The sequence below is a fragment of the Denticeps clupeoides genome, chromosome 2 (genome assembly GCF_900700375.1).
Source record: "Denticeps clupeoides chromosome 2, fDenClu1.1, whole genome shotgun sequence".
Lineage (NCBI taxonomy): Eukaryota > Metazoa > Chordata > Actinopteri > Clupeiformes > Denticipitidae > Denticeps > Denticeps clupeoides.
In genome coordinates, this window is record NC_041708.1 from 9,869,926 (window position 1) to 10,014,104 (window position 144,179).

General features: G+C 41.8%; 6 protein-coding genes across 8 annotated transcripts in view; 1 reads left to right on the forward strand and 5 right to left on the reverse strand.

The window, feature by feature from the left end:
- The window catches only part of crtac1b (cartilage acidic protein 1b), a 21,577-nt gene extending 7,312 nt beyond the window's left edge, over window positions 1-14,265 (reverse strand). Inside the window, exons 1-10 of the mRNA XM_028966867.1 lie at window positions 14,126-14,265; window positions 11,317-11,516; window positions 10,268-10,464; window positions 9,741-9,877; window positions 6,651-6,807; window positions 3,126-3,260; window positions 2,735-2,877; window positions 1,164-1,300; window positions 471-553; window positions 48-148 (exon numbers count right to left, since the gene is read on the reverse strand). Of these exons, the coding sequence (XP_028822700.1) occupies window positions 48-148; window positions 471-553; window positions 1,164-1,300; window positions 2,735-2,877; window positions 3,126-3,260; window positions 6,651-6,807; window positions 9,741-9,877; window positions 10,268-10,464; window positions 11,317-11,516; window positions 14,126-14,131 (1,296 nt within the window). The 5' untranslated portion in view covers window positions 14,132-14,265. The remainder of the gene's footprint in view (window positions 1-47; window positions 149-470; window positions 554-1,163; window positions 1,301-2,734; window positions 2,878-3,125; window positions 3,261-6,650; window positions 6,808-9,740; window positions 9,878-10,267; window positions 10,465-11,316; window positions 11,517-14,125) is intronic.
- A 22,073-nt stretch (window positions 14,266-36,338) lies between these two features.
- loxl4 (lysyl oxidase-like 4) lies at window positions 36,339-64,022 on the reverse strand. Its single transcript, XM_028969979.1, has 15 exons — window positions 63,903-64,022; window positions 62,748-63,057; window positions 60,707-61,029; window positions 60,386-60,600; window positions 52,051-52,089; window positions 51,740-51,953; window positions 50,741-50,921; window positions 48,028-48,182; window positions 46,714-46,881; window positions 45,699-45,861; window positions 43,526-43,769; window positions 42,965-43,080; window positions 42,179-42,315; window positions 37,576-37,687; window positions 36,339-37,320 (listed from the first exon to the last, which is right to left on the reverse strand). Exons 1-15 carry the CDS (start codon window positions 63,921-63,923, stop codon window positions 37,250-37,252), a joined length of 2,469 nt encoding a protein of 822 aa, XP_028825812.1. The 5' UTR covers window positions 63,924-64,022; the 3' UTR covers window positions 36,339-37,249.
- A 5,619-nt stretch (window positions 64,023-69,641) lies between these two features.
- On the reverse strand, window positions 69,642-82,024 carry LOC114781004 (tetratricopeptide repeat protein 31). The gene is made up of 16 exons (XM_028967795.1): window positions 81,811-82,024; window positions 77,930-78,003; window positions 76,840-76,923; window positions 76,230-76,274; window positions 75,924-76,106; window positions 75,705-75,812; window positions 75,171-75,225; window positions 74,641-74,731; window positions 74,424-74,565; window positions 74,023-74,127; window positions 73,829-73,919; window positions 73,058-73,079; window positions 72,911-72,988; window positions 72,579-72,681; window positions 71,628-71,746; window positions 69,642-71,524 (listed from the first exon to the last, which is right to left on the reverse strand). Exons 1-16 carry the CDS (start codon window positions 81,866-81,868, stop codon window positions 71,389-71,391), a joined length of 1,494 nt encoding a protein of 497 aa, XP_028823628.1. The 5' UTR covers window positions 81,869-82,024; the 3' UTR covers window positions 69,642-71,388.
- A 575-nt stretch (window positions 82,025-82,599) lies between these two features.
- pyroxd2 (pyridine nucleotide-disulphide oxidoreductase domain 2) lies at window positions 82,600-92,151 on the reverse strand. 2 transcript variants are annotated; one of them, XM_028970526.1, is made up of 16 exons: window positions 91,899-92,151; window positions 91,631-91,650; window positions 91,419-91,512; window positions 90,639-90,712; window positions 90,298-90,453; window positions 87,705-87,858; window positions 87,440-87,501; window positions 87,254-87,351; window positions 86,639-86,780; window positions 86,389-86,523; window positions 85,961-86,033; window positions 85,387-85,543; window positions 84,857-85,011; window positions 84,241-84,347; window positions 83,984-84,104; window positions 82,600-83,442 (listed from the first exon to the last, which is right to left on the reverse strand). In XM_028970526.1, the coding sequence occupies exons 1-16, from the start codon at window positions 92,017-92,019 to the stop codon at window positions 83,375-83,377; spliced, it is 1,737 nt and encodes a 578-aa protein (XP_028826359.1). In that variant the 5' UTR covers window positions 92,020-92,151; the 3' UTR covers window positions 82,600-83,374. The 2 variants fall into 2 exon arrangements, 1 of the variants encoding a protein (XP_028826359.1); XR_003748935.1 differs by lacking the exon at window positions 82,600-83,442 and having other exon boundaries at window positions 84,857-84,926.
- Window positions 92,152-95,595: 3,444 nt separating this feature from the next.
- Window positions 95,596-113,318, reverse strand: LOC114767658 (NACHT, LRR and PYD domains-containing protein 12-like). 2 transcript variants are annotated; one of them, XM_028959431.1, is made up of 15 exons: window positions 112,776-113,318; window positions 111,400-111,507; window positions 110,358-110,468; window positions 110,023-110,121; window positions 109,200-109,313; window positions 108,434-108,875; window positions 107,433-107,649; window positions 101,573-103,436; window positions 101,304-101,477; window positions 101,042-101,218; window positions 100,255-100,428; window positions 97,688-97,861; window positions 97,239-97,412; window positions 97,066-97,112; window positions 95,596-96,832 (listed from the first exon to the last, which is right to left on the reverse strand). In XM_028959431.1, exons 1-15 carry the CDS (start codon window positions 112,847-112,849, stop codon window positions 96,345-96,347), a joined length of 4,437 nt encoding a protein of 1,478 aa, XP_028815264.1. In that variant the 5' UTR covers window positions 112,850-113,318; the 3' UTR covers window positions 95,596-96,344. The 2 variants fall into 2 exon arrangements, with proteins under 2 accessions (XP_028815264.1, XP_028815265.1); XM_028959432.1 differs by lacking the exon at window positions 110,358-110,468.
- A 9,972-nt stretch (window positions 113,319-123,290) lies between these two features.
- slc25a28 (solute carrier family 25 member 28) lies at window positions 123,291-131,564 on the forward strand. Its single transcript, XM_028959510.1, has 4 exons — window positions 123,291-123,843; window positions 128,197-128,425; window positions 129,666-129,722; window positions 129,909-131,564. The coding sequence occupies exons 1-4, from the start codon at window positions 123,505-123,507 to the stop codon at window positions 130,433-130,435; spliced, it is 1,152 nt and encodes a 383-aa protein (XP_028815343.1). The 5' UTR covers window positions 123,291-123,504; the 3' UTR covers window positions 130,436-131,564.
- The last annotated feature ends 12,615 nt before the right edge of the window (window positions 131,565-144,179 follow it).

The window sequence follows — 144,179 nt, forward strand, 5'->3', positions numbered from 1 at the left end:
AGCACCCACACACACACACATATACACACACACACACACACACTCACAGGGATGACTCTGTACACAGATATGGGTTGGGCAGCATTTTCCCCGTGAGACACCAGCAGCTCCAGCCGTCCATCTCCATCAAAATCGGTCACTACAGCCCCTATGCAACACACAGTGGCATATGTAAAACCTCAGCATGCAAGCACACACAAAATACACATCTTCAGCAAAGATAACACTGTGTGCAGGAAGTGTGCAATCATGTTGAGATAACACCTTTAACTTCTCACAGAAAACACAGAGACTGAGACTGAAAACAATGTGTCTGCTGCCATCTAGTGGCATTAAAAGAAGTTTCAGTTGGTTTATTATATTATATTATATTATATTATATTATATTATATTATATTATATTATATTATATTATATTATATTATATATTGAGTTTGAGTCTGTGCTCTGTGACAGTGCACTGTGTGCACCTGTTCCACGCCCTTCGGGTTCAGCTGCTTCCCCGATGCTCAACTCCTCAATATGTGGGTCGCCGTGCTCACGCCGAGACACCCTGAAATGCCAATGAACAGTCAACCAAACAGCTTCACACCACTTGTGTGAGAGCGATCCTGCAGAAAATTTGCACCTTCGGATGTATAGATGTAATATAATTTGTAATATCAGAATCAGAATCAGAATTGTGTTTATTGGCCAAGTATGTGCAAGCACATACAAGGAATTCGATTCCGGTTGATGGTGTCTCTCAAGTACAGAGAAGAAGAAAACAACAACAATGTGTAAGAATGTTATTTGAAGTGTTATTTGTACAAATTGTAGAATATGTTTATAAATATATACTGAATATAAATATATATATGAATGTACATAGGTCCATAAGTGTGTATAGATGAATAATGTGAAGTGCAATAAATAAACAAAAAATCGAAATCTTATGCACAAATAGCCACCAGCAAACAGTATCTGCATTAATTTAGTGATGAAACATCAATTACACAGGTCTACATGAATATTGATATTATTATTACTATTATTATGACTAGTAATTACATCTGCTATAATATTCAGTGTTTTCTACTCAGAACCAGGGCTGTGTGGTGTGGGTTCAGTGAGGTGTGGGTTGTACTGGTCCCAGTAAAACCCACTGGTTACCCCTAACTCACCTGAACAGGCGGTTAGCCGATGACCCTCGGTAAGCAATGTTGTTGAAAAAGACCTCAAGTTCATTATCGTTGTCAAAGTCAGCAGCTATGACAGTGCGCACGGGAGAGGGCATGGAGAATTTTGATGTTGCGATATCCTGAAACACACCCAGACACATCTAACATTTATCTCCATATTCCAGTCACGCAGAATAAGTAGTAAGCCACTGGGGACGCATGTGTGACAGTGTGTTTACTGGTGCCGGTCCCTAGCCCAGGTAAATGCGGAGGGGTGCGACAGGAAGGGCACCCGGCGTAAAATGTCAACCAGACCGGTTTATTCCCTTGTGGCGACCCCTAATGGGAGCAGGCAAAAGGAGATGATGACGACGATTATACATTACCTAACAATTGTTGGAGAGAAGGCGGACAATTATTGCAGACAGAAGATTTATGGTTTTCACTCTCTCTCCGCTCTCTCTTCTATTAGATTATGCAGGTCAGAGGTCAACTACTTTAAATGGAAAAACTCAGCACTGCTGTAATTAGCAGCTAATCAGTCAGAGTGTCAGATGGATTAATTATGGAAGGCAGGGGGTCAGAGACCACAAGCGTAGCCAGCGGAGCGAAGGAGCAGCGCTGATCTGTTGCCGCAATGACCTCCCCAAAGCCTTCCGCAGCATATTTACAGCAATGATCCATAAATCTGAACACAGTTAATCAGAACACAGACATGTGGGCGAGGCACAAAGGCAGATGCTAATGATCCGTCAACGACCACTCAGAATCTAATTAACTCAGCCGAAGAGGTGATAGTATCAAACCATCTCCAGGCCAATACGAATCTCTGTTTTCACCTTATTAACATTTAATTATATTAACATATAAATATATAATTAATTTGTGTACAAAGTGCTGTTCATAAACAGACAGAACAAAGAAAAAAAAACATAAAATAATCATATATGTAAATGTTGCACAGCCATAATGCACAAATAATAAATAAAGGTCAAATCAACTAAAGCATGTTGTTTTAATTATATATGTGCACATTATTAACAGAATATATCACAAGCTATACACGGTTTCATTTATTATTTATTATATGTTTTATATGATTATATATATGTGTTCTTGTGAACCAAATTGCCCATTAAAACAATATTAAAATAATCTAATCTAGTGTTATCTAATATATAATATTGGACTGAATATAAAACTCAAAAATATATGAGATGTGGTATTTAAAAATTAGGCCAATACAAGGATCTAATGTCATATCATGTAGTGTCATTTTAAGGTCTGGATCTGTAGGTGCTGCCACAGTAATGTGGTCCTGACCGCTCCTTACTTTGTGTTTATGTTTCTGACTTCAAGTCACAAGCCTTCAGGTTTGTGTCGGTTCTTTGTGTTTCCTTTTCGGCCATCGTGTCTGGATTGTTTTCTATTTGTATTAAAAATCCTTTTCACACAATGTCCCGCTTCTGCGCCTCCTTCCCCATCCGACCCCAAGACGTGAGGTCCTCATATTTGTAGGATTTGTAAGAGTGGTGTTTGAGAGATGAATTTGTTGGTCACGGTGATCAATATACCTTGAACCTGTGTTTGCGGTTGCTGAGCTGTATGAAGAGGCGGTGCGGCCCATTCCAGTTGCCATAAACAATGTCGGTCTTCCCATCTCGATTGAAATCAGCGAGTGCCACCCCTCTTCCATGCTGCTTTGCATCCTCCACTCCTGTAAGAAAAGGTGCTGTTCAGTGGTGGAAAACACACACGACGCCAGGCTCACCTCAATCACATTTACATTTAAGATATTTATCAGACGCAGACGGCTTACAATCAGTAGTTACAGGGACAGTCCCCCCCTGGAGACACTCAGAGTTAAGTGTCTTGCTCAGGGGCACAGAAGTAGTAGGTGCGATTTGAACCTGGGTTTTCTGGCTCATAGGCGAGTGTGTTACCCACTAGGCTACTAACACCCACCTGCCTGGCTGGCTATATCGGTGAAGGTTCCATCTCCGTTGTTCCGGAACAGGAAGTTGGGGCCGTATTCGTTGTCGCAGAATATGTCCGGTAGAGTCTGACTGATGATTGGGCCCACAGCAACACCCCGCCCACCTACTCACAATTATTTGAACACAAGTAAACAGAAACAAGCATTTACACACACACCCACACACACATAAGGAAAGTGATTATAAAAATCATTACAGTTTTTCAAGGCCCGTGTTTATGCTGACACAGACTACAGTGTGCAAAGCAGCGGGAACAAAAAGCCTTCATTTCTGAACCCTTACACACACACACACACACACACACACCTGCACACACTCTTTCACTGTAAAAATCTTATTTTGTTCAGTAATGCTTGAAGATTCAAGCAAAAGAACATGGTGTCATTCACTGCTCAAATGAATGGACTGTGACAAATGGTTCAAAGCCTCAGTGGGACATGCAACAAAGACTTGAATTGAATATGTAGCCCAGGACAGATTAACCTGATCAGCCCCGAGTTATGGACATACCCTAAATTAAACAGAGAACATCTCCACACCTGCATGGTCTATTGGTATTTTTTTTATTCAAAATGTAACATTCCTGTCACAACCACCACTGCGCCCTCGGGCCTACAGTTGTTGACCTGGAAGTGGAAGAACCCGACGTCAGAGTGGGCCATAAAAAAGTGGCATCCCTGATCAAATCTCCATCTTTGCGTCTGATTGATTCTACCATGCCGACCGAGTGCCCCTGACCACGCTCTTTGCTCCTGATGACCTTGATCCATGGCTACGCCCCTGATGACCCCTCTGCCTCAGCCTCCAACATCCCAAGCTCTCCTGGCCATGACCACTTCCGCCTTGCAACTCTCCAGCCTGTTGCATTCAACTACGGCTATGCCATGGCGGAGCGAGCTCCTGAACTGCACCGAGCACAGCCACGCCCATTCTCCGTTCCCTGTCACTGCTCTGCAACAACTGAAGCACCGCCAGTCAGCCAACCATAGCCCCCCATCCAAAGCCTCCGCACGTGCACCCCTGAACTACTGTCTTGCACCAGAATATCCAGCACCTCTTCACGTCTCGCCAACACGGTTCTTCATCGTCTACTTTCAGAATCTACAGAAACAGCGATGTCTGGTGCGTGTTCTGGACTGTTGTGCATGTTTGCTGTTATTGGGAACAGATCTCGTGATCGCATATAAACATATTTGAATGGATTGTGGCTTGATTGAATCGGCTGACCCTATAGAATTGAGGAAATAACGTCATCAGCATCATTCACCAACCACAAGGCGTGACCCACCATACGTGCATGCATGAAGGCTGGATTATCCATTTTGCCAATTTTGGGTGTCTCTCAGCATGTGGAAGGGGTGCTGTCTGCATGTGGGGCTGCCAATTTATTTATTCACTCTCAGACATGGTCCTGCACAGCTTTTTGGTTAATTTATGTGGTGCTTAAATTGTGATGTGTTTAGTTGGTTTAGATTTTTGTGTGCCTTTACTAGAGAGTCTCCATGTTAAGACGATATGCTTGGTTATATGTTTAGTTTGGTTAATATTGATTGTTGTCTGCTTTCGCTGTTAGTTAGTTGTTTCCACATGTAATGTGCGAATGTGTCCTTCCCTGCACTGCCACAGTCCTGACATTATCGTAAAACAATGTTGTGACCCATGACCTGAGTGACTGGATTGAGGGGATGCGCATTGTGCATTCTTGTGTCTCATGAAAAAGACTCAGGCTTTTTTATGTATAATTAAATGTCTCGGATTTATCCAAATGTATAAAATCTTCTCCTAAGAAACACTTACAGTTGTCTCTAAGCAACCCAGACCTGTAAAGTTCTGAACTTGCAATGCACAATGTTCTGAAAGTTCCAGGCTTTTCAGAAATTCAGAATTCAGAAAGACCCCAGCTAAAAGGTTCAAAAAGTTCCTCAAAGACTGATAACCAAAGATGCGTAGGCACTTTCTTCGTGAATAAACATAATAAATCTCCCTGACTTCTTTTCATCTTTAACATTAGCATTTTTTATGGACAAGAAAAGACAATTGAGCCAATTAGGACAGCCAGGCGCTGTCCTAAATAGACCTGGGACTTTCCATCATGACTTTGTCTTGAGGGAGTCACAGTCAACATTTTGAAGAGCATTTCGTACCATCACTGACAGCCCCCACAATAAGTTTTTGACAGTTTTTGCACGTCTTTCAAAGAATGCAAGCCACATGGATGATATGAGGTGTGAGGTGTGGGAGGGTCGACCCTGAAGCTGGAAGGAAAGGAAACTGAGATGCAGACTAGATCTCGAGCGAAAGGTCTCCAGTGAGAATGCTCTGAGCATGATCTGCCCTGGCGAATATGAGCCACTGGGCCTCTGATTAACGGCAGTTTAGGACCATTGAGCAAGAGGAGAGATATACAACCTCGCCGCCCTTGTGGGCTCCTCTAAGATTCTGAAGTGCAGTAAACAGCTGACTGAGCCAAAAACAGTGCGGTCCTGCTGTGTCTAATAAAGTCATCCCATAATTCATGGTTTCACAAGCATTATGAGTACAGAGTGTAAATCAGGTGTGGTGCCAATAACAACAGAGACTCAATGGTGGTGGTCTGGGAAAGGTGCAGGCAAAGGGTTTATAAATACAAAAAATGACAAAAACTGTCATAATTGCGTAACGTGTAATGACTTCATTAAGCATATATGTCAATTTATTTTGTTTTCTATGTATTCAAATACCAAACAAAAGTGTCTTTAACAAACTGTATAGAGGTCAGGTTGGGGTTAGGGGTGAAGTAAGCAGTGCACACGCACTCTAGGTCAGCAGGAATAAGGCTCACGGGTGACAACTGATACCCAGCGTCACGCTTTCTCACACAACAAGGCTAAATGGCCTTAAAACAATTGCATTTCAAATGATGCGAAATAACGAACCGACAAAAGCGTGCAAATCAGTGAATGAAAGCGAGGTGCTAAGAGGATGTGAGAAAACAAAATACGAGTTCAATTCAAAGGTGAAAGGGGTCGTGGTTACAGGCACAAAAAGAAATCTCATAAAGAGACTTAAACCTACAAAACCCTAAGCCACTGGTCCCAATCGACTATTACGTCCAGCTCAAGCAGGAGCCAAACACCATTGAATTGCAATCTGTTTATATCTTACATTCGTTCTCGATACCGTCTCTTGTATCTGTACATGTAGTAAAAGCTCTGATTATAAAAATGCTTGGATAAGATGTTATGCTAGTAAAACAAGGTTTATTTATTATTAATTCATTAATAGTATTTATGTTGAACTGTTGAACCCCGACCCAGGACCCAATAAGGCACAGGCACACACACAGCCACTGACACACCCACACCTACAGACAATTCACATTCACCAAACTCCACAAACACAGATTCAAGATTAAAAGCATCGATGTGTGAAGCCACAATGTTGAAGCAAAAATTACCGAAAGCTTTAAAAAGAGTTATTAAAAACTGCAGAAATAAACGTTTGAATAACAAACCCGTGAACTTGTTGACTCCCGCTTCCTCGGCTACATTGGAGAGAGCAATAATGCCATTGGGTACGTCGCTGGCGGCCTCATCCATCTCAATCAGAGCGTGTGGCCCTACGTTTCCATTGGCGTAGTTCGCAATGTAGATCGAGTAGCGACCCGTCCCCTGAGAGAGAGAGAGAGAGAGAGAGAGAGAGAGCAGTCCCCATCTCAGGATCTCAGAACTAAACTTAGTATCTCGAAAACAGCCGTCAAGGTTAATCGAATGGGGACGGACTTGCGACAATCTTGGTTCTATGTTTTTTTCTGTATGCCTCAGTTACAGGTCAGGAATCAGGGTGGGTGGAGGCAACTTTGAGTTTCGAGGTCAGAGTCGTCTGTGGTGATTGAGGTTCTTCTTAAACATCTCTGACTGGAACAATGTGTCCGTACCATTTCAAATGGTTTCTTCCAAACGAGTGATCTCCCTCACCCTCACCCTTCCAATCCCCCCGCCCCCTGATTCCCTCCCTTTGGATATTAATTTCACACCCCATTATCAGACTACTGTCCCTGTGGTCATAAAGTCAGTGGAGGGTCCATGCAAGTAAACTTACACACACACCGATCCAGTGAAGCCCAATCATGACCACCAAACATCAAGCACAACTCCTGTGCTCCAGAAGGCGAGAAATTAGGGAAAAGAGAAACACATGTGCCCCCTCCAGCAACCCCATGGGTGTGTGTGTGTGTGTGTGTGTGTGTGTATGTGTGTATGTATGTTTGTGTGTGTGTGTGTGTGTGTGTGTGTATATATATATATATATATATATATATATATATATATATATATTTATTTATTTATTTATTTATTTTATTTTTTTTCAGGGTTATAAAGTTTATTTTTTTTGCATTATTGTTTGTCAATAAGCAGTTTGTCATTCAATTGTGCATTCTTTTTGTTTCATGTCACAGTGCATCACCTACATCTTCTGCATCTATGTGAAAGTGTCCTCTGCTTTTAACCCATCACCCTTAGTGTGCAGTGGGCAGCCATGACAGGCGCCCAGGGAGCTGTTAAAAAAAAAGTTTAAGTGAAGTGATTGTCACATGTGATACACAGTAGCACAGCACACGGTGCACACAGTGAAATTTGTCCTCTGCATTTAACCCATCACCCTGAGTGAACAGTGGGCAGCCATGACAGGCGCCCAGGGAGCAGAGTGTGGGGACAGTGGGCACCTTGGCGGATCGGGATTCAAACCAGCAACCTTCTGATTACGGGGCCACTTCCTTAACCAATAGGCCACCACTGCCTACCACTGACTGTTGGATGAACATTACATTTGTTCATCCAATATAATTCTGCACTTTAATCGGTATCCTCCTACCATGCTGTCTGTTAGTGAGTAACCAGCATGATGATAAAATTTGGTCATTTGCAAGTCAAAAAAATTGGGGGACAGTGTTTTTTTTTTCTTTGATAGGCTTCAGGTCAGGGCTAGTGTCACTGAGGGCGTTGCAATCTAGAGTTCCTTTCATTGTCTTCTTATTGGCAGAGGTTCAGGGTCAGAGGTGCAATATCTCCATCCATCCTCCCATCAGAAAGTGAACCATCTCCATCAATCTCCACCCCCACACGTCTGCGATAAATGATGGGATTTTACTTTTTCAAGGAGAGTTAAAAAATGGAATGCATTTTCATGCATCAGTTACTATGTGCTCCGTTTCTTTAAACTACATGCGCTACTTTGTCATTAATTCTTTTATCTCTCGCTATTCTCCAGGGTTACTGTGGTTAATAAATTGTGTTGATTTGACCAAAGTGCATTAAAAAACCCTCTTATACTAAAAATTGGAATGCTGTCCACGCTGATCAATTAAAATTTTTAGAAGAACATACACTTTGCTTGGTTTGCGCTGTTCTGAACAATCTTTAATCCCTCCTGAGTGGGCATCCCTCATCTGCGACTGAAAGTGAGACACTGCAGCTCAGCTCGCCGGCCTCTGGCCTGAGCCCAAATCGCTCTAATTACTGCCAATTCATCCAGACTCTTATGACCAGCCCCGCGGGCAATGGAGGATCAGACCGAGGGGAACAAGAGGAGCCTCTAATGAACTTATGGGGAGACGAACTAGATCAATAATCACCCAGACCATCATACCACCTTGTGTCTTGTGCCAAAAAAGAAATGAGCCCTCACTTATGTTCTCCTCATCACTCCATGGGAACCCTCTGCCAGCAGATATCCCAATTTTCCACAGGGCAAGACAGAGTTGTCAAGTACAAATACTGTAACAAGGAGTGACTTGGCTATAACATGTTCCTCTGACAAACTGATCCCAGGTCAGCACAGCCTTCCACCCGGCTGGTGATGGATGAACATTGATCTCACTGTTACGGTTAAACAGAACAAGAAAAGGATCTTCTCAGGAGAACGTACATTTAGTTTCAAATCACAGATTTACGCATTGAAGTCATTGTACAATACACAATTAATACAAAATTTCTAAACACCTCATGAAAATGTGCATCTCAAAGTATCAAGTTTGTTTGTACTTAATTTTACTGCACTTTGCATCTTGCATCATGATGTATGAACTGGCTAGCCAAAATGTGCAGTAAAAGACATTAGTCAGGTTTCCATTAGCGTTCTTTCTAAGTAATTTAACATTTCAAGCTTTATACACATATATGAGGTAATTTTTCCAAAATGCAATTCTGTTTATTTTTTCAAAAAGGGGGATTCTATTACAGTCATTCAAAAATTTCTGATCCATACAACCTCCCACAATTGGTTGCTGACATTTATAAGGGTTTTGATTTTTTTCTGCCTATGGAACCACCTTTTATTAAGAAAAATTAAGTCTATTAAAGTGGCTGCAGTCGAATCATCATGCCAACATTTATCAGTGGTTGGAGATCCGGTGCCTTTTTTTATTGGAATGACTACTGCTAGAGCAGAAAATCAACTCTAATCACATAACATTGCTCATCGGAGACACGGTCCATTCGCAATAGTGCTCGGTCAGCCTTTCAGTCCCCTTTAATCGCTTCTATTTTGCGCTAAATTTCAATGGAAAAACTGCTTGGTTTGAGGGCAAGCTTGTCATCTTTACCTTCCTGTCCACGCAGGCAACGGAGCGTCCAGAGAAGCGATTGCCCACATCTCTGTACTCATTCACCTCATCTGAGAACAGGTCCTCGAAGCGGCCATTCCGGAATTTAAACAGCTTGTCAGAGTAAGTCGCTCGTCCTAAGAGAGAGGCAGAGGACACCGAGATAGAGGTCATGTTGAGTACCATAAGCTACATTAACATTCAAAGATGCGTCCAGTCTAAAAAATCCTACTTCTAATTTTAATTATTGATTGTCGTGGATCAGACACACATCCAGTTCATCTTCTGTAATTAATGTTCTGTTAATGTTCTTGCACATTAAGTTACTGTACTGGAGGACACCAGTGTCTGTGTGAATACCTAGAATATTGTGTGTCAGACTGAGAGACCATGTGTGTAATAGAAGACAAGCTGCTTTTCATGCAAATCCCAAGCAAATGAACTGGACAATTAAGTGAACCAAATGAATAAAAGGCCAGCACACTCCAGAAGAGTGAATCCACAACATTTCTGCCCACTGTGTTCACCTGAGAAAGCATTGTTGGTGTTGTGGACATATATCTCCTCTCTGCCGTCTCCATCAATATCACACGCTGCCACCCCAATGGCATTACCCTGACGGTCTCTTAAAGCGTAGTAAGGTGAGCTGCGGTTGTCCACAGCGATGTTGACCAGCCTTCTCCTGCTCCGGTCATACTTTAGGACGAGGTTTGGGCCATTGTACCTGTGCAAAAAAGTGACATCCAAGTTATTTTGCCAAATGGGTTTAGGGCTCAGGGGTGATAGGTAACACACTCTATGGACTTGGGGCAGTGGTGGCCTAGCGGTTAAGGAAGCGGCCCTGTAATCAGAAGGTTGGCGGTTCGAATCCCGATGCGCCGAGGTGCCACTGAGCAATGCACCGTCCCCACACTCTGCTCCCCAGACACCTGTTATGGCTGATGGGTCAAAAGCAGAGGACATTTTTTTTTACAATGTGATTTGATTCTTAAAAGTTTACTGGATTATTTAGAACCCTTAAGGATCCCCCCAAAATACTGTTAACTGGAAAAAGAATGTTAATTTTTTATTTGAAGGAAACACAACGAAAAGCACATTCAGTCAACATTCAAGTTCATGTTTTTGTTAATCAAAGGGACTTCATTAGGTCAGCAGGCTTTATGAAAGAAGGGTTCACACTCGTCTCGGTGTCCCTTGTGAGCCTCTCATTTCTGCTGCACTGTCCATCATGATGAAGAGAACCATGTTCCAGAGGTAATGAGAGTTCTCCGAACTCGTTCCACTGTGTTCTTCGCTCAGACTGTCCGCCATTACATTGATTCTCATCGGCTTGTAGCACACGCTTTTTCTTCAGTAATGGGACTATTTTGTTCAGAGCGCCCACAAAAAAAAACCTTAAATAGTTGCTCTAATGTTGGGATGTTGGTGTTGTGTTGGTAGGCATTGGGCGTTGATTAGTTGATTTCACACATCCCACTGTTACTTCTGAGCAAAGGGTGCATGCCCTGTGGTGCATATTCAGTTTCCAGTGCCCAGAGATTACAAATATTGTACATTTTTGTGCGTTTGAACTCACCCGGCCACAAATATCTCCATGTCTCCGTCTCCGTCCACATCGGTGATGGCAATGCCATAGTTCAGCTGAGTGGGGTTGTTCTCGTAGTCAGGGGGCAGAACAGAGTTGGTCACCGAGCCGAACATTGGCTCGGACCGCTGCGCCCGACACAGGTGGGCAAGGCACGCGTACACCAGCCACGCACACACTGACATCGGAAGCTGCGAACATATACATTCATAAAATGTCATAACCATCATATATCCCAATAAACTCCACTGTGCAGAAGCAGGCTGTGTTTAAATTTCAAGATTACACACGAGTAAGGGAGTACCATAGCTTGATCTGAAGCCACCCATTTCAATCAATAAATGATCATTGATTAAGAGTGATTTTATATAGTTTTTGGCAGAAAAAAAGTTTATATGATATTTCTATCTCAATATAACCCAAACAGTTTCTTATATCCCTCCTGTTCTGACTCCTTCTTTATTTAGGCACCTTTTCAAGACTGATACATTCTTAGGATCATTGTAATAACAATCAAAAAATCAAGTCTGAAAATGAATAATACTCCTATGACAAACACAATAAATATACATGTTTGATGTGAGTTTGATTGGCTCGGAAACTGTTTGTAGTGTTGGGGGGTGGGGGGTGTCTGTGTGTTAGCAAATTGTCCTTTTGTCATTTGTTGGAAAACCAACAAGGCCGCGCCCAGCTTTAATTTGATGCTTAACTTAATTGTTTACTATAATAATTATTATTATTATTAATATTGTATTCTATGTTGTATATGTGGTGACGATGGCTATTGTGATCTAAGTTAATTTCACTTCTGACAGAAAAGGAAATCACAGCTCAAAATTCCATATTGATGTCCTGATACACTCCAATGCAAACACACAAGAAAACACACACATACTGGAGAATTGGCTGGAGACACGTGATTACATTGTGAGCGAGAAGGATAGAGGCATTCTCGGCTCAGTGCTCAGTCCATTAGAGAGAAATGGAAAGCAATTGATAAAACTGATGAGTGTGTTAGAGCCTAATCATGTGTGTATATGTGACTGTATGTGTATGTGAGACTCTAGTCAAAGGTAAAGAAAATGTCATTTTTAACCAGATATTAACTGGTTAAACTTTTGATCGGCTGTGCACTCCTGATGTCTGTCGGGTAAACGTGTCTGCAAAGTGTTCTGTGAACAACAACCAATTTGGGAATAAAAAGAGTTACAGAGTAAAAGATGAGGCCGTCCCTGCAGAGTAAATCTCCAGAGGTCATCACCTGTAACGGTGCAACTGCAGTAAATGAGCGGCACAGAGTACTGTACTGAGTACTGAGGCTGAAGGAATCATCTAGTTGGGCAATGTGCCCGTTTGGCAAATGTATTTTAGAACAAAATTAATTAATTCTAATTTTATACCAATTTTATATTCATTCACTCTTAAACCATTATTTATGAATATTAATTTTACACTCATATCCAAATCTGAATCGGGCATAAAAAGTATAGAATGTGTGCATTTTTTACATTATTGCATTACAGTTTAGTGGGGACCAAATGTTTAAACAAGAGATCCCCACAAGAAAAAGTGCTTAACTCAGTTTTAGGTGGAAATGAACCGCTATATGGAAGTAGTTCCATTATTATCATACATAAGGTCCTAACAAAGATTTAAAAACAAATATAAGTGTCTGTTTATGTGCTCACAGACTTCTTCTGTCAATATGTTTTGAAGGTAAAAGATGCTATCACAGCTCTCACTAAGTATTTATTCATTTTATCACAAATGCTTAACCTCCCACAGCAACATTATTACACCGCTACTGTGTGTGCCTAATGTTCAACTCAACAAATATGCCCAAAGAGTGCAAAACAAGGAACTTAATGCAAAATTGATCAATTAGAACAAAAAAGGCCTCCCATGGCTGCACATGGTTTTGGCAGCCACAGTGTTTTCTGAAATAAATTGATTCGGCGTCGTCGTTGTCGGTGCCGCTAGGCTGAGGGGGCTGCTCACCCATGTTGGGTATTTGCATAAAGAAGACATTACTGTATGGCACATTTCACCCATCCAGCAGGCGCCCTCATGCATTGTCCTGTTCTGATAGGACTGCGACAAACACCAGCATCGTTCCCACTCACGGTGCTCCCTGTGTGAAGGGCATTAGCAGCGTGCAGATATGCCCTCCCTCCGCCTCCCCCTATCCATTCTGCCCCACTCCCCCAAAAACTAAGCCCGCGACCGGGGCTCCAGGCGGAAACTGGGTTTTATTACACCTCATTTCCATTTAATTTACCGCCAGGGTGGCACTTATGGCTTTTTTAGCAGCGCTCCATAGAAGTTATTAATAATCCAAACAGTAAACAAAACTGACTCCTGTGCATGAATTGCAAATGAAAACTTTCAAGCACTTAAGTCCAGGGCTGGATCTGTGTGTTTGTCAGGGAGAGAGACAGAGGCAAATTAGCATGCAAAATTATATTACAGGTTCATAAAGCGAAAAGTTGCATTATGGGGTCATTAGGGATTCTTTTCATGCACATATGCAATTCAGATTCCTGCTGAGACAAATTTAAACTAAAAGCATCTTGTTTTATTATGCCACCAGTCCATATTGCAGTGCAGTCCCATCAAACGTGCAGCCGAAAAGTACATTGATTATTATTATAATTATCGTTATTGGATTACAGGTTTATTATTACTGATCGTCTACTGCAGGAAGCCAGGTTTGTATAAGCGCTGGAACTTTTCCAACCCCCGGACAGAACGTTGTTGGGTTGATAAATAAGAATAATAAAAAAAAAAAACTGTTACTCACAGACATAACGGGACCGGCCAGGGGAAGCGGTGCTCTGCGCAGCGCTGCAGAACTTCTCAAGTCTCCGAACGCGCGCAAGTCTCTGGGGTCCGTCACAAAATCCCTGTCTTACACAAGTTCCCAAGGAGGCGCTTTATGAAATCACTTGCGTAAGGACCGATCCGATGACGGGGAGGGAGAATGAGGGGGCTCATTTGCATATTAGAAAAGGCGACCAATAGGAGGGATGTAGAGGCGGAGTTACTCAGGTGAGTCTTGTCTTGGCTCGTAATTATTTAAATCTCCTTTAAATCGTCATATAACCAGGATGCAAATAATGTTGTTAAACGTATATTTAATGATTCGCTTTAATAACTAAATTAATTAATACATGAATCAAATAATTTTTTTAGAAAATTTAAATAAAGAACATTTGTTTGATGTCATCTACAATATATATATATTCAGAGAATTAAATATGCTATTATCTAATAATGCAAAATAATAAGTAATGTTATTATTTAAGTATATTATATTGTTTGACCTTATGTTAGATTCAGTTATTGTTGTTATAAAATTGTTATACAAGTTGTTAAATTGTTCGATTTACGTCGTAAACATGTATGTTATGACTGAAAGGGTCACGTGACCAGTATAATACTACACAGTCGATGATCATAATTTACCATCCCTCCCCCCATCTGTACCCCACGCTGCATGAGTGATCTCACCTGTCCCACACCTGCGCACCATTTCACGGTTCGGAAAGTCTCCCGCGCCACAATCTGCATGAAGGATTTACTTTTTTTTTTTTTGTAGGCCCTAGATCAATGCGCGTAACACGCCGCCGGCGCACTCCGCTGAACTAAATAATCTTACGCCGAGGCGCACTAACTTTCCGTCGCGCATGACAGTATCTCTTTTCCGGGGGAAAAGGGGCGGGGCTTGGGACGGCGTAGGGGGAGACATTGGGGGGGCATTGGGACAGTGTAGGAGTAGACATTGGCGGGGAGCATTGGGACAGTGTGGGGGGGGCATTGGGACAGTGTCGGAGGAGAAGAGGGTCGCCCAAGCGAGTGACAGACTGAGCAGTGGAGGATTCGACACGTGTCATTGGCCCCCACCCCATTGTCCTTTACAAGACTGTTCTGTACACTTCTTTTAATCGTGCCAATGTCTGCTGAGGTACAGTCAGTGCTGAGCAAAATACTTTTGGATAAAGCAGTGAAGCGAGAACACGTGGTCACAAATGTATTTGATAATATATTCCATTACAGTACATTTACAGCAGGGTTTTGAACACACACAGCATACATAAATGAGACGCATCAACCTGCAATTCAGAGTGTGCAGCTGTCTGGTTGTTTTTATCATCTTGCAACAGATGTATTCAAAAAGGATATATTTACATTTTTTTTATGTAAGGGGCTGAATAGTGGATGCTTTATTTTGTAATCATTCTCACACACACACACTCCGCTGATTGAAGCTTTCATGACCGTAGACCTGCATCCGCTCTGTCGTGGGAATATGGTTCTGGGGGGTCAGGTTTCTGCGGAACCATAAATATCCCAGCCCACCATCAATCCAGTTTTATACCCCCGATTAGCATGGCCCGCTTAATCAAGCACCGAGGAGGCCACTGCTGACCTCCTTCTAGAGCAGGAAGGTCAGACTCGCTCACCGTTCAGCACAGAGCTATAAAGCATAGAATCTTGAAAAAAGCAGGCCAGAGATTATAATGAAAGCAGCTCGGTGTTAAAAATGGCCTCTTGTGTAGCCAAGTTAGAGTGATGGATACGAGATAGGAGATTGATCTCCACTCACTGGAGAAATCTTTCTCATCTTTCTCATGCCATTAAGCTTTCGTAATGGTGCCAGCCCCTTTTTGGCAGGGTGGGCTCTCTCTGACGGCCCAGCTACCTGTCCACTTTACTGAGGTCATAGCAACCAGAAGCCCTAAACCAGCATTCACTTGACTTTTTCAATCAGTAATTACAGGTTGTGGACAAGATCATCTTGTTTCATGGGCCTTTACATCTCATTTTATCACACAGGTCACTTTTGTAATGTCCATTGAAACTTTACTGGGCAAGATGGCATCCAGGAGCTTCATCCTTGAATCTGAAGACTGTCTAAACAGCCTCAAGCTTACAAACCATGTTTTGGAAAATGGACGGACAGAAACATTGTTCCTCAAACCCACATGCCTTAAACACAAGTCTTCAGAAATACCACACCAGCAACTTGACTGCAATGCCTAAAGGTTCACTGGTTCAGAACCCTATTGATGGAAACCTAGTGAAACCCTTTCCTAGGCTAACATTTCCTAGACTTTACTTCCCACACATCCATGCTTCTCCCAATTCTGGGGTTTCCTCATATAACTGCATCACAAATGGCCATGTTTGTTTGTTTGTTGGTCTGGAAATCATTGGTATACCTTCCCAAGGTTTTTGGAGTTAATGGGACCATTTACGCTGGTCAGAGCTTTTGAATTGGTTGGGACCCGGTTCCTGGTCCGATATAAAACTCCTCTGGCTCCGCTGTTCTGAAAGGTGAACCATTCACCCCAATCTACATGTCCATATCATGATGAGTTTATGTGCCACTGCCATGTAAGAGCACACATGCTTCAGTCAATATAGAGGGCCATACGTTACCCTCGTCCGACAGCTCTCCTAAACGTCCTTGGCAGATTCTCTCAGGCAGCCAGCCTCCACGTAGGCAGCGTGGCGCGGTGATGAATGCCGCTGTATTTCCTTCGCACTCCACCGGAATGCAGCCCGGCTAATGCCCGTCATCATCTGTGTATTTCCTGCAAGGGGGCTTCCATTGCAACGGGGATGGATTCTGCACGAAGTGGCACGTATTTTAAACTTTCACGCGTTTTATTCAATAGCTGGGCAAAAACAGTGCCACGGAGGCTGAACTGTGATGTTCTGTTCATGTCCTGTGTGCTGGAACCATGGCGCGTGAGACGCTTCCCGACAGCAACTTACATTGTGAAAAATCTTCAACGTGAGGCCGAAGAAAAAGTGCCCATCCAAGAAATCCGCTAAAGCAGAAAAAAAAAATTTTTTTGCTGATGCAATTTGTTTTCAGTAAACTCACCTGCTTCTTAAACAAGTCTTTAATCTTTTTTAGAGTGTGGCGTTTCATTCGGCCTGCACATGGGGCATCACTCACCGGGGTAATTTAATGTATGAATACGTGATTTATGTCGGCGCGCTGAAGGGGGGCTTAGAAATCAGTTTTGTGGAAGGAGGGACAGCTGGGCCGATGTTCCTGTATTGATTGGCCGGGTTAATAGTGTTTGTTCTCTATAGCTGATGTGCGAGAATAAACGGAAATAAATAAGCAGGAATGAGTGTTCTGCTGCAGCCCACCAAGCTGGGAGGGGGGAAGGTCAGGCTGGAGGGGCTTTGAGGGGCCAGATCCACTGGTTTGTCGCTCCCGATGCATTTTAAACTTTTAATTGAACACTTTTGTTCTATTTAAGTCATTTACATGGGCTCAGTATAATTTTTCACAAAAGAAACTGTATGGGCTATATTGTGCACATGAAAGTGAAAGTGAAGTTGTCGTCATTGTGAAACACTACAGCACAGCACACGATGACACAACAAAATGTGTCCTCTGCTTTTAACCATCACCCTTAGTGAGCAGTGGGCAGCCATGACAGACGCCCGGGGAGCAGTGTGTGGGGACGGTGCCTTGCTCAGTGGCACCTCAGCGGATTGGGATTCGAAACGGCAACCTTCTGATTACAGGGCCGCTTCCTTAGTGCCCCTGTAAATTACACAGTTACAAAAACATATTACACACTTAATGAACAATTTGAAAAGAAAGCATTAAATGGAATAACACAAATTCACATCCACACATCATAAAGATTTGTGTCCTTATGATGGCAAATCTAAAAGATTACATTTCAGATAAAGTTTCAGCTGTGGATTGGAGCAAGTGACCTGCCATAACATTGTCTACAATGAAAATTCACAATATAATATAGTCATTACGTATCCTGTAACTGAAAACCTTGCACACTGCAGAAATTAATCTTACATTTTTATAAAAAGAAAAAAAAATTGTAATTGTAGAGCTTGGATTATTGGTTCAAATTTTAAATTTGCCTCACAGCAGAGAGTAGAAAATAGTGACAGAACTGAAGTGACAGTGACAGTCACCTTTACGTGTCAAAGGGCTAATGTCCCCATTTTTCCCCTGTGCCTGGAGTTTTCATTGCAGCAGTATCTGCTCCAATCCTTCAGATTTCTCAGCACAGTGAGGCATAGTGTTGCTCGCCAATTTCTCTCTGTGCAAATTCGGTTCCAGGAATCTAAACACATCAAAAACAAATTTCTTCTGCATTCACAATATCCCTGACATCCTGATTCCCATCACTGAGTGTAAAAATATAGATGAACCTGAAAGCTGGGTAAATATCGAAACTGTAAACTTTAAACACATGTAATTCATACCTTTAAAAGTCATAGGATTGCTGATTAGTTCAAACCACAACTGCTAAGAAAAAACATAAAAAAATTATGTGACCCTCTCACCAAACAATCAAAACCAAGCATTACGAGTTGTTTGCACAATGATAAGTTCCGGGAAAAAAAACGAAAAAAAACAACAAAAAAAAAACGTGGATTAACACAAACGGGCAGGATGGTTTATCTTCTCTACTGAAAGAGTTGGACGTCCTCACCCCTTTCAGTCATCCTGTGACCTGTGCTCTCATTGGCTGAACCTCCTGACTTGACCAGATATTTCAGCATGTTATATATCGGGCACAATCTTTGCCCACACACAAAACAATATGTATAAAGCAATGAATACTGATAAATGTATTGATGATCAAATTCTAATGAATAATCCCAAGGCAACCTAGTAATAAGATGTAATATTTCGAAACAACGACTGTGCCAAGGAAAAACGAAGCCACATGAGGATGACTTGTGTATCTCGCTGTTCTCTCTGTGGGTTATCAAGGGAATAAAAGACTATTCCCCGAGCATTTTGCTTCACTGCTTCTACGTGTTTCTGTGGGTGGCTTCCCCTCAGGGCTGCACTTGTCAGCCTCAACTACCGTACATTTTCACCGTTAACTGACCGCTGCTTTTTAAGTCCCATTTTCCGCCAAAATGGCACCTTCAGCATGTGTCAGATTTGTCAGCCAATCATTCTTTATCTGGCACGTTTATGTCTGTCAGTTAAAATGAAACACTCAAACTTAGATTCCACTGAAAAAAAAAAATGACATTTGTTCTGACGGGCATGTAAATGTTCTATCATTTCACTTCTCAAGTGTGCAAGACCAGTCACGTGGCCGATGTCCGCGTCTGCTCATCAGAAGTTAACGGATAAGAAGAAATTAATCTGGCTCATTAGCCTGTCCTGCTCCTTAGGCCCACGCCTCCGGGTTAGACAAACACAGCTCACCTGGGAGATGGAGAGGGCTGTCAGGTAGAGGAGGCGAGCTTCCTCTCCTGTCATCTCCTCCTTCCACCCGCTCCATCCATCACATCATTGATTTCCAAGTGCTCACGTCGGAAAACAGAGAAACTGTTCCAATTTCTGAACTCATGCCGCTATAGTGTCAACGCAGGACCTCCGAATTGATGCTAAACCAAGCGTGCCTGTGTGTATGGAAGGGATGTCTCCAAGGAGGGCTTCAAAAACAGTGATGTACTATGCAATCACAGGCTTTCTTTTTGGGGCCAAACCTGGACTCTCAAGTGTCAGGACAAATCCTGAGTACTTGAAGACACAGAAAGGAGGGAAAGCAGCAAAGTCTTCCACCAAACTGTATTTTGGAAATTGAGAAACACAACAATTTGTGAGTAAGGTCCTTTGGAGGTTGTGGTGTGTGAAGGTTTGGCCATCAAGAACCACACTTTTGAAGGCTGCATCCTTCATGCTGTTTTAAATGAGGCTGCCCATGCCCACAGATTATTGAAGCATCTCTAACTGTAAGTTCCTGCCCCTCAAAAAAACAAAAACAGAGACCATTAAAAAAAGATTCAGCTTAATCTCTATGTCCTCATAAGGAGACATTAAATCTTGGCTTCCCTTTAACATAAAATTTTATTCTGTTCAATTTAAACCTGTTGTCCTCATTCAGGGGCCTTTGCTTTGGCCTCTAGTGCTCTAAGCACTAAATACAAAAGATAGAACGATAGAAGACAAGATGTTGGCAATATCAGCAGCATTCTTCTCTTTTTTCTTTTTAATATATAACGGTGATGATAAAGGCAGCCCTGAGCGAGCCAGGTGCTGCCCGTCACATACACACAGGGGTTCAAATCACCCCCCAGAATATGCCCGTTTGGCATGGTGATTAGAACCCTTTATACACTGCTCAAAAAATAAAGGGAACACAAAAATAAGACATCCTTGATCTAAATTTATGAAACTTTCTCATTAAATAATTTGTTCTTCTAGTTGAATGTGCTGACAACAAAATCACACAAAAACTCAATGACAATAAAATCTATCAAAACATGGAGATCTAGATTTGGAGTAACACTCAAAATTAAAGTGGAAAAACACACTACAGGCTGATCCAACTTTGATGAAATGTCCTTAAAACAAGTCAAAATGAGGCTTAGTAGTGTGTGTTTGTGTATGTGTGGCCTCCACGTATAACCTGTAGAACCTCCCTACAACACCTGGACATGGTCCTGATGAGGTGGTCTCCTGAGGAATCTCCTCGCAGACCTGGACAAAAGCATCCGTCAACTTCTGGTGTTGGTGGATGGAGCGAGACATGATATCCCAGATGTCTCAGTTTGATTCAGGTCTGGGGAACCGGAGGGCCAGTCCATAGCATCAATGCCTTCATCTTGTAGGAAGTGCTGACACACTTCAGCTACATCAGGTTTAACATTGTCTTGCACTGGGAGGAACCCAGTACCAACCACACCAGAATATGGTCTCACAAGGGGTCTAAGGATCTCATCTCGGTACCAAATGGTAGTCAGGCTACCTCTGGCGAGCACATGGAGGGCAACGCGGCCCCCCCAAAGAAATGCCACCCCACACTATTACTGACCCACTGTCAAACTGGTCATGCTGGAGGATGTTACAGGCAAAGTCTCCAGACTCTGTCCCGTTTGTCACATGTGCTCAGTGTAAACCTACTTTCATCTGTGAAGAGCACAGAGCAGCTTGGTGTTCTCTAGCAAATGGCAACTGTGCTGCAAGGTCCACCTGTGGACGTCGGGCTCTCAAGCCACCCTCATGGAGTCTGTTTCTGACTGTTTGAGCAGACACATGCACATCTGTGGCCTGCTGGAGGTCACTTTGCAGCGCTCCTCCTGTTCTCCCTTGCACAAATGTGGAGGAAGTGGTCCTGCTGCTTGGTTGTTGCGCCTCCACATCTCCTGATGTTCTGGCCTGTCTCCTGGTGTCTCCTGATGTTCTGGACATTACGCTGATAGACACAGCAAACCTTCTTGACACAGCTCACATTGAGCCATCCAGCCATCCTGGATGAGCTGCACTACCTGAGCCACATGTGTGGGTTGTAGAGTTCATCTCATGCTACCACTAGAGTGAAAGCACCGCTAGCATTCCAAAGTGACCCAAACATCAGCCAAAAAGCCTAGGAACTGAGAAGCGGTTTGTGGTCACCACCAGCAGAACCACGCCTTTTTGGGGACGTCTTGCTAATTGCCTATAATTTCAACCTGTTCCATTTGTAACCAATTGAAATTGATTGTGAATCAGTGTTGCTTCCTAAGTGGACAGGTTGATTTTTTTAGAAGTGTGATTGACTTGGAGTTACACTGTGTTGTTTAAGTTTTCCATTCATATTTTTATCAGTGTATGTTGGTTTTCTCCCTCACTCCCTTGTCCTGCATTGTCCTGTTCTATTTCTGGGTGCGGTGGTAGTAGCCTAGTGGGTGACCCACTCGCCTATGAACCAGAAGACGCCGGGTTCAAATCCCACTTACACCCATTGTGTTCCTGAGCTTAACCCATGACACTTAAGTTGCTCCAGGGGGACTGTCCCTGTAACTAATGATTGTAAGTCGCTCTGGATAAGGGCGTCTGATAAATGCTGTAAATGTAAATGTAAATGTAAATGTAAATGTATTTGAGTTAGACTGTTATGCTACTGATTTCTCTTTATGTTTATGGACATCATGCCACTGTTCTTTTGATTTATTAAACGTAATTGTTTACGAGGTGAGTTGAATTTCTTCCCTTATGTGTTGCATGACAGAATGCAGGATCTATACAAGGCACAGCCAACATGAGTAGGGGACGAAGACCAGGGAAGAGTGTTACCCCTGATCCGCTTATGGGCAAGTGTTGGCAGAGTTCATCAGCAGTCTGCCAATGGGGGACAATCGCGTAGTAGCAGCATGCGCTACTGCGGAGATGACGAGTCCCATGACTCCAGTAAGCCGAGGGAGTTTTGCCGGTGGAAGGAAGACCAGGAACCAGAGGGCAGTGATGACGAGGTGGACTGGTGGGGTCTAGTGGACCCAAATTCCTGTTCACCAGTCCCTGTGCAGCAAGAACCAAAATGCGCCTTGCTCCCTGCTTACAAAAGCCGCCTATTGAACAGACAGGGAGTGCAATGGTGAAGACGAGGATGAGGAGATTGATCCATTGCAGGGGACGTTACTATTTTGACTGACCCCCTATGCCCACAATCCTCCCCCATAACTTCTAGACAGCAAAGGTCATTGGGGCACGAGACAGTCACAGGGAGGAGAGGGAGATGACAGAGGATGATGAAAGCGAGGCCGAAGAATAGTGGTGTGAGGAAGCGGAAGACTCTCCACCAGCAGCACCGCCACTGAAAGCTCTGCTTCCACACCCACCATCCTCCCCCATCGCTCACACCTCTCTCGAGGTCAGGGCCACACTCACCGTGTCACCCGTGGAACCTTCCCCTTCACCACTCACCCCAGCACGGTTTCAGGGGAGCCTGGCGGAATTGCTACGTGCCATACAGCAGCAGCTTGATCAGTAGAATGAAGCATCCCAAGTCCCGGAATTGTAACTACATTACATTGTGACTACATTTACGCATTTATCAGACGCCCTTATCCAGAGTGACTTACAATCAGTAGTTACAGGGACAGTCACCCTGGAGACACACAAAGTTAAGTGTCTTGCTCAGGGACACAATGGTAGTAAGTGGGATTTGAACCTGGGTCTTCTGGTTCATAGGCGAGTGTGTTACCCACTAGGCTACTACCACCCCACACACTGAATTAAGCCCACATCTGCACACCCCTTGCTACACCTAAGGCCGACCGGAGGCAGAACAGGGGGTCAACCTGTTTTATTTGTCTCTCTGTGTATGTGTATGTATGTCCATGGTGTCTGTGTTCTCCCCCCCAGGCCCCCCTAGTTGTTCAGTAGGTGATGCTCCCGTGGACAATGTAGACCCTGGTCAGGAGACCCCTGACCCCAATGCACCAGCAAAACACCATAAAGGCTGGCCCGGTGTTGCCCCCTCGTCCTAGCAGATGTGGGTTATGTGCTCCAGCCCTGAGGTCAAAGGACGGAAGGAAGAAAGTCCTGGAGCACCACCTTGCTGTTGGAGAGGGCAGGCGTGTGCCCAGGTCAAGGGTCACCGCCTGGAGAGAATAAGTGGAGTCCAATCATGTTTACCAGACCCATCTGAGGAAATGGGTTCAGTATTAAGTTTTTATCTGATATACAGTAACAACTTACACGAAAGTAAAAAAAAAAATTCTGAAGAAAGATTGTGGTCTTAAGAGCACTTTATCACTAACCTGTCTCAGAGTTTAGACACATGGCTACTTGATTTATTACCGGAGCATTTTGCGCACTGTCCTGAACTGAAGTGTAGTTCACATTAAATATTTAGACCATATTCTAGTTTTAAAAACACTTTACATGAAGCTTGTATCTTGAAGAAAAGAAACTAACAGCCCTGTTTTCTTTGTGTCATTTTTTCTGAACACAGCTTAAAATGGGAGGAGCCTGGTAATTGACACCTCTCAAGCACTCTACATCCTCATTTAGATGTCACATACATCTCAAACCTTGTTTTTTTTTAGTTTTATCTCTTTATTTAAGGAAATCGCGTGGATGCCTTTAACCTTTAACCTTTAACCTTAACGCCTTTAACCACAAGAGAACAAGCCCCATGCTTAGCACTTACTGCCAGTTTAAAAACAGCACACTTGGTCTTGAGTGTTGATCATATTTTACTGCACCCAGAGGGTCGGTACTTGATCTGCATATCTTTGATTATAATGTGGAGGATCGAACTGACAAATTAATTATTCTGCAATCTTGACTAGCCAAGGGAAGCAACGTCCTTTTCCTCAAATTTTCCTTGTTAACATGACGATTGGAGACCTGTGTGTTTTTCCACGAGACAATGAGCACTAGACGGATTTTTGCATTTCGGCTGAAATCGTGCTTTCAGGAAGTATGGCACAGGAGTATTATGCACAAGCTAATAGATTATTGATCTTGCAGGGCTGGAGCCTTCTCATTACTGGCTCATCAGCAGCTCACGGCCGAGGAACCTTCCAGAGCTGGAGCAGTCCATGTCGGTTATTATGCTATCAATGCAGAAGTATACTACTGCTAATTACATCCTAAGTACATAATCAAGCTCAGAGAGGCAATGTCCTACTCTGAACATACCCAGGTAAATCCACTAAATGAAAAGATGGAAAATGTTGATCATAATAAGAGACATGCACAGGACACAATAATATGCAGCCTAGTAAAGTAAACCCATTCTTGACCATCATCTTAACCAGGACTTCATTCTTTACTAGGATGAAGCTCAGCGGCATCTCTTTCAGCCACGTTGAGTAGTTGCCCTCACCCACCCCCCATCCTGGAAATTCACTTTTGGCTTTAATTTCAGAGCTATTGATCCCTAGGCAGGTTATTGCTCTATGACATCCATAATCAGAACAACAGTGTGACAGGACAGATAAATAACACACAGTGCCGCACAGCGGGGAAAGACACCTGCGAGGGAGAGCCGGCGGCCATCTTTTTTCTTCTTTACTTTCATTTCCCATTTGTTTTGATGAGCCTCGCTTCATCACCACCTCCACATGAAAAAAAATTCTGCTGATGTATGTTTAAGGACAAATGTATAGCCATCTCGAGTCTGATTAGGACTTTTTTTTTTTTAAGTGGACTTCCTTTTTCATTTGCCTGTAGTGAAAAGGCACACTACATACACATTTCAGGCACAACATTAAAACATTAGTCAGCCACCAATTGTTCAAGTTCTACCACTTAAAAAGATGATATAACTCAACTATGAGAGAAAAAATGAGAAAAAAAATCCAGAAAATCTCATCCTCTGATTTTTAAAGAAATTATTTGCAAATTATGGTGGAAAATTAGTATTTGGTCACTAACGAACAAGCAAGATTTCTGACTCTCACAGACCTATAACTTCTTCTGTAAAAGGCTCCTCTGTCCTGCACTCATTACCTGTATTAATGGCACCTGTTTGAACTCATTATCAGTATAAAAGTTTATCAGTATAAATCACCTGTCCACAACCTCAAACAGTCACACTCCAAACTCCACTATGGCCAAGACCAAAGAGCTGTGTAAGTACACCAGAAACAAAACTGTAGACCTGCATAAGGCTGGGAAGACTCTGGTAAGCAGCTTGGTGTGACGAAATCAACTGTGGGAGCAATTATTAGAAAATGGAAGACATACAAGACCACTGTTAATCTCCCTCGATCTGGGGATCCACGCAAGATCTCACCCTGTGGGGTCAAAATGATTACAAGAGCGGTGATCAAAAATCCCAGAACCACACGGAGGGACCTGACTGACCTGCAGAGAGCTGAGACCAAAGTAACAAAGGCTACCATCAGTAACACATTATGCCGCCAGGGACTCAAATCCTGCAGGGCCAGACGTGTTCCCCTGCTTAAGCCAGTACATGTCCGGGCCCATCTGAAGTTTGCTAGAGAGCATCTGGAGGAGGATTGGGAGAATGTCATATGATTTGATGAAACCAAAATATAACTTTTTGGTAAAAACTCTACTTGTCGTGTTTGGAGGAGAAAGAATGCTGAGTTGCATCCAAAGATCACCATACCTACTGTGAAGTATGGGGGTGGAAACATCATGCTTTGGGGATGTTTTTCTGCAAAGGGACCCGGACGACTGATCCATGTAAAGGAAAGAATGAATGGGGCCATGTATCGTGAGATTTTGAGTGAAAACCTCCTTCCATCAGCAAGGGTATTGAAGATGAAACGTGGCTGGGTCTTTCAGCATGACAATGATCCCAAACACACCGCCCAGGCAACGAAGAAATGGCTTCGTAAGAAGCATTTCAAGGTTCTGGAGTGGCCTAACCAGTCTCCAGATCTCAACCCCATAGAAAATCTTTGGAGGGAGTTGAAAGTCTGTGTTACCCAGCGACAGCCCAGAAACATCACTGCTCTAGAGGAGATCTGCATGGTAGAATGGGCCAAAATACCAGCAACAGTGTGTGAAAACCTTGTGAAGACTTACAGAAAACGTTTGACCTCAATCATTGCCCACAAAGGGTATATAACAAAGTATTAAGATTAACTTTTGTTAGTGACCAAATACTAATTTTCCACCGTAATTTGCAAATAAATTCTTTAAAAATAAGAGGTTTTCTGAAATTTTTTTCTCATTTTGTCTCTCATAGTTAAGGTATACCTATGATGAAAATTACAGGCCTCTCTCATCTTTTTAAGTGGGAGAACCTGCACAATTGGTGTCTGACTAAATACTTTTTTGCCCCATAGTATATTGCAGCACTTTGTAAACATGAAAACTTTGATTGAGTCAGCTTTGATTAAGTCAGCTCAACATTCATAGATAAAAGTCAAACATCACAAAATAGTAACATGTGAATAGTAAACATTTTCAGATTTAAGTCTTGATTAAGTATGTGTGTCTATGTGTGTCCGATAAAGTCTGTCTACATAAGTCATGTCTACATAATTTTAAGGCTGATTTTTTTTAGGTCACCAACATTGTTGACCGCGACCAGATGTGGTGTATGGAAAATATCTGGTCAGGTCACAGACAAGGTACAGCCAATGAGAGCACAGGACACAAGATTATTGAAAAGATCAGAATATTTTGCCATGTACTTGATTTTATGACCAAACATCATTGGAGAATGAACAGTCCAAGGAGAACCACATCACAAGTCTGAAAGTTGTGTAGTTAGAACTGTTCTTGGATCTGTGATCATGTTTTTTGAACTACGCCTTATCTGGACTAAACTATTTTTATTGGGTCTACTTGATAGGGTCTAATGAGTTAGTGTTTTTTGCCAGTAAACATAGAGTTCTTGAAGTTAATGGGTAAGAAACATGAATAACCTGCATATGTGTATGTGACCCAAAGACAAATTGCTTATCCAAAACACCAGCTTATGTGGGGTGTTCTAGTGGCCAGAACCTTCCAAAAGTGGCCCAGGAATGGAAACCAGGGGTTTAAGGGCACCCATGGTTCATAAATGCATGTGGGGAGTGAAGCCTGGCCTGTTCATTCTTGTCCTGTTCCTGAAACTAGTGGCTGCCAGTTATGGGTCTTTTGAACTTCACTTTTAGTGACATTTGTCCTTTGTTTATGTGTTTCATTTCGTTTTCTTTATACTGAGTTCTATATTATTTGACCTTTACTTCTTCTCGTCTTGTCTACAACCTGCATAGAGATTATGTATTCATAGGTAGTGTAGTATTCTGACTTTTAGGGCATTCTTCCCTACTTGTTTTAGTTTATGGTCTGATAGAAAGGATTCTGAACATACATTGGATTGCAATGAAATAAGTTTATTGTATTGAGATTATAGGTTTATTCAGCTCCGACACACTCAGTTCACCTTAATGACTTGAATTAGCCATTTATTGCATTCACATGTCCAAATTAGAACAAGCATTAAACTCATGCATTTAACGAGCATAAACGTGGTCTGCTTTCAGTGATGTTTTGTGACAAAAGATAAGTGCTCGTGCTTGACACTCATTACTACAATGCCATGCTGTTATCCAGTCAGCAGAAACAAATGACAAATGACCAAAATTAAATCCCTGCTTACCAGTTGAAGGAAGAGGTGAACATGGCCCACGGTGCTTGTGGATATGTGCGCCCTGGAAGCGTTGGGACAGAACTAACGCAGGAGAGCGATAGCGGGAAAGCCCTGAAGCGATGGATGTCCAATCCTGCTCTTCAGGGCTGGGATACTGTAATAGTGCGTGCGGCGACTCTGAATTAGGAAATCGTTTATTTTGTATGCAGGGGAATGGGAGGCGTCAAGCCATCCGTCTACACGCCGGCTGCCTTAAACACAAACTTTAATGCTTATCAGCAGGGGGAGGAATTGAGATGCAGGACCATGGCTGTTTATCATGGCTCTGTGCCTTCCTCTTTTCCACTAAAGGAAAAAATAAATAGAAAAAAGGGGAGCTTCACTCATACAGTGACACTACACAAGGGTACAGTAGTCCACTTGAATGTCATGGTCATAACCTGCATATAATCATCACAGGCATAAACTAATTTTTGAGTGTGATTAGATGTGTTCTTTGTATTGGTGTTCCTGCTGTGTTCTTAATATAGGTTAACATAGGTTATGCAGAGAGTGTAAGAAAAGAACATGAAAATGAGCACCAGGCCTGCAGTGGTATTCACAATTGTCACTATGTGAAGACCAGGTCAGAGGGAGATGCCATTTTTCTTGTCTTGTGATGCCCAACATACCATGAAAAAGTCACAGTTGTACTGCAATCATACAAATGATTGCAAATGCTGGTTGGGTAGTTACCTGTAGTCAGCACCAGCATTTAACATTCACAATTGTCACTATGTGAAGACCAGGTCAGAGGGAGATGCCATTTCACAAAAATAAAATAGATGTATTCAGTCCACATTTCACTTCTTCATTTTTAAAAAAAAAATTTTAAGATTGAACTTTTTTAGAATTTGCTTGTTATTATGCAGGCTCCCTCTAGTGATATGCTGGGAATATCCTAAATTAAGCAAACATTACTATTACATTACTATTACTATTTCACAGTGTTTCACAGTAGGCTCAAGTTTAAATTCATAGTTTAGCTAGTTGGGAAATTATTATTGTATTCATTAATCACAAGAGATGTGTTTTGGAGTGATTATGGACAATGTAATGTATTTCTTATTGTCTGGGTTTAATTAGTACAGTGGCCGAGAAGTGCAAGTCAAATGAACCTTCCACATTTCATAAAACACATTTAAAAGTCACTGTCCAAAGGGGCGTTCGATAGTGGACTCAGGCACCTTCATGAACCTGATCAACCTCGACCTGGCCACCTTTCTTCGTTTGCACAACGTAAATTTTGCATCCCAAGGTGCATTGCAATTTTGTGGAAGTGGAATGCAGGGTTGAGAATACCTAGAGGCCACTACGAGTTCCTTGTAATGCTATTCGGCTATTCGGCTTGTCCCACCCAACAGCCAGATTGAAGGCCTAAACCAAGAGGTTGAAAATTACCTGCACTGTTATTGTTCCGTCCGCCCCTCGACCTAGTCTGCACACCTCCTCTATGCTCAGCTGATCACTGGTAATACCTCTCCTGGCAACTGGTAAAAGTCACCGGCTGGCCGAAGACGCAGGACTCGCCGGCACGCTGTCTCGATCCGGTCCAAAATGGGGTTACTCCGTTGTCACATGTTGTCATGTGAAATGTTCCATAATCGTTCTCACCTGTGTTAATTGTATAAAGCTGCCCTGTTTGTTTCTGTTCGCCGTCAGGTCTTTAACGTTATGTTCCGTGTTCACTAATGTCAACGTCGCGGATGTCTCCCCTGTCTTGTGTTCCACCATTAAACCCCAGTTTTGTGATGTCAGGTGAAAGCGTCCTTCATTCCTCGTCACTCTTCGTCCTGCTCTCCGTGCACCCGCCGCGTCATGCCCGCATGGACGTGACAGAAAGACCTGACCCACATTTGGACGCCACCTGACGCAGCCCCGCTGAGATCGGAGGAGCCGCGACTCGCCGGGAGGACGCTGCCAGCTTCCTTGTCCCTGGCCTTCCACGGCTTCTTGTTCTGCAGGGTCCCGACCCCTGCCTCTCAGTCCCGTGTCTGGCGGCGTTGAAGGTGAGGAGCGGCCATTCAGCGGGGCGAGCCGGAGACTGACAGGGAGCGGCGGATGCATGCGGACGGCGGACGAGGTGATGGTACCACACTGGCCTGAAGCCGTCCACGCTGGACATCCGCCGCTCGTCCATCGTGAATACTGGACCACTCATTTACCATTCCTCACAGCTGTTCATCTAATCTTTTCTGGTTTTCGAATCGATTCCGTTCGATTCCTCCTGTCCACTCGGACCATTTAAGACTCTGTGTATGGACTTTCCTCCCTCCTTCATGGACTGCTTCGTCTGGCCCGCCAGGGGTCGTGCCATAGGAGGGGGGATTCTGTCACGATCCGGTCCGAAATGGGGTTACTCCGTGATGTCAGGTGAAAGCGTCCTTCATTCCTCGTCACTCTTTGTCCTGCTCTCCGTGCACCCGCCGCGTCATGCCCGCATGGACGTGACACACGCTTCCTCAACCATTCGTAAAGACTGAACCTTTTGCCACACCATGCAGTTCCCTGGACTGCTGACATGTCCGGGAACGTGCCCACCAGCCCTGCCCATGACAGAAACATTTTTACCAGTCACCAAAACAAATGAACAACTAGCAAATCAGACACAAAGGGTTGGTACAATAGACCGGACTGTTGTGTCAGTCAAATGGCAAAGTAAACAAAGCTTGAGATCTTACAGCATTTTAGCCAACTGCCCAATTTAGTTTTTCCTGTGGCAAGTGTTTGTGGCAAGACAGATGGGGAAAAAAGCAGGAAAAAAAAGCGGATGGAAGACAATAAGGTGTCCAGGTCTCCTTTTTTCCCAGTCATGTCCTCTTTTTGAGATGGAAATTGCCTCCAGTCAGGTTTTTAGAATTGTCCAGATTTTTGAGCTGCCTAAACATTTGTCAAGTCATGGGTATCCTACACACCTCCTCACATCTATTTGCAGTAGTGGATCGATTTTTGCCGCTGCAGGGAGCACATTCGCATTTCATACAATTAAGCATCAACCATATAGGTGGTTACTGATGGATTTGTATCCAAGGCCTCTTGTCAGACTGCAGGAGAAGACGGCCCAACCTGAGGCTGTGTATATTTGTGTGGGTATGTGTGTGTGTGTGTGTGTGTGTGTGTGTGTGTGTGTGTGTGTGTGTGTGTGTGTGTGTGTGTGTGTGTGTGTGTGTGATCATTTCGTATCTCTTTGGGCAGTGAAAGGTGTGTAGGCTTGGCCCTTTTTTAAGCTGAGACAGTGGGCGAAATACATTTAGCTGAGATGAACTTAGAGATGAGGGTCATATCATTCTCTCTATTTCACTACCTCTCTCTCACACACGCGCACACACACACACACACTTGGGAAATGTACCACAGAAACCTGATTTTAACACACCAGAAATGCAGAAAAAAAGATGGAGAAAAGGGGGGAGTGACAGATGAAGGGACAGAGTAAGAGAGAAGTGCTGACCTATACAACAGAGGTCATAAAGACACTACAGGAGTAACGAGGCAGGAAGAGATGCATCATGCCAGGAGATGGGGATCTGTGGCCAAGCAGTGTGAGTATGTGTGTGTGTGTGTGTGTGTGTGTGTGTGTGATGTTCTTTAAATGATAATCAATCAGCCAATAAAAATAGCACTAAAACCCAAGTGAGTCTTCTAATAAGACAATCAGCACAACGCAAAATCTGCCCTGAAGAACCTGCATGTTCATTAAGTGCTTTATGTGCTGATTCTAGGTTAGCTTGGCGATTGGCACACTATCTAAACAGTGGTCATCCTAGTGGTAAACAACCGCAACAAATCATGTGATAAGTGTGAACCTTCTCCTATCTCAGTGTCCCCGGACCTTGTGCGTGCTGAGTTTGATGCTCTCCCCGTGTTGGCATGGGTTTCTTCCAGGTTCTCAGGTTTCATCCTGTTATCCAAAGGCATGCACACCAGCTGCATATGTCATTGTATATTGTCTGTATGTGTGAGAGACTGTTTGTCTGTGTGTGTGTGTGTGTGTGTGTGTGTGTGTGTCTGTGTGTTTGTGTGTGTGTGTGCACCGTGCGGTGGGCTGTTGCCCATCTGTAGGTTAGTACTTGCCCTGCACCCAGTGTCTCCTTTGACTTCAGCAGTAGCTTATTTGATGAGTGTTGGCAGCTACTGCCAGAGGTTAAAATATGTGGCCCCCTTGTTGTAGGATTGTTCTGGTCTGTTTTACAATAAAAAAATATGATTTGTCACCCAAAATGCAAAAGGAAGTGCATAAGCGTGTTCAGAAATGTAAAATTGACATGTTCTCGACAAGACAGTTCAAGATCTCCTCCTCTCCATTTTCGTTTAAGTGATGCAAGTGAAGAGACACTGATATAATTTATAGAAATTTTCTTCTGCCTACTAAAACATGTACTTGTGCATGTCTTTTTGTCACTTCTATGTATTTAGTCTCTGGTAATATTACGATACACATCTGGTATTGGATCTTTGGTCAGGGAAATTACCCTTGGACAGTGAGAAAACAGCAGAAAAAATATTTATACTTGTATTGTATATTTAATTACTTCATGGTATCATTATATAAAATTTTTGAAAATTAAGACTAGTTCACCGATCAGAATCCATAAAATAAATGCGCCAGTGACCTATTTGCATGTATGGTGGGTAGCTGACATGGTCCGCAAGTTATAACACTGACTGCGCCAGTGAGAACAGGAGGAAACCGGAGGAAAGCAAAGGAGGAGGGAGGAAACAGGGTCTTGCACTCAGTGTTGCCAGATTAGACGGTTTGTGTTTGTAATTTTAGACAAAATGCATGTGGGTTTTGGCAACACTGATTGCGCTGCTTTCCGCATGAGAATTGACAACCAGTCACTGTCAGGATACAAATCACTAGCAAGCAATTCTTGTTTATTTATTAATTTTGGTTAATCCTGAGGACAACTTTGACTCCACACTAGCACACAAGCCCATGCGCAACATCTATTACAGCACTTTGAAAATAGGGCCCTTGGTGTTAGTGCACTGACCCTTCTGGTGCAGACTGCTCTCAGTTCCAGTTCGGTGAGGGGCATTTAAAAGCCACCAACACTGTAATAACACCAGCCCACACACACCTCATTATCCTCACGACTGTTAAAACCGAAACAGCTTTTATTTTTAATATACCCTTGAAATAATTCCGCCATCGATACGCCACTTTGACTACATCTTCGTGCGAAGGCGTTTTCCATTACGCAAGCCAGTGGAGTGCAGCAGAGTTGGGCTTTCTGGGGTCTGAGACAACCCCCACTGGTAACCCCGCCCCCCAACACTCCCATGGGACACATCTCTCTTATGAAAATGGCAGCCATGAGCTCCATTAATTGTATTATGCAAGGTGTGCACACTATGCATCAATAAACACTGCTGATTTTGCATGCAGGTGACCAGTTGAGCTTTGAGCACAGGTTGGTCAGTCCTGGACCTGTGCCGTTAATAAGGAGGATGAATAAAACTAGTATAGAAACAAAGTTATACATAAAAATGTTTAGTGTTGCTAAAACTAGCATATCTACATTGAAGACCCATCTACACAATCTTTTCCAGTCCATCCTTCTTTCATTTGTTGCAGGATCTCTGGACCACTAGATGGCGACACCTTACAATCAAGACCCATGTCACTTCTGAATCCTGTCATTTTGTATAACATGAAAGCATTCTTTCAAATGCTTGTACTGCTTTTAAAGAGAATAATATCAATCATAATTATTGTGTATATCATTGGACAATATATAATATGAGGTGTCAGTGACAATGTTACCTGTAAAACACAAGAGAGCAGAAGAGACATGCAGACAAATTCTCACCATTCTAGAGATGCATACATCCCCCGCTGACCCACTCAGTAACTTTGGCTTTTTCGACTGGGTTCCCCACCCTGTAATCAGCACCCAGCTCTCAGAGCTGCCGGAACTGGCAGGCCCCACTCCCAGGGCTGGGCAGACACTGGTGGTGGTGGGGGAAGTTGGGTTAGTAAATCTCTCATCCAAATCTGTGAGAAACAGGTCTCAGTGTCTCTCACACACACACTCACACCCACGCCACACATTATCCCGCTCACGTGGTCCTCATGCTACAGGGTGATTTTTCACTGCATGTTGTACCACTACAATTATGCACGTGACAAATAATAATCTTGACTCTACATAGTAGTACAAGTAGAAGTTAAATATCTGTAACAAGGTCCATCTGGTTATATTAATTAAATCAACTCATTAACACTGACAAAAAACACTTTACATACCTACCAACAATAAAAACAACATACCATACTTTTTATTTTAATAATGAAAATCTCCCTTTACAGCCTATTATTGGGAACCTCGGCTGCCAATTTCCGATGCTGGGCGTTATTAGGACAGGGTGATTTATTGGACTGGAGGAGTTGCATTGATTAAATGCAAAGTTAAAAATGTTTCATATTTTGCCAAAGCAACATACATGGGTGTATTTATCATTTATATAACAAGCATATGGGATCCACAGTCTCTGTGGAAGTACTGTGGGTTTAGTTGTTTTATCGCTGTATCTAGCTTTGATGCAACATAATTGCAGAAGCATTTTTTGATCTTATAAACCATGGACATTTTAGAATAAATGATTTTAGCATAAATTACACTAAAGGAGCACCCATATCCGTAGTTGTTGCCGAGAGGAGCTTTCATTTTGTGCAGGCTATAAGTTTGACAAGGGTAAGAGAGCCTTAAAATGGCCACAACCCACCTTAGAAGCAGAGCATTTGGAAGACCTAACAAGCATAATTCAGTTTATTTCGAATCTCTTTTTGAATACATTTTAGTACCCCTCTGAACTACCCTTTTCTTAACTTTCATTTACCATTATTCTGGATATTTCAAGTATCTGTCATTTATCCATTTTTCTACCAGTCTGCCATCCTGCCAGAGTTCTTAATTGGGTCCTATGCAATACTTCAATATTTGTTTATGGCTTGTGCAAATTTTGTTTGTGCAATTAAATTATTCTAATATTATGGTTATGATATATCATGACTTCCAGGAGTAGAGCTGTAGACCTGGCCCAAGCCCGACAGAATCTGACCTGTCCTTAGCCCATAGCTTTTTAAAAGCCCTGCTTTCTTTGAGCGTGCTATGAGCACTAGTCTAAGTGGGAGAGGAAATGTGTGGGGAAATGAGCAGGATTAAAACATAATCGCCAGAGGCTAGCCTCCATTTCAAACGCATCACCTGACAATGGTGGCCGAGAAATTGTAAATCAAATGAACATTTCATAAAAAAAAATCACCATTCAATAAAACTAATTTATAACATGCAAAACACTTAAACAATCCAAAAAATTTACAAGCATATGGAAAGTATAGCTACTATAGACTGGACGTTCGTCTTTGTTGACCGATAGTTTACCACACAAGCTCAACCCGACCTGACCTGAGCCTGACTAAAATAATAGAAATTGAGCCCAAACCCAACAGCTTGGCCCAAGATTTGCTGCTATCCAGGATTCCTATTGGCCACTCAAAAGTGTCAGTCAGGCCTAAATGTGGTATAGCTAAATAATAATATTTAGTCTTGTGGCAAAGACTATTTTTACAAGTTAGTTCCATATTTGACCGAGCTATTTGTTGTTTGACCTGCCAGTTAACCAGGTTACAATTAACTGCGGTATGACATTAAATATCCATCTTTTGTTTTCTGAATGAAACCGATCAAAAGGTCAAAAGCTTGGAACTGCATCTCTACACACACGTTATGTGATGGATATACCACCAGCCAGACCAACATGTGGTGAAATGTACCCTCTGTAAAAACAATACGTGGTATTGTGGTATTTAGTCTCTCTAGGAGGGTAGCAGATGTTAGCAGCTGTGTGTGTGTGTGTGTGTGTGTGTGTGTGTGTGTGTGTGTGTGTGTGTGTGTGAGTGTGTGTGTGTGGGGGGGGGGTTACAATACATGGTAGCTCTATATAAACCTTTCTAATTGAGTTTGTAGGTTCTGTGCAGTGGAGCATGTGAGCGCAGTAGTACAGCAATAAACACAATCTCTCTCTCTCTCACACACACACACACACACACACACACACACACACACTGTTCTGTTTAACACGTACGTGTGATTCAGACAAGCATTACAATTTTTTTTTACATTTCATCTTTATTTAGTCAAAAGAAAGATTCACCATTCAACCAACACAACAAACTAATTAGTTCCAATCATCATTAAATAAATTAACACGTGGCATGCCAATGCCTTGTTATAAAGTCAGACAATGTTGACCTTTATTTAATGTTACCTGTCGTACGTACACCTGTTATAGGGACGTGAATGGGGAGAAGGGGACGGTGTTTCAGGGGTCTGGCCACAATTCTGACTGAATACTGATGTTTAATAAATAAAGTGCTTCGCTCCGCTCATACATGACTGGGCCTGAAGTGACAGTAGGAAAAAAAAAAAAAAAAAAAAAGAGTTTTTCTTTTTGTTTTTGAGGTTACAGTATGATACACAGTAAATGCAAAGGCTCTATAGCACCATGTATGTAAATTTTGCATGAGGAAAAAAACTGTGCAATGTGAGAATAAATAAAAAAAATACAATATGGAATGAGTTAATAAATGGGTTCCAAAGCACCATAATATGGGGCACTGCTGAAACTTTTGTTCCCAGCGTGCCCTAAATTTACCCCATAGGGCCAGACACACATAAGACTATAATGGGCAACCGTTTATGTTTTTTAAATCTCGTTCTATGCATGATTGTGATTGTTGTCCTTTGTTATTGTCCTCTTTAATAGTGCCATTCTTCTTAGTACTAGTGATATTTTTTATTAATATTAAATCTATAATACTCTCTGCTACAAACCCTGTGTAACTTTCGACCCCTGGTCCAGGATGGTGGTCTGAGGGGTTAAGAGATTTCGGAATTCTCCTGTCAGGTTTGTCCGGTGGTGAGTTGTTTTTTGCTGGCAGGGTTGGTTTGGGGAGTTCTGCAGGATGGCGTGAGGGTGTGAGCCCCCTGCTGGCAATGTCCAGTCTCTCGCCGTGGTACGTGGGTCTAGATGAAGTTATTGGTGATCTGGCGCTGATGCTCGAACAGGTCTTCGGCGTCAGCACTGTAGGCATCACCTGAACACAGTTCACAGTGTTAAAATGTTGGTGCATGCAGGGAAAAGGCCATCTTATTAACAGAAATAAGACAATAATAAAACGTAAGCAACTTAATGCAGACTGTTTTACTTTCCACCTCTGGTTGTTATAACATTAAGTGTCTTGCTCAGCGACACAAAAACATCATCCAACACTGCATGCATATTAATTTCAAAGGTCTTTACGTTCGGCAAATGCTAAATGTAATGTAAATCTAAAATGTAAATGTAGTACCTGCATGACAGCCATACATGTAAACTCTGTGGCCATCGTATCGACACCGGCAGCGCATGACGTTGTTCATGAAGTCCGACTCGGCCATGTCTAAAGACGGGTTCACCTCCACCTGCACAAGCCCACATTATATTAGTTAAAAGCAAATTAATAGAAATTACCAGTGAAAACAGTGACAAAGTGACCCCAGGAGCCGTCCAGGCAGTGATGGTTCTTTGGTCAGAAACAGACGAGTAGTCAGCGAGTGGACTTCTGCTACATCTATAATGTTACTGCATCTCATTAAAATCAGAACTGTGTAAGACTTTTGTTGTTCATTAGCGCCACCTACAGCTGGTGAGCGTAATTTGTACAAGTTGTCAAGAATCCACATATAGTATAAAACATCAGTAAAATGTTCACTACAACGATGGTATCACAATAATGCTGATTCTGTGATACAAGACACCATGCAGGACAATTCTCCATACATACAATATAATCATGATAAAAAATTGTACAATTTCAAAATGTTTTGTTGTTAAAAAGTGTAAAAGTTTAACAGCATATGTGTGTCCACAACTCAAACTTCATGCATTAATATAGAAATTAATCACCACTTTATTAACATCTGGGTGGTATCTAACTTTATTTTTTTAACAGAGTACCCACAATATCGTAAAAATATTTTTGTTTGATTATGGCCACAGAAACCACTTCATTACACATCACTCCAAACTGAGAATACCAAACTTGTGTTACGCACTTCTTACAAGAGGTTTCTTGCCCTATCCATAAAATTTTACAGTGCCAGGTGTAGAGTCAGGAAACAAGAGTTTCCAGGAAACATAATTCTCCCACTTGCAAGCTTAACACTAGAACATTTCAGAGGTTTATACAAGTTGTACATAGCATGCCTTAAAAGTGGATTGGGAATTAATAAGTTAGAACAGTGTCAAGTTTGTCCTTATAATACCACTGTGTACCTCCACAGACGATAGTGAGTTACAGTAGTGTCAAGTTTTTTCTAGCGGTTAAGGAAGTAATCAGAAGGTTGCCGGTTTGAATCCCGATCTGCCAAGGTGCCACTGAGCAGAGCTCCGTACCCACACGCTACTCCCCAGGCACCTGTCATGGCTGCCCACTGATCACCAAGGCTGATGGGTTAAAAGCATAGACCACATTTTGTTGTGTCACCGTGTGCAGTGCTGCAGTGTTTCACAATGACAATCACTTCACTTTCACTTTACTGTGTACCTCCAGAGGCGATAATAAGTTTGTTTTTAATCCCACCTGAAGGTAACGTTCCCTGAGGTAATGCTGTCAATGTGAATCAATATAACATAGCAAAAAGACAAAAAAAAATGCTATGTTATGTAATTGTCATGTGTCTTCCAGTCATGTTCACTAATCAGAAGTGTTTCACCAGCAACAGCATGCATGAAATACAGATTAGGTATTGCAGGACATACTGTATATGGAATTGTAAGTAATTGCAATGGAGGATTTTTTTTTGGCTTCAGCAGTTTTTGATCAATCACTAACAGTCTCCAACTTATCCCAAAATCCGTCCCCAGGGATCACATATTTGGCCCCTTATTACATTGTATATAAGCAAGTACATTAACTGTATTACAGATCTATGTGCAATACTTGCATCCTGACTGAGACATATTGCAATGTTTACAGGAAATTATTAACAATAATATATGCATTTACATTAAGCATGTTGCAGTGGTATTGTTTCAGTATTAATATATTTATGGCAGGTGATCACACCAGTGAATAAAAATATAAATGCATTAATCTTGACAAATCTTACACATTAAATAAGCAACTTGAGGGAGCCTACTCATTCTGAGTCAGTGACAGTGGGTTTGTCTGTCAGAGACAATCGCGTCACATGTTTACTGATGTACTTCAGAATAGGCAAGAGAGGCGCAATTTGTCTCGGACCCCTCCCACACGCTGACAGACTAATTACAAATAAAGACCATTGTGATGTAGCATCGTTAGCTGTCCCATCATTAAGAGCCAGCAAAATCTGCTGCGGTTTTTACTGGCTGTCTCATGGCCGTCCATAAAACACTGAAATGACTTTTCCATATTTCATAGAGGCAGATAAATACAACATTTATTCTGCTGCAGGAAATTCACGTTTTTCTTCCTCCATTTATTCTTAGATGACCAGCGCTTATTCTGCACTACAGTTTATACTGGCAAACACAAATAAAGTGTCTTGGTAAGAATAGTTTTAATAAAGATTCTCAAGTTTCACTTCTTTGCTGGAAGAATGGACATCATCTTTATCATATATATATATATATATATATATATATATATATATATACACACACACACACACACACACACACACACACACACACACATATATATATATATATATATAAAAGGCTGGTGCCCTGCCCTGGATGAGTTGCACCCAGTGTCACAGAACGGGATAGTAACTGTAAGTAGAATTTGCAGTAGAGATGCAAGTTGTTGTCTTTTTCTCAAAACATGATGTCCCCTGCTGATGAATGTCCCATATCAACCAAATGGTTGATGTCAGGTGGACAGGTGTGCTGAGGCAATTTTCTGCATTCTCATAGGTCATCTGGCCTGCTTACAGTATACCAGCAACGTTTCTGTGCTACATTATAATTTGATTTCAAAACCAAAATCTGCCTCCCACAAGTGCATCTAAAGGCACCTGTACTCACATCCAACAGTCTGGAGAGCTCACAAAATTGACAACTGTGTAAAATATCCCTCTCACATGCATAAATTTAAAGTCTGTCAGCACACAAGTTTAGAAGGTTAGAAGGTGAAAGCTAGATACTGATACCATGACCACAAAGAAAATGACTTCTTTTAGTACAGGTGGGGTTTAATGGTGGGACGATGTGCCCATGTTCATGGTCAAACCGGTGTTCTGTAAAATACCACTAAGGACAACGTTTTAAGACGGCTTCATTTGCCCTGGTAGCCTGAAGTCTAATATTCATCCTATATTTGCATCCGTTGGTCACCCTCTTGATAAACGACCCAGAAATAATGCTTTTAAGTCCATTTTTACATTTCTAAAATGTTCTTTCCAGGTTTAAAGGTCTGGAGTGTCGACAAACCGGCAGAGCTACCACCTAAACTCAACAGTTCAACACTCAGATTTCTTGCAACTCAGCAACATTACTGTGTGTGTGTGTGTGTGTGTGTGTGTGTGTGTGTGTGTGTGTGCACCTCTTTGTGAAGGTGTGTGTGATGCAAAAATTAACCTGGAATATTAGGGCAATTATGTGGATGAAATGAGCCGTGGCAAGCCTAAAATGGGGCAATATTTTCGGCGCAGAAGTGCTGATACAACTGTTGAGTTGTTTCTCTCCGCCGATAGTGCGAATGGAAATATTCCCTTAATGGCTGCTCTCGAAACTGCTACACCCACGTTAAATACAGGTTGCATCCCATTCCAAGAAAGATGAAGTAGAGGAGGGGTGAAGCAAAAAAAAAAAAAAAAAAAAAAAAGAGAAAGAAAAGAAAAAGACTAAATCTGAAATGCTGTGAACTGCGAGCAGCCGGCCAGGACATTTCTCTGGGGAAAAAAAATGCTGAAGTCTATAATCTGGAATTTGGGAGGAGGAGTGCGGTGGTCACGCCGTCACGTGAGAAAGTGCTCGTTATCGCCACGAAAGAAACACACGGGGCGTGACTAATTACGCATGAAGAGGGGGAAGTGTTCGAACCCTGCCAGAGGAGCCAAAGGTTACAATTCTGGGTATTTTGGGCAAATGGAGCTGTTTAATTAAAACCTTGTTTTTTTTTTTTTGGTCCACAGATACGAGCGATGCAGGGGCCGCCATGGCTGCCATTTAAAATTCTCTGGTGTGGTTTAGCTGGAAGAACATGTCGCTAGAAATGCTAAGTTCAATAGGAGCACATGCTAAAAACGGGCACTGCTGCTAAATGGAAGGAGTAGCCCAAAATGACGCTGACTGCCACTTCACAACTACTGCCAGCTGAAAGGGACAGGTTCCTTTGAGGATGGCTGCCATCACCACGGGCACCACCACAAGCTACCACAACACGCCACTTCGCCACAAATAGCTATGGCACCATGCGGCTTTGTAATTAGGACCTCCCAAAAATGCCTAAAATACACAGGCATCAGTCAAGCAGACATATAAAGCAAATAAATGGCAGAGGGAGAAAAATGCAGTTGGTGGGCATGTCAAACGCATTTCAAGATACTCCCTCCCTTCATGCACCCTTGCTAACTCCAAGATTCACTAATAATTATCAAAAACATATCAGTATCAAGAATGAGTGCAGCCTTTCTTGTTTCAAGATTTGATTAATATTATTAGTAACATGCATTTTTCTATTAATTATAACGTTTAATTTTAACGGTTACGTTGTTCCATAAAATAGCAAACCTGCAGACCTGAGGTCCACAGAACGATATATATATATTGTATAATATTGCACTCTGCAAATGTATATGTATGTTGTGTATGACACAGTAGGCAATAATGGAAATGAAATACTGAATTTAAGGTTAATATTTTGAGTGGTTTTGCAGAAAAAACTTTTTTTTTCTCTTGCAACAGTTTCGGTGTCTTTCACTGACCTGGAAGATGTAATCACCAGGCCGGACATCCGTGATGTCCACCCACTGGCAGTCAATGTCATGGCGATACGTATCCCAGCAGCCCACTGAGATACCCTGGTCCCCCATATTGTAGCAGGAGAAGCGCTTTGGAATACCTGAGAGAGTCATAGGCCGATACTTGTAATCAGAATCTATTTGAAAATGATCATACAGTTTTAGCTGAATTATAAACAGAAAAATTATACAAACAAATATTCAATAAATAATTAACAATAAAAAACTCAAAAACATAGCCCTTCTTGATTATTCAGTGTTTCAAATTTAAATTTATTTCAGAAAGTAAATTGATTTACCAGTAAGCGTTAATAGTATACAGGCTATACTGAACGCAGAAACAGTAAAATTTACTTTTCTTTCAGTTTTGGCTTCTTTTGTTCCCCATCAGTGTTGCCAGATTGGGGTTGTTTTTGCCTTCGATAATTTGGGAAAAACTGTCAAGAATAGGTACTTAGAAACTAATCTCACATTTAAGTATGTAACTTTATGTGGCAGAAGGCAAGTACTTATCAGATCTTTTATTTGCACTTTTGAAGGTTTTGGTCATTTACCTGACAACACTGATCAAGCTATGCAAGCTGTCTTTATGCACCATGATTCATGAGTGCTTCAAAACCCTATGCACCAATTAACTGATTAATGTATTTCCTCCTACACTGATGTAATGTGGGAAATGTAAGATTTTTTCTAAAACAGGTCACTGTATATGGTGCATCTGTACTTTGGTGAATTGGACCATCAGCTCACCATCAGGGCAGTATGTGTCTTCCAAGCAGAAGCTGGCTTTGTGCCCTTCTGCGACACGGGTGCCGTTGAGCGTGAGCAGGTCGTAGTGCGTGAACACTTCAATGCTGTGATAGTGCCTGCAGGCAACAGACAGAACAGCGCCGTCACTGTACCGCTCACACAAGCGTGACCTCACCATCGCCGCCGCACGACATGCCACGGGCAACGCCTCTCTCAGAAAGCTGTCGCTGGGCAGGGCCACAGCCACTCACAGTCCATTCAAAGAGAGAACTGAATGGAGGGCTTTGAAACGCAAACCTGTCTGCTTGTTTGTTCATGAGATTAGTAAATGGGGAAAAAATGCAGAGGTTTAAAAAAAACATACTGAAAGGGTGAGTGCAGAGGGTAGTGGCGGGTTTAACTGGAAGTATGACTAAACTAACCAGACAATCCATGGGAAGCAAATCCAAAATAATTGTAGCACAGAAACTGTTTCTTATGTGAGTAGAGTGATAGAACCACTAGAATGAGCCACTCAAGTATCATATTATCATAAATGGAACAATATGGATTCTCCCTAACCTGTGGCACTGGTGCCAAGTCCATGACTCCTTGGAAGCCCGTGGACGGAAGTCGGCTCGTCCGAGGTTCATGATGCGAGAGGAGAAGCGCAGCAGGCGCCGGTGGCCGTAGGGCCAATGCATGCGAGATGCCGAGGACGACAGGCAGTTCTCCTCGTGGGCGCACTGCAGGAGGTGCAAGGGACGGTCCTCCAAGTACGCGCTTTCTTGAACCAGCTGGGAGTCGACAACTAGGTCAGGAGCCGCTATAACCAGAGACACATCCAGAGATGTATTTAAAAGAGTCAACTAACAAAACTAACAAAAAATACAAATATACTTTAGTATGGAATAAGTTAAGGATTACACACATGATGCATCATACATTTTTACATATTTTTACACTTTAGGAACCAGTAATTTGAGGTTATATATAGCGCTCCATCTGATCAATGTTGATAACATTTCATGAATATCACAATAATGAATAAGAGGCTTCCATGGACAAAGAATGGTTCATTTATGAAAGCGCTTGTTGTTGTTGCTAAGCAACATCATGCAGGCAGCAGGTGCTTATGATGAATAAGGCAGCATGATACTTATCGTGCCAGGGCTAATTAATGTTGTGGTATTTCTGGGTAATATTTCTTATAACTTTCACACAGTTATAAGGTGAACTCGAGCTCATTGCAAGTTCACACAGTTATAAATGTGAACTTGCAATGATCTCACCCAACACACAGTTACAAGGTGTTTGCAGTGTATGCACACTTGCGGGAAACTCCATAGAGGTCGAAGGCCATCCAAGGCTTGGGAGGTATGGATAAGACTAGCAGGGCTCAGCATAAATCATGGGGAGTTTCAGAAAGCACCTGAAAAAGGCCAAACTGTCACAGCTGTGTGAACAATGCTCGATTGTGAATTGTTCAAAGTAGCTCATAACAATTGGAAACTCAAAAAGATACTGGCTGGGAAGTAACAAATTATGATGTCAGAAAACAAATTATGATGACAGATGTGAATTCACTGAACAGTCACACTTAAAACTTTTTTTGTCTATCGGTCTGACTTTGTGTATACATAAAGGAGCACAGATAAATAAGATATTTGCTGGGTACATATAATGAGCACTATACATATATGCATGTTGCACTTTGAGCACTATTTTTTGTACACTGGAGTTATTGAAAAGTATAATGAATTGATGATTGTTCTATGCCTAAGCACACAAACACACATAGAAGAGACAAGGCCTGTCCTTGAGGCACTTGAGGTGGTGCCTCCCTTTCACTTAGCTGACCTCACACGGATACTGGGAGTGAACATAAATCGTAAAAACAAGCATCTAACACATTTTAATTAACCATACATGCAGAAAAACATAGATAACACACTCACATACACTATTTGAGACAGGAAGAAAGGTTAAGCACACACACAATTTCCAGGCTTTTTGGTCTTGATGTTTTGATGACAAAGATAAGTTCTATCAAAATCTGCCATTACATTAGTTAACACTGTGCCATAATTAGAATAAGACTGCACTAATGCAGTCGGTGCTTTGTAAGATGGGAAAGTTCAGGTCTCTCATATCACCAGGGTGCCTGAGGTGCTACAATGGGAAAGTCTTGTTGGGGGTGGATGACCACTATATGTTCTGCTTGGTGAAGGCAGGAACATCAAAGAACAATCTGATTGGCCTGTGGCAACCTTTTTGGGAGTCAAATACCGAGTATAAAAAGAGTTTCTATTGAAGGCTGCGGTCTCCTCTTTTCCTCATCTATCGGAGGGCTCTTCTCCCCAAGCTTCTGGGCCATTTTCTCTCCCCCTCTTTTCTTTTCACCATTCCTTTAATTTGGGTTTTTGTGTAACATTGGTACAATTTTTAATTCCTGTAACTTCTATTGTGCCATGCCTCTGTATGTCCAGGTAAGATCAGATAAGTTAAATACGTTGATAATAATTAATGGAGTCAGATTAACAAGGGTCAACACAATTCTCAGATGTCTTCCCCTTCTTCATCCGCCAAGTTGGAATTCTCCCTTTTCTGTGCTTTTTTAACATCTTCTTAATACAACCAGTGATAATAATGTAAATAAATAAATAATGTAAAATTCTAATTTATTATTCAAGAAACATATACTAGATATCTCTAGTATACTAGATATAATGTGAGTGTTTGTTTGAGTTCTTACTCTCTGAGCAGGTGACTCCAGCCGAGCGCGTGCCACCCCCGCGGGGACAGTGGACATGTGTGTTGCGTCTGCACTGTTGAATGGAGAGCTCTGTCCCAACACAGTGAGTTCCACTGAGGATCACCTCACTGGCACTAGGGTTCCCTGCCCAGTACCAAGTCTCCTGCACAGATTTTTTAATTACTAAACAAAAAGACATGTAAAAAAATCTTTTAAACAGTTTAAAACTTAAAAAAAAATTCCTTGTGGGTCCCACAAAGAGTTTAATTACATCCCCACTAAGATAAGTGCAAAGCATCTTAGCACAGACACATATACAATCAAAAAGACAGAGAGGGAAATATGTGCACATACCCACACACATACACTGGTGCCCCATCAAAAAGGCCTCTTAATGAACTGTTTGCACACTTAAAATGCTAAAGACTTGTCAGTAGTGTACATATGGCCTATTCATTAGTTCAGGTGATTTACACCATGCATTCTTATGTAGTCACATGTCATTTCGAAGGCTTTATGCACCAAAGACTGCTTTTTATACAGTTTATACGTTAAAAAGCAACGCTGAAGTCATAGAGTACACACCGGGCTGGACAGCATCACCCTCCAATAGAAACGCCAGTGCGTGTGAGATTCATTCACTCCCCTCCAGCTATTCTCCAGCCTCGGGACTCTAACACAGTAAACCATCTGTACAGAGCCTATGGAGTCCTGTCACTGCCACTTTACATATATACACATCATAGGTAATAAACCAAATTTAAAAACATGCAAACAACCCCTTTACACGTGAAAGCTAGCTTTGTTTGTACATGTGCTACATGCTGGGGACTTGGTAGGGATTGAAAAAAAACATACTTCTTAATGACATTTAGACATTTTAGCATCAGGGAAAATGAGGTAATATCTTCCTCATAGGTGTATTATTGTAGGTGTATTATGTATTATAAGGGTTCTGGTTCCCACAATGGCATGTGTGCTCGAAAGAGAGAGAGAGAATAAGAAACTGACTGACCTCATGTGCATGTGATGCAAATCCAAATCCCAGCTGTCTGCACACCACCATGGCCTCGTTCAGGCCCCAGTTCTCACTGCACACTGAACCCCAGCGCTTCTGCCCTCTGACCTCTAACAGCACCTCAACACGACCCTCACCGGGCTCACGCCCACCCGCCAACCTCACCTGAGAGAGGAACAACCATGTAAGGAACAACAAGAGGAACAACAATGTAACTGTGCAAGTTTAAACTGGATTGACATGAAAATTTTCGTCAATTTTCATTAGAAAATATTTCAAAGAGAAATATTTTAATTGTAAGAACAGACTTTTTGCAGATTTATTAACAAAGAAAAACTGAAATATCACATGGTCCTGAGTATTCAGACCCTTTTCTGTGACACTCATATATTTAACTGAGGTGCTGTCCCTTTCTTCTGATCATCCTTGAGATGGTTCTACACCTTCATTTGAGTCCAGCTGTGTTTGATTAAACTGACTGGACTTCATTAGGAAAGCCACACCCCTGTCTATATAAGACCGTACAGCTCACAATGCAGGTCAGTGCAAATGGGAATCGTGAGGTCAAAGGAACTGCCTGAAGAGCTCAGAGAAAGAGCTCTGCTGCACCTAAGGCTCCTAACAGCACAGTGGCCTGCAAAATCCTTAAATGGAAGACAGTGGTGGCCTCTCGGTTAAGGAAGCGGCCCCATAATCAGAAGGTTATCGGTTATCACACTGCTCCCCAGGTGCCTGTCATGGCTGCCCACTGCTCACCAAGGGTGATGGGTTAAAAGCAGAAGACACATTTCATTGTGTCACCATGTGCTGTGCTGTGTATCACAATAACAATCACTTCACTTTCTCTCTTTCATTTGGGACGAGCATTGGTGAGAGAAGTAAAGACGAAGCTCCAGAGATGCAGTTGGGAGATGGGATACTGAATGGGATACTGAATACTTAGGACCATGTGATATTTCAGTTTTTCTTTGTTAATAAATCTGCAAAAAAAAAGGCTAAATATAACAGAGTGATATTTAAGGGGGGCCGAATACTTTCCGTTTCCATACGGCACATAGATGGAAACACTACATGCAAGGCAGCATGCGGAAATGATTGAATGAGTCTTATGTAAGTCTGTAATACAATTTTTTTTGCTATAAACTTAGTTTTGTGTCTTTAATGAAGCAACAACAACTGCTACAATATTTAAGGGGAAGTAAATTCTCCAAAAGGAGACATTACTATAGAGTATAGTTAATGTATAGTTACGTAATGTTTTGTAATTTTGCAATACACACAAATTTGCTGAAAGGACTGCTTTCCACTCACCGTTGCCTCTACGCCTGTCTTGGGTACATTGCAGCGAACTGAAGCATCTTGAGTGTGTTTAAAGGTCCACAGAGGAACCTCCTGGAAGTAGCAGTCCAGGATGGAGCGCTCCAGCCCAGTACACTGCACTGAGTTCATGTGTATGGGACCCGATCCTGAAGGGAACATACAAATAGCAGTGAAGTAGCCGGAAATGGGTCTGGGTCTGAAATTAAACATATTGGCCACACAGTATTCAATGTAACTTATTCAATAATATTTATATCATGTTACTAACTACTAATGTGTTAAGACAGGTTAACCTGCAGAAGCCGTTGCCAAGTTCCGGATTCAGAGGTTATGCATAGTGAGTGAGTATATATTGTATTTACAGCATTTACAAACCATTTACAAACAGAAGTGACAGGGACAGTCCCCCTAAAGCAAGTGTCTTGCTCAGGGACACAACAGTAGTAAGTGGGGTTTGAACCTGGTTGTTTTGTCACCCACTAGGCTACTATCAACCCAATACTAGGCTACTACCACCCAACTGTAATAAGTACTACATCAGAATTAAAAAATTGTTTATGTTTAATTAAGCTTAATTGCTGTGATCATGACATTAATTAATACCTTGTATGACCTTGCAAACCAAACAAGCCCTGAAAGGCAGTGAAAATCAAAGACGGGGGGCAGCGGCAGATTAAGATCGAGACGGCTGGTTCTGCAAGCTAAAAGTTTTTTTTTTCTTTGCTTTTGCTGAAAAGATAAGCCCAGCCCAGCATAAGCGATGTGGTCACACCTCATTTACAACTCTGTTTGTTTCCTACACCAAACACAGCTGAGCTTCTCAAGACAAGCCAAGAAAAATCAAGCCAAGTCATGTGATGTGACGGTCAAAAGCGCACATTTAGGAAAGGAGCGCTCCTGCCCACAAACGTCCAGTGTTTCAGGCCTCTTATGGAATAATGAAGGAGAAAGGGGAAAAAATAGTGCTTAAGTTGATTCTAAAACTGGTAAGTGGTATATACACTGTTTAAAGTTAAAAGGGTAAACACAACCGCCAGCAGAACGGCATTTGGCCACATTTCTGGGAAAGTGACGAGGGGGCAGGGTTTCGTGAGCGAGGGTGAAACTGGCTAAAATGTCGGCCTTCCTGCGGATGTATACCTCACAGAGAAAATTACATATACCAGAAATGCAGTAATGCACCCCGGGGAATAGGAAACCCACATACACACACGGGGACGCTGTCCCTGTAATTTCCCCAAATCAGATGATGCGCCTCACGAAAGTGCAAGTGTATAATCTAGATATAGTTTCCATGACAACAGACCAGCTCCTCCAAAAAGAGGTGAATGTTAAAGCCACCTGTTTTCATTCAACACATGCACAAATGACTGTACCATAGTTTGGGAGGGGGGGACTACATTTTACTCTCCATTAAATGCTTAAATATAACATATATATGCCACATTAATAGTGTTTTCTTTTAGTGGGAAGTCTATAACCTCAATTTAGGACCAGATGAAATGCCTGAAGTATAGCCGTCCAGGCCAAACCAGAGAGCTAAAAAATCATAGTTGCTCCGACTGTTTCCACTGAGCATCCATGTCGCCTTATTAGGCTATGGGTGGGGTGTTGGATCGGTAGGGTCTCCTAAATGTTAAATGTCTCAAACAGTAAAGGTTTTACATGCAAGAACACTGGCAGAGACCGTGAAACATCAACACCACCAGTCGAATGAGGCACGCACTCCACGCTTTCATCCTGCTGGGAGTTCAGACTTTATGCTGAACTGTCTCACAAAGGCCCATCGGAATGATCTGGGTTCCCTCTGAAAGCAGACGTGGTGTGATAGCTTTCAAGGGTAGAGTTGTCTGCATTCTTGTTCTCGATCATTACATGTCAAAAGTGTCTCCCATGAGAGTGCCAGACTTTGAACTTTAAGCCTACTGTTATCACTGCAAAACCTCTACCCAGCAAACCGCGCTGCCCAGCCACATCCGGTTGCCAGTCACCCGACGGTTAAAATTATCTCTCGCCATCTCATCCGATCTCTCTTCTTAGCTGCTAATTTATTCCATTTTAGCATGAATCTATGTTTTGTGGCTTTGCGAGGAGGAGATAATTGCATACGGTCGCAGAATGCCTGAAAATACGTGTGAGACAGAGGGCCTTCTGATGTGAAGAAGGGAATTATGGGACCGCACAGAGGAAACTCACACAGTCAAAGGTATCAGATAAACACCCAACCTTTTGGAATAGCTGTGTCTAGTGTGTCTGTGTCTTGTGTGACCAAGTGTCCTTGTAAATCTAGTTAAAATAATTTTGATGGTTCTAATAAGAAAAATGGTTATTTAAAATGGGACAGAAAAGGTTTCATAAACAAAAGGCTAAAAGAAATGGAAATTAATTTGGAAGTTAGGGTAACGCTCAAGCATGGACAAGTGTTGCGACATAGAGGAAATAATTATACATATGTTGCATATTCATTCCCCCTTGTCCTCACTCATATATAAAAACAAACATTTGCGTGTGTTTGAACAGCTGACACAGAGTGGGAGCCCTGGAGCACATAAGTAATTGAAACCCTATCACTATAGAAAATAAAGGTGCATAATAATTCACTGTCCATGATTAGGGCAACATGATGTCAGTTCAAAATTAAACTCCTAATTAGCTAGTTTGCTGAAAATGAGAGGAGCTGGAGTTGGGTAAGAACGTTTCTCACCTTGCCCCATGAAGGCTCCGGTGAGGGCCTCTCGGGCGGTGCCAAATCCCAACTCCCTGCACACCACACTGGCGGAGAGCCTGTCCCACCGATGGTCCACGATAGTTCCCCACTTCCCCTCTCGCAGGACCTCTACTCGCCCCTCCCCGAGCCGAGGTCCCGACTTCAGACGCACCGCTGGCTGTGGAGAGACACTTGTAAGCAAAAGTCTGCAGCATTTTAAATGTCCTGTTAATCAGGGGTTAGGAAGGCGAATTGTAGGTAGGCATACACTATGCAATTTTCTCAGCGTTTATGACGTCAAGAGTTTGGGTGTCATCTCAGCCTGTGGCTAAAAGAACATTACGTGAGACAATTCGTGACCAAGCAAAGGAATAAGGATTATTTTCCAGAATCAATTACAAAAGTCCTATTAGTTTCAAATAGTTTTGATTAAAAAAACTATTTTACTTGTATGTGAAAGAGATTTAGTCATGCATGCTCAATTATAGCATGTGTGTTGTCTGCGTGGTAATTTTATGATACTTTCAATAGTTAACTTATATTACAGGCATATGATGTGGAGGAGTGGACACAAAATGCAAAAATACCTTCTTTAGCTGGCAATAAAGAGATGTATGTTACATTCTGGAATGATGTGCACAAATGGTCATTAAGGTTGTGTTTGGATTAATGTACAACTTAGTTAAGGTACAGAACTTTGTACTTCTGCATTTTAAGTAAAATTATTTGTATTTGGCATGTAACCTGGGCATTTGAGTGAAGGGTTAATGGACTTTGTCTTAATGGTCTTAATTGTCGTAAAGTGTTGATCAGTCTAAAACTACATATATTAAATTCGTATGCAAAATATATGCATTTCAAAATGTTTAATCAATTTTAGATCAAATGAAAGGTGATCAATTCGAATCGGAAAGTGATGATAAGCATGTTTTATAATTTTGCATTGCATTGCAATAAGTAATGACGTACAATATAATATTTTAAGAGATTTTTTACCTGTCTAGGGTAAGGAGCCTGAGGATGACCTGATGAAATTCGAGAGAACTGTGGTCCTGGGACACATTTTGCTACAGCGTGCCGACCATTTTTACAGGGGGTGGGGCTTCGTGGGATGGACAACTGGGCGTGGCACTCAGACAATCTAGTTTCTGTTCCCAGGCAGTGCACTTTTTCCACCCAGAATCCCTTCTTCTTTGCCATGAGGCTCAACCTGCAGAAAACAATGGTTCTCACAGTGAACAAACAGAACATAATTTAATACAATTTTACAATTATTTACAATCATTTTACACTTGAAAAAAACACACCTAGTGGTTGGGTCCTTCACCTTCTTGTCCCATATTTTTCTGTGGAAGAATGCAAAAAACTAAATTAAATATGATAAGTTCATGGAAAAAAAAGAAAATGTGGAAACCGGGGAGACCATATAAGAGACCATAGGCAAAATTTTGAAGCAGATCCCGTCCACATACACACAGAACAGATCTCTGTTGAAAATGTCCTTTACAAGGAAACTTACAGTAAACAAAGCACAGGACCAGCACTTTGTGTGGTTAGTGGTGGCAGCCTCTTCCAGTAAGAGCCGGCTATTCTCTGCCTCCAGCCATGTCCCCAAATCCCACAGAGTCTCTTCACTGAGATATTTCTGTTCTGTGTTTAAGACAAGATGCCGAAGACTCTGGTTCCTGTGGACATGGCCAAGCTAAAGACAAACATGTTTGTGCTTTGCTTTAAGTTCATCCATAAGTCATCGACTCGAAATCAACACAGACCATTCAGAAGGCCTAACATCAAATACACATTTTTTTAGAGGAAGCTGACGATAAACCTAGTAACAGGTACGGCATGCTGGGAAATACCAGTTAAACACACAAACACAGCTGCAACCTCGCCAACTGGCTGGCTCTGCCTACTCCGCAACCCTTTTCAGAATGTTGATTCTTGAAACAGGCATTTCCTCCTGGGCTCAGACAAGCCGTCCACAAGGCAAACTTCTGGCTGGCTTCAAAGAAACCAGGAGATACACACGAACCAGCAAAAACATGTTCACCATCATACAAGCATCGGACCACATTACAGACACCACACACTAGTACACCAGATGACATCTTACTAGCTATAAGGCATGCTGTTCACATAATAACAATCCAATCACAAAAAAATTATTGCCGTGGTTGGGAATTAAGGGCTAAATTAGATTTATCATCAGATCAAGTACAGAAATAAACAGGGAATGGCTGGATTGTTAGTTAAGTGTAGATTTTAGAGGATGACGTCCATGTTCTATGATGTGGAAGATATACTGTGTAAGCTTAGAAGGTGTTGGCAGACATGTCCCATGGAGCCCCACTATAAACTCCAAGTATTTTCCTATATTTTCCTTTTTTGAAAACAAGAGTAGGAATTTGCATTATGGTGTTTACTGCATGACCTCTGGAAAATTTGAGTCCCATAAATGATCATAGATCGGTCTGCCATGTGGTGGCCTTACAGAAGATTGTCTGGGAAAGAGCAGATGGGCCAGTTCAGATGATCTGTGCAGAGTGTGAGACCCCGAGAGTGCCTCCATCTGGCTGTACAGTAATGATGCTAAGGCTAGTATACATTTTACAAAAGGACACCAGATAGCTATGTCTGGAAAATAAGAAACCATGTACTCAGATAACACTGTCTTCTTTGTGTGTTTTTCAAGACATCCAGTCAAAAACTATGAGATTAGATATGTATCTAGCTGGCTAGCTTTCATTTCGGATTCAGAAGATAGTATAATAAAGGGCCATTAAAAACTGGCAAGTTGTTGGCAGATGTTATGATGTTAACTTGCTAGTTAGCTTGCTTTCATTTCGAGGGCATATCTCCAGATGTTCTTTTTTGCCAGTCAACTGTGGCTGGTTGATTCACTTCCCAGACTATTCTTTAGCTAGAACCTGGAAACAACCCAGCCGGCACTGTCTTCTTCACTTGCTTGTATATTTGGGGGCAGAAGACGCTAGTAAAAACAGGGATGATGTTGGGAACATGCAGGTGACGTCCTGTAAAATGTCCAAGTTGCTGTCCAATTAGCTTGTCCAAGTGCAGGCCACGTCCAGCCCTCATTTCCCATTACTATAAATCTTTCCCCAAAGTACTAACCCTAATAAGCCCTTCTAGTTAGATAGGTTTACAATTTCTTGTTCACTCGCTTTCATTTTTACCTACTCGTTACTAGTATAAAGATGAAAGTTAAATACCAGGACAACCCGTTGGTGAATGCTTGCTTTCAATTCCTTATACATGAGATGCACCAAAAATGTGCTGGTTAGCTTGTTAGCTAATTGTTTCTAGATAGCTTCAGCTTCATGTATTTTTGCAGGAGAAGACACACAGTTTTGTTTAAATTAAACTGAAACCTCAAACTGTTGCTCCAAGTGTGATTAGGGACCAAAAGCAACACGAAAACTGCTACACCGTACAATGCTGCAGGTAGAACACAAACTGCCCACACTCAGCACACACTACAATTTGTAGACATTATTGTTCAATCAGGCAAGTTTTTGCAAGTAAATTCATAAATGACTACTCTTCTGGCCCCTACGTAAACAAAGCAATGGGAGAGCGCTGCAGGGCCCTGCCGTTTTAAACCCAACTCTGGCTGTCATTAGTCCCACCCTGCACGCACACACACACACACACACACACACACACACACTGCTTTAATGACAGGGAGGCCTACTGAGATGTATATTTCAAACATACTGCTGTTCTCTGCATATTCAGCATGCCCGCATCACTCTTGCTCTTTTAAAGCACTGGCATTAAAAACAGTTAGGCGGGCGTTGGCATTGTGACCTCATCGTGGAAGGGCCTGGATGAATTCTGTCGCCAAACAGTAAAAAGATAAACGAGAAATTAAAGTGATCATTTGACTAAAGATGCTTATTAAAGAAAATGATACATGGTGAATGGGACAATAGCAATAAATATATATTTTTAATAAAAGTTGATATATGGACTGGGTCCACTTTCTCTGCATGTCTCTTCCTGGATTACAGAAATCTTATTTAAATCATATGCAACTGTTTTCTATGGTGAACTTAATTATGCTTGAATTATTAATGGGAACAAGGGTGCCAAATACTGACTAAACTAGCTGCATAAAATGCTTAATTCGATATCAATAATTCAATATCATTTATTTTAATGACCACCAATAGTAGGTTTATAGGTTTATTAAAATTATTATTGGTGGTCATTAAAATATACTGTAGGTGGCATATTAAGTGGAAGCAACCATGTGAGTATGTGAGCGATTGCACCTCATTTCGCTTTCTCAGAGGGTTTTCTCTGCTGCCTGAGGATTGCACTTGAGGCCTGATGTTACCCATGAGCATCCCCCGGCTCGCCTCGAATCCCTTCAGGCAGCAGCCTCTCATTACTGATGACCTCAGACGCCCACCGCTAACCTACACTGCCCTACCCCACGTCTGCTCCACCACCAACACGACAGAAGCTACAGCCTGCACCACATTACGGAGCGTCTGTGGGGAGGAGAGGACCAATCTTTCCGAGGCACTTTCAACCGTTGCCAGATTGGGAAGACAGCTGGAAGAACGGAGCGCCAGTGAAACAGTCTCATCTTCAAATCAAAAGAGACACACAGATGACAAATGTGATGACCAAAGATGAAGAAGAGTCAAAAAATGGAAAATCGGTGTCTCTATTATGTAGAACATAATGAAACCTCCTAAATCCCCTGCCTCTCACTCTTGCTGATGCAGCAGGGCACAGCTGTAATTCTCGCTGCTCATTTTGCACTGCTGCTGGATCACGGAAAGTCTCGGAATGTCCGAAGGTGTAATTATACCATCTTCTGGTCCCACTTTCTGAGGAGGCGGGGCCTTTGTGTTTGATGAGACCAAATGTACTCCATTCAGAGTTCTATTAACAGTATTTACAGCATTTTTGAGTTTCTCTTAAAATGATTCTGATATATGATGTGATATATATATGATGTGTGTGAGTAATTCTGACCGTGTAATGTAATTGGTTGTCCTGTCCTGGCAATAGCAGGGCTCTGACTCTAGTTGCCACTTGTACACGGGACTTTGGAGTTTTGTATGGTTCTGTTCAGGTTTTTTCTTATTGTGCCTATGTTCTGGCATTCTGCTTTGGTGGAGCCGCCGCTCTCTTCAGTCTTCTTTAATTCTTCTGTTCTCATGCAGAGTGACATTGGTCTTGTTTTAGCACATATTTATCAGGAGGCCAGTATTCAAGACCATTTACAAGTCCAACATGGCAAATTAATGTTTAGCTAATACCTGACACATTTTACTTGAATATGAAACTAAAGCAATTAAACCTTTCAACAGAACTATACCACCCTCTGTGTGTCTCTTATCAGGCAGAGACACACAGAGGGTGGTAAAGCATAATCACTATGGAGATCTTTCTGGAAGCTCGCCTTAAATTCACTTCAAAACTCAAATCACTTTGGCATCACATGACCAACCCATTTACTTTCAAAAGCATATAGATGCCTAACCTCACAAGATCTAAACAGCACAAATTCCTCACAGTCGGCGGCTTGTACACCTTCATTCCAGTTCACTTTTGCAAACTCATTTCCTGAAGCCTACTACACTTAAAATAAGGTTTCATTTGTAACTGGAAGGGTCCATTTTTTGCAGCTAGACTTGATGCGCAAAAATAGTTTTAAAGGAAACATTCCTAGAATTCTCCGGAATGTATTATTAGAATGTATTACCACTTTTTTTGTAAGATTGTATGTTCTGCTGCCCTGACCCCATAGAACACAAATAACTTCCAGAAGCAGCTCTATGCGTCTGCAGCAGCTCCTCTGCCCTTCAGGCAACACCAGCCTCGTCCACCTCACCCACAGCTCCCTGGTCTCCAGCCAAACTGCGCTCCATTCACAGAATGCTTAAAGAGAGCTTGAGACATCTGAGAGAGTCTCTCTCTACCCGTGACTCCTTTCCAGCAGCGGAGCTCAGCCACGCTCCTCTGATCATGAATCAAAGCCCGAACGCAGCAGAATAAGCAGGAATCCGGGGATTTTAATTTAGAGCTTTCTGGTCAGGAGAACAGGCTCCGGCTTAACCATGCGTACAGAAAGAACACGCACTTCAGACTGCGTTCATTTCTGCTTTGGCACAGCCCCACAACCTTCTGCCTTATGCTAAATAAAACAACGAACAAATGAGAGCAATAACACATTATTAATGTAGTGCTATGCGAAATGCGCTATGCAAAGCATGTGCTCCTGCCTCCACAACTTTAACAACTTTACGATTTTAATGTTTGGTCATGTTTATGGAATAGCATCTCCAGCATCATTATGAGTATCCCATATTTCAGGGCAGCCACTTTGTGGTTCTGCAATCTTCTCCATTCAGAAACAGTAATGGTAGATGTGTATTGATGTTGCAACTCTTTTATGAAGGCTTATACTCCAACCATACCACTTTGCTTCTCCATGGAATGTTGCCTGGCATTGCTGACCACACACACAAGCAAGTCAAGTCTAGGCTGTTCTTGCCCATGGTAAAATAAAATTCCAACCACCATCAGAACAACTGCTTCATATTCTTCAATTGCTCTTATTCAACAATCTCCTTAGCTTCCTTAAGCTTCTAGTTTGTAAGTCCATTTTGATAAAAATGTTGGCCAAATAAGCATAATTTGACATAAAAAATTGTACAGACATTTTGAATTAATGTAAATTTCTGTAGAGAATAGTGTACCATTCTAAGGGTGTATATATAGGGCTGTTAATTTGTGAACCTGAAACCATTCCCATTTCCTAGGAATAAGATATAATAGGACATTTAATGGCACTAATTAACTATCCAATTAACTAGCAATAATTACTGACTTGGAATAGCGTAAATTCAGTTGCTACTGTTGTCCTGCAGCTGATGCAGCAGTTTAACTCAAAGCTGCTGTAGCTGAAAACTGATCCTGTGTTTAAACTCCAGAAACTGCAGCAGCTCTGATCCCTAAAAATACACTTCCTGTTGATGTGGCACAGAGAAAGGGCCCTGGTGTAACCACACACCCTCCGTCTGGTACGCATTTATACACATGTACACAGATGTATAGGCTCACGTGCAACATGCTTCATTGCATGCTCCTGTGCACTTATGCATGGCCACAGATCAATTTCTGATCTTTTTTTGAAGAAATTTGGAAATGTTTTTTTCTTGTTTTGCAGTTTAAGAGCCTTTATACCTTTTTTTATTGTTAAACTAAGAACCTACATTAACAAAATACACAAACATATATATTCATATTTGCAATTAAGTAATTGTAATTAAAACTCACTATAATGCATATTTACAACTATGACATCAACAAGTGTGGGAAAGAGTCATTTAAATTAAATTGAAATGAAAAATAAAAGTAAATCTAGTAAAATACATAGAATTTTAAAATAATTTGGTTGTGCCTGATTTCCACAGTGAAAACAGGCGCATTGCTAACACACTGCAAGCTCATTGCTAGTATGTCTCAGCGCCTCAGCAGCCACGTGTCTCAGTTTGAACCTAATTTAAATGTGCAACAAAAAATGCTATTGAAGTGTAAGTAATGTCTCTGGCTAGGATGATTTTGTCATCCATGTTCTAGATCACACTCATGATGGGAAGTTAATAAAACACAGCTACATTACTTTTATATATTAAATAGAGCCATAATAGCCATATATTTTTTGTTCAATAAACGGCCAAGCATTCAAAAGTTGAGGTCGTATCAAAGACAGCACAGAGAGCTTTCCCAGTGCAATCACAGACACCCTTAAAACAAACCTTCCCCTCTCCTCTATCTGACACTCTTTCAGATGGAGTATTTATAGCTCTCTAAAATAACCCTTAGAGTGAACATAACGCAATCTAAAAGTTATAGGAGAGTGGTACATCTTGGAAGAGCAAGGGGAGCGCAGATAGCATCATGGCAGTGAGAGGAGAGAGGTGCATTTATGCAGAATATAGTGGTCGTAGGTTCAGCCTGGAAGAACCTGATAAGCCCGACAAAGATGCTGGCAGAATATCAGTCGATGGGTGCCAAACCTCAACTCCCAGGGCTCAACGTATACATTTATTCTCCCATTCCTATTCACACCTCTGTGAAAACCTGCCAGGGGCTGATGCATCCTCGATTGTAAACTTTTCTTTCTGACACCTTATTTTTACAATAAAGAGTGCATGCAGCATCTGATATAAACAACCAATATAAAGTAATAACTGTGTCACTGGTAAAATATAACCACACAAATCTCTTTTCCTACCTCTCTCTCTGTATATCTATTTATAGTTAGATATTAGATTACACACGAACAACATGATAAGTATCAATAGTGCTCGATGCCACAGTGATGTTATGCAGCCCTTAGTAATGCATTGGCATATTAACTTGATGTTTGAAAACTAGCTATCAATACTAACAATCAATAAGCATTCATGGCTAAAAACTTTAAATAATATCTCTTATATTGGCCACGTTTTAGGAAATTGTGTTATGAGGTTTATGCCAAAGGTAATGTCGAAGGCAGTGGTTAGATAAAGTTTTATTAAACATTGCTTATATAAAACCTACACTGACATGGCTAACTATCCAGCTCACTTTGTGTCAATGACTTTATTTTTTATGCATATTAAGAAAATCATCTTCAATGGAGGCTTAGCAATTATGTTCACTTATCTAGCATTATGTTCATAAAACAGAATGTCATGTCTTTTATTATCAATGTTATACAGACGTCTTGCTGTTTTTCTGTCAGAAGTCCCCAACACAAGGTTTCTTTGACCACCCATGTGGTCCATTCAGAACTCGTAATTATGACATTACATATGACATTAGAAGAATAAGCACTATTCAATGCAACGGGTGTAAAAACATTTGAAGACATAAATGCTAATGCTAAAATACAATCCCACAAAGTTATGCCCTATAGTTCTGATGTTCAAACCCAGGTTTGAAGACCTTCTAAAAAAAGAGACACATAATTAATCTAATTATGGCGTTACAGTGAAATAAACGTACATAAAAACATTTTACGGAAACAAATCGACACCCCTGGCCTATGAAAGTGTTTGAGAAGAATATACTCTACACTCCAGATGTACCCTACCCCAGTAATTAATACCCTGCTGCAAGATATGATGTTTTCTTTTATGGACAACTTGTTAAGTAATAAAATGATTATTTAACACACATCTATTTTGTTGAACAGTTCATTGAATGAACATATACTCGTTCAAAATGAACTATATTTCATTTTTCATCTATACCTAATCATTGTATCATACATACCATAACTATTATGGACTGGTGATCCCTACAATAAAAGCATTTTCAAAACACTTCGCAGAGACACATATGAAGTCCCAGAGACATCCTACATAGCTCAATGCATATTCACACAATTAATAAAAAAAACAACAACAGCACTCTTCAAATCCATTTTCTCAAAGAACACGGAGCACTCATGGTCTGTGTCTGGTCAACCACAATAACTAATCAGTAAAATATCTGGAAGGATTAAAGGATTAGATCTAGATATGAAGGCCAAATTTGAAGAACCCGGATTAAATTTAATACAAAATGTCATTGAGCAATTCCTACCCTTAATTCTGGAAAAGACCTTACTTGTAGGTGCTGTAGCTGGGCTGAGTCGAATCTGGGAATCCCAGCATCCCACAGACAACCCTGCTGCTGTTCAGACTCCATCCCTTATCGCACACCTGCCTCCATCTCCCAGCATGCTTCACTTCCACCACTCCCTCTGTCACCATTGGCCGGTTTTTGGTGGACATAAGAATGGGCCTCAAACGAACTTCTTCAATACGGACTTTGCTGTGGTGCTGTGGGAGGGGGACAGACGTGCAGACATGAGCTTTTGAAAGTTCTTAATAAGGAAAGCGCACATCCAGTTTGAAATGATATAGCCATAATCAAGTGACTCCTTACTTGACTGTTTATCTGTGGTTGGACAACGTGACGACGTTGGGCATCTTCATGGGCATGTCCATTACCCTGATAGGAGGAAGACCTACGATTGGAGTAGATGTCCAGCCACTGTCTGGCTGCACTCGTATTGGTCCTGAGGGAGATGGTGTGGCTACGTTGAGTTGCACCCCCAGTGTTCACCTGGTCCAGCCTTCGCTCTGTGCTGCAGACCACACCCAGGTCCTCTGCGTGTGTGCAATCATTCACACCCCAGCCGTTATGTCGGCAGTCTTTCAGTGTTTGCTCCGTTCCCTCACACCGAACGTTATCCATCCAAATTGGCCCTGAAAGCAGGAGGAAGGATTACGTTCCAGTTCCAATGCAGGAGGGGAATTAGCCAGGACCCCACCTAATGATCTTCGGAGACAAGCTAGGGAGTAGTTCGCACTTTTGGGGCATTACTTTACTTCACTTTCACTTTCATTACCTTGAGGTAGCACACAAAGTCAGCAAAGGACTTAAGACTCTGTGCTGTAAGACTCTGTGCACTAGTAATTAGGGCTGAAAGAAGTCTAAAATGGCTCAATCATAAAATTGCAACTCAAATACCCAGAGAGTGCATTCATTAGAGCGTCTGGCTGGTCGTGCTGGATGCAGGAGCTGACTGGAGCATTTGTTTTGGTTTTAATGACAGTGTTGCCCTGCCAGTTCTGTTACACGTGCCTTGGTTTACTGGACTCTTTATAGCACCCTGTAATTCAAATTACAGGGAAGGGCAAGTCAATGTAAAGAACAGTAGCCTGACGCTTTGGCTTGTGTTCTTTCAATCTAATTCTCACAAGTCACCAAAAATGTCTGATTGTGTTATATTTAAAAAAACGACTTTCTTCACAGAATTTGAAGATTTAAAGCTTGTGTTGTGTTAAAAATGCAGGCAAGATTCCCTTGGTGGGCTGCGATGAGGTGAGATGTAATGTTATACTGTGGTGTAAGATTTTTGGTTTAAATATCAAATATTATTGAATGAATTCAGAAGTTAGCATGGCAACCGGCTATCAGGTACCCACACAGCATTGTTATACCACAGTTTAACTCAAGAGGCGCTTTTAAGTTACAGTAGCACTAGGAAGATCTTTGATCGTGTTATGCAGAATGTATGAACCCTAGTTATTGACTGGCCATCAATAAATTAAACATTGGTCCCAGTGGAGAAGGAGAGCAAACACTGCATTGGCCTGTTCTGCAAAAACAAAATCTGGATGCATTGAGCAATCAGCACAGATCAGGTACTGACAAATGATGTAATGACTGTCCCTCTCTGTCTATCAAACTCTTGTTTCTTGCGAACTAACAATGAAGGAAATGAACAGCTATCAGATTTACTCATTGTGAGGTTACTATTCAGTCACGAAAGATTTCAAATTCTCCAGACGGAGAAAATCTTAGAAGCTGCACATGTAGAGTACAGGCCAAAGGTTTGAACACACCTTCTCATTCAATGTTTTCTTTATTTTCATGACCATTTACATTGGTAGATTCTCACTGAAGGCATCAAAACTATGAATGAACACAGGAGAGTGATGGAGTGCTGCGGCAGATGACCTGGCCTCCACAGTCACCGGACCTGAACCCAATCAAGAGGGTTTTGGGTGAACTGGACCGCAGAGTGAAGGCAAAGGGGCCAACAAGTGCTAAACACCTCTGGGAACTCCTTCAAGACTGTTGGAAAACCATTTCAGGTGACGACCTCTTAAAGCTCATTGAGAGAATGTAAAGAGTGTGCAAAGCAGTAATCAGAGCAAAGGGTGGCCATTTTGAAGAAACTATAATATAAAACATGTTTTCAGTGATTTCACCTTTTTTTTTGTTAAATACATAACTCCACGTGTGTACATTCATAGTTTTGATGCCTCCAGTGAGAATCTATCAACGTAAATGGTCATGTACCAGTACTGTATGTATTCCACTGCAATGCACGGACGGAATTAGAAATGAAAATGGTGTAGGAGAAACAGCCCGGCAGGGGGCGCCGTGGCAAGGGGCGTCGTGCACGCACACTCACCGCTGCCCTGGCCGTACTTGGCGCTGTGCGCCCAGGTGATGCCGCTCTGGAAGCCCAGCTCTCTGCACACCACGTTGGCCAGTTTAATGTCCACCTCGTCGTCGCACAGCGTGCCCCACGTGCGGTTGTGCAGGACCTCCACGCGGCCCTCGTTGTCGCGACGCCCGTCGCCGGCGAGGCGCACCTTGAGCGCGGACGCATGCGCAGTGCGGCCGGCGGGAGAGCGGGGGACCGCGCGCACCGCGAGGATGAGGAGGGAGCACGCGCACAGGAGGGCCGCCTTCATCGTCGGTGTGTTAGAGTCAGGCCTCTGTAATTAAACAGCACTTATTCAACACTTAATCTATAATGTAATTCATCTAAACTCAAAATCATGGAGGCTCAGCATGTAATTAATTAACGTAAAAGTCAATTAATGTGTATAACGTCACACGACACAGTTCTTATAACATTACATTGAAATGTTAATAAAACAATTTTCCCTGAAGATCAACACTGACATCCGCTGGACAAATTGATAATAATAATCTCTTAATAATCTCTACCTGAAACTGCTAAATCACCTGAGAATTACTGTAAAAAAAATGGCAACAGGAATTATAGTACATTTTTGAGTAAATGAATAACGGGGCAAAGCACTAATTACAAAAAAGATTTTTCTTTGTTGTTAAAAAAACAACAGTGAATTCACCTTGAACTTTAAATCATACTTTATCAGGCTGGTACTTCAACAATTCATATGCAGAAACATGCAAACAGTCAACATCATACCGCATTTTCCCAAAAGTAGCTCCAACAGAGAAAGTATTTGCCACCAGAAGCAAAAACAGCCCCTAACCTCATCCAGGAAAGGAAACCCCAACTCTAAATGTGGCACAGGTCCTGGCACCAGACGCCAAACCTCAACTTGCAAAATGAAACGCTCCCTGAATGCACCCTGTTAACGCACAATCAACACTGTGTCTGATCTGCTCCGCCAGAACAGAAGTCCTCCCGCTGGCTGAAGCCTGAGTGCTGGCGATGCTTCTCAGGAGAGAGTCTTCAGCCACCTGCGGACACCTGCATAAACATGGCAAAAGGAGCCCTTGCTGCGTCGGCGCAACGCCCGCAGTCCCAAAGCTCCACCTGGACACCTGCGCCCCGGGAGCCACTCACCTGGCACCCACGACCAGCCATCTGATGCGGAGGGAAAGTGCGAGAGAGGAGGAGCGCGCTTCTCGACTGACGGCCGGTCGGTCAGTGCGCTCCCTCTCCTCCCTCTCTCGCCACAGCTCCCTCCTTCCATCCCTCTTTTTGCCCTCCCACAGGCATCAACTCTGGTCCCATCTTATGGAAGAGGAGGTTTCTGATGAAGTTTTACAGTTTTAGTGTACAACTACAGCAATAAACTACATCCATAAACCCTATAAATATAAATCTCCAACAGTGACACTGAAACTGTTCAGAAAGGGATTGTATCAAAGTGCAAAATGATGAATGATAATTCTAAAAAGTGAAAGTAACAATAACTTAACCTGATTTCAGAACTGTTTGCATCTCACACAAACAGCTTTCATATATTAGTCTGTACAGGTGGCTTTTCCACAGTACTATACATAAATGTGTGTGTGTGTGTGTGTGTGTGTGTACCTAGGATTTAAAAACTACAGCTGGAATCTGAACTCTTTGTTACTCAGCTACACGAGAAATCCAGATTCGAGGAATACCCCCACCGGTTACGCAACAAATGCCTTTTTATAACGAACAACTGCATTACTCACAGCCGCGTGGGTGTGCAGTTATGGACTTGTAACTAGCGCCCAGTTTAAATCGTGGCAGCCAGAACAAAGTTTCAGATGAGGAATGAATACGGCTGATGGAACACGTCAGCGGTGAAACACTCACGTCACTCTAAAAAGAGTCTACGTGGATGTAACAGGATTTCTGTTGGATATAAAAGTTTCACAAGGTTACAGCCACCCCGACACAGCCCAGACTGTGCCCTGCCATGGCAACTGCAAACCTTGCAGCCAGACTGAGCTTAGGTTCCAGGTGCCCTCCCCATGGCGAGCAGTGTTGGCCGGGTGTCGCCGGATGTCGAGTCTTGACTCTTCCTGGTGTCCTCCAGGGGTCAATTTTGTAACCAGGTCCTTCGTGCAGGACGTGAAGGACGAGGAGTCTGTGGCTCCGCCCTCCCCACTCAAGAGCCCTGTGCTAGCAGCAGGGACAGGGATCCTGGGCGATCTTCGAATTTGAATGGGACCCACTTAACATAGGTCAATATCCAGCCCTTGGGCAGACTGTCTAGGACTTGAACAAAATTCATATCTTACTGCTGCTTTTGAGCAGAGGAGCTGCATAAAGTAGCAAAAAGCAGCAACCGAGCAGTATCTGGACTTTTGGTTGGTGGGCTCGTCAGTGGGAACGCAATGACCAGGATCATTGCAAACCTTCACAGAGATAGCTGACGTTCGTTGAATGCTCAGCTCTCAGCCTTCTGCGCTGTCATTTGGACTGGAAAGATACTGGAGGATGATACAGGTATTGGATTCAGGAACAAGACAAATGAGATAAAATGAGATAACATTTAGCACTGTAATCTGCATGATGTGCACCCTGAATTCCAATTAAAAAGTGTAAGGGCCATTCAAACTCAAAAATACTTTCAAAACCAAGGTTTGAGGAGCTCACGGCAGCTAGATGAGTGGCCACTCCCTCAAATCAGGCCTCATTCTTATCCAGGCATTGCTATGGTCCCTATAGGTTTATATGTATAATTACACATGTATAATTACATATACGCTACTTTATTTTTAGCAGCACAGGAAGGCTGTCGGCTAAATAATGCCTATTTCTTTCCTGCACCTGGATACCTTAATAAAACATATTTAAGCTCAGAAACCTCAAGGGAAACATTTATTCATAGAAATCGAGTTTCCTGGTCTCATAAATTGGGCGGAGGATAAACAATAATTACCCCTGCAAACAGGTAACGCCTCAGAAACAAACAGGAAACCAACAGCATTGCTAAATATCTGACTTCAAAAATACTTTTCTCTTTTTTTCCAACTTTTTTTTTTGCTAGAGAGCACATTTTGCTGCTGAACGTGTTCATCTAGAACCAGCAATTTAGTTGTTTGTGTGACTGAGTGCTTGAGTGCATGTCACTCCCTCATCGGTTGACCAAGATAGGAAGACTCCCCCCCCCCCCCCCCCTTCCCCCCTTTAGAAGCGTCTAATCAAAGAGAAATCTTAGTGGACGCCTTAGGTTTAAAAAAAAAAAAAAAAGTTAATTAATCCGGCAAGACCCCCCAAACTATGGTGACTATATGTTGCTCTTAAGAAAGGCTACATGTCCTGACACCTTACATGATGGGGAGAAAGCCAAAAAAAAATGGCAAGACGTGAGGTAACAGTGGAGTATAGTGTTCGGCGTTGTTGATAATAGGTGTTAGTTTGTGTGTGTGTGTGGGATGGTCCAACAGTGGACCCGCAGTGGGGCGCAGCCGTGGTGCAGAACTCTTGGCCTCTATAATTACACCCCGCAGCTCGGCTCTGCCCTGAGCCACAATCTGCGGTGGCATGAAATAAATACACACTCTCCAACAATAAACAAGGGCCTGTGCAAACGGCAGATCTTCCTCCTCCCTTTCTCCCGAACGCTCCTGGTTGAGGTCGAGGCCAGAGGTCCAGGGCAAGCTCAGGAATTGCCAGTGAGCTTTGTGTTCGGCATATAAACAAAGAGAGTCGCAAATGGGCCTCCGTGGTCTACGTGTGGTAATTGACATTTCAGATTCAGGCTCAAAATTTTTTTTTTTTTCTTGTTGGCCTTAACACATCCCTTGCATTTGGCAACCCACGCCAGAAACGTTCTAACAACAATGAAAACTCTCTCAGACCCTCACAAGGAAACTATATATATAAAACCTATGCATCCATTTACATTTAAAGCATTTGTCAGACTCCCTTATCAAGAGCGATTTACAATCGGTAGTTACAGGGACTGTCCCCCAGGAGACACTCAGGGTTAAGTGTCATGCTCAGGGACACAATGGTAGTAATTGGGGTTTGAACCTTCCAGAAGGTATTCACAGAGCATTACTTTTTCCACATTTTGTTATGTGACAGCCTTATTCCAAAATGAATCAAAGTGTACTTGAGGTTTTGCCAAATTTATTAAAAATGAAAAAAACGTAGAAATCACATAAGAATTCACGGCATTTTTTCAATGCTTTGTTGAGTGTGAAAGGGAATTGATTGTCTTTGTGAAACACTGCAGCACAGCACATGTTGCACATAACGAAATGTGTCCTCTGCACTTAACCCATTGCCTTAGTGAGCAGTGGGCAGCCATGAAAGGCACTCGGGGAGCAGTATGTGGGGACGGTGCTTTGCTCAGTGGTAAATTGGCTGTTCGGGATTTAAACTGGCAACCTTCATGATCAAGGGCTTGCTTCCTTAACTGCTAGTCCACCAAAAGTGATTCATCTTTGGCAGCAATTAAATCCTCAATTCCTCTTTGCAACACCTCTCATTCTCAATCAGATTTGATGGGAAGCGTTGGTCTACAGCCATTTTAAGATCTTTCCAGAAATGTTCTATCTGATGTTCTGCCTGGTTTTCCCCAAACGTGATGCTGCCATTCACACCTAAGAGTTAAATCTTTGTCTCATGAGACTAGAGAACTTGTCTGAACTTTTTGGCAAACTCCAGGTGGGCTGCCATGTGCCTACTACGGAGTGGCTTCCTACAATGTGCTACTAAGCAATCCAAAGGTTCATTTAAAAAACGCTGGGTCTTTAATCATTTCATATGAGTGGATGACAGATGGTGGTCATTTTGTTATCTAAAGTCTGGAGTGGCACATTTGCCTTGCCAATGAGGAACTAGTTAGGGATCGCTACCAAATCAAGATGCCTCAGATATCTGGGTTACCTTCTACTGGAGAATCATGACTTGTATCTTATATTAATGTAATGACACCTTTTCATGAAGCAAAATCTTAAAAATCTCGGCTTGTCTCTCAGACATATCGGCATGTATGTCTGAGCGACACCTCCAACTGAACCTATCCAAAACTGAAGTTCTGATCTTTCCGGGCAACAACTCCCCTCAGCAAAACCTCTCAATTCATATTGGCTCGCTACTGTTAACACCCATGGCGCTCTACAACATTCGCAAGATTTGGCCTTTTCTCTCACAACAGGCTACGCAGCTCCTCATCCAGGCCATGGTCATCTCTAAACTCGACTATTGTAACTCTCTCCTGGCTGGAGCCACCATAAAACCACTCCAGATGACCCAAAATATGGCAGCCCGCCTCATCTTCAATCAGCCAAAATACACCCATGTCACGCCTCTTCTCACCTCTCTCCACTGGCTCCCGGTAGCTGCTCGCATTGAGTTCAAATCCTTGATGCTGCCTACAGGGCTGTAAATGGAAGTGCACCCTCTTACATCAACACACTACTACCTAGCTACGCTCCTGCACGCCCTCTCAGATCAGCAAATGAAAGGAGACTGAAAATCCCAATCAACTCTAGTCTCCTTTGTTGTCCCTGGCTGGTGGATCAACTTGCCCTGCTCCATTCGACTAGCCGAGACTACTACCACCTTTAAGAAGCACTTGAAAACCCACTTGTTCAAAAAGTATTTCAGACGAATCTAACACTTACACACACACACATGCACACACACTGCACAAAAAAAAAAAAAAAAAACTTTTTCTTCATCTAGCACTTAACAATTTCCGAGCATGTTCATTTCTGACAAGTTAGGCCTTATCAGGGCTCTTAATTTGGTAAATTCAAAATCTATAGATATCTAAGGAGAATTGCTGGTGTAAGTCGCTTTGGACAAAAGCGTCTGCAAAGTAAAGTAAAGTACATTTTTAGAGTTAGAGTTCAATGCATTAATGATCTTCTCATAATTTGGGTGGTGGCCTGTTGCAGTTGGACTTTTCTCTGAGAGACAGACTGTAATACATTTTTTAATGTGGTTGGAAAACACCCTCTTTTTTCATGTCCTCCTATTTCTACAGTGTTGTGGTTTTCGTAAGAAATCAGATTTTTAAAATACAGTGCAAGTTAACAACTAGACAATATCCACATATTTACACCTAAATATGAACATCGGATAAATAAAAACACCATCAGACATAGAGATCACTTGCCTGCAGGTCCACATTGCGGACATACAGAGTTGAACCACTCTGGCTGACATTGAAATGAACCAAGATGATAAAGTGCTTCCTGTGCGATGTAGAGAATAGTTGTAATCAAATGGCCAGAAACTACTGCACTTGTACCAATATGTCCACCTGGTGATCTCTCTAACACAAAAAAAAAAAGATTCTCTATAAAGAATTGGGAGGAGGCATTTTTTTCCCAGGTCTTATTTGGGATTTAGTGCTGGACTGAAACCACATTCACCACAGAAATCTTTTTATACAAGAGATGAGAGGAACCCCATCTTACGCCCATATCTACAGCAGCTACCAAAGCTGTCAGCAAGGCCTCAGCCAGCACCCCAACGCTCTGGGGAAGGGACATACCCCTCTGGAGTACAAATTACACCAGTGTGTGGTCATGAGATGTTCAAGAGCTGGAACATCTGATCCTCCAAGCATGGAGTCAGCCTCCCCCTGGTGGCAGCATTTTGAAGAACGTCGCTTTCATAAAATTTATATTTTCTCATGTTAATGAAAATAAAAAAAAGTGGATAAATAAATTAATCCAAACTAAATAGTTAATATACATGAAAAATAGCATATATTTTCAACACACGGTAGAAAGTGGAAAGAGGAGTCATCTATTTGCTAGTAAATGTGAAATGAATGCCTTAATGTACTATTAAACAGTTTTACAGTATTTGGTATGTAACCCCCACCCAAAAAAAAAAACAAGTAACAGGATGAAATTTCTAAATTCAAATTTTTTATTAATAACTCTAACAGTGTACATTAAAATAGACATAAATATCAGAAAATCTAATGCTATAAAGGGGCATAAATCCCCAGTAAGGCACTCCCACTTCCAGAAACAACCAAGGAAAAAAATAGGGTGACCAATGTTAATTTTAATTCAATTAACTCTTTGGTCATATAGTGCAAGAACATCACTTAAAATACATTTATAAAAATATTTACTACAAGGGGATTTGAAACTAAAAAGTTTTAAGTATAAAATAAATTGGCCCCCAAACAGGATACAGACTGCTTAACAGAAACAGAGAATCCAATGGGAATTAAATCGGTTGAAATATAAAAAAAAATAAAAAATTTTGATGAGCGATGAAGCCACGATTATGATTAACATTACAAATTCTGAGGAAACTGTCAAATTCTGAAACATTAACTGGACTGAGATGCCAAGGCACTGCATAGAAAAAACGTCCCCGTCCCACAGCCATCACTGTTGCTGTTGTCAAATGCACCGCTTTAAAACGCTCAGTGGGGATAAAAAAAGGGGGAAAAAAGAAGAAGAAAGAAAGCCAGGGGGGTCAAGAGCTTCACTTCACTCACCCCACAGCCTGAAGAGATTTTATTATTTATGCACAGTGAATCGAGGCAGAGTTTTTGTCGTTCAAAGCACCTGAATGACATGGAAGCCTGCAGATATGAACGGACGACCGCTAACAGGGATGCAGCCGTAGATTTTTTAGAGTGTTTTTCATCTGCATGTAAACTGAGGTATCGCCCCTGCCTGACTCCCTTGCTCTAAAAGTGTGTGTGTGTGTGCATTACACTGACAGAACACAGCAGCCTGTAGTACACATGTAAACAAAGTATTCTACAACACAGAAAAAATGCTAATCTTGAAATAAGGACCTAGGGAATATTCCAGCCGGCAGGGATCTCTTACTTAAATGCCGGATGGTCTAAGGTCAGTACTAAAAAAATAAATCATGCTACGGAACTCTTGCCAGGTGGAATAATCCCCCTGGACAAACACAACATTAAAATATTAGGTCTATATGAAATAAAGTTAAAAAATTTTTAAGATAAATAAAGCAAAAAAACAAAAAACAGGAGGTCACGTAGTACTCAAAGCAGTTGGGCAAATTAAAACCATTTAATGACTAAATGGCCAAGTGGCCCAATGCTGCTAAAGTGTTCTTTTCCTACTGTTTGAACAGTAAAGTGCAAAAGGTCCACCAACCCTACCCAAGAATGGATTAGCTGGAAGGGTCTTTTTTTTTTCTCAAATGTAACTGTAATTCTGTGAATAAAGGAGTGTGCTTGTGGGCAAAACCAATTATTGTACTTTTAATCAAAATCATGATATTTTGATATCAAAGCATCATAGGGGGGAAAGGTAACACCATAAACACTGATAATGAATTATTTTGGATGTTCTAGAAGGCCAAGGATACTGTATCTAGATTTTTCATATACTCATAATTACACAAAAATATGTATATGTATATTTTTGGCATGTATGCACTCCTATTGAACAATAAAAAAATAGCTATTTGCTTTCAAAAACCTTCTGCTCTTTGAAAATCTCAGTGTAAACTGAACTTATGTCCAACTATGGAGTTGTTGGAATCCATAGGACACTGGCACTGATGCAAGTAAAAATGCCCAACTGGTGCAAACTGGGTTGGTGTGGGTAGAAGAGGAAAAGAGACAGACAGAGACAGAAAGATACAGCAAGATATGTTAAGGTTGCCATGGTTTCCGGTCCTTCCCTTTATGGTCAGGAATGTGCTTGTATCTGCATTTGTCCCCAAAGTGGCAGCCGGTGGTTCTCCAGAAGTAACACTCATCTCCATTAACGGGACCTCTACGTCTGGAGCTGGACACACACCCAAAGACACAAGTTTTAGATTGCCATGGATACATTAGGTTATTAAGGCTATAAAAACTACTTTGGAAACAATTCAGGCACAGTTGACTACCCATAGGCTGCAGGTGTCTGTGGGAGGGTGGAGCTAATCCTTGCTGGGATGGGCGTGGGTCTGTGGACGCGCCGGTCGGGATAACGCACCACCAGGCGAGTGTTTTCAATACTAAAGCCCTTCATGTACAAATACAAAAATTTGTTAATGCAAATAAAATGTTTATAGTATATCTCACACACATATACCAGTCAAAAACGCACCTACTAGTTTATGGGTCCTCTTTACATTATAGAACAAAACTGATAAACAAAACAAAACAGCAAACAAGGCAAAAAGTTGAACAGCATTTCACACTCATACCTCCCCTCCACCACCTTAACTTAAGACAACATGGATCCAACAATCTTGAAGGTTCATGCTGAACACTTTCTTATCATTAACTATTAATAGGCATCTCATCAAGAGGATTTTGATGACAATAATGAACATCGCAGCCATGAAGGTAAAAATTTGCGACTCTGGAAAAAAACTGATTCATGAAACAATCACTAAATCCATCTTAGTCTCCATAACCACCACAGATCATGTGTGTCCGAACTTCTGAATGGTAGTGAATATGATCGCCATTTTTATGTGTACTTCTATTTCCACAGCAGCCATTCAAAGTTGTCACAACCACACCTGCTAGGTGCTCCAGACACTAAAGTTCTGACCCTAATTGTGTTCCCTTGTGATTTGAATTCTACATGTTCTAAATAAGAACAATCTAGCCATTACACCAGCCCACCTTCTTTAACATAATGGCTACTGATTAGAACAACACAAGCTTTATTCAACCCAATTCATATAAAAATGTGTAATAAGCTATATGTGCCATTTAATTAAGTTGTACTTCTGATTTCTACTAAATATTGATTAATTTTAGCCAGCAAAAAATTATTCATAAACGAGCAAGTTCACTTGGTGTTGAAACAGGCAATCATACTAAATATGTTGAAAATGTCTTACATTTAATTTCTCCAGTGCGAGGGAGGCCATGTTAGCCTTTTTAAAGTTTACAAAGGCACAGAATCTCTCATGCAGGACCCTGATGCTCTCAATCTCCCCATACCTACAGAGAAGGGCATTTATTTTGTTACACAGGCAAATGTTGTACTTTATTCATTCTTTTTTTAAGAAAACCAATCAGTACCAATTTACAGATCAATAAATAGACAAAATACAACTTTATTAAAAAGAAGTCTTAAGCTAAATAAAAAAATACATGTATTTAAAAAAGGTCACTAAAACCACTTAACACTGAAGACCAATTAAGATGATGAAGGAAGTGATGATCTCACATTTTAAAGAGGTCAAAAAGGTGCTTCTCAGTCAGTTCAGTGGTGACATTGCCCACCCAGAGAGAGGGGTAGGGACCCCTGTGAAAGAAAGGAATGAGAATGAACCTAACAATAAAGCACATACACACACAGCAGATTTCTACTTACCCGAAGGAGTCCTGATTCAGCACTGAAAACACAAAATGTAAATTAGTTCATTGATTTCATTAATGCATAATAGATAGATACATACAGTACAGGCCGAAAGTTTGGACACACCTTCTCATTCAATGTGTTTTCTTTATTTTCATGACCATTTACATTGGTAGATTCTCACTGAAGGCATCAAAACTATGAATGAACACATGTGGAGTTATGTACTTAACAAGAAGTGGAGACCTGGCCTCCACAGTCACCGGACCTGAACCCAATCGAGATGGTTTGGGGTGAGCTGGACCGCAGAGTGAAGGCAAAGGGGCCAACAAGTGCTAAACACCTCTGTGAATTCCTTCAAGACTATGTGAAGACCATTTCAGGTGACGACCTCTTGAAGCTCATCGAGAGGATGCCAAGAGTGTGCAAAGCAGTAATCAGAGCAAAGGGGGGCTATTTTGAAGAAACTAGAATATAAAACATGTTTTCACCTTTTTTAACTCCACATGTGTTCATTCATAGTTTTGATGCCTTCAGTGAGAATCTACCAATGTAAATGGTCATGAAAATAAATAAAACACATTGAATGAGAAGGTGTGTCCAAACTTTTGGCCTGTACTGTATGTATGTATGTATGTATGTGTGTGTGTGTGTCTATATATATATATATATATATATATGAGACCTCGGAGTCCTTTTTTTTTGTCAGTTCAGATTTATGTGCTGCCTTATTTAGAAATGCTGCTGCCCATACATGGCTGAAGTACATCTTGTGATTAATCTTACCTGCTGATGCTTCGGGGGATTCCAGCACTTCCTGTACAGAGGTGAATTTTTCTAACAGCGACACACTCTGCATCTCGTCAAAGCCCAGATCCTGTCGCAAACACAGCAAAGCATGGAGATAAGTCAGCTCCTGCACTATGCACTCTCTCTCTCTCTCACACACACACACACACACACACACACACAAGAAATACCATTAGCTGAAGGACTTTACAGTTGAAGAGTTCAGTGGCGGCCTCCTCACACTCCTTGTCCAACTGCAGCACTTTTTCCATCGCTTTCTCTGCTTCACTGTACCTCTGGAGAGATGCACATATAAATAACAGAAGTTATTTAACTCATTTAACATTAGGCATAAGGTATTTACTGTGAGAAACCGAGCAGGAAGGAGGGCACAGGTGGGTTTTGGAAAAAGATATATGGCAAAACCAGGAGATGGAGCTCCCTGATTTTAATGTGATAAAAGATCATTTAGAAGGCATAATCATTTCATATCAGTGTCATTGCTCCAAACAGAAGGCCATGAACTGAATGAACTGAAGAGCACCAGGCATGTCATTTTAATTCATCAGTGGGTCAGAACAGCTACACTCACCTTCATGCCCATGAGAGCGCTACCCTGGCGGTAATACCCTTTGGGCCACTCTGGTGCCAGCCGGATGGCAGTCTCTGCGTCTGACAGGGCCAGGGGGTACTCCTCCAAACACTCGTGACAGTAAGAGCGGTTGCCAAAGAACCTACACGCAGTGCAACTCAGATTTAACACGAGTCACTGGTGTGGGGGGGTGGGCAGAAGGATCGCGTGACGGTACCTGTAGTCGCTCGAGTCATATTTGATGGCTTCTGTAAACATGATGACTGCCTGCGAGTACTTCCTCTCCTGAACCAATCGGATGCCTCGCTCTGGGAAACGCAAACACACCACAAGCTCAGACGCTCCAGGCAAGAACAAGCTGACAGTTGCCTTTAGTGTAATGCCTTTCATGGCCAAACACAAAAATATCTTGTACAAACATGCAAAGGCTCACACACATAATCTTGTTACATAATCTTAAAACAATTTATTCATAAAATGAAGGTTGGAAGGTTGCCGGTTCGAATCCTGAACCGTTAAGGTGCCACTGAGCAAAGCACTGTCCCCACACACTGCCCACTGCTCACCAAGGATGATGGTTAAATGCAGAGGACACATTTTGTTGTGCCACCGTGTGCTGTGCTGCAGTGTTTCACAATGACAATCACTTCACTTTCACATTTTCTTTTCTTTGCAGGTGATGCCAAATCCATAAAACAGAAACATTTGTTCTAAGTGAAAGAGAAAGGTTACGTAATGATCACTTACCCACTGCAAGTAAGGCACTCTTTTTTGTCTGAACTCTGTTGTCGGAATCATTGGTCTGGAATCACACACACACAAAAAAAATGTGAATAGTGAAGTTCAAGTAGTGAGAACAGTAGTAAGTAACAAGAAAGTTATTTATCAATGTTTACAACCCACACTGAGAGGAACGAACAGACGCTCTTAGAACATGGAGCCCTTTTCTAAGAACTGTGTACACAGACAAGAGGGGCCATGCAGCGGGCCTGGCTCATCTAATGCCACGGCACTATGCGCAGGACTGTGCGCTGAGCTAGGCATATTCAGAATTTACATAAGTAAAAACAGATGGTGTGTGATTATGGGTGACAGAAATAATCTTTAATGGTGTTTAATTGACAGCTGTTTACCTGACATATTAAAATGCAAAACTAGCAAACAGGCGACATGTTTTGGCGCATAGGATTGTGTTTAGCACCAGCTAGAAAATAGTGACCACTTCAGATTAACATTCACTTGAGGTTTGAAGTTTGCCTGACTCCAGATCAGCTCCCTTACCTCCCTCCCTCTGCTCTCGTTCTCTTTGTTCTCTTTGGACTGACGTCCTCCTTTGGTCTTTGCCTTCACTACATTGGCCACAAATGCACTGCCCACGTCCCAGGGCTCCTGTTGTAGTAAAGACAGAAATAAACAGACGGAGAAAAATCATTAAACGTCTGGAAACGCTTCCATGCCAGGCATGCTGAGGACGATTCACCGAACGATCACCTAACTCACCTCCTCACAAGCAGCGGCAGGCTGGCGGTTTGCTCTGTTTCCAGAAGCCAGAGGTGGTGCTTTAGAGCTGGGAGGTGGTGACGCGGGGGACTTCTGTTCTTCTTCACCCGCCTGGTCCTCACCTTCGCTCTCGTCCAGTTCAGACTCCACACCTCCATCCTCTTCCTCATCCTCATCCTCATCCTGACACAGGCAGCGTGAAGTGAGACAGTGAAGATGGTACACATGGTGTCTGTGTGTGTGTGTGTGTGTGTGTGTGTGTGTATGTAGACATGTGCAGACGTGTGTTTGGTGCAGCGGTCCCACCTCGCTCTTTTTCACTTTCTCAAGCTTCTTTTTCTGCCGCTGGCGCTGAAAACGAGACTCAATTACTCACAAGCATTTTCAAACTAAAGTTGTTCAGACTTACGGTAGTTTTAGTAGCTAGCAGGACCCTAACAATCCTATCCTCTCTCTCATGTGACATAGCAAAAAATTGACAATTGTTTATACCGTATTTGCCTGAGCATAAGACTCAGAAAATATTATGGTAAAATATGGTAATTTTTTTTCCTCTCAAATGAAAAGTGGTGTCATCAGATACATAGTATTACATAGTAACAAAGGTATTAGTTTAAAAATAGGGGAGGAGCAGTCTTAGATTTGGAACTATATGATAGTTTCCTGTTTCAACTTAAATTTGGTCACATTTTTTGTACATTCCTTTCTTTTCTCGACCTTTTTTTAGAACCGTCTGCTCTTACGAAACACTGTGCACCAATTCTGCAAAGTGGGATTTGACCATTTACCAGTGAATGAATCAGACACATAACTGAGTAGGTGTCGTCTGCTCCAACCCCCCCTAAGGTCTTGAAAACAGTCAGACAAATTTTCCTCCTCTCTCTCTCATGGCACGCAACTGTGTATGCAAATGCACCTTCCTCTTAGCTCGCCGTCTCTCTGCCCTCCTCTTGTCTCTCTCCTCCTTGCTCAGGCCCTCCTCTCCACTTAGAACCACTTCCTGTACATTCGCGCACACACACACACACACACACACACACACACACACACTTCTAAATATCCAGCTTCAGCCCGTCCTGTAAACAGTGTGGCATGAGACGCAGATGCACAGTTGCAAGAGATTTGTAATAAAGAAACTCAGACGCATGCAGACAGTGAAAAACAGGCTATTAAGGCTGCGTGATTACAACTTATACTAACATATTTTAAAGCTTGAACATATAATGTTGTAATACCACATTATTTATGCTACTAACTTGTTTGCACATACATATACTATATACACACTCACACACATATATATACATACACAATATACACTATATACACACACTCACATATATATGCTTTTAATGTATTTGTTACTTGTGGGACAGATTTGCTGTACAACACATATAATATAATATATAATAGTTTGCAAGTCCCACAGACTAAGTACTAACGTTAAGAAAATAAATTAAATCAACGACCCATTACTATTTTTAGAAACCCTCAATTTTTTCATTCCATTCAGCACAATCAGTGTCTGGCGGCTTTTGTTTGAAAGCTTTTAAACCACAGAAATTGAGAGGCAACAGAAGTGAGAGGCAACTGCCTTACCACTGGGGTAGTGGTGGCCTAGCGGTTAATCAGAAGGTTGCCAGTTCGAATCCCAATCCGCCAAGGTGCCACTAAGGTGCCACTGAGCAAAGCACAGTCCCCACACACTGCTCCCCGGGCGCCTGTCATGGCTGCACACTGCTCACTGATGGTGATGGGTTAAATGCAGAGGACACATTTTGTGGTGTGTGCTGTGCGTCACAATCCCTTCACTTTCACTTTTCAAGTGCAAGTCACACAAGAAATATTTCTCAGCCTCTCTGCTCTCTCGACCTCTAACCTTTCAGTGGAAGAATGGGTGGGTCGCTGATAGCTGTTTTGGTGGCACTAAACAAAATTAAACAAACGTAAAAAAAACTTCGGGCTCAGGTAAAGAAGAAGAAAGATGGACAAAAACAGACACAAACCTGTGGCAGTGTGTCCTGAACCTGGTCGGGGCTCGCATTTGTCTCCATATGTTCCTCATCCTGATCATTTGAGTCTTCAGAGAATGACACAGAGGAATAAAATTGAATTGATCGGTTACAATAAACACAATATTTTGAATACTATACAAATTTGGATTTTCTACGTAAAAAAACATAACACACACATGCAGACAACATAGAACATCATATGATCTTTTTAGGTTACATCTCCTTAATAATAACATGAATAATAATAATCAAGATTGCAATCTCAGGACTTAAACTGAAGTTTATGATGACAATGATCCCACAGAATTCACCTCCACATGAAATACTGATTCAATTAAAATGTCAACATTGTTCCTAACGCAACAAAGATGATCCAAATCGATGTTAATTTCATATAAAGGGAGTAGCCTATTTCAATTATTCTTCCATTACCGGAATTAATTGATAGTCTCTCTTTTTTTTTGGCCTAAATACACCAAGCCAACATAACAGGATAATAACAATAATCCTGCAGAGTCATGATCAGAAACATGCTTTGGATCTGTTAGCAGCGGCTCAGGTGGCGATTCCCCTCAAAAACGAAGAAGTGAAAGCTCTTGTCCGTCATCAGAGCAGCGAAACTGCAACGTTTTTTTTCTGTGCTGTCTCCAATGGCTAATTTAGTTCATCTGCACAGAAAACTGCTAAATAATTCTGTGTATCAAATTATTAGCCATGTAGGCACGACCACCCCCCAATTATGCTTCAAAGCAACTGAAAAGTGGATGCAGCGTGAGAGAGAGAGAGAAAGAGAGAGAAAGGAGGGGGGGGTTAATACGATTTTAATACGAAAGCCTCTGAAAGCTTCCACGTGGGAGTCAGTGTTTTGGTTTTCAGGCAGACGATTTCCCATCAGTCTTCACTCTGGTGTCTCCCACTAAATTTTAAAGTACGTACGTTGACCTTCCCCCGCTAAGCAGTATTCTAAGAAATTTAACCATTGTTTTAAAGTCCTTCATTAACTAACATACGTTTCACTCGTCTCGAAAAATGGCTGCAGTGATTGTACATCAGACACAAACAGCTACAAAACATAAAAAAAAGACAGCAGGACAGCATTCCACAAAGCATGGATCACAACACAAAATAAGACCCGTGTAAATCTGCTACTGATCACATTACCATCACATTTCCAAATAACACTACTGTCCTCAACACACTTTAATGTGACATACAGTATAAGTAACAACAGGTTTAAAACATTTTAAAATGAAAAATTATAATGCGAAAGCAACACATTAGACTTAAGTAACAGGTTCAGGAATCAAAACAGTATGAAGGGCAGCATATCATGTTGAGGCCGGGTGGTTTGCGTGTAAAATTAACACATTTTTTCCCCCTGTAAGAGTTGTTCCAGTGCAGCAAACAGAGACTCTTTCGTCCTTACTTTCTGATTATTCTGTTCTTGTAACATTAAAATGCAATGGGTTTCATTTTTTTGTCGCTCAAAATGTGATTCACAAATGCCGCACATGTCCGCCACGCCGCCTGGCCACCTCCACCAGAGCTGTAAAGTAAACAGTTGTTTGCAATATTTAGTGTTTAGTTTCGACTTGTCTGAGTAATTCATCTTTCAAGATTCAAGATTGGTTTATTGTCAGTACAACAGTATGCAGTATACATAGTGCCTTCATAAAAGAAAGAAAAATATATTATGTATACTAAACTTAAAACTTAAATCTTACGTTGCATTAACGGCTTCTACATGCATATTCGTGCTAGTAACCTAAAAACGGCATTCTGGCAGCGTTCACACCCAAACCCACCCCCACAACTATTTTCTGAATAAAATTATACAAGCAACAGTCTAGCCTAGTTTTTTTTATATATAGGATAAAAGTAAAAATAATATATGCCTAATATATTAGCGCCACCCAGTGCTTTCTCTTATGTGGAAACCGGGACAAAGTGGCTCTTTGAGTATTAAAATGTCCATACCAAATGTCCCAAATATCGGCTGCAGCCAGTTGTTTCCATGATGGCCCAATGTCCAATAAGATGCAACATTATTCTAATGTGTCGGTTTCTCATTCCGAGACTGATCCCAAAACGGGACAATGATCTGCAGGGGTCAACAGAACGGGCCTGTGTCTCCGTTTTTCAACGGAGGTTACGACAACACCACCCCACAAAGAGGTAAGAAAACCTATAATTTGTTAAAAACAAACACTTTGCTATACCCCCCCAAAAAAAAATAAAAAAATAAATGAAGTCAAGTTTAGGGGATGGGTTAGGCTCAGTCTTGAGGTTATTACACATTTATAAACATGATAAGTTCCACAATGATTACACCCATTTCATGTGTTAACTAACCTGTGACCTCACAGGTCACTTGGGGGGTGAGCTACCAGATTTAAAAAATTGTTAATTGAGGTCCTCACAAACTCATGTCTGTGAAGAAATCAACAGATAGGTTAAATATAATGAAGGCAGACGCACACATCAAGCTACCTCAAAAAAGGCAAGGGCAACACGCACCGCCACGTTTTTCACGTCTCCGCCCCAGAGACGACTTCCTCCAGGAGATCAGTCTTCCCCCACATACCGATTTCAACTTCAGAACTTCAACAAAACCAAATTCCCTCCAAAACAGAGTATTCGTTGTTTTATAAATGACTGGAAAATAACAGTATTTTTCCACATCAATTACTGTATCAAATATCAAGTCCATTTTCACAGGGCAAACAAATAAATCCTGCTTTGTATCGCTTACATCAAGTTTATTGCAGACAAGCGGCTTTATTAAAAATGGGATTAAAAGCCCAGGTTTTCCCAACCACGAATTCGCTCCACTGATCCACCACAACAAACTCAACTTGATTCAACTTGGAGGTTGAATTGGGGGGTCTTAATTCAGGGTCAAACCGAATTTACCTGGCGGCTTCCATTGTAAGGCTGGTAGCAGAATAATTTAACATGTTCCGCCCCCTGCCCTCCTCCTCCATGATCCATACAGCGATCTGTACTATGGCTGACTCCCCCACGCCCAAATTGTACTTTACAGTTCGGGCCAAAAAACTGAACAGTACTGAACAGAATGCTTCTTTGGCCTGGGAAGCGGACTTGTAGTCGAAGGGTTGCGGGTTCGAATCCACTGATCAAGGCACCGTCCCCACACACTAATCCTGGGGCACCTGACATGGCTGCCCACTGCTCACTAAGGGTGATGGTTAAAAGCAGAGGACACATTTTGTTGTGTCACTGTGAGCTGTGCCGTGTTTCACTTAGCTTCACTTTTTTTGTTGTTTTTTTAAGACATTGTAATTCCAGAACTGGACTTGTTATCAATGTCTGAAACGACGTCACGGTTTTGATCATATTTTCGAGCGGTGCTTTTACACAGAATTCTGCCCTTGGCCATTCCACCTGTCGCACGATCCGCCAAAATGTTGGCCATGTCTAAAAACGAATGCAGTTGGTCGTGACAACAGGCCAGACTCCCAGAAACAAAAAGCTTAAGATGGGGTCCTCGGCCAATTCGGTAACAGCTATTTTATACGGCATTATAACCTGGCGAGATTTACACAAAGCCGCCGCTTGCTTGTACTTTAACCCGACGCGGGTCGAAACACGCGTCGTTCTTCCGCTTTTACGCACAGTAAACTTCAACGTGCGACCACGCAACAGGCGCCTGGACGTTCCGCACCGTTCCCATCCCGGCGGACTTACAGAAGTACAACATTCCTGTCTGTGCACATTTACGGCGCGGTCCTGAAATATGGAATAAATACTTATGACCAGTTGGACTTGTGCGCAACACAACTTTTCGCGGCATGGAGCGAAAAGGAAAAAAAAAAAAGAACCCGCACACTTCCAGACTCTCGGACACTCACCGCTGCCGGGCCACAGGAACCGGTACAAGTTTTTGGTGAGAATCATGAGGGCGACCATCCAGCATTATTCACGCGCACACGGCGACGCGTCCGAGTCCGACTCCAGCAGCTTCCAAGACGAATCCAAATAGAAGATACGCGGGTACGGCGCCAGCCGACCGGGCTTCTGCGGGAATCTTGGCGCTTCCTGGCTGCGCGGCTGCGAGGTCGGGTCCGCCCACAGATCCCCGTCTTAAAGGGGCCGAGCCCGGGGACCGAGCCGATTCGGCTCTTTCGTTTCGGCTCACGGCAACGAGCGGATTCATTCGATTCATTCGGACTCAACCAGATGATTCGGGCAGCCATGAACAGACGCTAATGTGGACATGCAGTGTCAATACATTCACAGAACTATACATCTAAAACATATAAATCCACATCAGAATATAAGCATATACACACTTATCTTTATATACAAAAAAAAGTATATACGTATATAAACAGTTGATTTGTTCCATTTGTACAGGGCTGATGTGCAAGTGCACTATATGCACCATCACAAAAAAGAAACAGATATATTTATAGAAATGTGAAAGTTCAAAAGCAATAAAGTACAAAAATGGTATATGTCCAATATTTATTTTTACATGTTGCTTATGTGCTTTATTTACTTTACTGAGTTTTGGCAATCGTGTAAATCTCATAAAATATGGAAAATTAGTAGATCATAAAGGACAAAGTGTTACGGTTTCAGTAGGAGAACGGCAAGCGAGTTCAGCGCTGGAGCGCTCACACCACACACCAAACCCATTCGCTGCTGTGTGGAATTTATTGACTGCTTTCTGTTTGCTGTGGACGGATAGCGGTGAGATAAAGGTGATACAATGTTACAAAAGATGGCCAGAATGGGGACGTGGGGAAGGTTAACCAGGGCATTCCTCAGAAAGAAGGTTTAGGCAAGAACAGAGTTTTAGCTGCTGAACAGAACACAGAAAAGCTGCAGAACACTTTGGACGAGGTTACCGACTTCTGTCCTCTCACTTGCTAGTTTAAGCGTGTAAGTGTTTTCACACCAGCAGTAATGGGTACATCAAAATCAAACAGAAAACAGAGGAGGGACGAACTAGGCATTAATATGCAGCTCTCCAAATGGTGATCACTACCATTGTCCCCCAATTTTCAATTCACAAGAAGCATAAAGCACACACTGATTTATCCAAACAAAACTTAAGATTTCATGACCTCATTTGTTTCATTTATAGAGCAGTTTGGTCAAGAATTTATTTAAAAAGCCATGAAAATGTTCATAGTTCTATGGAGCTTGCGAATATTTGACACATGGCATCCTATCTCAGCATTCATCTGTTTCCTCATTCATTTTAATCATTGTTAAAAATATAAGTTATTTATGTTGACACATTGCAATACTTTGCATAACATCATTTAGGTGAGGCATGACAGTGTTGGCCCTACAAAGAGGTCCATGGTATCGGAAACTAAACATTCTGAGGTCATGTGAGGTTCATGGAAAGCATGGAAGGTTGGGAACATCTATGGGTCAGTGCTGTATGGGTCAGTGTGATCATCATCGACGCAGGTCTGCCAGTACAGTGAGAGCGGCATTCCAGCCAGCTGACCCCATCACGCCACCACCTGGCACAGAACAACAAGCACATGTATAATCTTCTTATAACATAGCAATATCTTTGTAAAAATATTTTTTATAATGCTGTAATTCTGCAAAACACCCTTTCTCATTAAATGATATTAAATGCCATAAAAGATTCCATATATATACAGAACAGTTAACAAGCAAGATTATTATTGTCTAATTATAACTGTAAGTTTTTTTTTTTTAGACTTGCGATTGGCTGTTAATCCATTTAATTTCTTATACCAAAAAGCACAGAACAGGGCCTGTAAATAAATGAAAATTCACAAGTCTAGCTGAATGAAAATGAATGATGAATGATGTGTGGACTGTGCATTTGAAAATGTCTGTTATTGTAATATATTTTACAATGAACATGCGTGTGATTGCAGATTGCTATGTAATTTAAATGCAACATTTCACTGTCATTTGACAGAACACTGCAAGATATTTTACTCAACTTACCCCATACTCCCAACTTATTTTGTTTATACTTTGTATGTACTTTCCCTCGACATAACCCACCTTGCGTACACAACCCACCTGGATGGCTACCGCTGCCACACATGTAGAGCCCTTTGATTGGTGAGTGGTAATTGGCCACAGAGGGCAAAGGTCGAGCCAGGTAGAGCTGGTCCAGTGTCATTGCACCATGGAATATATTCTATTGAGGTAATAAGAGGAAGAAGTGCCTGAACCTTCACTTACATAAATATTTAAAGGTGCAAAAAGTGAAACACTTATAAATCTGATGCGTTGATGCACTTTTACGATCTGTAAGTCAGCCTCCACACACTTACCCCTCCAGTGAGCCCAAACACCCGTTCCAGGTCTGGAGGAGTCAAGACATCTTTGCCCACTATGGATTTCTTAAATCCAGGTGCATAGTGCTCTATCCAGTCAAACACTGCGAAACAGTGGAAGACGAAGTGAGGAAAAACACACCAAACAGTGTCTCAGTCATTCCTAAAAAAAAATCTGAAGTGAAGTGAAAGTGAAGTGATTACCATTGTGATACACAGCACACGGTGCACATAACTAAATTTGTCCTCTGCATTTAACCCATCACCCTTAGTGCGCAGTGGGCAGCCATGACAGGCACCCGGGGAGCGGTGTGTCAGGACGGTGCTTTGCTCTACACAGCATGTCGCATCTTAAAAGTGCTTATGGATATCAGATTTTAAAAACTTTGAAACAACCATACCAGCTTACACTGTATATTATATTAAAGTTAAATAAACTGTAAATTTGATGATAGTGGAAATATTAACCATACAGGTTCAGAACTATTTTGTCAGTATAATATAATCAATGTTTAACCTCTTGGATTCTTCATGAAGAATGGCTAAAATGACCATTGACCTTCAGGTATTTTAACCTAAAAGTTAAAAAGTTTAAAGAGACATTTTTCTGTACCCGTGTTGGCAAATTTCTCTTTGTCCTGTTCGGCCCATGCTCTCCTGCCATCCAACCAGTATGGTGTAAACTGTGTGAACAATGAGATGACGTGACAACCAGGGGGCGCTAGAGTGGGGTCCAGAACTGAGGGTATTGTCATCTCAATCATGGGCCTTTGCACAAAACACACAGAGAACAAAAAAACATGTAGCCTCCACACAGTGCATCCCGGGCTCTACACTCTACACAAGTTAACATTACATAGGCTTTCTTTCCTTTAAACCAATTACCTCCACAAGAATCAGTTTTTATCATTCAGTGGCAATATTTAATTAATGACTATTAATGACTATTTAATTAGTAACTACATGGAACAAAGACATAGAATAGGTGCAACAGTTCCTACAGATGATAAACCGATAAAATTGGGTTCATATCTGTCTTCATCTTGTTAAATGAATGCTGCAAAAATTTGTTTCACTTTTGATATCACTATGTCAGAAGTTGGTTCATGGAGGTTAAAAAATCGAGACCAGCTGTGCATGTACCTGGCTGAGGGGCGTCCCTGCCATGCATCCCTGTAGGCCTCCTCCAGTGCCTCCATACTTTCACAGTTCAGATGGATGGAGCACTGATGGTGTGGCCCAGGCTTCCCCTCACCAACATTTGGCGCTGCCAAGAAGTTTGGCAATCGGTCCACTGCCACTATGAGAGACGCCAACAATTGTTGAAAAATGTTATAGTCTGTCAATGGCTAGAACAAATTTGTTAACATTGGGCAAACTTTGGCTAAATTGAGCTCTAAAATCGGAATTGCCACATTCTTGGTCAAGATTTTTAAACTGCATGCGTCACCATCTGTGCAAAGCAACATTTAGGTGGTCAATCCCAAAAATATCATAGCTGGTGACTTCAACTATATGGATGCTGGTGCAGAGATTGGAGACAGTATTAATTTAAAGTAGCTTGTCTTTTGCTCCTATTAGCAACTAAAGTTTCTTTCATAGCAAATTCAAATATATGAATTTTTTTTTAAATGAATTCCCGTCTCTCTGAGTAGCAAAATGTGGTAGGTTTATTACATCAGATCACCTCAAAAGCTAAAAAGTAAACCAAACGTACCATTTATCTTGGTGACAGGAGAAGTGTAGTCGATTTGATCAACAGCAGTGATAAACTCAGGCGGAAGGGCGTCCTTGCGGAGGAAAGAAAAAAAGAATTTTATTTACACTTCATTTGTGAACACATGAGAAAAAATATGTTGATTTTGTGTTCCTAGGCTCATTGCAGTGCCAATATTTGCCAGTTTTGTTTGGTTAAAATCAGTGTGTGCTTCATGCTTCTTGTGAATTGAAAATTGGGGGACAATGGTAGTGATCACCATTTGGAGAGCCGCATATTAATGCCTAGTTCGTCCCTCCTCTGTTTTCTGTTTGATTTTGATGTACCCATTACTGCTGGTGTGAAAACACTTACATGCTTAAACTAGCAAGGGCAAGGACAGAAGTCAGTAAATTCAGACATGCTACAGGTTCTTGTTCGAGGATCACCTGAGGAGTGAGTTGTTTGAAAGTGACATGAGGAGTAGCGTTGGAGAGCACCACTTTACTGTGTACTTCTGTGCCATCATTAAGAATGACGCCATGAGCGTGACCATCCTGGCCTATAAGAACCTGTTCCACAACCTAGCAGACAATGAGACAATTAATCAAATATTACATGAGTACACACCACTGAATACCAGTGAGAACTATGCAGTCCGTTAAAGAGTGTTTATGAAAGGCTTTGTGACCTTCAGACCTTCTCAGTGAAGATGTCAGCTCCATGGGCGCAGGCAGATTTTGCGATGGAATTTGACACCCCACCCATGCCCCCTTCCACGTAACCCCATGCACCTTTCTCCTTCTCCAGCTCACCCATCACATGGTGCAGGAGCACATACCTATGTGAGACAAAGACACCATTTCAGGATGAATTTGCTCTCACATGAAAGGGACAAGAGAGTTGCATTGTGGCTTGGAAAAGTTTAAGTCCACCAACAGAGGTCTGAAAATCTGTCATTAAGACCCCACAGGCAGGACCGCTCTCTGTTGCTACTGATATGTGCATTCAAAGTTCACTATCACAGATCTATTTACATAAAATTACTAAAGGAACAAGATATAGATGTGATGGCCTGAGGGCCACATATATCTAGCAACCTCCAACCACCCCACATCTAGTCATCTAAAACAAACATTAGTTGCCGTCTTCTCATTTTTGGACAAAATGAGAAACATAATATCAATAGTGGTATTGTTAATGTCCTAACCGTACCCATACCCAACCCTATTCCAGACTGAGCTGTCGTCTATGATCAAGTACATGTCATTGGAAACATTCTGGAACCTGGTACTGAAGGTGGTGATATCTTACCCGCTGCCAGGGGAGCTGGGGCTGGTCATGGCTCCAATGACTGAGTCTGTTGCCAATGTGGCCTTGAGGGGTTCAGACTCAAACCAGCGGTTCAGGACCTAAGGACCAGAGACCGGTAATCATAAAATCTCCATTGACCCATGACTAGTTACAACTCTGCTGGAAAATCTGGAACAAACCATTCACCTTTGTTATCGGTGCCGTCACAAGTTCGTAGAAGTCTGGAAGGTTCTTGCCTAGTTTGAGACCTTTCAACAGCACAAACCACAATTCCTTTTAATCTTTTCTTTTTCTTAATGCACTCATATAACTGCTCATGATCATGCATTTTTACAGCAACATTTAGAAACAAACTCAAGCCAAAGGCTATTTCACAATGATTTTTCTTTCTAGCTCAGTGCCTCAGCACAGCTGGACCTGCTCCAGTGACAAGCCATGGTGCTCAGTATACCAGACTTCACAAGTGGCCTGATGCTCTTCATCGCTGCCAGCCTCTTCCTTAGTGACCCCTGCATGACACCAGGGATGTCTACCGGGGGGCCGTCCAGCAGAGGGTGGATTGCACATGCCAGTTTTTCCAGGTGTGACACAAATTCAGGATATGCCTGAAGCAATAAAACATACAACTAAACACTTCTATACTGCAAAAAGCAACAAAATTTAAATGTAACATGTTTTAGGCGAAAAGTGATTAAATGACATTAATGGAAGTCTTAGGGGTGGAAGTTACACATAATTTTGACAGTACTGACATATACAATATTATATGCAAGCAAAATTGGACTAACAAAACATTTAATGACGTTAAGGGTTCCTCACTCAATAAAATTAATGAAAGGTGTAAAAACAAGGTCAGTCTGGTATTAGCATGATTTACTGCTCTTCCATGTCTAAACAGCCCTGAAAGTAAAATTGTGACTTCATGAACAATTCTAAGCCGCTGAAAGGTACAGGCCATAAGTGCATGATTTCAGGAGGAAAGTAAACAACTGGTTATATTTATTCACAGACCTTACATACTGTCAACATAATTAATAAGACGTTACACAATATGATTTTCTAAAGTAGGTGACACAGATTAATGCTTTTAATAAAATATATATATATACTATGTTCATACCGCTAAATCTGTGTCATTTGCTTCTCCAGAACATGTAGAAATGTCCACAAAAAATACATTGTATTATTGAGCATAGGCTCTTGTACAAATAAAAAAATTATATAATAATAAAAACTACCCAGAATACTGAAAAAATGGCTTTTGTTACCTATTCCCGCTGTCTAATTATACATTTCATGTGGTGGCATCTGTCTCCACCTACCGGCAGCTGAGGGTAATGTGAATGGAGAATATGAAAGTTCGTTACAGTTGAATCTGTGAGTGGCAGTTGCTGTGTTTTGAGTTCTGGTGTTCTCTCCCTTTGTCCCAGCATCTATGTAAAATTATAAGTTCTGTACATTTAGAACTTTATTGGAAATGTGTATTTAACCATGTTTCTTTTAGGTTATCGAGTTCTCGATAATTATCTTAGGGTTAATCGCTGTTAATATCTAGGAGCGCAAGATCGCATATGTACACCTGGATTTTGTAGTTATTGTTATCTGTTATTCAATGTGACTTTCAGTTTCACCATTACTCTCAATATACCGTTTTATTGAACCTGATCTCGTTTTAATATTTACACTTACAGCATTTGGCAGACGCACTTACATAAGTGCTTTAAAATATCCATCATATCCAAAATATCCATCATCCATCAAATAGCCATCATTGGCAGTGCTTAGCCTAGCAGGAAAGGAAGTGGACCCAGAAGGTTGCTGTTTTGAATCCCAAACTGCCAATGTCCCCCTGAGGTCCCCACACCTTTCATGGCTGCCCATTTTCTCATTAAGGTGATGGGTTAAATGCAGAGGACACATTTCTTTATTTGCACCATGTGTATGTTGTTTTCCTTTGTTTTTAGTCCTCGTGCCATTTTCCTTTGTGTTATTATTAATAATCATTAATGAAATTAATCATTATTCCCAATATGTCCCTTTTCTGCACTTCCTTCCCCCGTCAGCCTGCGGACGTGACATTTGGTTCACTAGGACCCAATCTGTAGATACCGTTCACATAACAACTCAGAATCCAACCATTTTCTTTTCTTTTTAATATACAAAGTGTATGTTACAGCTCTTTTAGTCCAAATATTTTCCAAACAGGAAGGTTTTTAGCTTGTGTCACATGTATTTTTATTTATAACAATAATATTAATTTATAAACGTTTCAATTTTGCCTAATATGGGTTGTTTGTGATGATCACTCAAATACCTGCTGGGCAATGAGGCGAAGCCCCGTGTACACAGGAGAATTGTGCCAGACATCCAACTGAATAATTAGGCAGCGTAAACGTAAAACGGGCGGAGTGTCCGAAGAGCCAGCAGTGAAACTGTAAAAATGAGCAGTGTAACCGAAAGTCTCACAAGAGAAATGAAAATGAGAACAACGCATGTGAGGAAAAACATCCGTTGTCAAAATTCCAGCCACTTAGTTTACATTTCAACGTCATATTTTTTGTTTGGTATTAGGAAAATTTTGTTTCAAAGTTTTGGCACAAATCCGATTCCATAGAAAAGCACTAGATAGGGGTTTGGGATTGTGAACATCAAAATGAGTTGTCAGGTGAGCAGTTAGTACACAAGGATTATAGATCTTTTAGATCGCCCCCTTGTGGTCTTGATAAATCTATTATTACATAATTTTAAAGGATACATCCGAAATATATCTTTAAAATAACATGTCAGTAAATGAAGTTGTTTTATATTTGATCCATTGAAAACTTTTTTAATTGTGAAATTCAATAGAGCAATATATAGAATCCTGTTTTTGATTTTCATTTTAGGTAACAAGAATTTTTCTATAAAAGAGACAGATTTTAATGGTGAACTTAGTTAGAACAATTTAATCATAAACTAGCAGAAAAAAAGATTTTACTTGTTAATAGTTTACACCTTTTTATGTTAATGTGCACAAGACCCCAGTTAACATGAAATACACTCACCTTGGCATCTTTCTTGGAGAATTTGCCGATCTCTTGCTGGTTCTTGGTAAGGTTGCTTCCGAGAAGCAATGAGCGTGGTGGATGGCCCCCGACCCCCTCTTCCAGCATGGGTGTGAAGGCATGGGGGTCTCTCATATACACCTTCAGCCCATGTTTCTAAACAGCATGCACAAGGGAGAGAGAGACAGACCATGTGTTGAACATTGCTCAAAAATCAGCTGAGTTATGCCAGGACATGTGTTTTGAATGTTATGCAGCCAGAGGCGTCAGGCCTGCTGTACAGGCTGGATTATGTATTGCACAAAGCACACCACATAAGACAAAGTACTATATTAGTACACCTTGAGTTCCAGATCCTCACAGATGTGGGGGCGTAGTAAGCTAAGGAGGTACGAGGCCCTGGAGAAATGAAAACCTGAAAAATGCAAGGGAAAAAAATTTGAGAAATATATTCACACATACCGAAAAACAGTTTATTATAACACTATTAAACTTAATGTAGCGTATCATGACAAGTAACAGTAAATGTGGTCTCTGAACACATTCCTAAGCTGTCTGGTGACCTTCATGTGACTGCATTTATACATCTTAAAGTGACTGATCCCAGCAACTGTACCCCCTTACGAAACAAACATATATTGCTATATACTAGAATTTATATTGTCCAATACATTGGTAAATATATTTCAATATATGCAAAACTTTGCCATATATTTGCAATGCCTTTTTCAATATATAACATTTTTCAGTGTATATAATAATAGTATAACAATGTATTTATTCAATATATGCAAATGCAGTATTTTCATATATTGTCATATATCCTATTTCATATATTTGTATATTGCTTACATATAAAATATATTATTATAAAATATATCAACATATATATCTTCTATGCTATGCTATTTGAAACTCAGGCAGGCAAATAGAAGCAAATACCCTGCCTTAGTTTCAAACTGCATAATTCAAATGTGTGTAAATAGGCGTCATAATTAAATTAAGTTAACCCTCAAATAATTTTTTTTAATGTATGCACAATTCACAATATATGAATACACACAAATATATTGAGAAATATATTTTTGTTGCGTATGGCCATCCCCCCCTGCAACATTTACCTGGAAAGATCTCCTCAGTGACCGCTGCACCGCCAAGCACATGCCTCCTCTCAAAGACCACAGTTCTCAGACCTCCCTTCTGCAGGTAGGCAGACTGAGACCAAGTCAAGGCATTTATTATATATTAATAATGCACATGCGCATGTGTTAACACTGGATGGACATTAACTAACATTTCTGTTCACAGCCTTTGAACAAAATGAGGTACTTACTGCCACAAGTCCATTATGACCTAAGGACAAAGACAAAAAATGAAGACATGCAACTTTTCCGATTTTGACCAAAGCACAATGAAACGAAAGCAGCTGAGAGCTGGAAGTTATTCATGGGCTATAAATTATGCTACGGTATACATTCAAATGAATATACACACGAGACTTAATTTTGCTGAATATGCAATAAAAGTGCAGTATTCAAAGCACAGATCAACAGTTTCTGCGTGACTAGACCCGCAGAACACGGACGCCCGCAGAACCCTACCTCCCCCCACGACCACGGCGTCGTATCGCGGCCTCGGGGCCGCGCTGTGGGCGCCTCTGGCCGCCGCGGCCAACGCTGGCAGCGCACGCCGCCCTCGGCCTCCGCACTCTCGGGCAGCCATTGCCTTCTCCCTCGGCTCCGGAGCTCCGCCTCGCAGGAGGACTTTGACTCGTGGATCCGGCGTTCGCGGTTCATCCAAGTATTTCTCTTCCACGACGGCGTATTGGGGCCACCGTAGATAAAATGGAAGGAACGAGGCGGTGGGCGTGGGCTGTAAATCCAGGCTGTGGGTCTTCTGACTTTTTTTGCGGTGCTGAAGTAAATCCAGGCTGTAGGTTTTGTGACTTTTTTTGCTGTGCTGAGGTAAAACCAGGCTGTAGGTTTTGTGACTTTTTTTTGCTGTGCTGAAGTAAAACCAGGCTGTAGGTTTTGTGACTTTTTTTGCTGTGCTGAAGTAAATCTAGGCTGTAGGTTTTGTGACTTTTTTTTGCTGTGCTGAAGTAAAACCAGGCTGTAGGTTTTGTGACTTTTTTTGCTGTGCTGAGGTAAAACCAGGCTGTAGGTTTTGTGACTTTTTTTGCTGTGCTGAAGTAAATCTAGGCTGTAGGTTTTGTGACTTTTTTTGCTGTGCTGAGGTAAAACCAGGCTGTAGGTTTTGTGACTTTTTTTGCTGTGCTGAGGTAAAACCAGGCTGAAGGTTTTGTGACTTGTTTGCTGTGCTGAAGTAAAACTGGGCTGTAGGTTTTGTGATTTTTTTTGCTGTGCTGAAGTAAATCCAGGCTGTAGGTTTTGTGACTTTTTTGCTGTGCTGAAGTAAAACCAGGCTGTAGGTTTTGTGACTTTTTGCTGTGCTGAAGTAAAACCAGGCTGTAGGTTTTGTGACTTTTTTTGCTGTGCTGAAGTAAATCTAGGCAGTAGGTTTTGTGACTGTTTTTGCGGTGCTGAAGTAAAACCAGGCTGTAGGTTTTGTGATGTTTTTTGCTGTGCTGAAGTAAATCCAGGCTGTAGGTTTTGTGACTTTTTTTGCTGTGCTGAGGTAAAACCAGGCTGTAGGTTTTGTGACTTTTTTTGCTGTGCTGAAGTAAATCTAGGCTGTAGGTTTTGTGACTTTTTTTGCTGTGCTGAGGTAAAACCAGGCTGTAGGTTTTGTGACTTTTTTTGCTGTGCTGAGGTAAAACCAGGCTGAAGGTTTTGTGACTTTTTTGCTGTGCTGAAGTAAAACCAGGCTGTAGGTTTTGTGATTTTTTTTGCTGTGCTGAAGTAAATCCAGGCTGTAGGTTTTGTGACTTTTTTGCTGTGCTGAAGTAAAACCAGGCTGTAGGTTTTGTGACTTTTTGCTGTGCTGAAGTAAAACCAGGCTGTAGGTTTTGTGACTTTTTTTGCTGTGCTGAAGTAAATCTAGGCAGTAGGTTTTGTGACTTTTTTTGCTGTGCTGAGGTAAAACCAGGCTGTAGGTTTTGTGACTTTTTTTGCTGTGCTGAGGTAAAACCAGGCTGTAGGTTTTGTGACTTGTTTGCTGTGCTGAAGTAAAACCGGGCTGTAGGTTTTGTGACTGTTTTTGCTGTGCTGAAGTAAAACCGGGCTGTAGGTTTTGTGACTTTTTTTTGCTGTACTGAAGTAAATCTAGGCTGTAGGTTTAGTGACTTTCTTTTGCTGAGCTGAAGTAAATCCAGGCTGTAGGTTTTGTGACTTGTTTGCTGTGCTGAAGTACATCCAGGCTGTATGTTTTCTAATTTTTTTTGCTGTGCTGAAGTAAGGGGAGATGTTTGTCCCAATTTTGTTGGTCATGAGAAGGAAGGTGAAACCCATCACCCTTAGTGAGAAGTGGGCAGCCATGAAAGGCGCTCGGGGATCAGTGTGTGGGGAGGGTATTTTGCTCAAGGGGACTTCAGTAGATTTGGCAGCCAACTTAATCCTTATAATCAAAGCATATTTATTAGAGCGGTCCCAAGTGTAGTAGCCATGATTATTTGTGACTGACAACGGAGATTAGTTATTCTTGATGTAGGTTCACAAAATTTGTCACAAATGTCACAAATACAATGTTAATGCTTCATAGGGGTTTATGAGTAGCTTTAGGGCTGCACGATTTGGGGAAAAAGACATATTGCAATTATTGAGATTAATATTGCGATATGCCATTGCAATATGATAAAGGACACTTGCTTGTATATCAATGAAAAGTCACATACAAATTACTAATAGTGAAATGTTTCATTTCAAAGTGAAACATACAAACTACTTTTAACAACTTGAAATGCCCAGTGCTTTCAAAATACAATATTCTACCAAATTAAATAATCACAAAAAACTCTTTATATTACTGTCGAACGACAAACCCTGGTAAGGTTAAACAACTGTTTTCATTATATTTGGCCATTATAAAATCCCGTATTATAGTTCTTACGTTTAACCAAAACGTTGTTTGGAGGCTGACTTGAACACAGGGATGCATAGCTTTGCTAGCTTAGCTAAGGTTAAGATTTGTAAACTGAAGTTAATTTCTTCAAAGTTTGAGAAAATTTAACTAAACAGCTAATGCCTACGTTTAGCCAAAACGTTGTTTGGAGGCTGACTTGAACACAGGAATGCTTAGCTAAGGTTAAGACTTATAAAATGGGATTTTATAATGGCCAAATATATTCAAAACAAAACATATGAAATGTAATCCCCCAGGATCTGGTTTGGAGTGTACAGTGGTTTGTATAGCCCCAAGCAGCACAAGAGTTTTTTTTTGCCCTTCTCTCCATAGACATGTATATGCTTCACTGCACAACAGAGTCTATCGCAATATGACGGCAACGTTGACGTACATCTACCCATATGTCTATGTGAGTCACGAATCTGACGTCTCCATTTAACCGAGTCGAAAGTCATGTGACCAAACACATCACATTCGACTGAAGTGAGACGAGTCAGCTCACAACTTTGAGAGAATGATTGATATGTTGCCGATTCAATCCATGTACTAATAATTTAAATTGCAGCTTTTTGCGTTCATGTAATCGCACAGACTGACATCGTGATTACGATTGCGATTAGATTAATCGTGCAGCACTAAGTAGCTTCATTGTGCTCTTGCTTAACATAAATGAAAGTATCCCTGCTCGTATCAGCTCATGTCAGTGCTGGAAGCCTTATGTTGTCTGAATATGAGCTGAGATTTGAACGCATTGTCACACAAGAGGTCATAGGAGGAAAACCATTCAACTTCTTTTCCTGTATGTCCTGGATGTCATCTTGAATAAAAAATCTAAATAATAACTGATTTGTCTTTTAATGATTGTATGGGTTAGCTGAATTTGAATGGGTGAATCTTAAACTGTGCTTTCTCACCACCATGACACTGACTATTTTGGACACCAGATGTCATCAGTGTGCCACATTTCAAACATGTCACACATCCATTGTTATCAGGATCTACACAGTCTCATCAGCTGTTTCATCTCTTCCTAAACAGAGTTGCAGTTCTTTCAAAATGTATTGATGACTAAATTCCTTGCCATAAATACAGTCAATAATGTATAATGTATATATTTAAAGGTAATGTACTTTCTTGAATATATAAAATATGTTTGAAATGCAAGTGTAAAACAACTGTGGTTAATCACTACTTGTTAATATTCCTTTTCAAGTACATTGTGCTTGGTGCATTTGTCAGTTATTTTGCAGATCTGCATCATCACAGAAGAAAAAATATTAATATTATATTTTATTGACAGTCATTTACTTCTGCATTTGAGGGAGTAAATATAGTACCGAGTGCAGAATACTTTTTGTGTTCTGTATACATGAATTTTGTAACATCCAAAACCTGCATTTAATGTAATCCCTTAAGAAACCTTCAGAGGCTGAAGAACTGGCCTGGTGATCAGTGATCTGAGAACACACCATTCAAAATTACAGACATCATCTACATAGAACATTTTCTCTAAAATATATGCACACCTGTTTACTTGTCTCAATTCATTTTAATTCCTCAATTTTTCTATGAAGTATGGATAAATGAATGAAACCTTGTGTTCACCATGGAGTTTATGTTGCATCTCTGAACAGCTCTGAAGACAAAAGTGGGGATTCTGCTAATGACGACACCACTGAGTGTAGGCATTAAAGTATACACACTGCTATAAATACAGATATACAAAATTAATAAAATAAATCAATAAAAATAATTTTTACAGAAATTATTTTTTATCAGGATCCTTTCCATAGTCCAAGCCTGTGGTTCGGACCAGAGTTTTTATGTTCGTCCTATGTTCCCTTGATTCTAGATTGTTCTCACCTGTATATGCATGTTTAAAGCTGCACTATTTGTGTCTGTTCTCAGTCAGGTCATTGTTTGGTGATGTTTTACCCTGTCAGGAAGGGTTTTCATATGGTTTTCATGTTTTCCTCAGTGATCTGCTGAGTTCCTATTTTTCCTTGCATGATGCCCACAGTATTTTACAGCTCATCATTTTGTTCATAGAGCGAGCACAGGCTCATGGTGGAATTGGAGTAAAGTTTAAAAGCCGCAAAGAATCGGTTTTGCGCACCAGTTTTGTAGAATTTGTCCAAGAAGTACTGTGCTCCAGGGAACACACAGTAGAAAGATAAGCTGCCTGCTACCTTGTCCAGATATACCCCGATTCTTTGAATTGGGTAGTTGATTCGTTCAGAAACTGTCTTGCCATTATGCACGAAACAATAAGTGTTTCGTTGGATGACCAGACATGGGAAAGGTTGGTTCTCGGTTTTCCTCCTTTGAGATGAAACTCCTACTTCTATTTTTTCTCCAGTCCAATCCACCTCCCAGTAGCAATGCTTAGGCAAGGCCTCCTTGCTTTGAATATCAATTTCACTCAGGTCTCTTGTTTCCACTGATCTTTTATCCTCAGACAGCAAAAGCAGATGGCTGTTAGCGCAGGGTTTAAGTGTAAGTTGATTCATATCTGTAGATAAGATATTAATGCAAACAATTGATTTAAAACACAACATTAGGCAGGTCTGCCACAACTCCAGGCAGACCTTGTATGTAGATTCTATGGTCTGAAGATTGATTTCCTCCGCCAAAAGCATGATATTCAATAAGTTCTATAATCTATGCTATAAGTATGCCCATAGTTTTATGTTGCCAGCATCCTCAACAATAATAAATGGTTGCAATGACTTATAATTTCCTTACATTTCCTAGATCCAGCAATGATCCTTGTATCTCCTAAAGGTTCCAGACTTCAAATCCAAAAAAACAGATAAATAAAAAGTTTATAGATAAACATTTATAATGAACCTCATAATGTATGGCAGAAATAATGTTTATTATGGTAAAAATATTTTAAAGGGGGTCGTGACACTTACACCAGCTTTTCTAGTTTTATTTCAGGATTCATCATTAGCGCATGAAGACGCTCAATTCCTGTATCTCCTGGGTGGTTGTAATTCAGGTACAGCTCCTTTAGATGTAAGGGGTTCAAAGCCAGAGCCGAAGCTAGACAAGTGCAGCCCTCATCTGTGATGAGACATCCGGTCATTCTGCAAAGAATCAGGTTTTTTCACAGCTATTACTGCCTTACATACGTCTCATCTCTTGAACTCTATATTAAATGTAATCAACTTCAAGCTGGTCAAGGGTTGGTTTTCTTTTTGTTACGGTCAGCTTTATTTAAAATCTGTGCATGGATGTGTGCAAGCATTCTGCCTTTTTGGGGCATTGACCCCTTTTTTCTTTTTTGGTGCAGCTTGATGTAAGGGTCTAAGCAGCTTTTGCTAAAATGTTTTGTAGTAGGAGTCCCATTACGTTGTCTTACCCCAGGGTTTGTAGTCTACAATTTGGATCCTGCAGTCCGGTGCACAGCACTTTGATTCCACGATCCTCCAGGTCGTTATCTCTTAGTTTAAGGTTTATTAGCTTTGATGTAGAACACTGAAGTACTTTGGCCAGTTCTGCACAGCAGTCAGCTGTTAGACCGCATTCTCCAAGCCTGTAACAGACCAAACCACAGACAACTGGTGGCAACATTTGCTGCTTCCTACAAATCTAAAAGCACTGATAAGTCAAGGTGAAGGGAGGACTGAGTAGGTGCAAACACAGTGAACACAGTCTTCAGTCATCCAGACTTTTTCCCTGGCCCTCTATGAAATGACCTAGAAGTATTAAATTGGTTAAACACTGGGTTACCCATATATATATATATTATAAACATTTATATGATTTATGTGAGTGATATACAATTATTTTTCTTCTATACTCATCAGGGCTGCTATTAACGATTATTTTAACAAAACAAATCAGAAAATTTAACAGGACTTTGAATGTCAGAACTTGTTCTCTACACTACACTCTAGATGCACACACTCACCAACCATCACACTGACATGCACACTTGCTCTATCTCACTCCCTTGGTGCCGACACTTTGCATTACAATGCAAAAATGAAAAATGTGAGCATGTCCACACTCTCCAGGCTCAGGATCACTTTTTTTTTTTTTTTTGAGGCTATGTTGCCTGCTGCAGAAAACAGCCGCTCAGATGGTGTTGATGTGGCAGGGATGCAGATATAAGAAGTGAAGTGATTTTATATAACACAGCACAGCACATGGTGACACAACAAAATGTGTCCTCTGCTTTTAACCATCACCCTTGGTGAAACACAGTGTGAAAGTGGAGCTCTGACCAGGCGTATTGCGTGGTTTGTTTTAGCGCATACAAAAAAGCAGACAAAATGTGTGGTACTGTTGAGCACATGTACAGACCACTGCTTGCTGCTTGCTTCCACTGGCACCGTCAGGCAACAGGCGTTAGAAACTGTTCAAAGCAGCACTTTTTTCATAAAATTGCATGTTTTTTGCGTAAAAACCAAGCATTAAAACGCAGACAAGTTATGGCCTTTTGTCTTTCCTCTACCTCTGCTCAACAGTGCATTGGTGCATGAGAGAGACCAAGTGTGTTCTATGAGGGGCCGTTATGGATTTTATTCTGAATTACCATCCATACATAACTAATCATTCACAGACTACACTGAAAGATGCACACACTTACAACTGAAATCATTTACGTTTACAAGTGAAACACTCTCACACAAACAACTGAATGTCTATACATTCACACAAACAAGTGAAATGCTTACACACAAAACTGAAACGCACTCACACACACACAACCAGGCGATTGTCCATAGTGTCCATACTATGTGTTGGAACAGTCAGTTGCTGCCCGGCTGTTGTCGCATCTGACAATGATCTGATGGTCTCTTCTGGAGCTAAAATACTGTGCAATAGCGCTGTAGCTTCTGCTATATTACCAGTGGGCTGCGGTGTGGACATCGGTGAAGATGGAGTGTCAAAATGCGCACTTTAAAAAAAATATATATATATTTCCAGTTCAGGTGAAATGGGTTCCTGTTCAAGTGAAATCCTTCCACACATGCAAGTGAAATGCATGTACAGTAATTACACTAATAAAAATGTCTCATACAAACAGCTAAAATACTCTCGTATAAACTAGTTAACATTTTCACAGACATTACCAAAAAGCTTTCACACACACTAGTGAAGATGATGTTTTTTTTTTATTGTGTATGTAAACACCTTTTTACAAGGTTTCACACATTTTTATGAGAGCTTTTCAGTTGTGTTTGTGAGAGCGTTTCAGTTGTTTGTGTGAATGTAGACTTTCAGTTGTTTGTGTGAGAGCGTTTCAGTAGTGTGTGTGAGAGTGCTTCAGTTGTGTGTGTGAGGGTGTTTCACTTGTTTGTGTGAACGTATAGACTATCAGTTGTGTGTGTGAGAGCGCTTCAGTTGGGTGTGTGAGAGCATTTCAGTTGGGTGTGTGAGAGCATTTCAGTTGGGTGTGTGAGAGCATTTCAGATGTTTGTGTGAGAGTGTTTCACTTGTGTGTGTGAGAGCATTTCAGTTGTTTGTGTGAGAGCATTTAGTTTTGTGTGTGAGAGCATTTCACTTGTTTGTGTGAACGTATAGACTTTCAGTTGCGTGTGTGAGAGCATTTCAGTTGTTTGTGTATGAGCGTTTCAGTTGTATGTATGAGAGCGTTTCAGTTTTGTGTGTAAGCCTTTCACTTGTTTGTGTGAATGTATAGACATTCAGCTGTTTGTGTGAGGGTGTTTCACTAGTGAATGCAAATTATTTCAGTTGTAAATGTGTGCATTTTTAAGTGTACTCTGTGTATAATTATGGTTTCGTATGTATGGATGGTAATTTTGAATATAGTCCCTAACGGCCCCTCATAGTCTTCACTCAAATGTCTCAGCGTCGCGCAACACAATGAATAGATTATGACTTTTTTGGCAACTCTTTTAGTAATCTATGCGATTTAATTGATGCGTTACTTATACCCACACACACCAATTTACTTACCACAGTTTCTGTAAAATGCAGTGTGGGCTCAGCAGCCCAGAACAAAGCAGACTCAATCCATCATCCCCAAGACTGTTATAGCTGAGATCCAACTCGATCAGTGCTGAGTTCTCTGACTGGAGAACCAAGGACATGATTTCACAGGACTGAACTGTGAGATTACAGTCAGCCACCCTGCAATTAGCCAAATACAACTTAATTACAGTGAATGTTGTTTAATTAATTAAAACCAATTATGACATTTAGATTAAACAAAACATTTAACAGTCATCATTTTAATGTAAACATTTTAACCAAGCAATTCATGGTAGTGGAACAGTAGAAATATAAGGAATAAAGGCAGTCAGGTGAAAATTATGAAGGCAAAGAAGAGTAAGTAGATTGAGATTGGTTGAGCATGAAGCTGAAATAAATGTAATATTAATGTAATTTACACAAGATGCCTTTATCCAGAGCAACTTACAATCAGAAGTGACAGGGATAGTTTCCCTGGAAACAATCAGGGTTAAGAGTCTTGCTCAGGGACACAACAGTAGTAAGTGGGGTTTGAACCTGTAACTCTGGTTCAATGGCCAGTGTGTTACCACCCCTAGTGTGTTAGTAGCCCTAATTGGGAAATGTAAATATTCCACTGTAAGCCAACAAATGGAATAATACTTTGAATTGAATAAAAGACAATGGTCCTGATTTATATATAACAATAGAAAGTATAGTCAACTGCACTGTTCAAATAGTGAATTGAAACATTACCACGCTCACTATAGTATCATTGTAAAAACAGACTTACCTGATGTTTGAAAGTTTGCAAAGTGGGTTCATCAGTGCAGTAAACAGGACTGTTATTCCTGAGTCCTGAATGTCATTAAAGCTGAGGTTCAGTTCTCTTAGCTGTGAAGTCTTGAAGCTGTGAAGAGCTGTGGTCAAGTATTCACACACAGCGTCTGTGAAACTGCACCTTTTTAGGCTACAAAAAAAATCCACATGAACAATTAACTACATAAAAACACAGGATGCACTGTTCATCTTCTGTAGTCAAGACGTCTTCGAACCTGATCTTTTCCAGTTTGCAATGTGGACTCATTAACCCAGAACAGAGCCTCTTCCCTCCCGCATCTGTGAGATTGTTGTAGCTGAGATCTAACTCCCTCAGAGGAGAATTCTCTGACTGGAGAGCCATGGCCACAGTTTCACATGATTTAGATGTAATGTTGCAGTCCACTGCCCTGTGTTATGGATTTAAGGCATAATATATACATGTAAATGAAGTAAACTTTGAATTGTGTTTTGGACATTGTAATATTTAATCGCTTTTACTCACTTTCCCTTCCTACAGGCCTTCAACATTAGAAGTAGCCTTTCTAGACCTTCAGCTGATGCTGTAAACTTCTTCAGGTCAAAGTCTTCGAGGATCTCCCCTGACATCAGCAACACATAGCTCAAGGCAGAACATTTCTCTGGTTCTATCTTCTTATTTGAGAGGACTGCTGATCGGAAGGTGCTTAATATTTCGTCAACGAGAGATGTGTCCTTGAGCTCGTTCAGACAGTGGAACAGGTTAATAGATCTCTCTGGTGACAACACCATCTTTATCTTTTGCTTTATGAACTTGATCGTCTCATCAGCGTCCGCCAATATCTCTGTGTTTGTGGCAGAGTGGCTGTGCCTCTTCCTGGGTTTTCTGATTATTTTCAATATTTTCCACAGCGTTCCAGGATCTTCTTTAGTCAGCAGGTTCTGCAAAATTGTTTGATCCTGATCCCGTGACAGACCAAGCAAGAAGCGTAGAAAGAGGTCAAGGTGTCCATTTGGACTCTGTAGGGCTTTTTCCACAACGTTTTTGTGCACATCTGTCAGTGTGAAGTTGTCTTTGTCTCTTCTGTATTTGCTTATATTCAGAACATCAGAGTTTGTCGCATAAGAAACATGCACATGCACTGCAGCGAGGTACTCTTGAATGGTAAGGTGAACAAAGCAGAAGACTTTTTCCATGTACAGTCCCTTCTCCTCCCGAAAGATCTCTGTGCAAAGGGAAGAGTACACTGATGCTTTCTTCACATCTATGCCACAGTCTATCAGGTCATCTTCATAGAAAATCTGGTTTTCCTTAACCAGCTGCTCAAAAGCAAGTTTGCCAAGTTTTAGGATCATCTCTTTGTCTGGATAAGAAAGGTCCTGTGGAGTTTTTCTTTTGAATTCTTCATACTTCTCATTCTTCAAGCTTGTCTGAATGAGAAGGAAGTGCGTGTACATCTCAGTCAGCGTTTGTGGAAGTTCTTCGATGTCCACATCTTTCAGAACATTACTAAGCACCATGGCTGAAATCCAGCAGAAGACTGGTATGTGACACATGATGTAGAGAGTCCTTGATGTCTGTATGTGTCTGACAATTCTGTCAGCCTGGGTTTTATCAGATATCTTCTTCCTGAAGTACTCCTCCTTCTGATCATCATTAAACCCACGCACGACTGTTAGCCGGTCAACATGCTGAGGAGGAATTTTCGAAGCAGCTGCTGGGCGAGAGGTTATCCAGATAAGAGCCGATGGAAGCAAGTTCCCTGAAATGATGTTGGTCAGCAGCACATCTACTGAGGTGGGTTCTGTCACAGTGCTCCAGAGTTCATTTTTATTGAAATCTAGAGGATGCCGACATTCATCAAGACCATCAAAAATTAGGAGAACTTTAGCGTCAAGTTCTTCGATGTCTTCTACCGCTTTCAAATGCGGTTCATATCGATGAAGAAGGTTTTCCAGACTTAAGTTTCTGCTTTTCAGCAGATTCAAGTCTCGAAAAGGAAGAGGGATAATCACCTCAATGTCTTGATTTGCTTTTCCTTCTGCCCAATCAAGAATAAACTTCTGAACAGAGACTGTCTTTCCAATTCCTGCAATCCCCTTGGAAAGTACCGTTCTTATTTCTTTCCTTTGTCCAGGAAGTTGTTTGAATATGTCGTTGCATTTGATGGGAGTGTCTTGATTGACCTCCTCATGGGAGTATGCTTCAATTTGCCTCACTTCATGTTGGTTGTTCACACCTGCAGCTCCTCCTTCTGTTATGTACACATCTGTAAAAATCTCATTCAAAGAAGTCGCTTGTCCTTGAGCTGAAATGCCTTCAGATATATTTTTGAATTTTTTCTTCAGGTTTGATTTGACTGACCTCTCGAGCTGACATAAAGGATTTGCTGTGACGGTACAAAAAAAGTACATAAGTTGCAGCAAACTGCAAATGTCTGTATTTAAACAGTCAGACAGTACTATCTTGTTTGCCCTCGATGTGCTTGACCCACTGCCTACCCCAGAAAACCCAGACTGACTGATTCTCACTGACCTGATCATATCTGACCGATCGGTATCAGTTTGTGGACATCAATGGTGATTCATCTTCATATAGTAAAGTAGAGTTTGGTGTTCCACAAGGCTCTGACCTAGGTCCGTTACTATTTTTCCTATACATCTTACTGTTAGGTGACGTCATTCACAGACACGGTATTAGCTTTCATTGCTACACTGACGACACACAGTTGTATCTATCAGCAATGCCAGATGAGAGGCAGCAGCTATACAGAATAGAGAATTGTCTGAAGGACATTAGACAGTGGATGCTTACCAACTTTCTTCTGTTAAACCCTGATAAGACAGAAGCTTTCGTACTTGGGTCTCAAGCAGCCAGACATAAGCTGGCTGACTACATCCTATCCCTGGATAGCCTTTCTATCTCACCAAGTACTGAAGTAAAGGATCTAGGTGTCCACATTGATGCATTATCTACATGTGAATCATTCGATTCGATAATATCGATAATATCACTAGAATAGCATTCTTTCACCTTAGAAATATTGCAAAAATAAGAAACTTCATCTCAATGCATGATGCAGAAAAGTTGGTCCATGCCTTTATTACATCAAGGTTAGATTACTGCAATGCACTACTGTCCAGATGCTCTAGTAGGTGCATGAGTAAATTCCAGTTAGTTCAGATTGCTGCAGCCAGAGTTCTAACTAGAACTAGGAAATCTGACCACATCACCCCAGTCTTACAATCACTGCACTGGCTACCCATCAAATTTAGGATTGACTACAAAATCCTATTTTTGACTAAGGCTGCACGATTTGGGGAAAAAGACATATTGCGATTATTGAGATCAATATTGCGATATGCGATTGCGATATGATAAATGACACTTGCATGTATATCAATGAAAAGTCGCATACTAATAGTGAAATGTTTAATTTCAAAGTGAAACATACAAACTACTTATAAAAACCTGAAATGCCCAGTGCTTTCAAAATACAATATTCTACAAAATTAAATAAATCACAAAAAACTCTTTTACATTACTGTCGAACGACAAACCCTGGTAAGGCTAAACAACTGTTTTGATTATATTTGGCCATTATAAAAAAAAAAAAAGATTTGTAAACTGAGGAGAATTTCTTTAGGAAACCTTCAAAGTTTCAGAAAAGTTAACTAAACAGCTAAGAACAGTCTAAATAGTTAATGCCTACGTTTAGCCAAAACATTGTTTGGAGGCTGACTTGAACACATGAATGCATAGCTTCGCTAGCTTAGCCTAGCTTAGCTAAGGTTAAGACTTATAAAACGGGATTTTATAATGGCCAAATATATTCAAAACAATTGTCCAGCCTTACCTATGAAATGTAATCCCCTGGGATCTGGTTTGGAGCGTACAGCGGTTTGTACAGCCCCAAGCAGCACAAGAGTGAGGCATTTTTATGCCCTTCTCTCCATAGACATCGACAGTCATGTGACCAAACACGTCACTTCCGACTGAAGTGAGACTTCAGTCAGCTCGCAAACTTTGATAGAATGAGAGAATGGATATGTTGCCGATCCAATCCATGTACTAATCATTTAAATCGCAGGTTTTTGCATTCATGTAATCGCACAGACTGACATCGCGATTACGATTGCGATTAGATTAATCGTGCAGCACTACTTTTGACCTATCTTGCCCCTCAGTACCACTAAAGCTTCAGGGATTTTCAAATGGACCAGTTGCATCATAATGGACTCTTGGACAATCACAAACCCTGCACTGACAACACTTGTAGGCTCACTCTACAATGGAAGGGGGTCCCTCTCTGTATCACTCCTTCCCAAGGTTTCTTCCTTTCTTTTTTTCTCTCTCCTAGAGTTTTTTTGTGTGGAGATTTTTCCTTGTGCGCAGAAGGGTCAAGTGCGGGGGGTGTCAACTGTAGGGCCTATCAAAGCCCATGAAGACATACTGTATGTGATTTTGGGCTATATAAGAAATACATGTTGTTGATGTTGTTGATGGTACAGTCCCAATTTGTACTGGGATTCAGCATCTACATGCCAAGCCAATCACCCATGTTCAGCCAGCTCGAGCCCACACACACCACGCAAGATTTCAGCAATGTTTGCATGGGCCAGTGGTGGCCTAGCGGTTAAGGAAGTGGCCCTGTAATCGGATGGTTACCGCTTCGAATCCCAATCCGTCAAGGTGCCACTGAGGTGCCTTTGAGCAAAGCACCGTCCCTACACACTGCTCCCCGGCGCCTGTCATGGCTTCCCACTGCTCACTAAGGGTGATGGTTAAGCAGAGGACACATTTCTTTGTGTCACTGTGTGCTGTGCTGTGTATCACAATGAGAATCACTTCACTTTCACATGAGCTGCACCAGCCTTCTCGTGATGAGTCCCCATATTATTCCTCAAGTTCAGTTGTTTACCAGTGCTCTTCAAATGAACACAAATCCTGGCCATGAGTTCAGTTCACCAAGTTAATTGGTTTAATAATGACTGATTGTGCAGGACATTAAAACAAATGTTCTTCGAAATGTCCTTTTAAAAATTGACAGACCAGCACCAGATGCATACATATCAGACATAAACATTAAAAAAGCGATTAGTGTTAATATTTACATTGACTTTTTGTGGGAATAGTGTTGTTGATCAGCCTTCTCTCCAGCTTGTTAGACTAAGAAGGAAAGGAACTGCATGGGCAAATGAACAGTTTAGAGGTAATTAGTTGAATGTTGCATGATCTATTTTTGAGATGTATTTTACACAGGTTAAACACAGTTTAATGTAGTGGGTGGTTAGGCACTAGGCGTTTAGGGGCATGTTCTACTGTTGACTCAAACTTCCAGCTTTAACAAATAAAAAGCTCTTATTCCAGGTTCAGCAAAATCTCGCCACATTATTCAAATGCGCACATGAATGCAGCTCTTTTGCTTTAAATCAAGAATGGGTGGGCAAAAAGCACATAGACCAAGGAGAAAACAATGTCCCTGTCTACAATTACAAAACCCTCCTCCAGCTTCATCGTCCTACCAACCTGCAGGATGACTTACGAAAACGACTGCACACTCAAGACTGCTGCGGAGAGCAGGCCTCCAGGCCCGATGCTGCTGTCCAAGGGAAATGCTGCCACAAGCAGTGCGCAACACACCAAAAACCTATTTCAAGGCCGTGCATGTGCAAGGCTGGCGAGTGGCGCACCGTGCTTGAGCTGTGCTCGGTGTATTAAAAGAGACCACTTCAACATCCATTGCTCCAGCAGGTCCTGAAGGACGGATAAGATGTAGATATGCCAGACCCTGTTTTGCCAGGCATATTTCCAGAAGGGACAGGAGAAAAAGCCTATTTCACTGCATTTCTGCTTAATAGATGTTTGATCGCCTGCGCTGGCAACAGGACTCATACGACTCAGGATGCAAATATGAATCTCAAATACAGACACAGTCACTTACTTAGAGAAAAGTGCAACCAAGTGATGGAAATCTCCCAGAAAGAAACAAACTTGTGGAGCAACTCACTAAATTCCAAGGCAAATAGTCACAACTTCAAGGCACATTATCTGTAATTACTGGACTGTTTGCAACCTCAAATATATTACCAATATCAGTATGCGACTTTTTTGAAGACTGTCATTAAGTACAAATTAGCATAAATGTCCATTTATTCATAAAACAATAATTATATGTGAATTAATGGCACTGATTGACCATTGGTGACTCCTACAGCTTTGTAACATAGGTCTAAAAATATGAAAAAAAGACAAAAAACAAGCTTTCTGTGTGTTTTGGATGAAAAATCAGGAAAGGATGGCCATGGGATGGCATACAGTTACATAAACGGTCTTATTGCATCCCTGTCAATTACACTTCTGACTTAAAATAAAGAACACATACCATTCTCCAGAGAGTGAAGCAGAATTCGGAGAGCTCCTTCATTGCCAAAGCATTCTGTCATTTTCTTTCCAACATCTGCCGCACAGAGAGACTCTGTCTCACTCCCTAATATTTCTGGATAATCTTTGTTCAGATGTAATTTAAAATTTTCAAAGCTCTTCTTCATCAGGCTTCCAAAGGCAACTTGAATAAGGTGCAATGTATCTGGCACAGTGATCTATGAAAGAAAATAGTAGTAATAAATAAATATATAGCCATTGTTAATTCTGAATAAATTTAACTGGTTATTGCATAGAGTTGGTTAAAAAAGTATTCAGAATACTTTTAGAACACATATTGAGTACATTTTTAATGCACATGGAAAACAGCTGTACTGAAAGTGTACTGGTGAGCAGGTTGTGGGCTCAAATCCTGAACCGTCAAAGTGCCAAAATGACTGAGGTCCCCTTGAGCAAGGTACTGTCCCCACACACTGCAGTCCAGTAAATGCCGAGGTCTGTAGTTCTGCTGTAGTGAAGCAATCACTTTCACTATATGGTGAATTTGTCAGTGTCAATATAAGAAAATATAACATCAAATATCCAGATGAACACGATACAATGTCCCACCTGCCAATTCAGTTTGCACTTTACAGCAAAAAGTTCTTCAGTCTGTGTGAATGTCTTCTGATGTGTCTCTTTGAAAAATGTAATCTATACTCTCTGTTTAGTGCCTGTCAGTCTGTCCATGTTCATGTTTGACATGTTGTTTGTTTTGGAGTAATTGACCTTGACATACTAAGGCACAAATGGGCAAAAATCCATTGTACAGACATTCACATGACTATATACTTATGCACATGACTGACAGGTCATGCTGATAGCCACAAATGGGAAACTCACGTGACATAAAAAAAATATTAAGGAAATGAAAGTAGTTTCTTTCCAGTAAAGCTCTATAAAATTTCAAAACCAAGAAACTCAGTGAACATGATCACAGAAAGTATTGGATGTGTTACTTACATCTCTGTAGTATTTAATGTGACATTTGTGTTCATCTGCTGCACAATCCCAACAGATGTTTGTCTGGTCCGATTTGCAGAATATCTCCAGAACTCTATAATGGGGGCAATATTTTTGCTCCTGAGATTCAGTCAGTTCGACCAGTGTGTGTTTCTGCAGGGCTCGTATTTCACTGTGTTGATCAGTGTGGGCCTGACAGAGTAAAGCTGGGCAGTTTATACAGGAATGGGTGGCTTTTAGTTTCGGTTCTGTACAGAAATCACACACCACATCTCCCTGCTTAGCAGAACAGTGGTCAGACGCTGTCTTCTGGACTTGAATAAGTCCAGACGTGTCCCAATCACAAATGCACTGTCTGAAGTATCTTGACCCAGTTGGACTTGAAATTAGATCCTTGAGCTTCTTTTGACATGTGGCACACTGGAGGTCATCAGATATCGCTCTGTAGAAATAAATATATTTATTTTTTTATTTACGATTATAATGAGTTCTATTTATATTTTTTTACTCAATGTGCTTTAAGCACAAATATGTTCTTGGCAATGGGGCAATCTATCAGGGGCAAGGACCTTGTGAGCCAGGAGTGGATGCATTGTCAGAGGAAGGCAGTCGTCGTGAGATATAATCAGATATAACCAAAAAAATTGGCTTACAACAACGTGACACAAGATAAATAATAAGTCTGCAGGGTCTTTGTGTTTCTGTTGGGTTTTTATACGCCCTGTTGACCTTTGCCATTTCTGCCTCTTCTGTTCAGAGTACAGACCTTGTGTCATGAGAGTGGGGTCTCTGCCTGAAGTTGATGTCCTTATCCATTGATTCATCACTGTTCACAGACAGACACCTTTCTGTAGGATAACCATGCTTCTCTGCCAAGTACCTAGGGCAAAAAAACATCTTACAGGTTCTTGTCTTAAATAATGAGATTTCAAATGATGCGGCAGAAGAGGGGAATGTATTCGTATTTTAAAGTGAAAGTGATTGTCATTGTGAAACTGCAGCACAGCCCACAGAGCACACAACAAAATTAGGGTGGTAGTAGCCTAGAGGATAACACACTTGCCTGTGAACCAGGAGACCCAGGTTCAAATCCCGCTTACTACCATTGTGTCCCTGAGCAAGACACTTAACCCTAAATTGCTCCAGGGGGGGACTGTCCCTGTAAATACTGATTGTAAGTCGCTCTGGATAAGGGCATCTGATAAATGCCATAAAAATGTAAAATGTAAAATGTCCTCTGCATTTAACCATCAACCTCAGTGAGCAGTTGGCAGTTATGAAAGGTCCCAGAGGAGCAGTAAGTGGGGACGGTACTTTGCTCAACAGGACATCAGTGGCACCTTGACAGTTCAGGATTTTAACCCCTAACCTTCCTATTATGAGTCAGCTTCCTTACATGCTAGGCCACCACTACCCTGAGTTAGGGTTAGAGTTAGGGTTTATTGCAGTCCCACCTTAAATGGCTTATCTACATTTCCATGTAGGCATAGTGCCATTGTAATAAAACCCTATAGTTCAAATATTGGACTTTGGAACTGTGGTAAACAGTTGCCAAACATTTTCAATTCTTTTTTGTAATTATTGCAGACCTTCTGTTGGTTGTATGAAACCTCTGTCTGAAGTTGATGTCCTTATCAATCGAGTCCTCACTCGATTCTGACCGGCACCTTCGTGAAATGGAGCTTGGCCTGTTGGTAACAACATCAAAAACAAACAAGCTGAGCAGAGAAAGTACACTGACAATTTATAACTGCTATGGTCTGGGCCATTAAGGTTGCAATGGATAAATTCTGGGGGCCCTACAGTACATTTACATGAAAAATCAGTTCTTTTGTCACATTACAATGGCTCACTTTTTAACTAGTGTGAACGTGTGCATTGTCTTCATTCCTTTTCTCCAATAAAAATACTGTACTTATACTACCTTAAAGGAGATGCATGAGCTCTCTGTTTGAAATTGATGTCCTTATCCATTGAATCATCACTCTTCTCAGACAGGCATCTGTGTGAAGTGTTTCGCCCCTTCATTAACTCCCTGAAAAAAATAGTTAAAAATGCTGTTTTGCCAACTTTTACCTATTTAGATTTGCCAAACAATTACCTATTTAAAACATTTGTTTTTGGAAAAACTGTTTTGCCATGATACATGCTTACTTGTATGTGTGTAACAGATAGATGTCACAACACAATGTCACAACATTTTTCGAATTTCTAACAGGGTGCAACAAGGTGTATGGGGGTGTTTGAATGTTGAAGGTTTTGGTGTAAGGGTTTTTAGTATTTCAGAGCGTAGCATATGCTTGTAAATATAATGTAGTGGTAGCTGCCGATGTGACAAACATTTCACTGTAAAGACAAGCGAGGTCTTAGTATTGGAGCAGGACCAGGTTGTTCTGGGCAGTGTGAGCATGACTTTGTGACAATGTGAGCATGACATGAACAAGCATTACACAAATCAATGATATTTCTGACACATTTGGATTTAGATTCTTTTTTTCCCTTGCTATTCCCTATACACTTTAGGTTTAGGTTCCCTATACACTTAAGGTTATGCACTTAAGGTTTAGGGCAGAGGTTGGCCTAGCGGGTAAAAAATTGATCACTTCACTTTATCAATGCTTGTCGAAGGAGCGACGCAGAGAGTGAGCAGTTTTTGCCCTTACTGTTTACTTAATACCCTGTATAGTGTATATAAAAAGTGTACGCCGTAAGATCCAAAGGGCAGTCCAGAAAGTGTGGTCAGGGGAAGAAGGCAGTCATCATGAAATATAATCAGTCCAGAAAAATTGCATTACAACAACGTAACACAAGATCGACGATGAGTTCGCACAGTCATTGTGTTTCTGTTGGGGTTATATATGACCTGTTGCCCTTTGCCCTTTCTGCCTCTTCAGTTTCGGTTGGTTTGTACCTCCATAATTCATGAATCCGTATATTTATGTATTTTATATGTTCAGAGTACAGACCTTGTGTCATGAGTGTGGGGTCTCTGCCTGAAGTTGATGTCCTTATCCATTGATTCATCACTGTTCACAGACAGATGTCTTTCTGTAGGGGAACCATGCTTCTCTGCCCTAGGGCAAAAAAAAAAAAAAAAAAAAACATCTTACATGCTATGAAATGACATGTTACATGCATATCATACACAAACATGGTGTATGATATGCATGCGTATCAAACAAAGCATACCATGGTGTGAGAAGTGTAGATGGCAAAACGGCGCTTTTGTTAAGATTACAAATGATGGAAGAGGTGAAGGCACTCATATTTCAAAGTTAAGTGAAGTGCTTGTCATTGTGAAACAGTGCAGCACAGCACACTGAACACAATCAAATGTTTTCTCTGCATTTAACCTATCATCTTGGTGAGCAGTGGGCAGCCATGAAGGACCCTGGGGAGCAGTGATGAGCAGTGATTGGAGATGGAGCCTTGATCAAGGGGACCTCAGTGGAAATTTGAACCCCTAACTTTCCAATTATGAGTCTGTTTCCTTACATGCTAGGCCACCACTACCTTGAGTTAAGGTTTATTGAAGCCCCACATTGAATGGCTTATCTACATTTCCATGTAGGCATAGTGCCATTGTAATAAAACACTATAGTTCAAATATTGGTCTTTGGACCAACATCTGGTTTTGGGCAGTGTGTGCATCACTCTGTGACAATGTGGTAGCCATTTTTGGACAAGTAAATAATTAGCATGACATGAACAAGCATTACACCAATCAATGATATTTCTGACACATTTGAATTATGTTCTTTTTTCTCTCTATTCCTTATACACTTTAGGTTGTACACTTTAAGGCAGACGTTGGCCTAGCGGGTAAAAAAAATGGACCCGAAATGGGAAGGGTGCCACTGTTCACAACGACAATCACTTCACTTTATCAATGCTTGTCAAAGAGTGAGGAGTTTTTGCCTTAACTGTTTACTTAATGACCTGTACAGTGTATATAAAAAGTGTACGCAGGTTTTTGTGAAGTAAAACCCTTTTCAAAACCTTTCCTACATTAATTGTGACCTATAACATGTACACCTGTAACCTGTGGTGGTAGTAGCCTAGCGGGTAACACACTCGCCTATGAACCAGAAGACCCAGGTTCGAATCCCACTTACAACCATTGTGTCCCTGAGCAAGTCACCTAACCCTAAGTGTCTCCAGGGGGGGACTGTCCCTGTAACTACTGACTGTAAGTCGCTCTGGATAAGGGCGTCTGATAAATGCTGTAAATGTAAATTTACACAATCACTATCTATCAGCAAAACTGTTAAAGGGAAAAATACAAACCAATAATAAAGAAAACTTTTTGCACATCCTTAAAGTAATACTTTGTTTGATTCACCTCTTAATGCTTCCTTGGTCATCCCCAGACTTTGGGCTGGCAGGGCCATCTTCATCCTCCACAGACAGACTCATGTTGAGTGCAGTTGAGGCTTCCTCATGCTTGAGAAGAAATGGCCGATAAAAAGGTCCAATTCAGGCACAATTTCCAGTTCTCTTTCAAAGCTTCTCTAATCTCCGTCTTCCAGTAGAGAGTTGTCTATAAGTGCAGCAAGAATAACAGCCACAAATATTCACAGCCAAACTACATTTCTGTATTTGTGCAATAGAGTAAATGCCTGATATCTAGAAATCCAGATGGTATAATACGGTCGTCCTCTTCTCCACAGATTTCAGGCGACGGCCAGATTCACTTCCGACATATTTCACAAGTATTCATGTCAAGTTGTCTCAAGCTGCGCTTCAGTTTTGTCCAAAAAAATGTCCAGTCTATGACCTCGTGTTTTGATAATGGCAAAAATTATCTCAAAATAGTTTCATTACGAACCGCTTCGCCGTAGAAAAGAGTATATGACGTAAATTGCGCCCTCGTGGGAAAATCCTGCTCCCGAAATGCAAAGAGAGGGGGCGGAGCCAAGCGCAGGTAGGAGGATTCGTCACAACACCTGCTAGCATATGCTAATGTTGCAGTTTTTGTCGAATTCTAAAAAATACGTGGCCTTCAGCTAAGGCGAGGAGTGTGTAATTACACCGAAAAACACACACAAAGGCAAAAAAATGTATATTGTAATGTGCCACTGAAGCTAAGCCTTCAGACAGAAGAAATGGTAGCCTTTTAATAGATTTTAATAGATCAGCTCAATCCAAACCGACCAGCCTCTAAATTAAATAACTCTCATAATACTGATGTTCACAATAATGTTTCCTTTTTTGATGGAATTCATTCTCAATATTTCTTGCATCCCTGTCTTGCATCCCTGTCATCTATGGTTGGTCTTTTGCACATAAAATACATATTTATTTTGCATTTTGTCATTTGATTGTATACTCGTCTGTCTTGCACTGCTGTTATTGGTTACACTTCTGTCTGTGCAGTCCTGTCTTGTGTTTTGTATGTTGGCCCATGGTCCTGGAGGAATGTTGTCTCTTTACTGTGTAGATGCAGACTTGGCTAAAAGGTGTTTGAATTGCTGACGCCCTGTTAACAATGATTTAAATTTATTCATTAAATGTAGATACTGTATGGAAAAAATGGACTATAAACTGAATATGTCTTGACACCCATTACATCCACTAGAGGGCATCCAAAGACCAAAGATCATAATCCTCATATATCACCCAAACCTTTTAAAAAAAAGTTACTTACACAGCAGCACAGCACACGGTGCACACAGTGAAATTTGTCCTCTGCATTTAACCCATCACCCTTAGTGAGCAGAGGGCAGCCATGACAGGTGCCCGGGGAGCAGTGTGTGGGGATGGTGCTTTGGTTAGTGGCACCTCAGTGGCACCTTGGCGGATCGGAATTCGAACCGGCAACCTTCTGATTCAGAGAGGCCTTTGTGTACGAACATTGTTAATGGGCCGACTCAAATGGCCAGTCCTTGAGTTGAGGAGGGAAGAAATAAAAAACAGAAATCAAAACAGTCAAATTCTAAAACTATCATGCCATCCATTGTGCTATTTTATCAATTAATGCATAGGTCTATTTAGGGCCCCGTGATCAACTGGAACTGTAAGGCCACTACATGTGTTTCGTGGTGATGCGGGGGGGGGGTAAATGCGCGGTCACACATGGCGAAGAGGCCGTGAGAATCTGATCCGGACCACTTGCCTGATCGGCTCTGCGCAAAACTAAACAAACTCTATCAGTTCAGCAAACTCTTGGTCATGCGAACAACTCTGATTCAACAGCTGATTCAAAAGTGATTTTATTAGCATGGTTCCAGTTCAAAATGCAAGCGGGCACCTTTTGTTAGTATTCCAGGTCTCTCCAATTGTTATTTATTTGATACGTTGGTACGTTTATGTTGATTACGTAAAGCACTTTTATTTTTCAAATTGTGAAATAGTTCTTTGCAGGAAATGCATTTGTAAAATGGTTTACAAATGCAAATTTTAAATGCCCAAGCAGTTTGTTGAACACTGATTAAATGTGAGAAGATTAAATTAAATGAAGGAAGAAATAAAAGTGTTTATTAAAACTAGTTTGTATTAATGTGTCTTAATATGAAAAGAATAAGACCATATGAATGCCAATGGGGCCAATAGTCATCAGGTTCACAACACCTTTTTAAAGGGTTAGTAGGTTACAATCGCGCACACTGCTGAGAAAATTCAAAACCTGATTGTTTTGGGAGTAAATCTGAATATCTGACACACCACACCATGCATGTTGTTTTAAATTAGATAAAAAATGGTACACATTTGGTCTCCCACCATGCGCACATTCATGAGCAGAAAATATGTCTGATAAATAATAAAATTCACCCCCCCCCCCCCCCCCCCCCCCCCGAATAGTTTTTTACAACTCATCTACTGCAAATGTCATCTGAAGTGAAAAGCTTTAACCAGTGTGTCAGTCATACTTCAAAAGGTGAAGAGCTGCACTGAAGGGCCCGTAAGTGTTCTGATGGAGGTATTTAATGTGATAAGAGGTTATAGCCTAATTGCTGTAGCAGGGAAGGCTCGGGGTCATTAGGAGGATGTCTGCACTGCAGTTAGCGTAATTTTGCTCTGGTCCACAGGACACCATCAAACCAAAGAGAGGGATAAAGTAATTATCATCTGAAGTTCACGCTGCAGGATGCAAAAAATTGAACCGAAACAGTTCATCATGTCCCATAAAGCTTGTCGTGTTTTGCTTATGTTGTGAAAAATAATTCCTACAATTTGTATTGATCGGTTGCCACACGGGAGACACTGCAAGGAGCCTCTGTCTTAGACGTCTTGGGTTTCCTCCCTCTGGCACAGTGAAAAAGCCATTAGGACCGAAGGATAGGAATTATTCCTGAGCATTACTCTTTTAAGGAGCACATTGGCTCAAGTCGCAATCAACCTTAACTCGATCAGACCTGGGAGTTTTGTTCTGGTAAGCAGAAATTAACACTTCATTCCTTCAGTCGGCAGAAATTGAACTCCGACAAGCTGTAGAGGCTCTGAGAGGCTGTAATTCAGGGGAATCGGATTAACTTAAGAAATGGCCTGCAATGAAACGTGTTGAACTCCTTATTGAACCGGCTAAGTAATTTCCCAATCGAAAACGTGAGAGGTCAGTATGGCTACGGCGTGCCCTCCAGGGTCAACATAAGTTGTAGTAGCAGGTTCATGAGCTTTTAAAGACAGATTCCACACAAAGACAACATCTTTTAAGTTTCAGATATCAATTAAATTATAGGTTTTGAATGCCTCGATGATTGCGGACAGATTTTTTGCCAACTTTAAAATCTTCTTTGCATTGATTTTTAAAGCATTTTAAGACATTCACATCTGTCACGGGGCTGACGGATGAAGGAAGCGCAGCATTGTGGCAAAAGCTATTTTAATATGAAATGAAAACAGCATGCTGGCCAAATAGGAAACAAAAAGAAACTCATACTAACCCGCAGGAACATAAATCGAAACCCAAAGGTAAGTGACTGTGGCCATGTCCATGTCCACTGACTGTGACCATGTTCATGTCCACATTAATGCAGCAGCGTCTGTCTGCTGCCACCTTTTTCCTTTTAACAGGACCCTGATTATGGATGCCTAAGCGGGGCAGTGGTGGCCTAGCAGTTAAGAAAGCGGTCCTGTAATCAGAGGGTTGCTGGTCTGCCAAGGTGCAATACAAGTACCGTCCCCACACACTGCTCCCAGGGCGCCTGTCATGGCTGCCCACGGCTCACTAAAGGTGATGGGTTAAAAAAAGAGGACACATTTCGTTTTGGCACCGACAATCACTTTCACTACCTAATCATCCAGGAGCTGACAGGGAGACCAGCAGCACCCAACTGTGACAGAGCCCAAAGGCCTCAGTTTGCGGAGCCCTGGCAGATACACCGATGGACTGCAGGCGGGGTGGGGGGCGATAGTCACAGGGCATCAGTGGTCTTCTTTGGAGGGCCCGGACCCTCTGGTAACCTGCACACATGAAACATGCCACTGCATGTCCCTATAGACGCTTCCCAGGGGGGACTGCAGGGTGGTGCTGTCTGGGGGTCCCTGCTGGTGTCCCCAATGTCCTTTCCTGCATCTGAAGACCGTTAACCGTAATGCAGGGCCTAACCTTCTGGGCACACTCATACCCTGCACACCCCTGCCTCCAGCGGAGCGAGATACATGCAGGCCCTCTCCCTGCTTTTCTTGAGATACATGCAGGCCCTCTCCCTGCTTTTCTTGAGAGACATGCAGGCCCTCTCCCTGCTTTTCTTGAGATACGTGCAGGCCCTCTCCCTGCTTTTCTTGAGATACATGCAGGCCCTCTCCCTGCTTTTCTTGAGATACATGCAGGCCCTCTCCCTGCTTTTCTTGAGATACATGCAGGCCCTCTCCCTGCTTTTCTTGAGATACATGCGTGTGGTGGAAATGGGTTGTGGCCACTGACGGGGGAGATGGATGGATGCTTGCTGCAGATGGCTGAGGCGCTGTTACTGTGCTGCAGTCTTTCTGGGGAACGTCCGGGCAGAGGGTTGGTGAGTCCGCGAGACTTGTTGGTCAAATTTGAGGAAAAACTGTAGTTGACAGAATTCACAGGGCCTAGTAGAATTTCTGTTCGCCCTCGTTTTTTACTCCTGTTATTTTCTGATTTGATTTAGCAGTTGAAATGCATCCCGAAACCTGTCTTCTCTTGGACTTTACGGGCCATATATAGAAATATAGGAGTATAACATAAAAAACATTTTTACTAATTATTAAGAGGCAGTGTAAGGTTTTTTCTGGACTTGCTGCTGCAGAAGTAGCCCCTCTCACGTCTCACCTCACTGCTGTCTGGCCCTCAGCGTGGGAAATGTGTTTTCACATACATCAATGCAATACAAAAAAGCAGTCACGTCTACATTACAGTACAGTAAGATGAAAATGATTTTTAAAAAAGACAAACATTGAGAGACAAAAACAAAGATGGCTCCCCCGCAGGTACAGAAAGGGAAGCAGCTCTGCCATTTCCTTGGGTTTTCTGTCACCTTTCTGCCTCCAGAACTACTGTCTTTACCCATAAAACCCATCCTGCTTTAGTATGTAGCCTTTACATACAAAAAAAAGATTTTGGTAAACCTGTTTACATGATGCAGTTTCTTAAATTATTATGAATGTATGAATGTAGCTGTATGAAATGGCTACTATAAAATAATTTGTCCTTAAACATATCATACATTCTTAAATATTGTACAAACCACCCTATCCCATGCCGGTGTCCCTGCTATTTACATCCCTTGTCTGTCTCAGGGACTCTCATGGGCGTAGTGTAATTGTTCAGGCCAGGCAGTATCTTTGTTGAATATCTACTGCCCCCCAGGTCACTCTATCTAAAATTTTTACTGGATTTTCTGGACTGGAATTAGAACACCCTTTTGTAGGGGGTTAATCCCTCCCTGGACAACCTTAATATTTCCCCGGACAACAAGGGCAGCTAGGCTCCTCTCCTGTATTTGTTTCTGATCTGAGTTACTCAGATGTTTGGAGAGAAACTCATCCTATGGAGAAGGAGCAGAGCAGTTTACTTGAGGACAGTTTGGCTGCTAAGCAGAAACTTTTCTTCTCCAATCCTGATCCTGATTATAACACCCTGTTAATACAGGATGCTGATATTTTTCTCAAATTCACGAGGCAGAGGTTCTATGAGTATATGGATAAGCCTGGCAAATACCTCACTAACCTCTCTAAGAGAAAGGCAAGCTCTCAAGCTATTGTTTCAATACTACAACCTTGTGTCTTTTGACAAAAAAGTAATTAATCACGAATTTGCTTTATTTTACTCTGTACCAATCAGAACAGCCTGACAATGCTCTAGCCCTGGTGAGAATTTTTTTCAAATCTTCACCACCAGATTTTTTGTACGGCTGCACAAGAAATCTCAGCTTAATGCCCTAATTTCGAAGGAAAAAACACTGTTTGCACTTAGTTCTATGCCTTCTGGGAAGGCCCCTAGTCCAGATGAATTTATGCTGAAAATTTTTAAGTAATTCAGATAGATCTCATGTTGGCTATGTTTAACAACTCCTTGGAAAAAGGAATCCTCCCGGGATATCTCTCAAATATTTCTTTAATTCTTAAAAAGGAAAATGACTTGCACTTCTTACAGACCGATTGCACTTCTTAATTCGGACCAAAAGCTGCTCTCTAAACTCCTGGCCATAAGCTTGGAAACATTTAGACTCATATCATTAAAGAAGATCAAACTGGTTTTATTAAAGGTCGCAATTCTTGGGATAATATGAGACGACTATTACATGTTATATACCAGGTTAGAAATGACTCTGCTATTGTGCTTTGTCTGGATGCTGAGAAGGCTTCTGATCGTGTACAATGGCCCTATTTATTTTACACTCTTGAACAGTTTGATTTAGGAGATAACTTAATCAGGTGGATCAGGTTACTTTATAATTCTCAGACAGCAGTGTTTCTGACCAACACCTTATTCAACCCATGTCCAGGTTTGGTATCTCTTCTGGATACAAAATTAACCTTGCCAGGTTGACCTCTTGGCTTCTGCCCCTGCCCTTTCAGTGTCTACTCCCTTTTGCTGGTCTACCTCAAGTTTTTTGTACCTAGGAATCCATGTAACGCTGAATCTCGAACAGCTATTTAAAGCTAAATTTCCTCCCCTTCTTCATGCAATCAAGAAACAGGAAACCTCAACTTAAAATGGAAAATTACATACGATTTGGTCTCAGGGGGACCTAGAGGTTCCTAATGTTAGACTCTATCAACTTCATATGTGTTCATATGTGATCCAAGTTATGTGAACCCTACTATCCTTTCAACAGTTGCAATAAAAAAATTTAGACTGCAGAAAGATGTTTTTTTTTTAGATTTGCAAGTGAGACATTTCATTTCCAAAGATACAACGCTACTTTCTCACAACACCATCTCTCATGTGGAGAGGGCTGGGTCCTCCCAATTGTCTAGTAAACGTGTCAGTGCCTTTTATAATGTGTTTACCTTTCATTTATGCCTCAATATAAATATAAGTGTGTGTGTGTGTGTGTGTGTGTGTGTGTGTGTGTATATATGTATATGTATATATTAAACTATGTACAATAGTGAGGCAACAGTGGCAAGGACAAACTCCCTGAAACCATGATAGGAACCTAGGCTCAACAAGGGGAACCCATTGTCGGCACTGCTTACTAATCAAACTTATCAATGTCATGATCCGGTCCGGAAGGGGTTACTCCAGTCTGAGATTCATGTTTGTCCTGTGTAATGTTTCCTAATCGTGTTCACCTGTGTCTGATCGTATAAAGCTGCCCTGTTCCTGGATGTCTCTCCTGTCCTGGTCATCACAGATTAAACCCCTGTTTCGTGATGTCTTGCGAATGCATCCTTCAAGTCTTGTCATCATTTCAGATCACCTGCCTCGCCATGCCTAACGGCTGTGACATGAAGTAGTTTACTTAATTTGTAAAGCAGATTTTATATTAATGTATGAATTGTTAAACTATTGACTATATATTAACTATTAACTACAGGCAGCAATAATACTATTAATAATAATTTACGTATAGAATGCATAAAATAAGCTGCACTTAAAACAATGAAACAACAATATAATATTTACAATAAATCATTTTACTACTACTACATATACTACATGTATGTGAATGTAAAAATAAATAAAATCCACTGCTCTGCTCCCCATCCAGGCTGGAAATCCAGACTTCAATGTAAGTCTGCAGAGCAACTTAACTCTGTGTTTGCTGGAGTTTGCTGCATTCATGTCTTGTATAAAGAAGGTCAAAAAATCTGAAAAAGTCCAGGAACACCATGACACTGATTTCCCCTCGGTTGTTGTCAACTCGAGACCTGCAAAGCATTAAATTTAAAACACAAATTATAATAACAGAATAAATATTTTTAAGGGACTAAGAATAAGGTGAGGATAAGCTGTCCTCTTCAATAAGGTGAGGATGAGCTGTCCTCATAATGTCCAAATAATGGCTGATGAAGCTTCTTCTTTCTTCAGCTGCGGGGTCAAGTGCAGGTCAGCGAAGACGAGGATCACGGCAGCGTTCTCTACTGTGAGACTCCGGCACACATCTCTTCAGCCTCTCCAGGAGATACTGGTAGAGAGAAAAAGAGCGTCTGGGGTCCTGCTGAGTGAGTGTATGTGTCCGTGTGAGTATTAGCTACCATGTCGGCTGCTGCTAAAAGATTGGCAACCATGTATGTTAGGTGCTTTGCTGGTGTAAATGAAAGTCACTAGCTCTTTCAGTACCACCCGACTCCATCACCTGGATCTCCACATGGTCCTATAGATAGCCTGTATACTGGTTTTCCACACCATTTGTGCACAAGAGCAGGGAATTGAAAAGACAGACATTAAAAAAATGCAGTGTGAGAAAGACGCCACCAACAGCAGCCAGAACCTCCAGCAGCAGTCCAGCACTTCCTGGATGCCCACACCAACCATTTCAACTCTTCACTGTCATTGGTGAAGAAGCTGCTCTGCACAATGCCAGTAAAGCTGAAGTTTGTGAGGTCAAGGTCAGTGAAAGCTTTTAAGCTACACTGTGTGTATCAGCTGACGCTGGTCATCTTCTCTCTGGAAATTCTGTTCTCTGATTAATCTCTTATTTCTGAAATCTCTAATACTATAGTTAAAAGCATAAGACACACAGCATGTGCTGTGCTGTGATTCACAATATCAATCACATCACTTTCACTTTCACTGATATAGCCCAAAATCACATACAGAATGTCTCAATGGGCTTTGAGAGGCCCTACAGTTGACACCCCCCACACTTGACCATTAGGCATAGAAGGAAAAACTCCACACAACTCCACAGGAAAGAAAAAAAAGCAAAGAAGAAACACTGTGAAGGAGTGATACATAGAGGGACGCCTTTCCAGGGTAGAGTGAGCCTGCAATTGGCATGAGTGCAGGGTTGGTGACGATTTGTCCAAGAAGTCTGTAAAGAGCATCTATCCATATTTGGAGGTACTGGACAGTGCAGAGTAGGTTTCAGTCCAGTGTCATGGTGTTCATTGCATGTCCATTATGATACTACTGGTCCATTTTAATATCCCTGAAGCTTACGCGTTACAGTGGTGGTGGCTGTGGTGACCCTCTGGTACATTTAATGCTGGGTCGTCTCATTAGCAGCTCACTGCCAGGAACCAGGATTCCTTTGGTGGTGTCCTCCTGTGGAGGTGGTCTGGGGACTTGATTCAGTGCCTCGTGGAGAACAAACAGAAACAGCATTGTACACCTGGTACAGAAATACATGGATACAATGGTACATTGTGGTGCTTTGTGGCCCGGTACACTAACTAGGACATCCTAACTAACACTGTCAATGCTTGACTAGGTCACTGTGTACTAAAGTGGACTTTAGTAACAACAAGCCTTCTTAGTCTAACTACACCACATTGTTGACCAAGAAGACTCAATCATGCTTCTACTTCCTCCTTCCACACATAGTGCCAGCAATATCAATGGCACTATGACACTGCTCTTGGTCAGCATCACACCCACTGACAGGAAGTCCCATAGACTGTCATAGCCTGTTATATACTGTATATTTATACTTCTGCAATTTACTTTATTAATTCTGTTCTTTGTATTCTTTTAAACCATCTGCACTACATCTTTTGACAATGTTTTTTGTATATTTTTGTATATTTATATTGTAGTATGTATTGGACATGCACAATGGCATTTCACTGTACATCCTGCACAACTGATAAATACATTTGAAATATTTTTGGTTAAAATTGTTTATAGCAAATATTATCCATTAGGTTGAACAGAGTGTTTTGTCTGTCAGAATACAATGATTTGATCAGTAGGTGCATACATTCAAAAAACTTTGCATGCATCTAAAGTGTGTTCTACATCTTTAGACAATACTTAGACTAACTTGTAAACTCTTTCTTGTAATCTGACATAATAAAAACTACAATAGAGTGCATATAATTGTGTTCGTAGATAGGGTCCTGATAACTGATTACTTTCATTGATAGTAACCTGATGGCACATTGACAGATACTATTGTGTCTATCAAATTCCATAAATGTAAATGTCAATGAAATGTAAAATAAGTGATCTTTTAAAATCTTTTTAAATCAATATCCTTCTATTCTAAATCAGTGATTACAGGTTAGCTGTTGTCATGCACAGTTTTTGTGTTTGTGTTTTTGTACAGTAGCAAGCAAATCTGTTTATTTATCATTTCATAATATTACATTATTTTATTATTAATGTATGTAAATAATCATATTGAGAAGATTGCTGTGCATTCGGATTGGCATCTTTTTTCTTTTGTGTAAAAAAAATGGGACGGCCTGACTGACAGGTCAAACAGCCTATTAGGTGCGCGACTATCGCGCTTTCAGCAAGACCCGCCTCCCTCTAATCCAACCAATCAGGAGACCGGAAGCTCATAGTGCTCTTTCCCGGTTCCCACTGCGGCCTTCTCGCCCTCTGCCGAGTCGGTGAACGCTGTCCTCCTGCCGGGGTTGTTGGAGGGCGGGAGAGGAAGGCAGGCCGCGTAAACCTCCCCAGATGGGAATGCCATCGCCAACTGAAGGCTGAAGTAAAGGACATTTTGTCTGGCCTACGGCGGGAAAGGCGTCGCCTCCCGGGTCTCATGGAAGCGGACGGTTTCGTGAGGCGGCGGATGACCGCGGACACGCCAGGCGGGGACCCCGGGGTCGCCGGAGCCTCTGCCGGCGCCGAAGTGCGATGGCTCGGCAGCCGGCTCTGGGGTGTTTCCGAGGGCATTGTGGGAAGCTTGTCGCCGCGTATAGGTGGAGGGGAGCCGGAGTTGCAGCCCGGCCAACTTCACGGGTCTCCGGAGACCCTGCAGCACGCCGAGCCGGACTACGAGGGGCTGCCGCAGGGCTCCTCGGTCAGCACCCACATGCTCGCCGGAGCCGTAGCTGGGATTATGGAGCACTGCCTGATGTTCCCCATAGACTGTGTCAAGGTAACGTGGCGCAACACGGGTCACGTAAATATGTGCAGAACCGATAACAGACTTCGGATGTCCTGTCCGAGGAACGCACAGTTCACGCTTTTCACGTTTTTTTTCACCTGTTATAACATATAAATGCACAAAGCGGTTCCATTTAATTAAAAAGAGGAAGATATGGATTTTTTGGGTCGTGGCAAGTTTGGGGTGAAATAGTCATATAACACTGTTAACCGGAGTTCAGTTGGTCATGTGACCGTTACAATTTGACTGCTGGTAATGTGGAAAGTAACCAAAACGCGGTTTACGGTGGGTAACCGCTCTTGTGTGGCTGCAATCTACTCGAATGGGTTGTGCACTTCCGTGCCAGTGGCCAGTAGTGGTTTATACTCGGTGTGCGCTTTATTGCGAGGCTCGTGTTAAGGTGGTACCATGAATTTCCACCGCAAAACGAATATATTAAATCAACCGCTGCCTCTTATCGCGCACTCGTCCATTCCCCCGATTCCCGGAATTTGAAAATGTGGCGTAACTGTGTTTTTTTTTTTTTTTTTTTTTTCTGCGTTGGGCGCACGTGTTTCCCGTCCGTAGTTATGTGGCCGGTCACGTGACCGCCGCTTTTGACACTCCACCGTGCCGCTGCGCATGCGCGCCGCGCGGAGTCCCCTTCTTCCCTCGCTGTGTGACATTGTGAGAAAACCAGGAGACGGGCAGGCCCGGAGTAGCACTGCCGCTTAAAAAAACCGGTGGTGCACGTTGGTTTTTAAAGTAATCCTTAAAGTGCAGGGCTCTTGGTGTAATTACAAAGTAAACGTGTGCTGAGTACACTTGTAGAGATCACAGTTAACACTTTTCCTGGGGTTGTGCAAATGGGAATCAGCGGAATAAAGTGTTTTCGCGGCAGGTTTACAGACCCTTTTAATGAAAAACTCAGGGTTTCCTTGCGGATCGCTTTCCGGCATGCAGGCCGTATTTAAGGAATTAGGCTGGCTTACTCCTGCAAGTGTGCGATTTAGCCGAGGGTCAGCTGTGCCGGGCAGAATGCAGCCAAGTGCTCCTCTTGTGGCCTCCTTTATGTCATTCACAGATGTGACCTTTGTCAGTGACGGTCAAGCGTAGTTTTGATAACTCGTGTGTGTGTAACCCCGTCAACAACCCTCAGTGACATAATGTTCACTACTCTTATCTCTTCATCATTATTCATTTCTTCTACTGTTACGGTCACTTGTCACTTACATGTTTTATTATTTCTCACATACATAGTATCAGCAGTATACGATTATGAACACGCTCTTACAACTGTAGTTAAATGAAATCAACAATTTCCAACAGGCACACAACAATCCGATAACGACACAAACACACGGGACAGTGTAAAAAGTTGCGTGATGAGCACAATGTAATGGCTTGCTGTAAACAGAAGGCTCACTATGAATAAATCAGCAACCAGCTACTTGAAATATGACCATGTATTTCAATGTCTAGTCAAACTTGGCGAGGGTGGCCTGGTTTTCTCCAGGTAGCGTCCCAGGATCAGCTTAAGTGATTGTCATTGTGAAACACAGCAGCATAGCACACAATGAAATGCGTCTATTGCTTTTAACCATCACCCTTAGTGAGCAGTGGGCAGCCATGACAGGCACCCGGGGAGCAGTGTGTGGGGACGGTGCTTTGCTCAGTGGCACCTTGGCAGCTTGGGATTCGAACCAGCAACCTTTTGATTACGGGCCCGCTTCTTTAACCGCTTGGCCACCACCCGAAGGCCACCACAGACCCCAAACAAATAAAGGCACCAGTGGGATTTTCTTGCTTTAACCACTATGATTCTCTCGGAATTTAAAATGATCTTGGAACAGAGACTTGGGGCTGCAAGCAAATGGCCAAAGTGAGACTTTGTGGTGCTTTATACGTACTACGGGATTTGCTTTTACTAAAAATCTCTCAAATGTGCGGGGCAGGAGAGTTTTCTGGGATTAACTAAGAGGGTTTTTAGCACAGAGGTAGGGTGAGGTGATTGCCTCAGGCTACCTCTACTCACTGGGCCTGATTAATGTCTCGTTGCCGGAATCTGAGCGGCCTAGATGCAATGCTGGTCGACAGGGATGCACGCCCACCTAGATCTTTTACTCAGCAATTACTGATAAAGATCAGAACTAATCAATGACATGCTTTTATCATACTGCAGGAAAGGACAACTTACGCAAAATAAGGTGTGGGTTTATTATTGGGAGTAACTCAGGGTTAAATGTCTTGCTCAGGGACATAAGTAAGGGGGGTTCAAGCCTGTGACTTGGTGGTCCTCTCGCTCATAGTTCTGCTGTTACCCACTAGGCTACTACCACCCGATTTCGACCCGAAGGCACCAAGTCATCCGCATGCTTCATGCTTTGCATATTCAAACAAGACAAGTCAAACAAACCCCTGTGCCTTTATGTAACATGTCATACCTGTGTACCGGTGTAAGTGGAACACAGTACAAAAGGTGAGGCACAGGCAGGAACAGGCATGAGCAGGTATTCCAAATGCTGTTACTACAAAATATCCCGAGCAAAAGGCGGAAATCTAAAGTATCAATTTGGATTTCAACAGTCTGAACAGTTGGCATAGCCAACTCGAGCAAGTAGCAAACAAAGCTAATGGAAGATTATCAGGGTCCTAAGTAAGTGTTAAAATAATGAGTGTATTGCACGGTATGCAATGTTTCAAAATAAAACCCTAAAGTTAAATCTAAATTAAATCATTACCTGTTTTTCCATTTGGAGCTTTTATTTTAAGACGTCGATTACTGTAAACATTTTTTTTTTTTTTTAGAATTTTCACAATTTATCAGCCGCAACGATTGAAAAACATCCACCCTAGGGGCACAGACATATATGACTTGATTTGTAGGTTTTTGCTTAAGGGGCCTAGCGGTTAAGGAAGCGGACCAGTAATCAGAAGGTTGCCAGTTTGAGTCCCGATCCGCCAAGGTGCCACTGAGCAAAGCACCGTCCCCACACACTGCTCCCCGGGCGCCTGTCACGGCTGCCCACTGCTCGCCAAGGGTGATCGTTAAAAGCAGAGGACACATTTCGTTGTGTCACCATGTGCTGTGCTGCAGTGTATCACAATGACAATAACTTCACTAATTAATAAGAGAAAATCCAGAGAAGTTCTATACAAGTCTGTCTAATACAGAAATCACCCCTTTCTCAGGGCAGGTAAAAAGCGGGTTTTTGGTTTAAAAAAAAAAACTGTCCACACAGGAGCGTTATGTAAAGTATTGTCGTCCACACGGAGACGCAGAGAACACCCCAAATGATAGGGAACAATTGGCCATAGCTGACTGTTGGAAGTTAAACAGGAAATACGTACAAGGGACTGATGTGGCCGGAATCCAATAGAAACCATTGTTGTTGTTTTGCCCACACACTGATATCAGCGAATTTTATGACATTGGATTACATTTTATTTGGATTCCGTGATTTTTCTCCACATTGCGGAAATCATCGGGCCCTAAAAATGGTCTGCAGTCATTTGTATTTTTGCATCAGTGAAATTGAAAGGCTGAAAGCACTGTGCTCAGCTCATCCCTGACAGGCCGCTGTAAATCCGAGTGCGGGGTGTGAATGTGTGTCGCTGGTTTAGGAAATGGATTCCTCTGCCAAGCTGTGATGTAACCCTGGTTTGGCTTCCGCTTTGTTTGCTGTGCAGTCCAGACGGCCACGCCCTGCTGGCACCCTGTGTGAGAGACACATGTGATATGGGCTCTTTGCTTTCTTTGTTTTTTTTTTGTTTTTTTTTTACTTTAGGGATAAACAGAAATGTTAGGAAAGCTTAAATACGCATTGGCTGCAGGGCTGGTGAACTTTATTACTCATTAAGCCGTATTAATATCTTGACAACGTGACCATTCAATCCCATTGTGTATTTTGAACCTAGCCAATTGGAGATTTGGGCGTTGCCATCTTTGAGAACAATTGGAACCAAACACTGATTCTCTGCTCAGTGTCTGTGTGCTCTTGTAGTGAATTCATTAAATGATTCACTCCATAACAAACACAGCAGGAGTTCACTGGGTAGGGCCTTATGAATCCGGTTCTGTTTTTTTCCTAAATTCCATTTTTTCTGAGGACATCAGTGTTCCAGCAAGCCAAGCCTAAACGTTGCGTAGAAACCAATCAGGCAAGTGGTTCAGATTAGACACTGACAGCCCATCGCTCACCTGGTGTTTACATTGCGTTGGTGGGCGAAAGTCCCGCCTCAACCGGAGCAGCCAGAAACACAAATGATACACAATTCCTCGTTTTATAGCGGATTCCGTGTTGGACACTGCGATTCAGGCAATTTGTCTTAAGAATAAATGTTTTGCCTTCTTATATTTTTCAGACACGCATGCAGTCGCTCCAGCCTGCACCGGCCGCGCGCTACAGGAACGTGATGGACGCGTTGCACCGCATTGTTCAGACTGAGGGGGTCTGGCGACCCATGCGTGGACTCAATGCTACTGCCGTGGGGGCGGGGCCAGCCCACGCACTCTACTTTGCTTGCTACGAGAAGCTCAAAAAGACCATTGGTGATATCATCCAACCAGGGGCCAACAGTCACCTGGCCAATGGTACCCAATCCTGCAAACAAAAGCCATATCACTTCCTAAAAAAAATCTCTTGTTTTTGGATAAAGGGTTTCGTCATCATGTCCAGATCTGTCAATAAAAGGTCTTAGGACAGGGATTCATGGGAACACCGGTTTTATCCTTAACCTCTCCGATTGCTCGTTTCACTTTTGGTCGGCCGTCACAGGGTACTGAAAAGGCTGCCTCTCATTTCGTGGTTAAGGAAAGTTAAAGTTGAAAAATCCTGGTTTTCCCAAATCCTTTCTGACTCATGTGAGTCCTGAGCCTGTGGATGAGGTAGTGTTTCTTCCTCTTGTTTGTCCATCTGACTGTATGTATGTTGCTATGTCTCCTGCTGTTTTTTCCCTTTCTTCATGTCTTGTTTTATTAGGTCCCATATACTCGGTAAGTAAGTTTTTGTTTTAGACCCCGCTTTCTCCCTCTATGAATCAGTCAGTGAGAATCTGGTTTATTGGCTGATTACTTATACCGATACACAGTTTGGTTCCAGCTATGTCCTTCTAACACCCCAATACAAAATAATAAACTATGTAAAATATTGCTATGACATTTACAGACATTATGCAACATATGGATTATATTCCAGGCAAAAATATTCATAAGGTGCAATGCCTAGATAAAGCACATAGCTGTGGTTGGCATTAGATTCTAAGGAACATATTATTATTGCACAGTCAAGTGTCTAAGAAGCAAAAGCATCTATGGCATTCAAGGTGTAAGTTGTCTGCTATGGATAATTGTTTGAAGAAGGGCAATTCTCCTTTGTTGGATTCGTTTGGCATATAAATCTTTTATCGACTTCCTGGAGGGTGGAATTCATAAAAATGTGTTTCTGCTATAATTTACCATGTTGTGGAGTGGAGCAAAATGGAGGTTTATAAAGACCCAGGATATTTTCCAATTTAAAGAACCTAATTGGCTGAGGGGAGCTTTCGCATGGTTTATTATGATAATGATTATAATATTCCTTTATAAATCACATTTAATTTAATTTATTTTTTAATAAAAAAATACCTTAATAATGATTTTTAATGTGCCTTTACGGTGCCTGACGTAGTAGATGATCATTTAAATACATACACTGGTCTGTTTGAACTACCTTTTGACTCTGTGCCATATCAATATTGAGACAGTGTGTGTGTGTGTGTGTGTGTGTGTGTGTGTGTGTGTGTGTGTGTGTGGTTCCCATGTGTAAGTCATGAGAGTCTATTTCCTTTTACAGGAGCAGCAGGTTGTGTGGCAACGTTGCTTCATGATGCGGCCATGAACCCTGCAGAAGGTAAAACTCTCTCTCTCTCTCTCTGATCATATAAACTCCTCCTCCCACCAAGTAATGTCTCTCCAGTTTCCCCTAAATGTGGCACCAGGTCTGTGTATGTGTGTTAGTGTTCTAATCGGTATCTTTCCTCTGTTTTTCCATTGCTGGATGGATGCTATTTGTGTTGGAATCCCTCCTCCTGCTCAGTGGTGAAGCAGCGCATGCAGATGTACAACTCACCATACCGCAGCGTGTTGGACTGTGTTGGTGCCGTGTGGCGCAGCGAGGGCCCAGCAGCGTTCTACCGCAGCTACACCACCCAGCTGACCATGAACGTGCCCTTTCAGGCGCTGCACTTCATGGCCTACGAGTGGCTGCAGGAACGACTGAACCCTGGCAGACTGTATAACCCCGCCTCCCACATGGTGTCCGGCGCCCTGGCAGGGGCGCTAGCCGCGGCTGCCACCACCCCATTGGACGTGTGTAAGACCCTGCTGAACACGCAGGAGTCATTGGCCTTCGAAGGGGCTGGCAAAAGCTCCATCGGCCACGTCTCGGGCCTCGGCCAAGCCTTTCAGACAGTCTATAGGCTGGGCGGGGTGCCCGCATATTTCAAGGGTATCCAGGCACGGATCATCTACCAAATGCCCTCCACCGCCATCAGCTGGTCTGTGTACGAGTTTTTCAAGTACGTCATCACCGAGCACCAGAACAGACGGCGTCGAGAGAAGTAGCCTACACGCCCTCAAGGCCCCGCCTAGGCCAAGATGCCGAATGCCGCAATGAAATGAAACGCACACACAACGGACTCCCTCATGCCTGTTTACCTCTCTACAAATAGTCAAAAATGTCATTTCATCCCATGTTTAATAAATAAATAAATTGTGCACTTAAAAAGAAAAAAAACTAGAATCTGATACTGAAGAATGTAGCAATACCGGCGGCTGTCAGCAGGTGGCCCTCTTCCCCTTGTTCTAATGTGACTGCCACTCAAAAGCTAATCAAATGTGAATGAAATTTTGACCTTTGGCTTCAAAATGCCTCTTTTTTTTTTTTTTTTTTTCCCAGAGAAGGACAGTAGGAAGAAAAAAAAAAGACCTAATTTCAATGGCAAAGTTGGGTGGTTGCACATATAAACTATATAAATATATTATAAACCCTCTGTTGTTACATCTATAGATTTGAAGGAATTGAGGTGTGAAATATTGACCGAGAATTTAATTTATTTGCTGCCCTTTTTGGTAAAGGCTGAGAAGGAGAAATGGCCCTAAATGGAAATGATATTTTTGTAATGTTTATTTGACCACATTTTTCCTCACCGCCTCGTTTTAAAATGCAGACAAAGGGGTAAATTAATTAATTTAATGAAACCTTCTGACGTCTCTACACTCTCCCCATAGGTCTTTTTTTTTTTTTTTTTTTTTGAATATTACTTATAGATGCTGGAGTTAATGTGAATGCTGGTAATTTCTGAATGTTTTAATTGGCCATCACTGACTCAAATTTGGGGATTAGTGCCATCAGGGCTGTTAAAAAAAATTAAAATCCACACTTGCGGACCTGGTGCAGAGACATTCTAGTCAAATCAAAAATCCTAGATGGATTTTTTTTTTTTTTTTTAGATGGGTTCTGCATCTGGAATCCGGTTTTGAACAGCCTGGCACTGTATTGACTGCTGATGCTGACTGGATTGCAGGAGCTGCACCTTTTAAATGTAGTTTTCTGGAGCTCCAGTTACTCTGTATGACTGAGTGACTGATACATCACACACAACCCATCCACTATCCCTGTAAACACTCTCTGTTGCTCATCAGTTCTCAATAAACGTGATGCAGTGGCCGATCGGCTGTGTCTTCTGAAAGGCTTGTTTTCCGCTTGTTTTCTCTGCCCATGTTTTTGGTATTTTCTTAATTTGCAGAATTCAAATATTACATCAAAGGACAATTTTCTCTGTTTTTGAGGGGGGAAAAAACTTGTAACTTGTGTAACTTGTAACACACTTGCCTGTGAATCAGAAGATCTAGGTTCAAACCTCACTTTCTACCATTGTGTCCCTTAGTAAGACACATAATGCTGAGTGTCTCCCGGGGGACTGTCCCTGCTACTACTGGGTGTAAGTAATTAACTATTGGGTGTAAATGTTAACATCTGATTTCTTAAACTACAATGAGGACATGTCCCAAATTCTTGGTTCCGAAGGGTCAAATTACTGGCCTGCATCAAGCAAATATCACAACTAAGGAGATTACTGAGATGAACAAAACTGGATCATTTTATCTCGAAAACAACTTTGGAAGCTGGAGACGATGGAGAAATCAGAAGGTAGATTGGATGATCAGGAGAAAATGGGAAGCGCAGTGGTAGCCAGGTCGTCAAGGAGGCAGACTTGTGATCGCAGGTTCGAATCCACCAGCTCTCAAGGTGCCGTCCTCGCACACTGCTCCCCAGGTGCCACTGCTCACATCCACCAGAGGGTTGTGACCTTAACAAGGTCATATGTTCATGAAAACTCGCTAAGTTTATTCCAGCAATGCAATGGCCAGCGCACGCTGTAATCAAATCTAACAGTGGCTCAGCCAAATACCAAGGTGCACAAAACTGTAGATGTCACGTTCCTAAGTCAAGAAGTGCGATAAGGGTGTGGAGAGGGGGACGTCCACTGTTACACACACACAACAAAACGAAGCATGCAAACAGTGATTTTACTTAGTGAGCTAAGATGTACAGGGTGGGCCATTTATATGGATACACCTTAATAAAATGGGAATGGTTGGTGATATTAACGTCCTGTTTGTGGCACATTAGTATATGTGAGGGGGCAAACTTTTCAAGATGGGTGGTAGTGGCCATTGGATCCAACTTTTATTTTTTCAATAGGAAGAGGGTCATGTGACACATCAAATTTATTGGTATTTTCACAAGAAAAACAATGGTGTTACATTTTAACGTAACTTTATTCTTTCATGAGTTATTTACAAGTTTCTGACCACTTATAAAATGTGTTCAATGTCACCAACCATTCCCATTTTATTAAGGTGTACAATAAAACAGCGGACTCAGCACAGATAACCATCAGTACAGCCTAAAGGAAAGATTTGTCTAGCAGGGATAACACAAACACGCACAAAAGTTAACGAAAAGGGCACATAAACACACACAAAGCTAACAGGCTAACAACAAAGGGGTCTATCACACGAAGCAACAACAACACACGAATGAGATCCCCAACGGGGCTCCTTGCAGATCTCCGTGGACCCTGGGGACCTCGCAAAAGAGTAAGGGCCTAGCAGACCCCAGGACACCATCTGAAGTCACTTTATATAGGTGGAGGTGACCAATAGGCAGATGGTAGGTGGAGCTGGTAGGTTTCAACTCCTCCCACAAAGTCAACCAAAAAGAGACAGGGACACAAAAACACAGCCAGCCACACAGAACACGTGGGAGCTTACGTCCAGGGACATAACAGTAGATAAAGTTTTTTTTATTTGCACAGTCCGAAATTCTTACTAGATTTGGTACACAGAAAAAAAAATTTGAATTAGGGTGGTAGTAGCCTAGTGGGTAACACACTCGCCTGTGAACCAGGAGACCCAGGTTCAAATCCCACTTACTGCCATTGTGTCCCTGGATAAGGGCGTCTGATAAATGCTATAAACGTAAATGTAAATGAATCACACTGTGAGTGAGTGTGTTTATTTTTGTGTGGTCTTGGATCAGCTGGTGGAAGCGCCAGTGTTTGGTCTTAGCTGCAGGTGTGAGGTTCGTTCGAATGACCTGAAACAGGAGCAATTAGTGTCCCTTGCTGTGAGGTGTGTGTGTGTGTGTGTGTGTGTGGTACGTGCTGACAGGTACGGGTGATGCCGAACATGAACTTGACTCTCCTGTGTTTGTCCGTCCAGGTGAGAATGTCAGATCACCTCTGTGAAGTCAATCCCAACACCTGGGCGCCCAGAAGACAACGCTGAGCTCGACTTCACACTTACTGACAAAGAAGAGCATTCTGTCTTTGTGTTTGTGTTTGTGTGTGTGTGTGTGTGTGTGCACCTTTGCCCAGCAGACGGTTGTCAATGCTCATCTAAGTTCCTTTTTAATGAATCCTTTAGTGGTGCAGTAATGCAGAACCAGCTCTGAACCTTTATTTGTTCAAACATAATCCGACCAGTCAAAACCCAGTTTACTCTGCCTACGTCAAATTCTTCTTCACACACAGCAACATGTCCGGAACAGTGTTCCTCACAATAACACATGCCACATTCACCATCTTCCGTGTTCCAGGAAATATATGAGTTATTATGAACTATGTGTACACTAATAACACGGCATATGAATCATTTGAGCTGTTTAAAAACCCACAAACTGGCATATAAAGTTGGAATTGGCTCTTATGATTCGTCTCTTGGAATCTTGTTCTGCATCCTCACGTTGTGGCTCATGTTCTGGCACATAGAAGCTATTAGCTGAACATTGGTCCCTGTGTGAATTCAGGGGCCTGGGTGATTGGTTAAAAGCAGAGTTCACATTTCGTTGTGTCACCATGTGCTGTGCTGCAGTGTATCACAATGATTTCATCATCTGAAAGTGCAGAAATGTAAAAATTACCATGACTTTCATGTTCACATCAGCATAAAAAGCACCATTTAATTTCAGGTCTTTACATTCTATATGTAAGGATACAGGCCAATAAAAAGGCAGGGTAGGGTTTGCATTGTAGGGTTAGGGTAGAGATTCTAACAAACCATGACAGACCAAGCCAGTCCAGAAACTGTCATTGTATCCATCACCAACCATTTCACATCCACGGTACAGGTATCGTGTCAGCGTTCATCTGTCCTATTGTACTCTTTGTTTTTTTGGTTTCCTTTTTGCCTCTTATTGACAAAAAAATCTGCACCTACAACCATCTGGCAGATTTGCTTGATTTAGTGAATAACTTAACACTATGATACTGAAATCGTGCTAGTTTGTGAAAAGCAATCTTTGAAGGGTGGATGTAGCCTAGTGGGTAACACACTCGCCTATGATCCAGAAGACCCAGGTTCAAATCCTGCTTACTACCATTGTGTCCCTTAGCAAGACACTTAACCTTAAGTTGGACGTGTATTGCTGAGCTGGCAGAATTGAAATGGACCAATTTGTGAGTTGCAGATGCAGACATTGTTGTACTTTGTCTGGCCACCACCTGTTCAAACAGGTGTTGTTGGGCGTTTTTGAGTTCTGATCACCATTTGTGTGGCTCTGATGCCACACCCTCTGTCACAACCGAAAATAAAATTGAATGTTCTGGCAGTCTGACCAAGTACTTCATCCGGTCACTTATTATGGGTTCAGTTTATTATAGGGTCAAGTGTGTCGATTAGATTCACAATCCACGGATTTTGGGTGCCCCATCAGGTTGGTTTTAAAACACACCAATAACTGATAAGTAAGATTAAAATTTTGGGTAATGCATCAGCTGGCGAGATTTATTTTATTTTGCATGAGGTTCTACAAAGAAATCAGGTGCAGAATTAGGTTGGAATACCCTGGTTGAGCACCAGGTGTGTGTGTGTATGTGTGTGTGTGTGTGTGTGTGTGTGTGTGTTTTTCTCCTTACTGCTGATGGACGAGCCACTGTTTGCTTTTACTCCCACTTCAAAAGCGAGTCGTGGAACGTGTGGGGTGCAGGATCCTGCAGAGTCTATTTGGTTTTCTCTCTCTCTCTCGATCTCTCTTTCTTTCTGTCTGTGTAAGAACAGGGCAGAATTGTCCAACATGGTTTGCCGGAAAGTCGGCAGACGGTATGGATTGTGTAACTGATGAACTGTCACGGGAGGTCCCTTCTGATAAAATATGTAAAAACTGTGACCTTTTCTACTGAGGCAACTTTCATTCACTGTTCATTAACTACTACTGGCAATAATAATATGCATAAATAACTGTTATTATTATGATTGGCAAGTTTTTAGGGAAACATTTTAATAAGCTCTTAATTACGTATTGACAGCAGTAATCAATTTGTGAGCCTAAATTAAATATTTTGGTTAAGCAAATGAATGGATTGAACAAAAGTAAGATTTGATCAGATTTTTCTTAATTACTATTATGAATTATAATTAATTACTGCACCTTATCTGTATAGCTGTGTATATGTGTGTTTGTGGCTTTTTAAAAGCTTTTAAGCATTTTTTTTTTGTCTCCTGTCCAACCCCTGTCTGACTGAGAAGTGGGCGAAAAAAGGAAATGTGTCTTCTGCTTTTAACCATCACCCTTGCTGAGCAGTGGACAGCCAGGACAGGCGCACGGGGAGCAGCATGTGGGGATGTTGCTTTGCTCAGTGGCAACCTTTTGATTACGGGTCCGAGTGGGGCAGAGTGGGGCAACAACAAACTCGGATCAATTTTGATCGCTAAAGCGACTGAGAGGCCAGAGTTCTGTGTTCATGTGTTCAGTTTACCTGCATTTGTGTCTGTGTGTGTACAAGCTTCTGTCAGATTCCATTTGACTCTTTGTTTTCATTCCTTTCTCCTCTCCTCTCTTACCTGCTTTTCTGTTGTTTTCTTCTCTCTGACAGAAACCCTTCAAACTTTCCCCTCTGAGCAAATCCCGAGTCTGGACACCTGCTAAACACAAACCCTCACACACACACACACACACACACACACAGCGAATCAGCTCGCCTCTGGCTGTACAGGCCCAGATCTCCAGCAGAATCCCCCCACCCCCCCCCATCAGCCCGACAAGCAGCGCTCTCCTATCTCTGTCTGAAAGAGACCACATGGCGCCATTGTACATTAACAGTACACACACTCATCACACACACTCTCGCTGTGCACACACACCCCAGCCATGTGGACATACGTACACACAGTCACTTACGCGCTCTCCAAAATATTCCCCCTCTTGAATATTTTCTAGTCGGGATAGCAGTGAGCCCCACCCACGACCTCACACACTGTCTGTGCGTGATGACACACACACCGAGCTGACCCCTGGGGCAGGGGGGTATTAGCCGGTGTTTTGGAAACTGCAGTAGTTGAGAGCATCTTGCTGCATACACCTGTGTGTGTGTGTGTGTGTGTGTGGGAGGAGGGGGGAGGGGTAAATGTGGCTAACCCCCCTCAACCACACACCGTCCACCGAGGGACAGAAGAATGTGACACCCCTTCCCCACCACATCTCAAGCGATCAAATTTTAGTACCAACTCATATTGTATCCATATTCAAGGAATTATCGAATTATTATAAAGTCATGAAAAGGTACGCTGGATAAACACCGAACCTGAAAACGGCTATTTTACACGTCGCTAATGTAACATCAGAGGCGTCCTCAGGATTTACTGACATGGTTGCTGTCTTTGTTTTACACTGGTGCTATATGGACTCTCACGATAGTTGGTAGTCCCTGAGTTGAAGTAATCTAAAATAAATAAGTACGCGTGAATATATAGATGTTTTACATGAAATAAAAAATATATATATATTTTCCAGAAAAAATTTATATCTATATGTAACAGAATTGTTATTTTGTCACTTGCTGGGCATTTTTGGTCAAGTGCAGCTGCGGCTGTGGATGACGAAAAATGACTTTGGAGCTGAAGTACATTATACACACAGTTCTGAAGGCCAGCTCTGCTGCTGAGGAACGGTGGGAACAGGAGGAACTGGAGTCTCAAGGTCTTTCACTTTTTAATCGCCCTCAAAGCTATACAGCCTTTGCTTGGATGAGTGACGGCTGTGTGAGGTCGAGGAGGGGGAACTGTCCACATGGCTATGTCCGTGTCCAGCACTCCCTGCAGGGACTTGCAGACAAAGATGGAGGATTCTTCTTGACTGTGCACATTTGCTGTGAAACTTGAGAAAAGCTGGGTGGACTGTACAAGAGAGAAGAGAGAGATAAAGAGCATATGCACAGAATCGAAGAACAACCTAGCCGTTGTGAGGCCACATTGCATGCCGCCGCACCGCCGCGTCACCTGCGTTTCCATGTTGAACACACAGGATCATTGGGACTTGGTCAAACTAGTGAAAAGTAAAAGTGAAGTGATTGTCATTGTGAAACACAACAAAATGTGTCCTCTGCATTTAAGCCGGCACCCTTAATGAGCAGCGGGCGCCCGGGCAGCAGTGTGTGGGGTACGGTGCTTTTGTTCAGTGGCACCTCGGTGGCTCCTTGGCGGTTCTTAACCCGCTAGGCCACCGCTGCCTAAAACGAATCCCCCATGAAATATTGCAGATAAGATACTTGCTGAAAACTGCACCCCGGTCCAAGAGATTTTAATACCCACCGACCCACCCATCCTCATTAATCTTTTCCTATCTTCACTTCATTCATGTCTAGCCTGCATGAAAAACTGCAGAAGCAGCATGTTACGTGATAAGGAGGAGACTAATTGCATTACGACAAAACCAAACCTCCCCCTCCCAGAAAAAAAATTACAGAAAATATCTATACATTTGAGACAGACGGTGCCAAAAATGTGGTTAAGGTTTTATACTCTGGGGTTTAGATTGTGGCATTATACTTTTTTAATGAAAAAGAAAACATGTAAAACCTGTCAGAGGGCTGAGTGTGAAGCGGAACACACATTCCAGTTGAATGTGTGGGCTGATGAGCTACAGAGATGGGAGCTCTGATTAATGTTGGGATCATCTCCCCCACTACTGGCCAATCAGGGACTCCTTAGCGTGGAGTGAACTCAGATAACACGTCCAGCTATGCACCGAGGAGGGAATTCGGGTTTCTGGAACTGAGTGAACTTGTCATCAAGAGTGTATACGTGTGTGTTTTCATTTTTTTCTTCTCTCAAACCCAGCCGCCTATGAGCCAGGCGTCCTAAAAAATCATAGGTTCAAGCCCCACTTCCTAATGTTGTGTCCCTGAGCAAGACACTTAACCCAGAATGATTGTAAGTTGCTCTGGATAACGTTGTCTCATAAAACTTTACATGCTTGCAAATATTCCTGCCACTTCCATTTACAAAATTAACATTGCCTGCACAGGATTTTTTTTTATCAATTTCATGTTGTTTGTAGAAAAAAAAACGATTGTTTTCTATTTAAGAAAAGACATTTCTAAATTACCCTAAATGTTTGAGCAGTAATACATTTAACAAGAGAGTACATGCATGCGTGTGTGTATGTGTAACACAATACTTCACACTTCTCTTAAAATAATGCAGGTTTTTGCTGCGAATGGGGTCTGCTTGAGATGTTGAGTCTATGCTAATGGTCTCCAGACGAAGACGCTGAACGGTCCAGCAGCAAGAAAGGTGATTTTTTAAAACCAGACTGCTGACATCAGTGCAGAGAGACAAATCACCGTGCTGAGAGGGCAGCAGATATGGGCACTTTCCCATTATGCCTTTCATCAGGCCATTCTACCTGCTAAGAACACATTTTTGCACTTCTTTATAAATGCTAGATTTAAAAAAAAAAAGAAGAAGTGAACTATTACACTTCCAACACATCTGGATGCATCTAGTGTATGGAAACTATTAAGCAAAAAAAATAAAAATACTGGGTGAAGGGATTGAAAATGACAGTAAAAGTTCATTGCTTTGAAGAGGCTAACATGTGCATCGTTTCTGTTTCTTACCTGGCGTCTGTTGTTTCACAATTCTGAATCTTTAAGCTTGTACAATGTAAGAAAAGACAGAACAAGAAAAAACAATAAATGAGTGTTATAAAGTCATCGCAAATTCTTAAAGCAATGTTTCTTACTAGAACAGTTAATGCTGCAAATATTGAAGCAAAAATCAGAAATGGCCTTACATGCTGGATTCATTTTTATACTAGTCCACCAGCACATATCCAATCGCAACTAACAAAAATATTGAAAATGTCTCGTTTTTGATTGCATTTTGTTCTTCAAACCCACAGAGGGTTGTTACATAAATATCGGCACGACCTAATATCAAGTTAAAGTAGACACAAATCTCTTCCACCCCCATGTTTTTGTCTAGATACATGTGCCTGAAGCTCCGCCTCTGACAACTTGGAGGTTAAACTCCCGAGGGTCTGGTGAAAAGTAAAATTCTGGGGGATCAGTGCAGTGCATTTTCTTCTTCTTGTCTCTCTCTCTGGACCCATACCCAGTGGTGGCCTAACGGTTAAGGAAGCGGCCCCATAATCAGAAAGTTGCCGGTTCGAGTCCCGATCTGCCAAGGTGCCACTGAGGTGCCACTGAGCAAAGCACTGTCCCCACACACTGCTCCCCGGGCGCCTGTCATGGCTGCCCACTGCTCACTCAGGGTGATGGGTTAAATGCAGAGGACAAATTTCACTGTGTGCACCGTGTGCTGTGCTGCTGTGTGTCACATGAGACAATCACTTCACTTTCACTGACAGCATTTTGTCTGTGAGGGCAAGGGGTGATGTGGATCAGGCCTGTAAGGAATCACGTTGTTTTTTATTCGTGCTGCCTGAAGGACAGATCAGGTTCTTTGTGCATTTTAACCGCAATCATTTTAACTGCAATCAGTCAATGCCCCTTTCTTTTTATCCCCTAAAACTAAAGATATCTAGTATCTTAATAGGATTACAGTTTTAATTACATGGATTAAATGGGGGAACCAATCAATGATATCTCAATAGTTTAGTTAAAGAAAGAGCCTAACCTGTAGAATTTAATCTATAAATGTGCCGTAACAATTTTCACTTTGGGTATATTTAATCCTAAATGGATTATTACACTAAAATTTACCCAATATTTCTCAACAAAGTGATGTCAGTTGTTTCGGAGTGAAGACAGTGTTTTTGGGAGATTGCAATATGTGACTTCTGTTTTAGCTAAACTCTACTTCATTAAATCAAGAACACAATCATATTTATGTAATATATTCTACCTATGGTGTGTTTTAAACTCATTTTTACAATGAATTTGTCTCAAGGATTAGTTTAGGGTAATTTAACACTTAAGGCAAAACACAATGGTGTTGAGACTATTCCATTTCAGAAAACCTGAAAAAAAACTTCCTTGGGCAATGCCTTTCACTTTCAAAGACACTTAAAGTGAAAGTAGAGATATGTATTTTCTGCAAATGGGTAAATCTTAATCACTTATTAATTTCATTATAAAGAGCAGCTGCCTACAGTGTTGATGTTTTAAGAATTTAAAATCATAACTGAACCTCAGAGGACACAGTATGCCTCCTCAGAAGGTCCTAGTGTTCTTGTAGTGATGCTCGGTATGTTAAGTGACAGAACAATCCAAACATCCAAAAAAGATGGGGTAGCAGACACTCCATTTTCTTAATCTTTTGATGATATTATTTAACAATATTGTGTTAACGATTTTGCAATTTTATGACGAGGAGCATTATTCTGGAAACATTCTACAAAGCATTTGTTCTTGATATGCTCTATTGTTCTTAAAAATGGATTTAAGAGAAAAGAAAGTGAAGTGACTGTCACATGTGATAGACAGCAGCACAGCACACGGTGCACACAGTGAAATTTGTCCTCTGCATTTAACCCATCACCCTTCCTGAGCAGTGGGCAGCCATGACAGGCGCCCGGGAAGCAGTGTGTGGGGACGGTGCTTTGCTCAGTGGCACCTCAGTGGCACCTTGGCGGATTACCTTCTGATTACGGGGCCGCTTCCTTAACTGCTAGGCCACCATTGCCCCTGATTTATGGATTTTGCCATTACATTTTTATTTGTATTTTACACTGCATCCCAATTTTAGAAACTGTGGTTGTAGTTTCTTTCCTGGCTACAGAATTTTGGGAAGGCAGCCATATGTTTTTATTGTAAAGCCATGCTACACATCCACCCTCAAGTCATATCCCAAGACCACGCAACACTCCAAACAAGTAGTTCATTCACACCTCTCTGCATTACACACCCTGACATCTCTGTGACCTTTGCACGCCCTACATGTTCAATGAAGTCCTAATGGGATCCAAGGACAGAGAAGATGCCATGCAGTGCCAGACCTGAGTGGCCACAGGGTCTCTATCCAAGCAAAGGCAGGAGAAGAAGAAGCCTGTCAGGGCAACTGAATGCCGTCCTTGTCCGTCCTTATCTCCAGTAATTAAAACATTTAAATTCCTTTCGTGGAGCTCTGGAAGTGGGAGACGCCTGTGTTGAGAAGTTCTCAGCGGGAAAAGTAACAGGTTGGGAGATATTGCCCTCCCTTCTATGGCCAGTCAAGAGCAGAAATATTCACTAGAGAGTCTGCCAAGAACCTCGCTGTTCCCACAATTCATTTAAAAACGTGGAAAGATTTCGATTTTAGAACAATATATGCCAGCACATAGTACAATGTTACTGAAATATTCAGTATTCAGCAACTGACTGCTGTAACATGTGGGGTCTATGGGCAATATTTTCAGATTGGTGCTTAGTGCGTGTGTCTTGTTCGCTAATGTAATGTAAAGAAAAAAAAAAAAAAACACCCTTGTGATGTACATGTATAGATAGAACAAGTATTTATCTGTATCTTGGCGAAGAGAAACGAACTACATTACTATCTCTCCCACACACTCTCCTTAACTGTTTTGTACCATTACTCAGGGGAAGATTAGCAGGGTGCACACACTCACACCGACAGGCAATTCAGAGTCTCCAAGCCAGTGTGCATGTATCTGGACAAAGGAGGAAACCGGAGAACCCAGGGGACACCCATGCCAACACAGGAAGAGCATGCAAGAGCATCTCAGCCTTATTTCTGTCATGCAGAACACAGTGGTCAATGATATTTTCATAAAGAGAGCTCTGGATTATTTAAACTTGTACCTGTCAACAAATTGGACATCATTAAAGATTTTTTTTTTTATTTAAACCAGCCCCACGCTTAAGCACATAATTTACGCCCTTCATGTTATATTTTCCTAGGCCGAGCTGTTAATGAAATAATAAGAAGGTTGCTGCTTCGAATCCCAAACCGCCATGGTGGCACTGAGGTGCCACTGAGCAAAGCATCGCCCCCACACACTGCTCCCCGGGCGCCTGTCATGGCTGCCCACTGCTCAGGAAGGGTGATGGTTAAAAGAAGAGGACACATTTCGTTGTGTCACCGTGTGCTGTGCTGTGTATCACAATGACAATCACTTCACTTTCACCATTCTTATTAATGTCCTGTGATTGTGTAGCTCAATTCGCATTTGCATCTCATCGGAGCCGTACGGCAAAACACTAACTATAGCAACTGTGTCTTCTGTGCTATGTTTTATCCTTATTATATGTAAGTGAGAATGTGTCTGAATTAGGATGTCTAATGTGCCCCGCTGATTGATCTTTTTTTATTTTATTTTTTATTTCAATCGCACCAGACAGTACAAAAGTACTCTTAACATCTGTTATAAGGCAGTCACAGCAATTTTACATACATATTAAATCATGAAACTCACGAAAAGGATATAGGTATCTTCGGGTGGTAGTAGCCTAGTGGGTAACACACTCGCCTATGAACCAGTAGACTCAGGTTCAAATCCCACTTACCACCATTGTGTCCCTGAGCAAGACACTTAATTCTAAATTGCTCCGGGGGGGGACTGTCCCCTGTAACTACTGATTGTAAGTCGCTCTGGATAAGGCCGTCTGATAAATGCCGTAAATGGAAAAGTATTGCACACGATATCCCTGACTGCTGTTGGTAGTAGGCGTAGGGAATGGAGTAGGCGTGCTCCCTGATGGCATTAGCTGTAATCTCTCGCTCTCTCTGGACGTGCCGGGGAGGAAGTAGTAGGCGTCAGTGTTTACTGTCCACAGGGCCTGACAGAGCTCAGTGCAACAAGAGCGTGTAAAAACCCTCATTCTCGCAAGCAACCGGGGAGAGAGGGGACGAGGACGATGAGCGAGAGGACGGGTGCACTTTAACTGGAAACGTTTACCTTTTTCGACATGTGGCCATGCCAGGGGTTAATAGTCGCTGGAACCGCCGGGAGACTGGCGAGCGTGTGTTTGGGGAAGGTGGGGAGGGTTGGGGAGGTCAGGGAGATGCGCGGCCCTCTCTAAACACCGGGATTAACCGGGGCCCTTTCCTTCCTGGGTTCTCTTGGGATCTGCCCTGCCTCAACCCCCCACACTAATTCTACCCAAATGCGTGTACACACACACACACACACACACACCTTCTTTGGTTGTTCTTTCTTTTCAATCACAATTAATCTTTCTCAGTGATTGCTCATGCTTTGCCCTGCAGATCAAAATTAAGAGTAGACAATAAATCTGTGTGGCAATATAAACTTGGATTATACACTCATCGCTAAGAGTAAATAGGACAGAGCCTTTAACTGGATAATTAATGCAGACGGCAACATGATATTTAATCCCAGCCGATGCTGGGAACGCCATGTCAGACGATGCATCCCATGGGCATGAAGACTTATGTCACTTAAATTAGGGGGTTAGGAGCAGTCAGACGCATAATTAAAACTCGGATAGAAAGCGTGAAATCGCTGTCTCGCCTGAAAAAAATGTAGTCAAACAAATTTGAGTTTATATTGCGTATGTCAGATACAGTCTTGTTAAGAATTGTTTAATGCAGATGCTGC

What these genes read in the sequence shown, in the direction of transcription:
- loxl4 (XM_028969979.1), bottom strand. Translation starts at nt 63,923, where the DNA reads ATGGCTGGTCGTGGGTGCCAG. An exon ending in AACCACAGATAAACAGTCAA is followed by an intron (nt 60,601 to 60,706) that starts GTAAGGAGTCAC and finishes CCCCTCCCACAG; the next exon opens with CACCACAGCAAAGTCCGTAT. An exon ending in AGACAGGCGTAGAGGCAACG is followed by an intron (nt 46,882 to 48,027) that starts GTGAGTGGAAAG and finishes TTCCTCTCTCAG; the next exon opens with GTGAGGTTGGCGGGTGGGCG.
- LOC114781004 (XM_028967795.1), bottom strand. Translation starts at nt 81,868, where the DNA reads ATGGTCGCCCTCATGATTCTCACCAAAAACTTGTACCGGTTCCTGTGG. An exon ending in GCGCTCTCATGGGCATGAAG is followed by an intron (nt 74,128 to 74,423) that starts GTGAGTGTAGCT and finishes GCATCTCTCCAG; the next exon opens with AGGTACAGTGAAGCAGAGAA. An exon ending in CTTTTTGACCTCTTTAAAAT is followed by an intron (nt 72,682 to 72,910) that starts GTGAGATCATCA and finishes CCTTCTCTGTAG; the next exon opens with GTATGGGGAGATTGAGAGCA.
- pyroxd2 (XM_028970526.1), bottom strand. Translation starts at nt 92,019, where the DNA reads ATGGCTGCCCGAGAGTGCGGAGGCCGAGGGCGGCGTGCGCTGCCAGCG. An exon ending in CTGACATCTTCACTGAGAAG is followed by an intron (nt 86,524 to 86,638) that starts GTCTGAAGGTCA and finishes ATTGTCTGCTAG; the next exon opens with GTTGTGGAACAGGTTCTTAT. An exon ending in TGGCAGCGGTAGCCATCCAG is followed by an intron (nt 83,443 to 83,983) that starts GTGGGTTGTGTA and finishes GTTCTGTGCCAG; the next exon opens with GTGGTGGCGTGATGGGGTCA.
- LOC114767658 (XM_028959431.1), bottom strand. Translation starts at nt 112,849, where the DNA reads ATGAGTCTGTCTGTGGAGGATGAAGATGGCCCTGCCAGCCCAAAGTCT. An exon ending in CCCCACACTCATGACACAAG is followed by an intron (nt 110,469 to 111,399) that starts GTCTGTACTCTG and finishes TATTTTTTTCAG; the next exon opens with GGAGTTAATGAAGGGGCGAA. An exon ending in GCTTCACTCTCTGGAGAATG is followed by an intron (nt 103,437 to 107,432) that starts GTATGTGTTCTT and finishes GTACCGTCACAG; the next exon opens with CAAATCCTTTATGTCAGCTC.
- slc25a28 (XM_028959510.1), top strand. Translation starts at nt 123,505, where the DNA reads ATGGAAGCGGACGGTTTCGTGAGGCGGCGGATGACCGCGGACACGCCA. An exon ending in TCCCCATAGACTGTGTCAAG is followed by an intron (nt 123,844 to 128,196) that starts GTAACGTGGCGC and finishes TATATTTTTCAG; the next exon opens with ACACGCATGCAGTCGCTCCA. An exon ending in CAACAGTCACCTGGCCAATG is followed by an intron (nt 128,426 to 129,665) that starts GTACCCAATCCT and finishes TTCCTTTTACAG; the next exon opens with GAGCAGCAGGTTGTGTGGCA.